Source organism: Furipterus horrens, unplaced genomic scaffold, assembly GCF_987537825.1.
Source record: "Furipterus horrens unplaced genomic scaffold, mFurHor1.1.pri manual_scaffold_6, whole genome shotgun sequence".
Taxonomy (NCBI): domain Eukaryota; kingdom Metazoa; phylum Chordata; class Mammalia; order Chiroptera; family Furipteridae; genus Furipterus; species Furipterus horrens.
In genome coordinates, this window is record NW_028327176.1 from 167,378,459 (window position 1) to 167,518,222 (window position 139,764).

At 38.2% G+C, this 139,764-nt stretch overlaps 1 protein-coding gene across 1 annotated transcript; it reads left to right on the forward strand.

Moving 5' to 3' along the window:
* The first annotated feature begins 7,854 nt into the window (after positions 1-7,854).
* Positions 7,855-99,458, forward strand: ENPP3 (ectonucleotide pyrophosphatase/phosphodiesterase 3). Its single transcript, XM_090279851.1, has 25 exons — positions 7,855-8,006; positions 11,733-11,808; positions 15,447-15,569; positions 27,807-27,932; positions 30,737-30,797; positions 39,125-39,222; positions 50,198-50,277; positions 52,143-52,262; positions 52,785-52,894; positions 54,153-54,218; positions 54,911-54,983; positions 58,815-58,923; positions 60,944-61,072; positions 61,472-61,503; positions 65,403-65,530; positions 71,134-71,200; positions 72,833-72,920; positions 74,307-74,485; positions 76,278-76,329; positions 77,432-77,586; positions 85,184-85,319; positions 89,279-89,356; positions 89,963-90,095; positions 91,698-91,854; positions 98,283-99,458. Exons 1-25 carry the CDS (start codon positions 7,929-7,931, stop codon positions 98,451-98,453), a joined length of 2,625 nt encoding a protein of 874 aa, XP_090135977.1. The 5' UTR covers positions 7,855-7,928; the 3' UTR covers positions 98,454-99,458.
* Positions 99,459-139,764: the final 40,306 nt, after the last annotated feature.

The following is a 139,764-nucleotide window of genomic DNA, read 5'->3' on the forward strand; positions in this document are numbered from 1 at the left end:
CCTCCCTGCTGCTGGACTTGAGCCTAGTATCTGCCTCACCTCCACCACTCTCCTGAGTGTGTCTAGTTCCTCTGAACTTCCCCAGTCTGGCTCGTCCAACTACCACCCAGCTCTCGTGCTAGATCAGGAAGGACAGGTTTATGAGACCTTAAGAAGTGGACAGTGGCAGGCCCCTTGGGCTTTCCTGAGATAGCAACAAGTGAGTTTTCTGTGATTTTAGAAAAGTTTCTTAAAGCCATAGGATACAGGGACCTTGTAAAATATGAAAAATGTTTATGATTGGTGGGAGTTGCAATGCAACAGTAGCTGCCTTGCAGAGCACAGGTGTTCTGGACCATTAAGCATTAAAATATTCAGAGTGAAGGTTTCAGAACCCAGAAGGTGCAGATTGTTCTAAAGTTAAGGGGAAAATAATCATGAGGTTTCCAAGGTTCAGGTAACTTAAAAGGTGTAGGATCAGATTCACATGACATAGGCAATCTATTCCAAAGTCTAAGTTTCACAGAGGGTGTGGATTTGGCTGGTGTCCAAAGCTCAGGTGAACTGTTAGGAATGTTTCTAAGACTTGACATACTCAAAGAAGGTTGGGGTTTAAGGTTCAGTTTATGGAATTACTATAGCAGTAAATGTGACAAGAGACTGGGCAATGCCAACATTTCTACTATCCCTTAGGTAGATTCCCTGAAGTTTACTCATATCAGGACCTGAAGGACTAAGGTATTTCTCCATTATAATATTCAAAACTTAGTAATTTACAGATAATATGAGATCACCTTAAAAATGAAGAATTTGCCAAGCTGGTGTGGTTCAGTGGATTGAGTGCTTGCCTGGGAACTGAAGAGTCATGAGTTCAATTCCCAGTCAGGGCACATGCCTGGGTTTCTGGCCAGGTCCTCAGTTGGGAGCGCACAAGAGGCAATCGATTGATGTGTCTCACACACTGCTGTTTCTCTTCCTTTCTTTTTCCTTCCTTCCCCCTCTAAAAAAAATTTTTTTAAAGAAGAATTTGTTGTCAAGAGTCAATTTACTTGTAAGTTGCAAAGATAAGAATATCAGAGGCCCCAATGACTTCCTTATTTATTGTTGTTTTGTGTGTGTGTGTGTGTTTGAATGGATGTGAGGGATGTTGGCAGTGTGGGAGGTAATAAATTACATAGTAAATGTAGAGCCAGATGGTCAGTGGTACCCTAGTAAACAGAGCTGGTATAGAATTAAGGGACACATTGGAGAGTTCCAGGAAACAGCATCTCCAAGTACTGCTCGGGTTATCAGGTCAGCACTGTGGAGCCAAAGTAAACAAATTACTACAGAAAATATCAGATCAAGACACTAAAAATCAAGAAGACAGTCATAAACCAGGAGAACAGGCCCTGGAGATCCAAATAAGGTGGAGAGGTGAGAAATGAGGCAGTGTCTGAAAAAGGAGGAAAAATGTGAGAAGGTATTCGAGCGGTACACCAGTCAGGGTTCTCCAGAAAAGGAGAACCAGGAGAAACAAAGATGAAGATAGAGATAGTGGTGAAAGCAAGAGGGAGAAGAACTGGCTCACTTGATTGTGGTGGCTGGGCCGGCAAGTCCAAAATCCACAGGGCAGGACAGATTGGCAAGCTAATACTGTAGTCTTGAGGCAGCATCTCTTTTTCTCCGAGAAACCTGTTATTGCTCTTAAGGCCATCATCTGTGTAGATAAGACCTACCCACATTATTGAGGGTAATCACTTTTACTTATTGTAGATGTTATCACATCTACAAAATACTGTCATAACTACATCTCAGATTAGTGTTTAATTAAATAACTGCTTACTAGAGCCTAGCCAAGTCCACACTCAAAACTAATGATCGCACAAAGAAAGATAAAAGTAGGAGCACTGTGAACCAGGGTCAAGACAGACTAGGTAGATTGTCCTAAATGTAAACAGGCAATGAGAACTCAGAAACCCAGAAAAGTTGAAGGCATATGTCAGATGACTAGATAAAAGCCATAAATCTTAGGAATCTCCTAATTTTGAGGCAAGTTATGGTGTAAGTTTGATCTTTCATTACAACAACAATAATAAAAGAACACCCAGAAATGGGAGCCTGAAGACCAGGTGAAATCTCACTTCTGAGATACGAGTATCACCAATGAAGGTGATCTTGGGCATGTGATCAAGTGCCCCTGGGGTCCTCTAACCTTACCTGTAAAATTGGCAAACTTGAGTGTAATCCACAGTGAATGTTTGCAGAAGAGAATTCAAAAAGCACGTACCCCATTAAAAGCCAAGTGTTTAGACTGACCTGTCTACACATGAAATCACTTGGAGAAATATTTTATTTATTTTTATTTTTTAATGTTAAAATGGAAAATTCACTGTATTTATTTTTTCTTTAATTTCTTTTTCATTTAAAAATTATTTATTTATTTTTTAGAGAGAGGGATAGGGAGGAAGAAAAAGAGGGAGAGAAACATCAATGCGTGGTTGCCTTTCGCGCGCCCCCTACCGGGGACCTGGCCCACAACCCAGGCATGTGTCCTGACTGGGAATCGAACTGGCAGCCCTTTGGTTCGCAGGCTGGCAATCAATTCATTGAGCCACAGCAGCCAGGGTGCAAAGTTCACTATAAATAAAAACTCTGACTCACATCCATCCCCACAAAAAACAAATAAACGGACACCAAAACCAATTCTATTGTGACCAGGAGACACAGGTTATGTGAGCAATTTCCCCCAATTTTCACTATCTTCCTCTCTCTCTTTATTATCTTCCACTAGCATTATCTTTCCATCTTCCACCAAGTCCCTCTCCCCTCCTCCCACCAACTTTCTTTCTCTGTCTCCCACCAAATTTCTTACCCCGCCTCCCAAAAAGTTCTCTAACACCCCAAATTTTTTTCTCTAAATCTCCCACAAAGTTCCTCTCTCCACTTCCCACCAAATTTCTCTCCTCACCTCCCACCATGTTTCTCTCTCCACCTTCTCCCAACTTCCTCTCCCCACCACTCACCAAGTTTCTTCCCCACTTCTATCATCTTCCCTGCCACCTGCTGCCAACTTTCTCTCCCCACCTCTAACCAACTTCCTCTCCCCACCACTCACCAAGTTTCTTCCCCACTTCCACCATCTTCCCTGCCACCTGCTGCCAACTTTCTCTCCTCACCTCTAACCAACTTCCTCTCCCCACCTCCCACCATGCTTCTGTCCCCACTTTCTACCAACTTCCTCTACCCACCTGCTGCCAACTTTCTCTCCCCACCTCTAACCAACTTCCTCTCCCCGCCTCCCACCAAGTTCTTCTCCCCACTTTCTACTAACTTCCTCCCCCCACCTCCCACCAAGAATCTCTCCCCATCTCTAACCAACTTTCTTTCTCCACTTTCCACCTACTTCCTCTAACCACCTCTCACCAGTTCCTCTCTCCTCCTATCACCAAGTTCTCCCCACTTCCTACTAACTTCCTTTACCAACCTCCCACCATGTTTCTCTCTCCACCTTCCACAAGTTCCTCTCTCCACACCCCACCAATAGTGTCTCCCCATGCCCCACCAACTTTCTCTCCCCACCACTAACCGACTTCCTCTCTCCACTTCCGCTGCTTCCTCTCTCCACCCCCCAAGTTTCTCTCTCACCTCCCACAAGTTCCTCTCTCCACCCCCACCAGTTTTCTCTCCCCACCCCCACCAAGTTCCTGTCCCCACGCCCCAGTGAGTTCCTCTCTCTAACCCCCATCAAGTTCCTCCCCCCACCTCCCACCAAGAATCTCTCCCCATCTCTCACCAAGGTCCTTTCTCCACCTCCCACCTACTTCCTCTAACCACCTCTCACCAAGTTCCTCTATCCACCTCCCACCAAATTCTTCTCCCCAGTTTCTACTAACTTCCTCTACCCACCATGTTTCTCTCTCTCTGCCTCCCACAAGTTCCTCTCTCCATCCCGCACCAATACTGTCTCCCCGCTTCCCACCAAGTTCCTCTCCCCACTTCCTAACAAGTTCTTCTCCCCACTTTCTACCAGCTTCCTCCACCCACCTCCTGCCAAGTTTCCCTCCCTACCTCTAATCAAGTTTCTCTCTCCACCTTCCACCTACTTCCCCTGGAGGGATATTTTAAAAACAGTGCTGCCTTAGCCAAAACTCCAGTAAATTCTAATTCAATTGAAGTGGAGCCTAGGCTTCAGAATTAAAACAAACAAACAAACAAAGTACCTTGGGTGCTTCTAAGTTTATTTAGTGTGAAGAACCACTTGCCAAAAGTATTCAACTATGTTTTTGTCCGTTTGTGATTTTTAAAGACCTGGTAGTCCATTTCTGGTAGTCAGAGAAGGAAAACTCTGACTCCAAAAAACCTCCGCTGCCTTGCGGCATACCTCTTCAGGGGAAAGGCTAAGGGAGTAAACCCCGACAGAAAATCCGGAGCCGGAGTCCCTAAGGCGGTTTGACGTTGCAGTCAACACCGGCAACTCCTGCGGCGCACCTGAAGCCAAGCTGTATTGACTCCGTCTTTCCCTTGGACCCTTCAGCTGCGAAGAGAGGGGGGGTCTGCTGCATGGGCAACAGCAGACCCTCCATATCACCCTGCCCAGGCTCTGTAGCTTCAGCTTCACTGGAGAGGACACTCCAGCGACATCGCAAGATGTCGATTCAACACGGGAGGAGACAGATACCGTGTCACTTCCGAGTCGGACTGCACAGCCATTCTCAGCGGTGCAGATAGACTCTTAAGAAGCTACACCATCGTCTCTCGAGACGGACGGCTGCCGACGGTAGTCCATTGTTCAAAGAAAGAAGTTTGCAAGACCCTAGATTAGGTTATCTTTATGGAATCTTCTAGTTTCAAAACTAATTTCTTTTGCTATGGTAACTGACAGATGCTTCTCCATGGGTTAAGCCTTGGGGTGCAATTGTGAAGTGGAGTTTTTCTGGGCTGAGGAACTAAAGGGGGAAAGAATAGTGTAAATCCTCAAAGTCATAAAAGGAAACATGGCTCATATACTGCAGGTTTTTCGTTAAGGGAGAAATAACAGAAACAACTTCAATGACAGATAAAGGGATTTAGATATGATTCTCAGAAATATGCTTCACATGTATATACATCATTGTATATTAGGGTAGATTCTTAATTTTTTCACTGCTTTTAGAGTTGGAATAGTTTAAAATAGTGTCTTCTAAAAACTGTACTGTAGCCTATAGTATTTTTTATAATCTTCATTTTACAAAAGAGTTCTCAAGCTTTATTTGACCAAGAAGTTTATCATAGTGTAATAGGAAGTAGGTCTGGCTGCCTGCCGCCACATAAGCCAATGCCTGAGAGGCAGGTGCTGGCGTAAAGTGAAGCAGTTATTCAGATGCCAGCCATCTGGAAGATGAGGGACTCTTGTCTCAAAGCTCATCTCCAGGGAAAATGGGGGACTCAATGTCTCAAAACCCACACCTCAGTGGAGGCAGGAGTTTTTATAAGGAGGGAGAGGGGAACAGAACAAGGAGATCAAGGAAGGGGGTTGCAAATTTCTCTACATGAAAATGGGCACAGTCCATTCCTATAAGGCAAGGGGTGGTTCGGCATGAATTATTCTGGTTTAGTTTGCCTGGCTTCATGTTATCCTGGTTTTACATCATCCTGACTCTACCATTGAAGATCAGCAAATTTCCTGGAGTTGGGATGATTGACAGTCAGAGTCTGTACCTTTTGAAACTAGTTCCTAAGATTCATATGCAAACATAGTGTTTATCTGTGTGCTACATATTAGTCAGAGTCAGCACTTACAGAAAGAATGTCAAAAGACTAGTGGGGTGGGTTACAATCTTCCACTGTTACAATTTTCTACTGCTATACTAGAACTAATGCTCTGTGGAATCCCACATTGTGAATTACTGCCTTCAGGTCATTTAAACTATAAGAACTTAACACCCACCATTTACTATAACTCTCTTTGCTGTACTGCTATTAATTTAGCTTCTTTCATCATAAGTATGTTGTAGGCAGTTAGACAGACATGAGCAGAACAAGGGCCATGGACCAGGTACAGAAGGTCACCAGGGCAGAAAGCTCTGTGTGCCTAGCCAGGAGCAAAACTGGGAAAGTAAGGACCTGGCCCCCAGGGTAACCTTTCCTCCCCTAGCATATTGCTGGTCCTGTGGTTTGGACCTCCTGACCTTTCATATCACTGGTCATGCAGATTATACCCACTGGCCTTTCCTTCCTAAAGATAATTTCTAGGCCTCAAATGTAGTTCAGCTCCAGGCTCAGAAAAACAGCAAAACCAGATGAGCAACACCATGGATGCCTCAGTACCAGCTGCAATGACTAATGACCCCCTTCCCTAGTGCCAATCGATCTTTGGAGACCACGGCCCTGAAAGCTGATGAATATTCTGCTGAAACTTTTCCCTGAGATCTCCCCTAAAACTCACACCTGCAAGAGAGAGATAAAACCCAAAGCGCAAAGGTCCCAACACCCACTCTCCCTCTGGGTAGCATGCCCTGCCTTTCTCTTCCCCTTTTTCTTTTCCCACAGGTGTGCACCTCCCTAAACTCTTAGGGATTCCATAAGACTTGTAACCAGGGGAGCAGCAGGCAGTGGCAGCTTGTCCCAGGCTAACCCCCTGAACCTGTCTCCAAGGCCCCCCTTTCTCTGACTCTCCAGTGAGCTAAAGCAGCCCCACCTAGGCTTTCCTGTTGCTTCTTCTATCTTAGCTCTTCCTTGTTTCACTGTCCTGAGTGTGCTTTTGTGGCAGCCAATAATTTCTTGTTTTACTGCACTTTATCTCTCTCTCTGTTTTTTTAAAAAAATATTTTATTTATTTACTTTTTAGAGAGGGGAAGAGCCAGAGAAAGAGGGGGAGACAAACATCAATGTGTGAGATTACATTGATTAGTTACCTCTCATATGCTTCCTACTGGGGACCTGGTCCACAACCCAGGCATGTGCCCTGACTGGGAATCAAACCAGTGACCTTTCAGTTTGCAAGTTGGCACTCAATCCACTGAATGACACCAAATAGGGCCACTTTGTCTCTTGACTGAAATCTTTCCTTCAAGAAGGCAAAAACTGAGGTCTTGTTGTCTTGCTGGTAACAAGTACATGTATCTATAACAATAATAAATTATCCCTGGCTCATGTGGCTCAGTAGATTGAGTGCCAGCCTGTGAACCAAAAGGTTGCTGGCTCGATTCCAAGTCAGGACACATGTCTGAGTTGACTACCAGGTCCTCAGTTGGGGGTGTGTGAGAGGCAACCACACATTGATATTTCTGTCCCTTTTTTTCTCCCTCTTTTCCACTCTCTCTAAAAATAAATAAATAAAATCTTTTAAAAAATAAGAAAATAATCTGTTTAGCTGGTTAGTAAAAATAGCTTTGGCTATGGGGAGTTAATTGAGTAAATATTTAATTTGGGATAAATAAGATACACGATTTAAATAATCAGAGCCTTACTTTACTCACTAATGAAACAAGGATAAAATTTCTGTATGGGATATTGTTAAGTTCAATATGAGATACTGTGTATAAAACTTGTCAAATTGTGAACATTGTAATATGCAAGACATAATTATCACACAATTAAGCACTTTACAGAGGTGCAGCTGAGTTGGAATGACTACTGTGGTTAAAGCACATTTTTAATGTTAGTTTTCAACTTTGACATAAAGTGTATGTAAATATTAAAACTCCCTGGAATTTCTGCAAGGAGGCCTTCTTGTTTTGTATTTTTAGTATAAACTGAAAAGAGAGACAGCACAGTTATCTACAATGTACTGGAGATAAATGTTCATATCTCTACACTACTGTTATTACAACTTTTTTTTTCCTCTTGATTGCCCAATCACCAAAGGGCTGTGATCTTCTCAGAGTTAAGTCAGTCACTGTAACTCCTATAGTTTCTCTTTGCCAGACTAGGAAAAGGAAGGAGTAATCTGTTTCTGCTCAAACAGCTTTTTATGCAGCCAAAAATCAATGGATTCTCTGCTGACTTTACCAATGGAAGAAACTGTTAAGAAGAGCACTGTTAAGAAATATAAAATAATTTGTATTGTAAGTACAGTTGATTTTGTATTTTACTTCTTGTAACTTTGTGTCAAATGTTAACTGTATACTCTCTTTATATTTGCTTGTGTTACTATTTAAATGTAAAGTTTTAAGTAATTGTGTGCCGTTTTTTATGACAACTCTAGGTAGTTAATAGTTTTATTCATTTTTTACAAGTAAAAAAGTTGAGCAATAACCAATGAATATTTGATCAACCTGAAAAGTCAGGGTCTGTGACAGAACACTTTTCAGTGTTTCTTTTAGTATGATTACAATTACTTTCCAACTCACATTTTTATTGCATGAATATTTTAAGACCAGAAAAAGAGAAATTAAAATCGCTGTACCTTATATATCCTTTGTTGGACTATTGATTTTATCCTGTTTTACTTCCCTCCTAGAATTAACCTCTTTTACCTTTTTTCTCTTTCTTGTTCTTCCCATTCTAAAACGAACAAAAAAAAAAAAAAAAAAAAAAAAAAAAAAAAAAAACAGAAAAAACAACCACCACCACAACAAAAACCACTTTTATTGGTTTTATTACACTCCCTTTTCTTTCTACCATCAAACTTTCAGGAAAACAGGAGTGCTTTCTATTGCTTTGTTTTTCTCACTACTCAACCATTGCCTGTTGTCTACTTTTGTTTTTACTGTACTGAAGTCAGCCCTCAAAAATTAGTCCTCTCCTTTCTGCCCCAGAGTCTTTATAACAACAATACATAGATACTGCTATTTTCTCATTTTGAATTACTCTCTCCTTTTGCTTCTATGGTGGCACTAAATTTCCCATTTTTATGACTTTTCTCCTTATCTGTATTCTTGGTTGATATCTTTTTTTCCCCAATTCACAAGTCTTTCACCAAGTCCCACCTAAAGATCTTCCGACAATCTCATTTTTTATCCTTTTAAGAGTCATATTCTCAACCAACAACTTCAAGTATGCCCCTAGCTCTGAGCTCCCCCTGAGTTTCTGTCACACAATTTCAGTGCCTCCTTGCTGGCTCCTCATCCATAATTTTGCCACATCTATCCTGCTGCTGTTTTCTCCCAGATTCCTTACTTGAGTGAATGTCACCACCATTCTCTGTCACTCAAGCATTGTTTCTAGGAATAAATAACACAATGTGTGTAAGCATTGAACCTAGTGATTATAGGGAAGTAAATTCTCACAATATTTTAGTTATTCATTAGCCCTCTGGGAACTTTGCGGCAACTCCTTTAGCTCATATACCATTCATTATATTTATCATATCTGATAAACTCAGGAAATTATAAATTCCTTGGAAGCAAAACTTAGGCATCATGTATGCATCTTTGTATCCTTCTAGTGGTTTATTAGTACACAAATAGAAGTTCAATACTTTATAATCATAGTTTTGAAGGTTCCCTAATGTTTCCAAATTTTAACATGTTTCATTAGATTTTTAAAGGTAGCTACTGTGTTTCCAGCACTCTTTATTTAGCCATGTTAAAGCCCAATGCTGGATTCTCAGTGATTATTTTAAAAAATATTTTTAAAATTTATTTTTAGAGAGAAGGGTAAAAGAGAAGGGGAGAAACATTGATGTGCACGAGAAACAGATCCGTTGCCTCTTGCATGCCCCCAACTGGGGACCTGGCCCACAACCCAGGCATGTGCCCTGACTGGGAACCAAACCCATGACCTTTGGGTTTGCAGGCTGACACTCATTCTGTTGAGCCACACCAGCCAGTGCTCTTAGTGATTTTTGGAATCTCCTTTCCACTTTGTGGATAGCATGAGATGGTTTGAGATACATAGGCCCTTCAATATCAAGATGCTTATTTAGAATTACATATTGAGTAAATAATTATATGAGATTAAAAACAAACCTTACTCTCAAGGAGCTTACAGAACAATGCAGAGAGCAAGCCATAAATATATAGAACAAGTACAAAGTCATCTAGATGTTTATTTCTTCAACAAGTTTGAATTGCCAAGGACTAAAGATAAGATGTATGGGGAAATATATCAACTTGTAAATCTATGATGCATGAGGTTTACCATAGGAAAGTTTCCCAGTGTTTTGTTTCTTTGTAGTATTCGTAGTCTTGGCCACCAATGGCTTTTGAGCATCATAACAATGGACTAAGTGCTAATGATGTTATTTAATAAATGTTTCTGTTCACCTTTTCCTCTCCATACTTTGCACTAAGTGAACACCTGCTGGAAGGTTACTAACCCTTGGGTGAACTTGGAGACTTCACATGAGAATTGTTTTCATTAAATATATTCATTTTTCAGTTGACTTTTATAGTGCAAACAAACAAACAAAAACCCAATAGCTTATGTAGGTCTTCATTAGCTAAGCAAATTTTGATGTTTTGTTTGTGTGTGCGTGCGTGCGTGTGTGTGTTTCATGAAAGTGATTTGTAAAAACAAAAAACAAAACACACACACACAAAACCCCCAAAACCAAAAAACCTACAGCAAAGGTTATTGGGATTGTAAGATCCCAGTGTGATCTGTGCATCTGCTGCATTCATATTCTTTATGACAATACACAGTATCCAGACTGTATCATCCAACTTGTTTATCATTGGACTTAATGGATGGGGAAAGAGATGAGAAGGAAGAATTCTCTTTAATTATATCCCAGTTTAACACTAGTCATAGCATAAAGTCCACTACATTGAAGAGCTTTGTCAGCAGTGGTGATAATGAATGGAACACACAATCTTTGATCACACAGCTTCCAAATTACACTAAATCATTTTTGTTTGCACTGTAGATCAAAGCAGATTATATGCCAACTAATTATTTGGACACTATATCTTACATATGTTAAATATTCTCACTATCCTCTGATGGTTGTGGTGAGGGGAGGGGGGGCTGCACATAGGAATGAGGTAGTTAACAATTTCACAGTTTTGGAAGGTGTTTTTAGATAAATGACCTTCAAACAGGTTTCTAGTTAAGAAAGAAAAATGGCCCTGGCTAGTTTGGCTCAATGGATTGAACACCAGCCTGGAAACCTAAAGGTCATTCGTTTGATTCTTAGTCAGGGCACATGCCTGGGTTGCGGGCAAGGTCCCCAGTTGGGGGTGTGCAAAAGGTAACTACACATTGATGTTTCTGTCCCTCTCTTTCTCCCTCCCTTCCCCTCTTCTAAAAATAAATAATTAAATTTAAAAAAAAAAAGAAAGAAAAATGGGCAAAGGTAAATGAGCCCCATGGTTTCATGTGTTTAATTCAATTTAGGAGTAAGCTAACTGGGACTGACGTATTTAAATTTAAAGATCTATAATGGTATTTCTTCCCAAACCTTTCCTATTGTTTGACATTAAATAAAATTATGTACCTCTAATAAGTTGGATCTGGTATTACACATAACTATAACACTGTGTGCTCTTAAAATGTACTGAGGGAAGCAGTTATCTGAATCTTTGTATATATTTATATGTTTAAGAGAGGGGGGGTCTGCTGCATGGGCAACAGCAGACCCTCCATATCACCCTGCCCAGGCTCTGTAGCTTCAGCTCCACTGGAGAGGACACTCCAGCGTCATCGCAAGATGTCAATTCAACACGGGAGGAGACAGATGCCGTGTCACTCCCGAGTCGGACTGCACAGCCATTCTCGGCGGTGCAGATAGACACTTAAGAAGCTACACCATCGTCTCTCGAGACGGACGGCTGCCGACGAATTGTAATTTTAAATGTCAATATATATATATATTTAATTGTAAAGTCTCTTTTCATTTTTTGTAATAGGTTCTTCTTGTTTTGTTGGTGATTGTGACCCTTGGATTAGGCCTGAAACTGGGACTCAGGCAACTAGATGAGCAAGGTATACCCTTCAGAATTTTTTCAAACATTTCTTTATTTCTTCCTTCTCACCTTCACCTGTTAAAACTTGTACCCTCCTCTCCCCTGAGTTTCCTCTCTCCTACAGGTAGCACCCTCCTACTAGGTTCTCCTTCTCCCAACTTTGTTATCAGGAGCCTATCTCTGTGATTAGCATTATTTACTATTATTTCTGGACTTCACTCCTTTGAGAGTCATACTTATCATTCCAGTGTTTTAGTCTTACTTTGCCTTACCTTCATAGAGGACTTTGGTAACTGGATTAAAGACTCCTGACCCAACTCCTACTCTAATCATGAAGAGCTGATGATAAACTTGGCCTCAAGTCTTTGTTGTTCCTTTCCCAGGACCTCCTCTACCTCTCCTGTATCTTGATGTCACATGAGCATGTTCCATCCTTGAAACCTCATGATTCTTCTTCTTCTTTTTCTTCTTCTTCTTTTTCTTCTTCTTCTTTTTCTCCTCCTCCTCCTCCTCCTCCTCCTCCTCCTCCTTCTCCTTCTTCAAAGATTTTATTTATTTATTTATTTTTAGAGAGAGGGGAAAGGAAAGAAATATCAATGTGTGGTTGCCTCTCACATGCCCCCAACTAGGGTTCTGGCCCACAACCCAGGCATGTGCCCTGACTGAGAATCGAACCGACAATGCTTTGGTTGACAGGCTGGCACTCAATCCACCGAGCCACACCAGCCAGGGCAGTGCCACATTCTTGAAATGTAGTGCAGAATAAAAGCTTTACAGTTTTGTTTTGTTTTTCATAAGAAGCAAAGAAAAAATAAGAGATATATTTCCCAAAATATCAAAACACCTTACATCTCTTCTGCTGTATCTCATTAATTTGAACAGTAAATTAATCATTTACAAGTGACTATATAAAAAGTGCTCTCTATAATCTTGTTATGTATTGTTTGGTACTTTTACTAAAGGGAAGTATGAGTTCAAATGTTAGATAATTCATCCCCATTTTAATTTGGTTGATTAACTTCTAGTTTGACTCCACAGGGGCAAGTCTTATCACTTCTTTGAGAGGGAGATTCTTGGTGAGGTTAACTGACAGTTTTCCAGTTGTGTTTTCACTTGAGAATTAACAAAGATTCATGCCCCTAGGGTAACATAAAAACATAGTGGAACCAAAAAGGGACATTACCTGCAAAATTACTGTTTTTTCTTGGTCACTTGCCTCTTGTGTTTCTGACTACCATGTCAGTGTTAGATCTAACAAATGTTGGTAGGCCATTTTAGTAGTAGTATCCTGATGTTAGTGCACACAGGTGGGCACCAATTCTTGGTTATTTTATCCCACAAATTACATTTAATGACAAGAGGCGCATACTAATCTCTGAACAATATCTCTAGTTCTTTGACTTTCTTTCTTCTGTTAGTAGTACACCTACCAGCTGGCTTACCAAAGGCATTGTTCTGTGTTCATTTCCCCTTTTCTGAGTCTGTCAGCTCTTATGTGGCACCACTCCCTTCCCCTCCCACCCAGGACATTGGATTGAACTCCAGCCCCTCTTTACTAATGTTCTTAACAAACTTATCCTCTCATTCACCCACCACAACTGTCTCCTAATCCTCAACCCTGGGCCATTCTCACCAATCTCTGCTCTAATTAACTCCCTTTTATCGGCAATATTTTTTTTTTCCTAGTGTGAGTTTTTGAAGTAGTTTTTCTACTTTCAGCTTGGCTGTGTTCTTACAGATTTATTGTTTTATGTGCACATACTTTTTCACTTATTCTTTAACAATTGAACACTGACTATGTGCTAGATATTATTCTAATTAATATAAGTTTAGATGCTATTCTAATTAATGTAATTCTAATACAATGGTAAAGAAAGCAAAACTCCTTCAGAGAGTTTACATTATAGCAGGAAAGACAGACTAAAAACATAAATAAGCAAAATACATATAATGTTACAGGGAAAATGCTAAGGAATAAATAAAGCTGTAAAGAGGAGTATAAATTATTGAGTCAGGGTGAGATGGGGTGTGTGTGTAAAATAACTTTTGAGTAAATACCTGAAGGAAATTAATGAGAACCAGGAAGTTTTGTAAAAGAACATTCCAGGCAAGAGAAAGCCAGTACAAAAGCCTAAAGCAGGAGCTTGCATGGCAAGTTTAATTTCAAGAATAACAAGGAGAACATTGAGCTAGGACTAAGAGGACTAGAAGAACAGTCATAAAAGATCAACCACAGAGGAGCGAGGTTCAAGAAAGATTGTTAGGTCAAAGTATGGTCTTTGGTTTTCATTCTGAGTGTGATGGGAAGTGATTGGAGGTTTTAGGCAGAAGCATGACATGCTGTGGTTTTCTTTTCAATAATACTACTTCGGTTGTTTATATCATTAACAAGTAGCAGAGTGAAACCATGAGTTGAAGAGAGACCAGTTAGGAAATAATTGGAATGATACAGGTAAGTTTTGTGTCTAGGACTAAGGCGATAGCATTTTAACAGGTGAGATGTAGTTAGATCCTGAATATCTTTTGATGTGGTAGATAGAGTTTATCGACAGACTGGAAATGGGGTGAGAAAGAGAGGACTCAAGAATGACCTCAAGCTCTGGCTGGTGTAGCTCAGTTGGTTGGAGTGTCGATGAATACACCAAAAAATTGCAGGTTTGAAATCTGATCAGGGCACATATGAAGTGGGGACCAAAACAAAAAACAAAAAACAAAACCCAGAATTTATTTATTACAAATTGTGCATTTATTCTTACACATTTAAACTTTAGTCACCTTCAAAATGCTCTACCTCCTTGTTTTAAGGTCAACTAAGTAGTAGCCTTAATTACATCTGCAAAATCGCTTTGCCATCCATGTAAGGCAATACATTCATTGTCTCAGGAATTAGGGCATGGACTCTTTTGAAACCCTAATTCTGCTTGCCACATTTTTCTATTGAAATTTTTTTTTTACCACTGCCCTCACGTTTTTATTTCCAAGACCACCTTGAATGATAGTTTTTAAAAAAAACTGTAACTTCCTTTCTTATTTCATGGGTGCAATATTTCTCTTTTCTGGAGATTTCAATATTGTGCATGTGTGTGTGTATGTGAGTGTGTTTAACTCTTAAGCTCCCTGCATTGTTTTCTGTCAACCAAGTTTTTTCTTTTTCTTGTTTGTTTTGGTCTTTGTCTTTTATGGTCTTTTTCTTGATCTTTGTTTTTATGCTCAAATGTTTGGTAACTATCTGTTCACACTGAAGAGGAAGGTTTGTTCATATTTTCTCATCATAGCCATCCTCTATGTCTACTGTCTGTGATAAAATCCATTCCTCCTGAATTTCTCAAGATTATGATCCTTCCATTCTGTAGTGGCAGGTGGGGTGGATGCAGTCACTGCTCCGTATCCAGATTTTTCCACTATATTTAGGCTTTGACTGTTCCTCCAACCCTCACCTAATAGTACCTGGTGTCTCTGAGTCTAGAACCACTCTGGGGTCCTCAGAGAAAATCATTCATTATTTATTACTCATTATTTATCACTGTAGGGAGAGATCATGCAATACAAAATCATCTCTTTTTCTGTCTGCCCTAGTCTGTGCTAAGTGCTAGTGTGCTTCTACCACCTAGCTATGAGATTCTAAGCATTGGTTTTCTTATTTTCTTCACTCTACAGGCAGCTGCAGGAAAAAATGCTTTGATTCTTCATATAGAGCATTGGATGGCTGTAGGTGTGACATGGGATGTAAAGACCGAGGTGACTGCTGCTGGGATTTTGAAGACACCTGTGTGGAATCAAGTATGAATTCCAAGAATAAGTTTATTTTCATGTTGGTTGTGCTATCATTAATGCATGTCCACACATCTTGTAATTGGTTTGCTAGGGCCACCATAACAAAGCACCACGCAGTGGGTGGCTCAAACAACAGAAATTCATTTTCTCACTGTTCTGGAGACTAAAAGTCCAAGATTTAGGTGTTGGCAGGGTTGCCTCCTTCTTATCAGTCAAACTAGATTAGGGCCCACCCTAATGAGCTCATGTTAACTTGATTATCTGCAAAGATGCTTTTTTAAGTAAGATCACATTCATCGTCATGGGGGTTAGAACTCGAACTTTTGGGGGGATGATGGACACAGTTCAACCCATAACACCTTGTATACAGAGTCAATTATTATCCTTTCTCTTTTATAGTGATAAACACAGAGTCCACATTTTAGTTAATCAAGGTTGAGGAATAACAGTTTTCAGCAGATGAAATGCTGTATAGCTATGTAATTTTCCATAGAGTTTTGCTATGACTTAAGTTAATCATCTTAGTTTCATTCGCTGTCAGTTCTCAAATTTCAGGTTCATAAACTTAAGATGGAAAGCTGATAATTCTTGGTGATTCTGATGCTAGTGCTCCACAGGAGACAACTTGAGAAACACTGTTCTCTAGGTGGAAGGTACAGTTTTCAATGTTTAATGTCCTAAGAAATCAGAGAAGGTGGAAGGGAATCTAGTGGTTTAAGGAGAGGGAGGAGTAGAACCATGAAACTCCTGATGTCATGTTCTCTGAAAAGGGCAAGAGAGAGAGGAATGACCTCATATAGATAAAATTTGTATTCCCTTCATTTAATCTCCAAAGATCTTTTCTTTCTATTGGGAGTTGGTCAAAAAGCCCATTTAGTTTTTTCCAGAAAATGAAACACATTTTTCTTTCCTTTTCTTTCTTTTTTTAAAAATGTATTTTATTGATTATATTGTTACAATAGTTCCAATTTTCTCCCCTTTACTCCCCTCCACCCAGCATCTCCCTCCCCCAGCAATCCTCCCCCAAGTCCATACCCATGGTTCGTGAAAAATAACTATCCTTCACTCTCAGATATTAAGACCCTTTGTAATCTTGTAAAGGACAATGGGCGAAGGTCTCAAGCTCCTCTAGCTGCTTCGAGCTGGACATGGTCGTCGTCCTACCTACCCTTGGGTCCAGAAAACCCTAATAATAGTGGGGGTGTGGAGGGGAGGGTGGCCTTCCCACATGGGGAAGGATCGTGCAGACTCTAGGTCAGTTGGCTGTCCCTGGACAACGGCGTGCTTGGTTTAACAGGCTGGCATCCTTGTTTTATTCTGGGGGCAACAGATTTGGTGAAAAAGGTTAAAAGACATCATTCAATCCATACCTACCAGATGACAAAAGGCAGGGATTAATTTTTCAATGTTCCACATTAGGAGAAAGAAAAAGAAAAAGAAAAAAAGGGGTTCTTTGGAGGAAGGTGTACCAGGCACATCTCACCTGTCCAAAACCCTTTTGCCCATTATACTTAGTTTGGGTTGAGGGAAATATTTTAGGTTTCCCCCCCTCTCAGACCTCTGGGCTCTTTCTGTCCAAGCCTTTAGGACAGAAAAGAGAAACCAGTTTTAAAGTGAAGCCCACAGACCACCCCATTCTTCACCAACCCAGCCATTTAGTTCAGCCAAACTGTTGAGTCTCAGGAGGCAGCGCTGCAGAGAGGATTAAGTGAGGCTTATGTGTACAGACAATCACTCAGGTAATGCGGTCATAGGCTTATGCCCTTTGAAAACAGAAAGCACATGTTAATTTATGTAACATAACCCACAAACAAGTCTCTAAATCTGTAAGACTATCTTACAGACATCCAGTTGCAAGGCACTTGACATTCTACTTGCCTGCAACTTGAATATCTTTAATGATATCACAGACATGGTTTAATTTTCAAGTGAAACCATTTTTTAAATGAGAAGAAACTTTTAAGACTGTTAGTTGCCCTACTTTATAGTCTACTACTGATCTTTGTGATTTTCCTTGAATAATGATTTTTCTCCCTAAGATTACCCTCCTTGTCTTTAAAGGGACTACATTAAGTCCATTTTTAATTTATCCTGTTCATTTGCATAAACATAACAAGAGCAGCAAATGATCACTTATGATCTTTAGGTCTGCTTTGCTGGAACTTACCCAAGGGACATTTAGGGTGACCCTCAGTCTGCTCTTCATGGCACAGAAGCTGAGCCACATACCTGTCATTAATCCTTGCCTGTACACACCTGTCCTTTCCAAGTCTTTCTGGTTTTTCATTGTGCCTTAAGGTCCCTTCTAGCCATCCTTCAGGAAAACAACCTTCTTTCCTTCCCTGGAAAGATTGCTGTGGACCGCACAACCAACCATGGTACCAGGCCTTTTATCTCGCAGGCTTTTATTACTTTTGAAAGTCATTCCCAGTTCCTCAGGGCGTTTTGGTAACAACCTGAGCCCAAGTATGTCTCCTTTAGGCTTGACATTCCAGTCAAAGACTTGATCAAAAAAAAAGAAATAAAAAGTAACCTCTATTGACAACTGGTCTTATTAGTTCTATGCAAAGAAACTTATGTCATTACTTACTTGTTTAGAATGCCAAACTCTGGAGGGATCAAATAGGGAGAAAAATATACAATGTGAAGGAAAATCCTTGTCCTAATCTTCACTGAACTGGCATTTCCATTCTTCATATTTTCATTTTTCCCCCACTAAAAAAAAAAAAATTTTTTTTTCCATTACAGTTGTCTTACTTTTTTCCCCCTCTTGCTTCCCTGCACCCTGTCCTTCCCTTCCCCTACATTCAGTCCCCACTCAGTTGCCCATGTCCGTGGGTCATTTATACAAGTTTTTTGACTTGACCCTTCCCCTTCTTACCCCCTTCTCTCCCTCCTGCCCCCCCCCCCGTTACTGTTAGTCTGCTTCTTGTTTACATAGCTCTGGTTCAACTTTGCTCATTTGTTTGTATTGTTCATTAGTTTCCTGTAATAGGTGACAGCATAAGGTATTTTTCTTTCGTTGCCTGGCTTATTTCGCTAAGCATAATTCTCTCTAGTTCCATCCATGTTGCTGCAAATGGTAGAAGTTCCTTCTTTCTTTCTGCTACATAGAACTCCATTGTGTAAATGTACCACAGTTTTTTGATCCACTCATCTACAGATGGGCATTTAGGTTGTTTCCAGCACTTGGCTATTATAAATAGTGCTGCTATGAACATTGGAGTGCATAGGTTCTTTTGAATTGGTGTTTCAGGATTTTTTGGATATAATCCTAACAATGGAATTGCTGGTTCAAAAGGCAGTTCCATTTTTAGTTTTTTGAGGAAATTCCAAACTGTTTTCCATAGTGGCTGAACCAGTCTGCATTCCCACCAGCAATGCACCAGGGTTCCCGTTTCTCCACATCCTCTCCAGCACAAGTTGTTTGTTGATTTGTTGATGATGGCCATTCTGACTGGTGTGAGGTGGTATCTCATTGTGGTTTTTATTTGCATCTCTCTGATGGCTAGTGATGTTGAGCATACTTTCATATGTCTATGGGCCCTCTGTATGTCTTCTTTGGAGAAGTGTTTGTTCAGGTTCTTTGCCCATTTTTAAATTGGGTAGTCTGTCTTCTTGGTGTTGAGTCGTATGAGTTCTTTATATATTTTGGAGATCAATCCCTTGTTTGAGATGTCATTGGTGAATATATTTTCCCATATGGTTGGTTCCCTTTTCATCTTGCTGATGTTTTCTTTAGCTGAGCAGAAACTTTTTAGTTTGATGTAGTCCCATTTGTTTATTCTTTCCTTAATTTCCCTTGCCTTAGGAGATATATCAGTGAAAATGTTGCTACGTGGCATATCTGAAATTTTCCTGCCTATTTTTTCCTCTAGGACTTTTATAGTATCACGGCTTACCTTTAAGTCTTTGATCCATTTTGAGTTTATTCTGGTGTATGGTGTAAGTTGGTGGTCTAGTTTCACTTTTTTGCATGTCTTTGTCCAGTTCTCCCAACACCATTTGTTGAAGAGGCTCTTTTCACTCCATTTGATGTTCTTTCCCCCTTTGTCAAATATTAGTTGACCATATGAACCTGGGTTTGTTTCTGGGCTCTCTATTCTGTTCCATTGATCTATATGTCTGTTTTTATGCCAGTACCAGACTGTTTTGATTACCGTGGCCTTGTAGTATAGTTTGATATCAGGTATTGTGATTCCTCCTACTGTGTTCTTCCTCAAAATTGCTGTAGCTATTCGGGCTCTTTTTTGGTTCCATATAAATTTTTGAAGTATTTTTTCTAGGTCTGTGAAATATGTTGCTGGTATTTTAATAGGAATTGCATTGAATCTATAAATTGCTTTGGGAAGTATGGACATTTTAATGATGTTGATTCTTCCCATCCATGAGCATGGTATATGCTTCCATTTATTTATATCTTCTTTAATTTCTTTCTTCAGTGTTATGTAGTTTTCTGAGTACAGGTCTTTTACCTCCTTGGTTAAGTTTATTCCTAGGTATTTTATTTTTCTTGTTGCTATGGTAAATGAGATTTTTCTTTCAGTTTCTATCTCTGAGTTTTTATTGTTGGTGTATAAAAATGCCTTTGATTTCTTAATATTGACTTTGTATCCTGCTATTTTGCCGAATTCACTTATTAGGTTGAGTAGTTTTTTTGTGGAGTCTATAGGGTTTTCTATGTACACTATCATGTCATCTGCAAATAATGACAGTTTTACTTCCTCTTTTCCAATTTGGATGCCTTTTATTTCTTTTTCTTGTCTGATTGCTGTGGCTAGAGCTTCCAAGACTATGTTGAATAGGGGTGGAGAGAGCGGACATCCTTGTCTTGTTCCTGATCTCAGGGGGAATGCTCTCAGTTTTTGCCCATTGAGTATGATGTTGGCTTCAGGTTTCTCATATATGGCCTTTATTATGTTGAGGTATGCTCCCTCTATTCCCATTTTGCTGAGAGTTTTTATCATAAATGGGTGTTGTACTTTATCAAATGCTTTTTCTGCATCTATTGATATAATCATGTGGTTTTTGTCTTTCATTTTGTTTATGTGCTGTATTACTTTTATTGATTTGCGAATATTAAACCATCCTTGCATCCCTGGGATCAATCCTACTTGATCGTGGTGTACGATCTTTCTAATGTGTTGCTGGATCTGGTTTGCCAATATTTTATTGAGGATTTTAGCATCTATGTTCATCAGCGATATTGGCCTGTAGTTTTCTTTCTTTATTGTGTCTTGACCTGGTTTTGGAAATAGGGTTATACTGGCTTCATAGAACGAGTTTGGGAGTCTTCCCTCTTCTTGTATCTTTTGGAATAGTCTGAGGGGGATAGGATTTAGTTCTTTCCTAAATGTTTTGTAAAATTCACTTGTGAAGCCATCCGGTCCAGGGTTTTTGTGTGCTGGGAGTTTTTTGATTACTGCTTCAATTTCACTAGCTGTTATTGGTCTATTCAGACTTTCTGCTTCTTCTTGATTCAGTTTGGGAAGACTAGGTTTCCAGGAATTTGTCCATTTCCTCTAGGTTGTCAAATTTCTTGCCATACAGTTGTTCATAATAATTTCTTATAATCCTTTGTATTTCTGTGGTATCAGTTGTGATTTCTCCTCTTTCGTTTCTGATTTTATTTATTTGGTTCCCCTCTGTTTTTTTCTTGATGAGCCTGGTTAAAGGCTTGTCAATTTTGTTTATTTTTTTCAAAGAACCAGCTCCTACTTTTGTTGATCTTTTGAATTGTTAGTTTAGACTCTATGTCATTTAATTGTGCTCTGATCTTGATGATTTCCTTCCTTCTAGTTGATCTGGGCTTTGCTTGTTGTTCTTCCTCTAGTTCTTGTAGCTGTAGGGTTAAATTTTTTATTAGAGATTCTTCTAGCTTTTTTAGGTAGGCCTGTATTGCTATGAACTTTCCTCTTAGGACTGCTTTCGCTGTATCCCATAGGTTTTGGGTTGTTGTGTGTTAATTATCATTAGTTTCCAGAAACTTTTTGATTTCTTCCTTGATGTCATTGTTAACCCATTCATTATTTAATAGCATGTTATTCATTCTTCATGAGTTTGAATGTTTTTGAGTTTTTTCCTTGAGGTTGATTTCCAATTTTAAGCCATTGTGATCTGAGAAGATGCTTGATATAATTTCAATTTTCTTGAATTTGTTAAGGCTTGTTTTGTGTCCTACCATGTGGTCTATCTTTGAAAATGTTCCATGTGCACTTGAGAAGTATGTATATTTTGCTTCTTTGGGGTGAAAAGTTCTATATATATTGACTAAGTCCATTTGATCTAGAGTGTTGTTCAGTGCCTCAATATCTTTGGTGTTTCTTTGCTTCGAAGATATGTCCATTGTTTACAGTGGGGTGTTAAAGTCCCCTACTATGAGTGTGTTGCTGTCTATATCTTTCTTGGAGTCTTTCAAAATTTTTCTTATATATTTGGGTGCTCCTAAGTTGGGTGCATATATATTTATAAGGGTTATATCTTCTTGATGGATTTTTCCCTTAAGTATTATGAAATGCTCTTCTTTGTCTCTTTTTATGGACTTTGCTGTGAAATCTGTTTTGTCTGATATCAGTATTGCTATCCCAGCTTTTTTTTCATGTCCATTTGCTTGAAATACTTTTTTCCATCCCTTCACTTTCAGTCTGTGTAGATCTTTTGTTCTAAGGTGGGTCTCTTGTAGACAGCATATATGTGGGTCATTCTTTCTAATCCATTCAGCTACCCTATGTCTTTTAATTGGAGCGTTTAATTCATTTACATTTAAGGTTATTACCGATAAGTACTTATTCATTGTTATTTTTCCCCTTTGTACTCGTGTTCTTTTCTGTCTCTCTCTGTTTCTTTATCTTCTTAAAGCAGATCCTTTAGCATCTCTTGCAATGCTGGTTTGGTGGAGATGTATTCTTTTAGCCTTCTTTTGTCTTGGAAGCTCCTTATTTCACCCTCTATTTTGAATGAGAGCTTTGCTGGGTATAGTATTCTAGGTTGTAGGCCTTTGTTTTTCATTGCTTGGAATATTTTTTGCCATTCCCTTCTGGCTTGTAGTGTTTCTGCTGAGAAATCTGAGGATAGCCTTATTGGAGCTCCCTTGTATGTGATTAGTTGTTTCTCTCTTGCTGCTTTTAGGATTCTCTCTTTGTCTTTGAATGTTGCCATTTTAATTATGATGTGTCTTGAAGTGGGCCTGTTGGGGTTCATCTTCATTGAGACCCTCTGTGCTTCCTGGATTTGCATGACTCTTTCTCTCCTCATGTTGGGGAAGTTTTCTGTCATTAGTTTTTCAAAGAGGTTTTCTATCCCTTGCTCTTCTTCTTCTCCTTCTGGAATTCTTATGATACAGATATTATTACATTTCATGTTGTCCTGCAGCTGTCTTAGAACCTCTTCAGTCTTGTTCAGTCTTTTTTCATTTTGTTGCATTGTCTGGGAGTTTTTGTGTACGTTGTCCTCCAGCTCGCTGATCTGATCTTCTGCTTCCTCTAGCCTGCTTTCAATTCCTTCTACTGTATTCTTCAATTCAGAGATCGTATTCTTCATTTCCTCCTGGCTCTTATTGATAGCTTCTATGTCCTTTTTCATGCTCGTGTAATTCTCTGTGAGTTCCTTGTAGTTTTTCTGGAGTTCCTTGTTGTTTCCCTGGAGTTCTTTGTAGTTTCCACTGAGCTCATTCAACTTCTCCATAATCCATGTTTTGAATTCTGTATCTGATATTTTGCTCCCCTCTATTTCATTTAGCACTCTCTCTGGGGATTCTACCTTTCCTTTTGATGGGAGGTTGTTTCCCTGTCTCCCCATTTTTGTGATTCCTATTGTTTGTTGGTGCTTCTTAGAATGATCTGCTCTTCCTGGATCTGCCTCTGGTAGCATCAGATCATGTACCAGACTGGCCCTAGGCAGCCTATTGGAGACTTTCAGGGATCTACTGCCTTTGTCTGTCTTCTTTAGTTGTTAATTTACTCAATCTGTGATTAGCCGTCAGGCTTAAGGACCGTGGGTGTGGCAGTTTAATTCCTGTAGGCAGGGCTTTTATTTCCCCTTAGTCTGACACCACTTGGAGGGGAATGGTCTGTCTGCTGTACTGGGGCTGAGTCAACACTGGCTGGTTTTGGGAGGAGATTAGTATAGCTTCCTCTTACTCCTCCGCCCTCTTGGATCTCTGTTTGTGTTGTCCTTGATGTTATTTCTTTAATGTGTCTGGTTGTATTTCAGCTACTCTTTGGTGGTTTTTTTTCTCTGGTTAGTTGATTAAGAGTCACTCTGCCCACCTTGTCTTGAGATCTTTTGTGGAGGTGCTGCTAAAACATAATCACACAACCCAGGCAAGAAACCCACACCCTCCAATATCTCCCCCAACTACAATCTCACTATAGGCTGCAAATGAGCACGTATTAATATACTTGTGGAGATATTGGGACTCTTATTTCGTAGGAGAAACAGATAGGAGTTGTTTTAAATGAAAGAAGGGTAATTTTTGAGCTGGAAGTTGATAGAGTAATAATATTAGCAATTGGGATCAAGGTTATGTAAGAGAGCAATTAACACTTACACTGTATGTTTGAAAAGGAGGAGAGGGTTACAGTGTGGAGTGAGAAAGCAGAAGTGTATGGTATTAGGATTATATAATCGGTATATGCTATATGATTAGTGTGAGAGGGAGGATAGACACAACAGACATCCAGGCAGACAGACAGCCAGAAATTGAAAGAGAGGGCTGAGGAGGTTAGAAGGTAGGAAACAGATTGAGAAAGAATTTTTCAAAAATAAAAATACAGAGTAGAAAATAGCAAGACAGGAAGGGAGAGAGGAAAGAGAGAGAGAAGTTGGAGGAGAGAAGGGTAGGAGAGATAACGCAAGAACAAGGGGAGGAAGAAAAGGGGGGACTAGATTAAAATTTTTAAAAAATTATATATTATAAAAAAAGATTAGGAGATTAAAACATGATATAAAATTGCAAGGTAGAGAGAAAGAGAGCATATATATAGAGAGGAATAAGAGATGGGAAAGCAAGAGGATGGGGGAGGGAAAGAACACAGAGGAGGGAAGGAAATCAGGAGGAGGAGAAGATATTAGGGAGGGAAAGATTGAAATTGAAGAGTTGACAAAAGATAGGATGAAGGAGAGAAATACAAGAGGGAGAGAAAGAAGTGAGGGGATGCGGTGGAAAGAGAGAAGGGGTAAGAATGGGAGGGTGAAGGGAGAGGGGGATAGATTAGAATTATAATTTGAATATTAAAAGATTAGAATATAAAGTGGAATCGGGAGAGAGAAAGAAAGAGAGAGAGAGTATTTATAGGGAGAGAAGGAAAATAAGGGCAAGGGAGGAAAGAAAAATGAATGTAGACTGAAGGGGGACAAAATAAAGAAAGAAATTTAATAAAATTGAAGGTGCTTAGCGCAGAGAAAGGAGAGAGAGAGAAAGGGAGAGAACTTAAAATTAAAAAATTAACTGAGAATAGGATGCAGGGGAGAATGCTAAGGGGAGAGAAGGGAGGGAAGAGGAGGGGAGAAAAGGAGAGAGAATAAGAAAGGACGGGAGGGGCAGTTAGAGAGTGAGAGATAAAAGAATGAGAGGATTTTAACTCAATTCAACTTTTAGGCACAGTCTCTGGGTATTTTTGGTTTGTTTGTTTTTTTGTTTTCCCTTCCTTCCTTCCTGAGTCCACCCCTATTCAAAATTTCATGAGTTTCAAATCTTTTCTGGTTGGCTGGCTGGCTGTGGGAGGGTTCTGCTTGATTCTGGGGTTGCTAGTCTTTTAGTCGTGGGCTTACCGCCGCTCTGCTGTGAGCTGCGTTTAGTTGTCCCCTCCTGAGGCAGCCTCAGCCCTCCTCAGGCTTGTCCAACTTCTCCTTCCCACTGTTGGTCCAGCCTGTGCCTGCCAGCAATCCCTGCCCTGCCTCCAGTCATGTCTCTATTCCCAGGCTACAGCTTCTGCTCTCTTCCCTGTCTATATGCCTGCGCACCCTACCTCTCTCCCTGTCTCAAGATCGTCCTTTTGTTCTGCAGGACTCTGGCACAGTCGGTCAAAGCATCAGGCCCAGTGGCACTTTCCTGCCCAGGGCCTCTCCCCTAGTCCGGAGCTCTGCAGCGGCTTTCCCGTGTGGGCTCTTCTCCTTGCCCCAAAACTGTCTCTATTCCGAGCTACAGCTTCAGCTGGCTTCCCTGTCTATAGGCCTGCGCGCTCTATCTTTCTTCCCGTCCCAGCACCGTCCCTTTCTTCTGCAGGATTCTAGTGTGGTCGGTTAGCGCAGTGCTCTCCTACCCAGGAGCTCTCTGCCAGTCTGGAGCTCTGCAGCAGCCCTTCCCTGTGGGCCCTTCTCCCCGCCCTAAACCCGTCTCCACTCCAGAACCACCACCTCCACTCTCTTCCCTACTTACACACCCTGCGTGTCCTATTTTTCTCTTAGCCCCAAACCCGCCTTTTGTTCTGTGGGATTTTAGCGCGATTGCTCAAAGCGCCGGGGGCATGCACTTTTATCTTGCTTAGGAGCTCTCCCCCAGTCCAGAGTTCTGCAGCAGCTTTTCTGTGCGGCCAGTCTCCTTGCCCCAAAACTGTCCCTTTGTTCTATAGGGCCCTAGCGCAAGTGCTGGGCTCGCCCGGAGTGCCGAGCTTTCGGTCGGAGGTTGCAGCTGAGGAGATTTCCCTCTAGACTCAGATCACAGTTTCTCCCAGTCCTGGTTGTTCGCTGTTCTCCCACTCCCCTAGCTTTTTCAGCTGAATCCTCTCCCTAACTCACTACAAGAATTTACTTATCGGTGCGCCCCTAGCAGGGGAAGCCTCCAAGCAGCTACCGGTTATTGAGCCCTCAGGCGTGGTACTGCAGATGCACCGAATCCCGGAATGACTCAGCCTGCAGTGTGTGGTAAACCCCTCCACCCCCCTCCAAGCTGCTCCCACGCTCTCCTCCCTGTTCACGCTATCAGAGATCCACACTCACTCAGTCACTCCTCTCCGCGTTTGCTCCTGAAGTCTCTCCGTAACAGGAGCGAGCTGAGAACACTGTCCCTACTTCGCGGCCATCTTCCCCTCTGAAACACATTTTTCATTTTCACCAATAACTTAATTGATTGGGATATTTTGAGTAGGTGGGCTATCTCCCGCTCTTGGCTTCTAGTGGGTAGAGGCCAGGGTGCTGCTAAACATCTTCCAATGCATAAGACAACCCCACAGCAAAGAATTATTTGGCCAAAATGTCAATGGTACCAAGAAACTTTGCAAACCGCTTTTGACATATTCGATCAGTCACAGCACCTTCTCCATACACTGCACAAGTCTTTCTGTGTGTGTGTTTTGATAACATTTTTACCTTTCTTGAAATAATAAAGCATAATACACAGAAAATGTTGCATATCTTTTTCCATCTTCAGTATTACAATGGCTACACAAAAATTCACCAATTTTGATCATTTAAAAAAAATGCACACTGATATGGCAGATGATATGACAATGCAATCTAACAAAATTGTTTTGAATGAAGTTAAAAAGCCATCATATGGAAAAAACTAAACAAAGTTTTTGGGCACCCTGATGCATAACAGGGAGTGGAGACCTCAATGCTTAAGGAAGCACATAGCAATCACCTAGTCAACATATTTGTCTAAGGCCAGGGCTGATGTTGATTTTGGGTGTTTCCTAGCAGATGTCCCTAGGAAGCAGTCTCAGTCCAGCTTCTTGTTGTTTTTAGCATTGGGACTTATTTAAACTATCTCATATGTAAGTGCTTACATCAGCGGCTTGGCAAGGAACTGATATGCCATTTCTGTCACTCTCAGCTGGGAGGTCCCCTGACCTGACTAGATTCTCACAGACCCGATTGTGTTTACATTACTTCTGTTGTCATTGACTCTTCTTTGCTGCCTGTCCTTAGACAAGGTTGGACAAAGCTGCTCTTGGGTGACAACAATCACTCAAGGGTATTAGTAGTTCTTCACCATTGGAAGCTCCTATTCTTGGGTGAGAATAGGGCCAGCGTTCAGATTTTCTCCAAACTCAGAGGTGTATGCACTAAGCAGACCAGAGCTGTAGCGTATAAAGCTGCAGTTCTCTCTGCCACCCATGCCAAATGAAGAAAAGTGGTGGATTGCTTCTCATTTGCATTATGTACTTTCATTTATTAATGCAGGTAAACCCAAAATTTGACTGTACAAAATAATATAAGGAGAAATGTAAGTAATTTATAATTTTTGGTATTGGATACCTAAAATAAGTTAAATGCTCAAAACCAAATTGTGTAATTTTATAGCTCGAATATGGACATGCAATACATTTCGGTGTGGGGAAAGCAGACTGGAATCCAGCCTCTGCTCTTGCTCAGATGACTGTCTGCAGAGGAAAGACTGCTGTGCCAACTACAAAAGTGTTTGCCAAGGTGAGCAGATGATGTCCTGTTTTACCTGTAAGTTCAGTGACTATAGAGCTGGTTTAGGCTACAAAAATTAAAACAAGTCAGAGAAATACTCCATATGGAACACAAGACAAAATGTGTTTACAGTGTGGAGAAATGTGTTTTGTGCACCATAGAGGAAGTGAACTCACAGCATAGATATCATAGGAAAGAAGAGAAAGATTAAAGTTTCATATTTGTCTGTAAGGCTAGGTCTTTTTCAGTCCAATAACTATGCTAGACATACTTGTGGCTTGAGACACCAGGTGGCAGATCTTATGGATAAAACATCATGAAAGAGGTTATTTGGCCCAACTATCAGTTTGTTAAACCAATTTTATTGTTGAAACAACTGGTTCCTGAGTGGTTGAATTACTTATTTAGGATTCTCAGGAGTTAATGGAAAGCCAAAATTAGAATCCAGATCCAGGTTATTCAGCTTCTGCCTGCCACATTGTAAGTGAGATCAATTAAAAAAAAATTATCAATCTCCTTGAACATCTGATGGGATTTATAAAAAATGCACGTATACACATAGCAAAGACTTGCTTTAAGCTATAAACCCCTTTTTCATAACACCAAACCCAACTGAGATAACTTACACTTTCAAGATTCTTAGACACACACACAAAAAGATTAGGTTGAATTCTGATATATATTTTTTTAATAGGAGGAAAATGTTGAAGTAGAAACATTAACTGTATAATCAATCCCTTAATAGAAAATAGGTTTTGTACTAACCAATGAATCAGTTTTCATATACAATATAACTGAAAATCAGTTAAGAAGGGCAATCAGAAAGAAAGACAAAAGCTGATAAATTTCTAATACACATGAGAGAGAATAGTATGATGTTCCCCATATGTTCATCACCTAGCTTCAGCAATGATTAATTCCTTGTCAATCTTGTCTCATTGATATAGTATGATTTTTAAAAAGATCAAAACATGAATCTCATGGGGATGTAAAGTGATCATGTTAAAGATTTATTAATCTATTAATAAAATAACCAACTGGAATGTTAAGCTGGCTCAAAGAGAATCAAAGAGACAAAGTATATATGAGACTGAAAGAATGTTATAATAAAATGACTAAAACTAAATTTTTATGGGACAGCAATAATTTGCATTTCTACAGGACAATTTATTTGCTATCAAACAAGAATCAGTTATATTGCTATTTGTTTCCTATCAGTTAACTGCTGCCCTTATTGAGTTGGAAAATGAATAGTAAAGAATAAACAAGATATGCCCTGGCTGGTGTGGCTCATTGGATTGAGCGCTGGCCTACAAACCCAAAGGTCACCAGTTTGATTCTCAGTCAGGGCACAAGCCTGGGTTGCAGGCCAGGTCCCCAGTTGGGGGGCATGTGAGAGGCAACTGATCAATGTTTTTCAGCCTCTCTTTCTCCCTCCCTTTCATTCTCTTTAAAAATAAATAAAAAATATTTAAACAAAAAGAATAAGCAAGATAAAGGTATATACTTCTAGGTAATTGGATAATAATCCCCGTGAGGGCTTTTTAAGATAATTTCCCATGTGATATTAAAATGAAATTTAGTGATCAGTTCTCTTTTTGCTTATTTTCAAGTTTTGGATTTTTTCTTAACAAAGTATACTTTTTATTTCCTCCAAGTTCTCCCCAAAATTTAGATTATTTTGAAGCAAGTTCTAGAGTTTATATAATTTATCTGTAAATATTTTCAGTATGTATCTAAAAAAGATGAGGAGTTAACAAAATTACAGTACCATTAACATATCTAAAATATAGTTGATAATCATTTGTCATCAAATATGCATTGTGTTCAATATTGTGCGTTTGTTTCATAATATTTATTTAAAAGATTGAAGTATGAGCCAAATAGATTCCATCAGCTACTGCCTGATATATCTCAAGTCCTTTAAAAGCAGGTTTTCCCTTCCTCTTTCTTTCCTCCTGCAATTTACATTTTGGAGAAATGAGGTCATTTGTCTTACAGAGTTTTCCAGTTTAGGTGTGCAGATTGCATCCTCTGTGATAGGTTGTTTGTTGTAACCTACATCCCCTGCAGACTGGTAGTTAGAACCTGAGGACTGTTCAGAATCAGGTGTAGTTTGTTTATTTTGCAAGTATACTTCATAGATGGGGGTGTTACATCCATCAAGAGGCACATGGTGTCTGTTTGTCTCTTTTGGAGATGTTAGCTATTGATGATCATTGCCTAGATCCATTAGGGGTTGCAGATCATGACGTTCATATTTTACCATTTATACTTTATTAATTAGCTAGAATGTTCTATAATCATAAACATTTGTGGAATAAACATTTTTTTACTTAAAATCTTAAAATTTGGTTCAATTTTCCCCAACTTTTATCAAATTATTATCATTGGCTGTTTCTTTTTTTTTTCTAATGCTATCTTTCCTTTTTTTTTGAATTGTATTTATTAAACTCATTTTTTTTATAATGAAAATTATTGTCCTTGAGAGTAAAAACATTACTAATTAAAAAAAAAAAAAGAAAAAAGAAAGAAAGAAATTGTCCCTTTTCTAAAGCTAACAGAATCCCCTTTGTTTTTCTTGGTAAAGATGGACTTCCTGGCATTCAGTTAGTGTAGATTACTGATCTGTGCAAATCACCAGAGGCACTGAGCTCGCCAACATGTGAAGTAGCACTTAACATGTTCTAGAAGAATTTCCTCATTGGAAGTAGCATGGATTGTAGTTCAGGAAGATCTTGTCCATCAAACATGTGTTTTTCTTTCTTGTCTGCGGTGCAGCAGTCTCAAGATTTTAATCTCATGCTTTTCAGGAGAAACCCCTTGGGTGAAAGAACAGTGCAGCTCAGACCGGCCGCCTCAGTGTCCAGAAGGGTGAGAATGATATATGGGGAACTTGGTTTCTCTTTGACAGATGTCAGCAGATGGGGAACTGCCTGAGAGGCAGGATGGAGTTTCCTTCACTCTGCTTACATTTCAAAGCAAAAAAGTTAACAGATTAGCTTCCTTGTAACTCAAATTGTTAATTGATTTCTGTTTGCTTTACTGTCTATAAAACATTTTCATATTAATTTATTATATTTGTGTCTTAAAAAATGCCTTAAAATGTTTGAAATATTTATACTAACATTTCCAAGATCTTATGGTCAGGACTGGAGTTCAGATCTAAATTACTCCAGCCAGAACTCATTTCTGTGAACATCCCAACACCTCAAATTTATTCTTTCCAAAGGAAGGGGAAGAGATTGTCCATGGAAGGCCTCACAGTGAAAGGTAGACCTTGAAGAATAGAGAGGGGACTTTGTCAGGTGGGCGTGGGTGATGAACACGTGAGGTCGCACCCCTCACTCCCACCCTTCCCAGGCCCCTCCTCCACATGGCTGTGATGGCTGCTTCTTCAACTGCCCAGCTCTGGGATGTGCCCCATGATCTCCCAGGCAGGCTGGATTTCCCCTTTCCTCCAGTTGCCCCTTCTGCCCTTGACCTACTCCAGTCTTTTGGCCCAAGCAGTGGGAGGACACCAGTGAGGTAGGAGAAGGAGAAAGGAATATTTGGCTGTAGGAAGAATTGGTGGAGGCATTTTAGATAGCTTTATTTCATTTTTAAAAAATGTGTGTGGATACTGCATTTTTGTACCACACTACTTTGGTCTAACTCAACCCTCAGATCCAGCTGCTTTCTTCAGTAGCTTCGGGGTGAAATAGCAACAACTTTAGAATAAAAAAAGAGATTTGAATGCGAGTCCTGGTTTTTTTCTGTGAAACTTTGCATTAGTCACTTTCCTAAGCTTCATCTATAAAATTGGAATATTAATAACAATAACAATAATAGTAAAGTTCAGGTGATTTCATGAGAGACTTGTCAAAAAAATAATGTCTGGCCTATAAAAAAGTTTTATAAGTTTCTTTGAGCCAAAATTTGAGAACATTCCAGGAAGGAAAATCTCAATGGGTTGAGAATATGCTCTGGAGAAAAGCAGTTTTGCAGATTATTTTCTACATTAGAATCAAAAGAGAAGATGTAAGGAGAGTTATATGAAATCCAATGGTGACAAGTTGAGGAGGTGGGAGATTTGGATAAAAAGCAAAATGGAGAAACACGTATTTCTTTTACATTGGTGGGTATAAGGTAGTTAATAATTCACATTTACAGAACATAGCCATGGTATATGGGAACAAGTTTTGGTTGCCTTGTGCTCTGGGGCCTGTTATTGTGCCTTCAAGGGTCTAGAAAAGAAAATTACTCTCACAGGGTTTACCTCAGGTAAAGAGTGACCCTTGCTAAGGAAGCTATTGGCCTGGAATATGACTACCTGTTAAGACCTGCCCGGTTAGGAATTAGTGATCGGACCACCCTGTGTGGTTACTTTGGTCACTAAGCTTGTGGGGCCTGCCATGTGCTTGTCAGGTTTATTACATAGCTCCTTTTTTTGTTCATAGAATTAAATCAGTGTCTTGATCTCATAGATGTCTGATCCTGTTTTTAAGCTGCAAGGTTATTTTGATGACATATTTATAAATACATATTTTTCAATTAGCATTAATTTCACTAATGCAAATTGCAATACACCACTTTAATTTCTTGATGAATTTCCTACACATTATAGTTAAAAAAGTCTCAATTTTCCATTTTTACTTTTTTTAAAAGTATATTTTATTGATTATGTTGTTACAGTATTGCAATTTTTTTCCCCATTGCTCTCCTCTGCCCAGTAACTCCCCTCCCTCCAGCAATCCCATCCCTCCTAGTTCATGTCCATGGGCTGTGCATGTAAGTTCTTTGGCTTCACCCTTTCCCATATTATTCACAACTTCCCCATGTCTATTCTGTACCAACCAATTATGCTTCTTAATCCCTGCACCATTTCCCCATTTTTTCCCTTTCCCACTCCTAGCTGATAACCTTCCAAATGATCCCCATACCTATGATTCTGTTCCTATTCTGGTTTGCTCAGCTGGATTTTATTTTTATTTTTAGATTCAGTTGTTGATAGTTGTGAGTTTGTTGTCATTTTAATTTTCATAATTTTGAACTTCTTTTTCTTAAATAAGTCCCTTTAACATTTCATGTAATAGTACTTTGGTGATGGCGAGTTCCTTAAGCTTTACCTTGTCTGGGAAGCACTTTATCTGCCCTTCCACTCTAAATGATAGCTTTGCTGGATAGAGTAATCTTGGTTGTAAGTCCTTGCTTTTCATCACCTTGAGTACTTCTTACCAGTCCCTTCTTGCCTGCAAAGTTTCTTTTGAGAAATCAGCTGAAAGTCTTATAGGCACCCGTTTGTAGGTAACTCTCTGCTTTTCTCTTGTTGCTTTAAAGATTCTCTCTTTATCTTTCACCTTTGGCATTTTAATTATGATGTGTCTTGGTGTGGTCCTTTTTGAGTCTACCTTGTTTGGGACTCTCTGTGCTTCCTGGACTTGTATGTCTATTTCTTTCACCAAATTTGGGGAGTTTTCCTTCATTATTTTCTCACATAAGCTTTCAATTTCTTGCTCTTTTTCTTCTCCTTCCGATACCCTTATGGTTTGGATGTTTGCATGTTTAAAGTTGTCCCAGAGATTCCTAAGCCTCTCCTCAGTTTTTTCAAGTCTTGTTTCCTCATTCTGTACTGGTTGACTCTTTTTTTCTTCCTTATGTTTCAAATCATTGATTTGAACCCTGGTTTTCTTTCCTTCACCACTGTTTTTTGTATAGATTTTCCTCTGTTTCATTTAGCATAGCCTTCACTTCTCCCTTTATGCATTTGCCATACTTAAGCATATCTGTCAAATCTGTGAACATCTTTATCATCAGTGTTTTGAACTCTGTGTTTGTCAGGTTGGCTATCTCCTTGTTTGTTAGATTGGCTATTTCCTCATCACTTAGTTCTCTCACTGGCATCTTGATTCATTGCCCCTTTTGGGCCATATTTTTCTGTCTCCTCATCTTGACAGGCTCCTGTGTTTGTTTGCCTCTGTGTCTTAGGTAGAGGTGTCACACCTGTTACATTGTAAGGGGTGGACCCTTAGGTATTTTTCAGTACATACAGAGAGACCTGTTTCACCATGTTGTGGCGCTGTATGTGGGGGAGGGGTCAGAGAGGGAACACTGCCGTTTGCTCAGCACTTGCCCCTTTTCCAGGCACTTCTCCCACTTCCGTATGGGACTGACACCTCTTTAGCTGTTGCCTTGGCCGTCGTTTCCAGACTGGGTGGGTCTGTGGACATTCTAGGACCATGGGGGCCCTTTAAACAAGCTGACTCTGCTGAGAGACTGGCAATTTCTTTCTCCACTCCAACCCCCACTGGTTTGCACAGTCAGAAGCAATGAGGCTTTATTTCCCCTGGTGCTGGGACTGTGAGCTGTGTGGTCTGGTCTGGTACTGGGAGCACTCCCCAAGTGTCCCTCCCCACTTTCTAAAACATGTGACTGTGCTTTCTGCCATCCTGCTGCTGCTGCTGCTGCTGCCACCATCACACTGCATCCTCTCTGCCCTGGCTCCACCCCTCCTACCTGTCTGGATGAGTATTTCTTCTTCATATCTTTGTTTGTTGGACTTCCATGCAGCTTAATTTTCTGGAACTTCTGGTTATCTCTAGTTTTGAGGTAGTTGTATTTCTTCTTAGCTGTGGAGGGAGATGCAGCGTGTCTGCCTAGGCCTCCATCTTGGCCAGAAGTCCACATTTTTACTTTTGAGGTATACCTCATAGTCATTGAAATGCTCACACTTATGTGTACAGTGTAATGAGATTTGGAAACTCAAAAACCCATGTAACTCACAAATACAGAATATTTCCAAGATATAAAATAGTTTTATCACCCAGAAATATATGCCTTATGTTTTGATTTTATATCACCATAGAGTCCTATTTTTAAAATTATATCAGTGGAATTATACTGAATGTTCTCTCGTGGTTTGTGTGTGTGTGTGTTTGTGTTTTTTTCTTAACCCAATATTTTTGAGACCCACAAATGTTATTGCATGTCTCATATCTCTTACATGAGCCTTTGCACAGCATATTTTCCTTGACTCAAACATTAGTCCCATGCTCTTTATTCTTATAAGGTTTTATTTATTTATTTTTAGAGAGGGGGCAAGGGAGGGAGAAAGATTGGTTGCCTCTTGCACTCCCCCACCCAGGGACTTATTCCACAACTCAAACATGTACTCTGATCTAATTTAACCTAGATCTTTTGGTTTGAGAGCTGGTGCCCAACCCACTGAGCCACACCAATAAGAGTGATCCCATGCTCTTTTCATGGTTTTCTATTTGTTCTTTAGGGCCTGGTTCACATATCATACTCCTGGAGAGCCTTCTCTCACCTTACAAAGACTGAAATTGACACCCTTCTATGTACTTGAATAGCAGCTCCCTGCACTCAAACCTAGCCCTTAGCCACTCCTGTTTACTTATCAATTTCATACCCTAGATGAGAGCTGTAATTCCTTCATACCTTTATTCTCAGTCTAAATGAATTATTCTACAATAAGTTCATATTCTGGGAAAGCAAATAGGTTTGTCTTCCAGACTCTTCCTCACAGTTTCTTTCACAATGTGAAATTAGACAGCTATGATATTTTTTTCTAGCTTTACTCAAGAACAAATAATTTTTTCTTTTTTCTTTTCTAATGTACTTCTAATTTTACCCATTTAACCATCCTTAAGGATGGAGAAAACATTGGAAGTACTTGTTCTTTATCCTTTCACTGAGGGAAAAAAAAAAAAAAAAGAAAGGGCATTTCCATAAAGAGCATGGAGCACCCCTCTGTGGAAGAGGGTGAGAAATATAATTTATTTCTTAACAGACAGGTCATTGCTGCTGCTCCTTTGGGAACCTTGTAGTTTTTTGCCTTTGGTCACCATCAGGTTGGATGTTACTTTTTCATTGACTTCTGTGAGTTGCATCTCATTCCTTTCCTGTCAGTTATCACCAGGTTTTTAGGGAGTTTCATTGTGGTTGCCACAGCTTTTCTTGTCACAAAAGCAGCTGCAAATGATTTAATGTATGAGCAAGACTTGGCACATTTCTAGGTTCTTGTCTTGACCTTCATAGACTGTGGCCCTATTAAGGTTCAACCCAAATTGAGTGGATAATGCTGTTTCTCTCTGGTCTGTCAACTACCTTATTATGACACCCATCTTTGTGGTGTTGTTGAAATTATTTTTCTTATTTTTAGCTGGCATCAGCATTCAGAATTTTTAAAATAACAATGAGTGTTTGTCAGAATATTTAAAGTCTTATTCCAACCAAATTTCTTGAACAAGTATGTCTTATTCAAAAATTTCAAACTCTGAGTAGAGAGTTGAAAATAATTTCTTCCACATACTCACTTAAATGCACTGTATTTGCAATTTTAAACAAATTTACTGTGTTTATAATTGCTATTTATAAGAGCCCTAACTTGGAAAGTACCTAAATACCCATTAATAGTAGAATGAGTAAGTTGTTTATTCATTCATTGAAATATTAGACAGCCATGAGAAAAACTACATGCAACAAGATGGATAAATCTCAAACATAATGTCAAATAAAAGAAGCCAGTCATGACAAAATACATACTAAATGATTTTGTTTGTATGTAAATATAAAAATAGGTACAACTAATACATGCTGTTGAAATTCAAGATACTGATCACCCATGGTGGAGGGGTGGTTTGCTACTAGAGAAAAAAAGGGAGGATTCTGGTAATATTGTTTCTTGTTTTAAGTGATGGCTGCACAGTGGAGATCAGTTAGGAAAAAGTTATGAAACTACACATCTGTAAAATGTGTTTGTATATGAAATACAAGTAAAAATTTTAAAGTAAAAAAATATTGAGTTCAAAAAAAGACTGTCTGGCTCTAATGCAAAAGTTATCTTCTATCATTTTAACTTAAATACTTATCTAAAAAGGGATTGTAATGCTTTTGAGGTTAATATTAATGTCCTGAGATATTAGAATAGTCAAAATGTAGAACTTCAGAATAATAAAGCACTTCATAAACTACAGTTTTTAAATTTCATATTATAATTATATCTGAAAGATGGTAGAATGTTTTCAACTTTTATAATTTTTATATTTTATGAGTTTGAGCATTGCATTCGGTAATTATTGCTTTTGTCGTCTTAGCTAAAACCAGAACCATGAAAAGTCTACAATATAGATCCCCATTTTTGGTCAGGTTTTGTTAACACTTTGCTTGCATGTTGGTAACCTCTATTTTAAAACTACATTGGATTAGTTCCATGTATATCTACCACTGTAAGATACTAAATATATTTGAGGTAATGCAGTGCATCAATACTAATGTGCTATGCTGTAATGATTCCAAAGCATTAGATGAATGGGTTGGGACCAAGTTTTGAGAGGTTAAGTAACTACTTAAGGTAAATAAATAGTAAGGAATGATGCTGAGAAACAAATTTAAGTTTTTTTGGGCCAAAACCCTTCTCTTTTTTTCATAACACACTTTCTTGTCATAATCTTCCAGGGCCAGAGAAATTTAATACATGGTATACCTGTGTTACTGGAGGAACCCTGGTTCTTCCCACTGATGCAGTAAAGAAATACAGATCAGTGAGCCTATTAGTGTACATGCAAAGTTTATTAGTGAGTGGGAGAGCAAAAGCAAGGGTGGCCAAAGGCCGGGTTACCAGAACCTGTGTGGCCAGAGGCCAGGAGGCCAGGGCCCTCCCCTGTGGCAAAAGGGCCAAGAGAGAGAAGTGAGCCTTTTGTTCTGAGGACTTACTAGTTGGTGGGACGGGGGTGAGGGAGTTACATATTGATTGATGGGTAAAGATGGTGCCAGCTTTCCCGGGGATATGTGACTACCCAAGCATAGGTATGGGTGGGGCTCTGTTAGCCTGAATGTTTATCTTTCTCCAGACTTTATTTGTTCATTTTGTATATGTGACAGGGGCCAAGCCGTTAACCAAAGTTGTTTTATGTTTTTTTTTTTTTTTACCTTTGGGCACTTTAGTCCCCCTCCCCTTCCAGGCATTGGGATGAATACACAGTCTAAAGGTTGTCCTTTTCCCAGCTAGTGGAGATGATACACACAGATTTTCAAGGGCTTCCCACCTCCTGCACTATCATGGTTTACTTGTGTTGTTTGGAATGCCTGGCTGCCTTATCAGACTAGGCTCAAGATTACTGGGTCAGCAGATGAGACATGTCTCCTTCTGCTCTAGCCTTCTCTATGAAGTTCTTTGTTAGATTGCAATGGTAAGGGCACTGCTTTTGTTTTCCCTGGACACTTATTTGACTCTAACACCTGGGTGTTATAGATAGCCAAGAAGTAAATGGAAATAAAGAAAGTTAGCCAAACTTATTTAAGCCCTAGAGCTCAAAGGGTAGTAGATGTCAAAGTTGAAAGGCCCAAGTAATTTATGTATTACTTACATTTTTTAAAATAAATATTGTATGTTTCATTATATTACTAAAATACTGGAAGTATTGATTGTTATGGGAGATAAGAATTTTAAAAATTAGAAAGGAAAACTTGACCTAGAACTATTTTTCACTAAAAATTTTAATTTAGAGAATTATAAGTAGAAAAGCACATGTGTGTGTGTGTATATATATACACACACATATATATATACACACACATACATATATGTGTGTATATATATAATTTTTTTTTTTTTTCCCCTGGCTGGTTTGGCTCAGTGGATTGAGCGTCGGCCTGCGAGCTAAGTGTCGCTGGTTCGATCTTCCAGTCAGGGAACATCAGAGAAGGAAAACTCTGACTCCAAAAAACCTCCGCTGCCTTGCGGCATACCTCTTCAGGGGAAAGGCTAAGGGAGTAAACCCCGACAGAAAATCCGGAGCCGGAGTCCCTAAGGCGGTTTGACGTTGTAGTCAACACTGGCAACTCCTGCGGCGCACCTGAAGCCAAGCTGTATCGACTCCGTCTTTCCCTTGGATCCTTCAGCTGCGAAGGGGGGGGGGGTCTGCTGCATGGGCAACAGCAGACCCTCCATATCACCCTGCCCAGGCTCTGTAGCTTCAGCTTCACTGGAGAGGACACTCCAGCGTCATCGCAAGATGTCGATTCAACATGGGAGGAGACAGATACCGTGTCACTCCCGAGTCGGACTGCACAGCCATTCTCGGCGGTGCAGATAGACTCTTAAGAAGCTACACCATCGTCTCTCGAGACGGACAGCTGCCGACGATATATAATTTTTTTACAATCAAAATAATGAACTAATTTTTTGTTTTCATTTTTAGATTTGACCTGCCACCAGTTATTTTGTTTTCCATGGATGGATTTAGAGCTGAATATTTACAGACATGGAGTACTCTAATGCCTAACATTGATAAAATGAGTAAGTCTTCTACAACCAGAGGCATGCAAATGTTAATGACAGCTAGTTAGTCAGGCTCTAGATGGTGCACCTCTCTTTCTGACCTTTAATGTTGGTGATTTGTCTTAGCCTAGGTCTGCTCAAGATCTGATGACTTTACTACATGATATCTATTTTCATACTTGTTGGTTCCACCTTCCTTTTCTGTAGCATATTCATCTGTTTTTTAAATTTTGATTTGTTTTGTATTTGAATATATCTTCTGCTCTGTGGAAACCTGTTTACTATATTGTCTCAAAAATGGCATTTGTCAGACCTGGGTTCTGGGTTTTAGCGAGGTGGATATGACCAGCAAAAACAGGATCCTGAAGAGACCTGAGTAGACTGGAGAGAGCCAGCACATACCAATATTTCAGTAGGTGAATAGTCCAGTATCTACGTCTGGTTCTGGAATCAAAGTGCCTAGAACCTGCCTCTACCATTTACCAGTTATGAGACCATGGGCAAGGTTGTCTCACTTGTTGGTGCCCTCATCTTTTCATCTGTTAAATGGTCACTTCCTACCTGATAGGAATACTGTGAGAATATATACATAGTGTACATTGGATGATTTTAAGTTATCACTATAGTCATTTATATCATCATCTTTAATATGATATTTTACTTATTTGTTAGGGCACTTGGCCTTCATACAATTTTACAAAGTTAATAATAAAAAGAAATTGAGTACCAAGGCCACAGAATGAAGAAGTTTTAGAGCATTGTCTCTGGAGGCTATAATTTTCACTGCTCTCCAATCCCTGTCTTTCTTTTCCCTTCTACCAGCCACCCCCACTTTTATATTTTTACCTTTGAAGTTCTCAAATTTTATGACAATTTTAGTGGTTTCCTTTTTTATTTTTCTTTAAATTAAAAAATTTCTGTTTGACCTTGAGTAAATCAGTTACCCTTTCGGAGCCTCAGTTTCTTCATTTGTAAAATGAGAGAATTCAATCTAATGATTTCTGCTGCTAATTCCAACTCTAAAATTTCATGATTGTAGACACATAAACTTCTTCCCTTACAACACAAGGTGTTTTATCTCACCAGCTTCTCATTCTCTGAGTCAGATCTTGAGCAAAAAGATTAAGAGTTTGGGTCTCTGAAAGAACTGGTTCAAAATCGGGACTGGTCACATACTGCTGTGTTACTTTGGCCTGGAAAGTTAATTAATACCTCTCGGTTTCTATTTCCTTGTCTGAATTTTCATTTATAACCTAGATATCAAATTCTGTGTCCAAATAGGAATTTAAGAAGGTTGAACTGAGCCCCTTTGATGTGGAATTATTTGGTTTTTCTCATGCCCCTGAGAATTAGAAATAATGCCAATGAAACATTGGGCCATTGAGAGCTTTCCCTTAAGGTCTAAAATATTTTTTACTGATTTGCAATTGTTGTACCCACCTTGCATTCCCAGAATGAATCCCACTTGATCATGGTGTATGATCTTTTTGATGCATTGCTGTATTTGATTTGCTAATATTTTGTTGATGATTTTAGTATCTATGTTCATCAGGGATATTGGCTGGTAATTTTCTTTTTGTTGCAGTGTCTTTATCTGGTTTTGGAAGTAAGATAATACTGGCCTAGTAAAATAAGCTTGGCAGTTTTCCCTCCTCTTGAATTTTTTGAAATAGTTTGAGAAAGATTGTTGTTAGTTCTTCTTGGGATGTTTGGTAAAATTCACCTGTGAAGCCATCTGATCCAGGGCATTTGTTTTTTCATAGTTTTTTAAATTACTGCTTCAATTTTATTCATTTCCCTATTTGGATCCTCTGATTCTTCTCGATTTAGTTTTGGAATATTGTATATTTCTAGTTTATCCAATTTGTCCAGGTTGTCCAATTTGTTGGCATATAGTTGCTCATAATATTTTCTTATAATCCTTTGTGTTTATTTGGTGTCAGTTGTTATTTCTCCTCTTTCATTACAAGTAGCCCCAGTATCCATCAGTAGATATGTGGATAAAATAATTACAGGACATTTACACAATGGAATACTACTTAGCTGTAAAACAGAAGAAAATTTTACCTTTTACCACAGTATAGATGAACCTGGAGAACATTATGCTAAATGAGATAAACTAGAGAATGACAAACACCATATGATTTTACTTATATGTGGAATATAATGAACAAACTGAACTAACAAGCAAAACAGAGACAGACTCGTAGATAAAGAGCAGGCTGACAGCTATGGTGGGGCAGGTTAGGGGGTGGAGGGACCAACCAAAGAGGCAAAAAGACTCATGGACATGGATAACAGAGTGGTGATTGCAGGGGAATGAGGGTATAGGGGGTTAAATGGTAATGGAAAAATACAATACAAATTTAAAAGTTTATAAACAATAAATGACAATAAATACAAAAAAAGAGAACATTTAGTACGAGGTCTACCCTCTTAACTAATTTTAAGTGTCCAATGCAGTAAGTACTGTTACATATAAGCACAATGTTGTACAGCAGATCTTTAGAATTTATTCATCTTGTGTAACCCACATTTTATACTTGCTGATTAACAGCTCTCCATTTGCTGTTCCACCCTCAGCCCCTGAATATCATCATTCTGTTCTTTGCTTCTATGAGTTTTACTATTTTAGGTACCTCATATAAGTGGTATCATGCAATATTTTTATTTCTGTGACAGGCCCATTTCACTTAAATTTCCTCAAGTTTCACAATGTGGTTGCATATTATAAGATTTTCTTCTTTTTAAAATAATAAAATTCTATTGTTATATGTATAGTATTACATACATATATCTATATACTACTTATTAAAAAATCCATTTTTTGTTTGTATACTCTGTAATCCATTTTTCTGTTGATAAATACTTAAGGTGTTTTCATATCTTAGCTATTATGAGTAATGCTGCATTGAATATGAGAGTGTTAATATTTCTTTGAGATTCTAATCTCAATCCTTTTGAATAAATACCCAGAAATGGGATTGCTGGATCATATGGTAGCTGCATTTTTAATTATTAGTGGAAATTTCATATATTTTTTTCCACAGTGACTGTACTATTATCAACAGGGCACAAAGGTTGCAATTCCTCCACATCCTCTTCAAAATTCTTTACATTTATCCAAAAGTACTCATTAAAAAAATAGCTATCTTGGACTTCCGGCCAAGATGGAGGCCTAGACTGACACATCCCATCTCCCTCCACAACTAAGAAGGAATACAACTACCACAAAACCAGCAATAACCAGAAGTTCCAGAAAATAAATTGAAGTCCAATGTATGAAGTTATAAAGAAGTGGTACTCGTCTGGACAGGTAGGAGAGGTGAAGCCGTGGAGGAGAGGTCAAGCTGATCTGTCCACGGCAGCAGCAGTGATGGCAGCAGGCCAGCGGTAAGCACAGACACCCGTATTTAAGGGGAGGCGAGAAGCACCTGGGGAGTACCCCCGGCTGCAGACCAGACCCATCAGCTTGCGATTCCAAAGCTGGGGAATGTAGACCGCCATTGCCTTGGACTGTGAGGCCCAGTGTGGGTGGGGATGGAGGAGGAGTCTCCCAGTCTCTCAGAGAAGATTGAACAGGAGGAATTCATCTTAAACCCCCACCCCCGCAGAAAATGCCCAGTTGTGACGAGTGCACAGGGCTCCCCCCACCTATAGCGTAAGAGGTGTGACCACCCTGCCCAGGATGCAAAGGTAAACACAAAACTGTTCAGGATGGCACAGATCATGATAGAGATCCCAGTTACACAGCTGACCAGACAGCAAATTTCTAATCTAATGAAGCAGCAGATAGAAAATCTTTCTGAGGCACAGTTCAGAACTTTGCTTTTATAAAAAAGCACTTACAGACCTAAGAGCAGATCTTAAACAAGACAGGGAAGGAATGAAGGCTAGTCCTGCTGAAATGAACAAAAACACATACGAAACTAGTGGTGGGGGCAAGAAAACCAGGGCTGGAATCAACAAATCGGAACATAGGGAAGGAACAGTCAACCAGTGCAGAAAGAGGAAATGAGAAGTGAGGAAAATGAGGAGAGGCTCAGAAACTTATTGGACAGCTATAAGCGGGCCAACATCCGAATCATAGAGTTGCCAGAAGGTGAAGAAGAACTAGAAACTGAAAAATTATTTGAAAAAATAATGAAGCAGAACTTCCCTAACTTGGGGAAGGAAATAGACTTATAGGTCCAGGAAGCAAAGAGAGTTCCAAAACAACTGGACCCAGGGAGAACCACACCAAGACACATTATAATCAAAATGTCAAAAATTAAGGCTAAAGAGAGAATCTTAAAAGCAGCAAGAGAGAAGAAGAGAATTACATACAAAGGCATCCCAATAAGACTGTCAGCTGATTTCTCAAAAGAAACTCTGCAGGCAAGAAGGGACTGGCAAGAAATATTCAAAGTAATGAAAAGCAAAAACCTACAACCACAAATACTCTATTCAGCAAAGCTGTCATTCAGAATAGAAGGGCAGAGAAAATGCTTCCAGGACAAAGTAAAACTGAAGGAGTTCATCAGATCCAAACCACTGTATATGAGATGTTAAAGGGACTTACTTAGGAAAAAGAATCAAAACTATAAACATTAAAGTGAAAGCTGTATCACAACAACCAACAACAGAAGCTAGGGAACTGAAATAAATGCAAACTAAGTAGGCAACGAGAATGTGAAAATAATTATAGGTATGGGGAACATTATGGGGGGAAATCAGCAGGGAGGGAGAAAGGGGGAAAGGAAGGGAGATGGTACAGGAATTAGGAGGCATAGTAGGAGGGAGTGGAGTAGACAGGAAGATGTTGAGAGGAACTATATGTACAACCAATGGGCATGGACTAAAGGGGGCAGACAACTGGAGGGAGGGATGTCACTGGGTGGAGGGGAACAAAAGGAAAAGAAATTGGGACAGCTGTAACAGCATAATCAATAAAGCATATTAAAAGAAATAAAAAAATAGCTATCTTAATAGGTGTGAGGTGATATCTCACTGTGGTAGTGATTTGTATTTCTCTGATGTTTAGTGACATTCATCATTGATCATCTTTTCTTATACCTCTAGGCCATTTTTATGTCTTTGTAAAAACATCTATTCAAGTCTTAACCCATTAAAAAACAAAATTTTACCTATTTACTTTTAGAAAGAGGGAAAGGGAGGGAGAAAGAGAGGGAGAAAACATCAATGTGCGAGAGATAGATTGATCCGTTGTGTCTCACATGCCCCCAAACAGGGACCTGGCCTACAACCCAGACATGTGCCTTGACTGGAAATTGAACCAGTGGCCTTTTGGTTCACAGGCCAGGGCTCAAATCTTAGCCCATTTTTATATTGAGTTATTTTTTAATTTTAATTTTAATTTTTAATTGAGCTGTAAGAGTTCATTATATATTTTAGAAACTAATCCCTTATCAAATATATGGTTTGCAAATATATTCTCCCATTCTATAGGTTGCCTTTTCAATCTGTTGATTGTTTCCTTTGCTGTTCAGAAGCTTTTTAGTTAGATGTAGTCCCACTAGACTCTTTTTGTTTTTGTTTTTGCTTTTGGTGTCATATCCATGAAATCATTACTAAGACCAATATCATGAAGCTTTCCCACTATGTTTTCTACTAGAAGTTTTACAGTTTCAGGTCCTACATTTGAATCTAATTTATTTTGAGTTGGTTCTTGTTTATGGTGTATAGTAAGGGTCCAATTTCATTCTTTGCAAATGTATATCCAGCTTTCCCGACACCATTTATCGAAGAGACTAATCTTACCCTGTTGTGTATTCTTGAAATTCTTGTTGAAGATGGGTTGATCATGTAAATGTGAATTTATTTCTGGGCTCTCTATTCTGTTCTATTCATCTATATGCCTATCTTTATGCCATCACCATCACCTTACTGTTTTAATTACTGTATCTTTGTAATGTATTTTGAAATCATGAATTGTGATATCCCTAGCTTTGTTTTTTTAATTTTATTTTTTAATTTTTTAAAGATTTTATTTATTTATTTTTAGAGAGAGGGGAAGGGAGGGAGAAAGGGGGAGAGAAGCGTCAATGCGTGGTTGCCTCTTCCACGTCCCCACCTGGGGAGCTGGCCCACAACCCAGGCGTGTGCACTGACTGGGAATCAAACTGGTGACCCTTTTGGTTTGCAGTTGGCACTCAATTCACTGAGTCACACAGGCCAGGACTGTTCTTCTTTTTAAAGATTATTTTGGCTGTTCAGGTAGTTTTGTTGTTCCATTAGAATTTTAGAATTGTTTTTTATATTTCTGTAAAAGATACTATGGGGATTTTGATAGAGATTGCATTGAATCTGTAAATCTCTGTGGGTAGTATGGACATTTAAACACTGTTAATTCTTCTAATCCACAAACATGGCTGTCTTTCCATTTGTTTGTCTTTAATTTCTTTCATCAAAGTTTATAATTTTTCTTCTTTAGTTTAGTTTATTTCTAAATATTTTTTGGTGCTATTGTAAATGAAATTGTCCTAATTTTTTTTCACAGTTTGTCATTAGTGTACAGACTCACGACTGATTTTGTATAATAATTTTGTATCTTGCAACTTTACTGAATCCATTTATTGTATTTTAACAGTTTTTATGTCTGGAATCCTTAGGGTTTCTCTATATAATAGTATATCATCTGTGAATAGGAACAATTTTGCTTCCTTTCTGTTTTGAATGACTTTATTTTTTTCCCTTGCTAATTGTTCTGGCTAGGACTTCCAGTACTATATTAAAGTGAAGTGGTAATAAAACTACAATGAGATACCACCTCACACCAGTCAGAATGGCCATTATTAACAAACCAACAAACAACAAGTGCTGGTGAGGATGTGGAGAAAAGGCAGCCCCAGTGCACTGTTGGTGGGAATGTGGTCTGGTGCAGCCACTATGGAAAACAGTATGGATTTCCTCAAAACACTAAAAATGGAACTGCCTTTTGATCCAGCAATTCCATTGCTAGGATTATATCCAAAGAATCCTGAAATAATTCAAAAGAACTTATGCATCCCTATTTTCACAGCAGTGCTATTTACAATAGCCAAGTACTGGAAACAGACTAAGTGTCCATCTGTAGATGAGTGGATCAAAAAACTGTGGTACATCTACACAATGGAGTACTATGAAGCAGAAAGAAAGAAGGAACTCCTACCTTTCAGGACAGCGTGGATGGAGCTGAAGAGTATTATGCTAAGTGAAATAAGCCAGGCAGCAAAAGACAAATACCATATGATCTCACCAAGTACAGGAACCTAATGAACAAAACAAACAAAGAGCAAAATAGAAGCAGAGGCATGGAAACAAGGGACAGACTGGTAGTGATAGAGCAGAGAGGGGAGAGGTGGGGAAGAAGAGGAAGGGGCTAGTCAAGGAACTAGTATAAATAACCCATGGACGTGAACCACAGGGCGGGCAATAATTTTGTGTGGGGGAATGGGCAGGACAGGAGAGAGCAATGTGGGAAAAATGGGACAACTGTAATAGAACAACAACTAAAAAAAAAGTGAAGTGGTGAGAGTGATCATCCTTGCCTGGTTCCTAATTATAGTAGGAAAGCCCTCAGCTTTTTATTGTTGAGTATGATGTTAGGTGTGGGCTTTCCATATACAGCTTTTATTATACTGAGGCAATTTCCCTCTATTCCTGTTTTTTTGAGAGTTTTTGTCATGAATGGGTGTTGAATTTCTCAAACTTTTTTTCTGCATCTATTGAGAATATCATGTGCCTTTTATCCTGCATTCTGTTAATACGCTGTATCACATTAATTGATTTCTATTATGTTGAAACATCCCAGGAATAAATTCTACTCAGTCATGGTAAATGATTCATTTCATGAGATGTTGAATCCAGTTTGCTAGAATTGTGTTGCAGATTTTTCTATCTGTGTTCATCAGGGATGTTGGCCTGTAGTGTCCTCCTCTTGTGGTGTCTTTGTCTGGCTTTGGTATCAGAGTAACACTGACTTCATAAAATGTAGTGTGCAAGTGTTACCTTCTCTTCAGTTTTTTTAGAGTTTGAAAATGATTAGCATTAATTCTTTAAAAAACATTTGGTAGCGTTTGCCAGTGAAACCCTCTGGTCTTGTGCTTTTCTTTGTTGGATGGTGCCTGATTACTCATTAAATTTCTTAACTTGTTATAGGTCTGTTCAGACTTTCTATTTCTTTATGATTCAGTTTTGGTAAGCTGTTGTTTTTTTAGAAGTTTATTCTTTTCTTCTAGGTTATTCAGTTTGTAGACTATAATTTTTCAGAGTAGTCTCTTAGTTTTGTTATTTCTAGTTATTGATTGTAATGTCTCCTCTTTCATTTCCGATTTTATTGAGGAAATAAATTATATTTTATAAAATTTTATATTTATCTTAATAAATATATTTAATTTGTTGTATTTTGGGGGTTGATTTTGTTTAATTTTGTTCATTTATTTTATTTTATTTTTTAAAGATTTTATTTATTTTGAGAGACAGGGTTAGGGAGGTAGAAAGAGAGAAAAAGAAACATTGATGTGTGAGAGAAACATCAATAGGCTGCCTCTTACATGCGCCTGACTGGAGACCTGGCCTGCAACACAGTCATGTGCCTGACAGGGAGTTGAACCAGCAACTCTTTGGTTTGCAGGCTGGTGCTCAATCCACTGAGCCACACCAGCCAGGCAAATTTTGTTCATTTTTTTGAAACAACTAAAATTGTTTTTGAGTCTTTATTTTATTCATTTATGCCATAATCTTTATTGTTTCTTTTTCTTCTAGTAACTTTTGTTGTTGATTTTTTTTCTATTTTTTTGAAGTATAAAATTAGATTATTTCAAATTCTTTTTTAATGTAGGTGTTTATTATTATAAATTTCCTTCCTGGTACTACTTTTGCTGCCTTTGTATAGTCTTCAGCTGTTTAACCTACTCATCCATTTATTCTTCTGTTCCTTCTTATAGTTCAGAGTTACTATGGATATGTTTACCCTATTTATATTTTCAAATAAAAAAAAGTTTTCTTAGGGAGTAAACTATGAAATGATAAACTTTTAAAAATGCTTTAAAAAGTGTATAGTAAAAAGCAAGCAACCAACCAATCAACCAACCACACACACACACAAACCCTCTTTCTTAATCTTCTTAGTTTTCCTCTGCAGAAGCAACTATTCTCATTGATTTATTGTGTTCTTCCAGAATTATTCTAGTCAGTCATAATTTAGATCCCTAACATCTGGAAGAAAAAATGGTGGATCTTGTTTTCTGTGAGTTGTTCTAGTGAGTTGAACTATTGCTCTAGTTCAAAGGCAGGTGACCCACAATGGTAGTCTGAGTCTGTAGATAGTCAGCATGGGCGTCCTGCTTGAGACATTTGAATTAGGGAGGTGCCATGTTTTCACATTGCTAACAGCTTAGATTGTATTTTGTTTAATACTTTGTGCCTTTAGGCACTTAAAAATTTGACTGTGTCACTCATGTCTCAAAGAAATAAAAGCAAAAACTGACTTTATCTCTCTGTTTATTGTTTTTTTCCACTTCAATTCTTTTACTTATATAAGTGGATGATATTTAATTTCATTTCCTTATCATATGACTTCTTAACAACATTAAATGTGTCTTTTCTGATTAAGAACAAGTTTTATTTATTTTCAGCATTGACTGAAAAAAAAAGAACAAAAACGTATTTTAATCTTTAATTATACTTTATGAGTCAATTCCTAGAGCAGGCCTCAAACTTAAGTACATCAGAACCACTGGGAGTGCTTGTTTAAAAATGTAGGGTTTGTTTTTAGCTCCCTTTTTGTCAGTTTGCACCCAGCCCCTCATCTCCACCAGTGTCCTATTTAATAGACGTGGTATAGATCTGAAGAAGGTTCTGAAGAAAGAAATTCCTGGATCATACTGAAAACTGAGAAAACATTAATCATTTCCAGCTGCAAAATTTGTTACTTTCTGGACAACAATCATTTTTACTTTTTGTTTTAACCTAAATAGAACCTATAAAGGTGAAGCTTTCATTTAGAATTAGAGTGGACAGGATTTTAGTAAGAAAAACTTCTTGTACTTCCTGCAGAGGAAATCGCAATGCCCTAATGGTTCTGACCTCCTTAAACAAGGTTATTGCTCAGACAGAAAACAACAGAACAATTGAAAGCAAAATTAATGCCATGCTTTGTGGAAAACAGATTACAGGAAACTTCACTCGTCAAATGGAAACTCTGCTGAAAATAATCAACAGCAAAGTTAGCTCATTTTGTGAACATTACTACGTGACATGGGCTTATGCATTTATATGACACAAACTCCTTTTTAGTTACCTAGTAGTTGTGTTGACTTGTTATATTGGATATTTTACATATAAGAACTATTAGCTGAGATTCAAATGTTATATAAAAATTCTAATGTAATGACCTGGGTCAGAAGTAGGGGAGCAACAAAAGCAAATAAAGCTGACTGTGTATACGTCAGGGAAGATCTAGCTCAGGGGTTAGCAAGCTGTGGCCCATGGGCCAAATCCAGCCTACCCTGCTCATTTTTGTATGACTTGCTAAATGCTGAGAATTGTTTTACATTCTTAGATGGTTAGGGAAAAAATGAAGAGACTATCTTTTGACCCATAAAAATTACATGAAGTTCAAATTTCAAAAACCATAAATAAAGTTTTATTGGAACACAGCCTTGCTTATCTGTATATGTGTTGTCCATGGATGCTTTTGGGTTTCAAGAGCAGAGTTTGAGTTGTTGCAACAGAGACCACAGGAACTTGCAAAGCCTAGCATATGTATTATCTGGCTCTCCATGGAAAAATAATTTTGAGGACACTTGATTTAACTCACTCCTCTCCTAAAAACTGACATTCCTTGGAATTGAGGAATTCTAGGCATCAGAATTTTAATCTCTTTTTATCTTCAATCCACTCCTTAGTTATTTTTCTATTTCTCTGGGAAACTTTTATGTTCAGATTTTCAGTTATCCAAAAAACTTCAGAGGAATTTAAAACTTTAATTTCTCACTAAACTCTGTTGCAGAAACATGTGGAATTCATTCAAAATACATGAGGCCTATGTATCCAACCAAGACTTTTCCAAATCATTACACCATTGTCACAGTAAGTACTTTGATCAGTGCGAGAGCGATAGGCCACAGACAGGCAACTGACTCAGAAATGCTTAGGCAGGACCTGGAGGAGAGGCACACGTCTTACAAGCACATGGGGTGATAGTTCATGGCTCACTTCAGGCTAGAAAGTCTCAGTATGAGGCCAATCCAGTTCTGTGCGGTGGTAACTATGAATGGTGTCCAGGCATTAAGTTAATTCACCTTTGCCATAGGCCATTATAAAGTCTTCATTTCATAAATGAACTAATACGGGCTATTTCTCTTTAGAAAAAGCAAGTAAATTCTCTTTAATGTATGAAAAGACATAAGTGAAATCATCAAAATGAACCCAGAGGAAAATTAAGTTATGTAACATTTATAGATTTAGGACATTTCTTAAGGAGGCCTCTGCCTCAGCCTTTATTGCCAAAGCCCTAACGGTGTCTTTACTACTTTGCATTTGGTTTTCTGTTGCTGTAGAACAGTAACTAAAACTTATTTAAATTTTAACCCTTAGGTAATTATACATATATACGTGTGTGGGTGTATATATATATACACATATTCATGTATGTATTTATAGGTTCTATAATTGCAGATCCACCTACTTGCTAAAATTTATTTGTAACCCCAAAGTCAATGTTTGTGATACAGTCACAGTCATTGGAGAACATTCTTAGAGCAGCAAACAATTTGAGTTGCCGAGCTCACCTGTTCCCAGCTAAGGACTACTAGCAAGGCGACACTCCCTTCTTGTTGCAGCTCACATGCTCTAAATGTTGTTTTCATAATCATTTTATTTAGTGCTGTGTTTTCTGCATGTTTGTGCTTATTGTTGGTGATTTTGCTGTTTAAATGTCCTTCAAGAGTAGTGCTGAAATACTGTTTAGGGTTCCTAAGAGTAAGAAGGCTGTGATGCATCTTACAGGGGAAACATATGTGCTACATGAGTTTCTTTCAGGCATGAGTTATTTTGAACCAACAATATATATTAAATAATGTATGCTTAAACAGAAATACACATACAAGAAGATTATATATTGATTGGTAGACAGAGTTGTTGTGACCAGAGTCTCACAGAAACCTAACCTATAATCTCCCTAAGAGCAATGGTATAGGTATTTGGTGTTGGCAACAACTTTATAGAACATAATTACCCTGAGTAACAAGAATTGACTGCATGTGTACATAAAAACATAAATATTCATACATAAGATGTAATACATATACATGTATGTATATATGAATAAAAGATTATATATAACTTCTATTGATTGACTGAATATATGTATTCATATTCATATATAAAATAAAGTTCTGATATATGTGAAAGTAATTACAGTGGCATGGATACCATAGACCTACAATGAAAATGTGTGAAATGATTGAATGAACATTTGTGGTTGGATTGAAGGAATGATTGGATTGATAAATGAAAGGAAGAGAAGTGGAAAGAGACTTGGCAGGCTCTCTTTCAGTGTGCTGGTAACACACTTCAACCCATTTAGCCAGGAAATTTGATATCTAAAAATTTCTTTGTAGTAAATTTCTTGATATTATTGTCAACATAACCAGTGGCTAGCCTTATTATAATATAGGAAACCTTAATTAACAAATAGTTATTAATCACACAAGGGTTATATTAACATCATCAACACCAACCATCTACCTAATATTGTTCATTTGCTGCTATAGGCTATGGTAGAACTAGATATACTACTATATATATGTATTTGGGTTCAGATTCATGGGTTTTATATTGAAATGTATATGACATTCTTCTAAGATATAAGTTATAGATCTATGCTATTTCAATTTAATGTTTCAGTAATATATTCTTTTATCTTAAACCTTTTTTTCAAAATATTATTTTAGGGCTTGTATCCAGAATCACATGGCATCATTGACAATAATATGTATGATGTAAACCTCAACAAGAATTTTTCACTTTCTTCAAAGGAGAAAAATAATCCAGCTTGGTGGCAAGGACAGCCAGTATGTAGTATTCTGCATGTGGCATCAAAGTAACTTGCATTTCCCAATGAGACAGTGGATCCCTCTTCTTTCTCCACTTTGAGTTTTTCATTACCTTTTCCATTCTAAGGACTGGGGGTAGGAAGGTATTTAACCACTATTTATAATCTTTTAAATATTTATGATTGTTTAACCAAATGACCTTCTGTAACATATCAATCTGGAAGTTATTTAAAAAGATTACCTGTTATATTTTCTCCTTATTCTTTTTATAATTTTTTAAAAGGGAAAGAGAAACTATAATTTTACTAATTTGAAAAAAATGATCTTTCTTACCACCTTACTACACTTTTGATTTTTCAGGTGGATCCTTGGATAATTATATTTTTTAACTGCTAAAAGATAAGTTTTTAATAACTTAAATACATTTTAATACTTAAATAAATTTTGAAATTGTTAATATCATTTAGTTCCTAATAATTGGCACCATCTACCCAAACTGATTATTCCCTTTACTTCTACTTAAATTTTCTCTTCTTATAGATCTGGCTGACAGCAATGTATCAAGGCTTAAAAGCTGGTACCTACTTTTGGCCAGGATCAGATGTGGCTGTAAATGGCTCCTTTCCTACCATATATGTGGCTTACAACAGGTAGTGAAACACTTAAGATATGACCCCATCTCGACAAGAATGATTAGGATTTTTTTCTTTTTTAGTTTTAATCTTGATGGTAATTCTATTCTTCCAGTTTTGGGGCCCAAAGTCTCGAAGTCATCATTGATTCCTCTTACATCCCTCATCCAGTCTTTCAGTACAGTATATGCTTGTAGCTCTAATTCAAAATCTGTGCTGAGAACGTTTTATTACCTCCAGTATTAACATTTGGTTTGAGCTACCATCATCTTTTGCCTGTATTACTTTGGTCACCTCTTTATACTCTCCCTGCTTTTATTCTTGTCCCCCAGAACCTATTCTCAATGTACCAGCCTAAATAATTAAACAACAAACAAACAAAAAAACCAAACAGGTCCTTCGCATCCAAAACTAATGGCCCCATGTTTCACTCAGAATAAAAGCTTATAAGGTCCTCTGTGTTAGGACCCCTATTTTCCCCCATCCTGCCTCTTGGACCTCTTCCCTCACTCCTTCCCTGGGTGCTCACTCTGTTGGAGCCATGCTGACCTCAGTGGGCCTCAGCACACCAGGCATGCTTCTGCCTTTGGGCTTCGGAGCTGGCTGTTCCCTCTGTCTGAGATAATCTCACTCCTTGTATCTGCATAGTCTGTTCCCTCACCTCCTTCAGGCCATTGCTCTAAAATTACCTCAATTTTGTCTTAGCCTGATCACATTAAGATTTTAAATCCCAAACCGCCCCACCCCACTTTCTCAGTGTCTCTTTTTCTGCTCATCTCTTTTTTTTTCAATAGCACTTTATTTTTAGTACATTATATAATTTATGTATTAGATTTATTACTTATTATTTGTCTTCTGAGAGAATGTAACCTCCAGAAAGAATAGCATTTTGGTTTGTTTGCTGATAAATTCTATTCAAAATCAGCAAATAGTGTTTGGCATTACAAGCTTTATATATAAATGCACAAATGAATGAAAAATAAAAAATAAATTGCATGAACAGATAATAATTATTGGTATTTTAGTTGGGGAATATTGAAGGAGACAAAGATGAGAAGAAAAGAAAACTATTTAATTTATAGTGAACCAAGTGTATCTCTATTTGAATATTAAAAACAGGAATCCTTTTAAGTAATACTAAACTCCTTTTAGTATTTTAGTCATATTTGAATACAGAATGATTATCTAAAAACATCAACGTGCGTTTCTGAGTAAGAATCTAATGGAATTATTTTTAACTTGATTAATTAAAGACTTGATTATTTCTACTTTTCAGTAGTGTCCCATATGAACAGAGGATCTCTACATTGTTTAAGTGGCTGGACCTGCCCAAAGCTGAAAGGTAACATCAGAGAAGTGCAGGCACAGTGGGATATTTGTGGGCATAAAATGAAATTATTTCTTTACTTGAAATGACCATTTTGGACATTTTATCTTAATTCTCACTTTTTACAAATTATTCCTGAGTGCAGTTGACTTTTTGCTCTTGAGAATGTGGTTGTCACTATGGGATAATAGAGATGGAGCAGAGGCTAATGTCACAGAACCAGATATGGATTGAGAGCAGGGCTGAGAGTACATTTGAGACTCAGGGGTCAGGATTGACCCAAGGAGCCAGCGGTGCCAGCGCAAGGTCATGGCAGTAGGCTGGAGTCAGAGCATCCTTCAAGAGAGCCAGGTCAACAGTGCCTCAGAAGCCATATATTTCATGGTAAAACTAGAATGGGAGAGCCAGCCAAAAGTAAGAAACCCAGAAATATAAAGGGTTTCGGCCCATCAAGAAGGGTCCTAATGCTAAGAACAAGACAGAATTTTTGTTATTGAGTCAGATCAACACTTATACTTATTTAATTCCCATTTAGAGACTGTCCCTGCTGGGGACAAGTGGAACCCCTAGGCCTGGATGAATAGGAGGAGAACAGGGAAAAAGAGAAGAAAACTGATACACAGTTCTAAATTTACAGACTTCCCAATCCAACCTGTAGATTTATTCCAAATCACTAATGTCTTTCTCGGTTTCAATTTTGTCCTTAGACCCAGTTTTTATACACTGTATGTGGAGCAGCCTGATTCTTCAGGACATAAATTTGGACCAGTTAGTGCCCAAGTAAGTTTTTAAAAGAATATGTATAAATATTAAATCATCTAGCCCTAACCCACACACACACACAAAATGGTATTACTGTTATTTCTTGTAATGAAAGTATCAAGGCTAGATACTGAATGTGCCAGTCCAACAATTTTATATAGCCCATTTCACGTTAAGTCACCTGCAAGTCCACTGTGGGATACCCAGCTGTCTATTCTTGCCTGCCTTCATTTATAAGTTCCTTGTAATTGAACTTAATATGCTATTGCCTCAGGCAGAGTTACTTCCCTCCTGTACTCCCATTATAATTGAAGTATACTTTTTAACATTAGTTTCTTCATATCTAAACCATTCTGTTATAATTTTACTGCAGAAATACAATTCTTCAATATTACTTTTAAAAAAAAGTTATCTCGCTTCTAAAATGCACTGATGTAAAACTGCAAATGTGCTTGTGAGTGTGGCATTTCCTCACCCCATGGGAAGTCATTTAACAATTGTCCTCAATTGTCCTCAAGTGGAACGAAAGCATATTTATTCTGGCAGCCTGACCTGCTGTTTATCAGAAATGCCTTTTCTCATCCTTTCCATTAAACCAACATGATTTCTAAATAAGGCCAGGCTCACTCTTGCCACTTTCACCCTTCAGTCCTTGTATTCCAATACCACTCTAAACTATAGCACGCAATTCAAAACTTAATCAGGTTATTCTGAGAGTGAATGGCTCAGTAACTCTCTAAAGCATATTTACAATTTTCCCCCTTTCTATTTTCATTGTTATCCGCATTTGATTATGATTAATCACTTGAGAGACTATGCTATAATCTGCATTTGTCTGATCACCATAGTTGACTTCATATTAGACACTGTCTTTTTCTTTCAATCAATGCTCTAGTTTAGCACCCAAACAAATTTTAAGTATATTTATGAAAACTGCTGCAAAGGAAAAGATCAGGGCACCTTGAGAGGACTTTGAGGAGGTTCTAAACTAGTTGGGTTGGTTGAGGGCTGGAGTTGGGGCTGGTTAGAAAGTTCTCCTCTGAATAACAAAAGGAAAAAAAATTCACAAACAGCTTGACTGAAGGCAGAACTGAACACATTAAAGGATCACATAGAATGAACAAAGGGACAGGCAGATGCAAGGGCAGATGGCTAGACAATAAACAAGTTGACACCATGACAATGGTAAGAATAATAACAACAGCTAACACATTTGAGCTATAGTTGGGGGTGACTGGAGTCACTTCACGTTCAGTAAAATGTGCCATCTACAGAGTATCTACTTTGTGAAAGACTCTGTGCTTAGGAAGACAGTGATGAGTTAGGTTGCCCAGTCCCTTCCTTGCACTAGCACACGCTTTCCTGGGGAGGCAGCCATGTGCCCAGATGATTTCAAACCTGTGGGGAGTCCAACAGTAGCAGAGTGCCCAGGTTCTGGGAGAGGAGAGAGGTGGAGGGGCTCTCAGTGTAGAAGGAACTGAGTAGGGCGATTATGTGAAAGGAGACATAATTACGCCATGACAACAAGTGGAAACTGTGACTCTCTGGAAAACCAGTGTATGGTCACCCCAAGAATGAGGGTCAGGAAAACAGCTTGGAATTAGATAGTCTTAGCAGTAGATAAGGATAGTTTCAGTTCAAGTGCTACTCTGTCCTATATTAATGGTGGGGCCATCAGCATATTACTGAACTCCTTCAAACCTCTGATTTCCTGGTCTCTGTAACTGGAAGTTCCAAGAGCACTACCCATGAATGTTTGCTGTGAGGATTTCATGAGATAATGCACTAAAAGCTCTTAACAGAAATTGGCTAGTAAAATTCTTTCTCGAAAAAGAAAAACAAGGCAATCATTGTTATAATCATACTAAGAAATTAAACATTCCCCCCCCAATCAATGGCTATTATACTTTCTTATCCACTGAAAAAAATATAAGAAGTGATGTCAGTTAAAATTCATTCATTTAAAACTTAAGTCAGTTCAATGTCGTCGTCGGCAGCCGTCCGTCTCGAGAGATGATGGTGTAGCTTCTTAAGAGTCTATCTGCACCGCCGAGAATGGCTGTGCAGTCCGACTCAGGAGTGACACGGTATCTGTCTCCTCCCGTGTTGAATCGACATCTTGCGATGACGCTGGAGTGTCCTCTCCAGTGAAGCTGAAGCTACAGAGCCTGGGCAGGGTGATATGGAGGGTCTGCTGTTGCCCATGCAGCAGACCCCCCCTCTCTTCGCAGCTGAAGGGTCCAAGGGAAAGACGGAGTCAATACAGCTTGGCTTCAGGTGCGCCGCAGGAGTTGCCGGTGTTGACTACAACGTCAAACCGCCTTAGGGACTCCGGCTCCGGATTTTCTGTCGGGGTTTACTCCCTTAGCCTTTCCCCTGAAGAGGTATGCCGCAAGGCAGCGGAGGTTTTTTGGAGTCAGAGTTTTCCTTCTCTGATGTGCCCTGACTGGAAGATCGAACCAGCGACACTTAGCTCGCAGGCCGACGCTCAATCCACTGAGCCAAACCAGCCAGGGCTTCAGTTCAATGTACTATGTTGATAAAGTGTAGAAAAATTAAAAAACAAAACGATATAGACAATGAAATAAAAATACCCACCAATCACTATTCAGAGACAACCACTGTTAATAATACCTTGATATATTTCCTTTTCATTTTCTGTTCATGTATACTTACTTAAGGAATGCGAAATATATTTAAAAACAAAGTCAGGATTATGCAATATGTATTAGTGTGTATACAGTTTGGTTTTAATTTTTTATGTTTGACATCATTGTATTGTGAGCATTTTCCTATGCCATTGTTCTTTAAAAGAATTTTTTAATGGCTGTCAAGCATGCCTTCTTAAAGATGTGGCAGAACTTGTTTTCTTTTTTGTATTTAAATTCTAAATAAACATTGTGATGAACGTCTTTGTATGTAAATTGCACTCTTAAGTGTCTATTTAGGACAAGTGCCCCAGAGAAGAAAAACTCTGACTCAAAAAAACCTCCGCTGCCTTGCGGCATACCTCTTCAGGGGAAAGGCTAAGGGAGTAAACCCCGACAGAAAATCCGGAGCCGGAGTCCCTAAGACGGTTCAACGTTGTAGTCAACACCGGCAACTCCTGCGGCGCACCTGAAGCCAAGCTGTATTGACTCCGTCTTTCCCTTGGACCCTTCAGCTGCGAAGAGAGGGGTGGTCTGCTGCATGGGCAACAGCAGACCCTCCATATCACCCTGCCCAGGCTCTGTAGCTTCAGCTTCACTGGAGAGGACACTCCAGCGTCATCACAAGATGTCGATTCAACACGGGAGGAGACAGATACCGTGTCACTCCCGAGTCGGACTGCACAGCCATTCTCGGCGGTGCAGATAGACTCTTAAGAAGCTACACCATCGTCTCTCGAGACGGACGGCTGCCGACGACGAGGACAAGTGCCCAGAAGTGGGATTATTAAGTGACAGGATGTACCCCTTTTAACTCTGATTACACACGCTCTTGTTGTTACATCATCTTGCAGAATGTGCATATGCATTTTGGTTCTCATAGAAATTTCTGTGGATTCCCCTCCCCAACATTGGGCATTATCATGAAAACATCTGCAGTTGAGTAATGTTTGCTGAGGTTGACCATTTTTCTCAGATATTTACTGGAAGTAGTTTATCTTTCTTTGTAGGAAAATATTTAAATTTTTTGTCTATAGAAATTTAGGGAATTGGTATTTGGTAAAGGTCTCTGATGTCCTATTTAAAATACTAGCAATTTCAGAGAAGAAAACATGTTTAATTTTCACTCAATTAGATAATAATTTGGTTAATTAAATCTTAATTCATGAAGACTATCTTAACCTCAGTTTTTTTTCCTTAGGTAATTCAAGCCTTACAATCAGTAGATAACGCTTTTGGAATGTTGATGGAAGGTCTAAAACAGCGGAACTTAGACAATTGTGTCAATATAATCCTTTTGGCTGACCATGGTATGCTTTAAAAAAATTATGTTTTATCATTCATTATATCTTACAAAAAAATTTTTGTATTTCTAGACCTAGAAGCTGCTGAATAAGCAAAGAATGAGTTTGGGGTAGGCAGTAATGAATAAAGACTAAAATTTAAATTTCTAGTTTAATTATACTAGCATTCATTCTGAAAATTTATACATACATTTTGGTAAGAATATTTGAAGTACTCATTCAATAAATATTTTTAAGTGCTTACTTAATGCCAAGTACTTTACTGATAATGGTGTATTCAAAAGTTACAGAAAGCAGAAACAGACATTTTCTAGATGGGATGGTCAAAACTGTCTTCTCTACGAGGACATTCAGTGTCCTCCAAGTGCTATAAAGGAACCAGTTATGGGCAAGAAGAGAAAAGGAGCATGTCTGCAGAACCTTTGTTTATATTTTAGAACATCAAAGTAATATGAAATATAGTGATTCATTTAAAATTTTTAAAAAAGATTCCTTAACACTTCAGCCTATTTTTAAAAATAAGACAGGTGGCTAAAGACAAATACCATATGATCTCTCCTATAAGATAACCTATTGAACAAAACAAGCAAACAAGGAAAATAGAACCGGAGACATGGAAACAAGGAACAGACTGGCAGTGACCAGAGGGCAGGGGGGAGGGGAGAAGACGGGAAAGAAGAGGAAGGGCCTAGTCAAGGAACTGGTATAAATGCCCCATGGACATGGACAGCAAGGTGGGGAGTGACTGTGAAAGCAGAGAGGCAGGGGGCAGTTGGTGGGGCAGGGGAGAGCAACAGGGGAAAAATAGGGACAGCTGTAATTGAACAAAAATAAAATAAAATAACATATAAAAAAGAAAAAATAAATAAAAAATATTTACTGTGCATTTTGTTAAAAGAAATGATAAAATATATACATAAATATAAAAGATAAAGTAATAATTAAAAGTTAGATATAGTCTGAAGAATCTTCAAATAAAGTGGTTTAACTACCACATTGTTTTTAGAGCACATGCTGCTTATATTAATTTAAATACTACACTTATGAAAAGTAAATATCCTCTAGCCCTTATTCTCTTCATATATTGTTTCATAAAAATATATGTTTTTTTATTTAAAAATGTATCATGTTACTTTAGGTACAAGTCAGATATTATAAAATCCAATTCGCTTCCTACAGAGGATTTCCTTTGAAACTGCTTTAAATTGATCCACATCAAACAAATGATCCATTTATAGTTTCTGTCTCATCTTCTCTTTTAAATAGGACCCTTCTCTTCCACTGCCAGGATTTTCAGGGTCTGCCATTCAGAGTAAAGTAACAACGTAATTGTAGAAGTTCTCAGTAAAACTTGGTTTGAGATCTATAACATAAACTGTCTATTTGACAGGATTGAAGACAACCAATTGTTAACATCTATATACATTCAGTGAATTATATATATATATATATATGCCCTGGCTGGTTTAGCTCAGTGGATTGAGCGTCGGCCTGCGAGCTAAGTGTCGCTGGTTCGATCTTCCAGTCAGGGTACATCAGAGAAGGAAAACTCTGACTCCAAAAAACCTCCGCTGCCTTGCGGCATACCTCTTCAGGGGAAAGGCTAAGGGAGTAAACCCCGACAGAAAATCCGGAGCCGGAGTCCCTAAGGCGATTTGACGTTGTAGTCAACACCGGCAACTCCTGCGGCGCACCTGAAGCCAAGCTGTATCGACTCCGTCTTTCCCTTGGACCCTTCAGCTGCGAAGAGAGGGGGGGTCTGCTGCATGGGCAACAGCAGACCCTCCATATTACCCTGCCCAGGCTCTGTAGCTTCAGTGTCATCGCAAGATGTCGATTCAACACGGGAGGAGACAGATACCGTGTCACTCCCGAGTCGGACTGCACAGCCATTCTCGGTGGTGCAGATAGACTCTTAAGAAGCTACACCATCGTCTCTCGAGACGGACGGCTGCCGACGACGACGACGACGACGATATATATATATATATAATTTACATGTATATACATATTTTGTTAATTTCAGGAATGGCTCAGACTTATTGTGACCAGGTGGAATATATGACTGATTACTTTCCTCAAGTGAACTTCTACATGTTTCAAGGGCCTTCCCCCCGCATCAGGGCTCGTAATATACCTGATGAGTTTTACAGCTGTAAGTATGATGATACCCATATAGGAAAAAAGAAAAAAGAGAGAAAGAAGAAGAAAAAGGTAAAACTGAGAGTGAATAACCACAGCCCCCTATTCTGAGGATGTAGGGATTACCAGGCCACCCTCTTCTGATTGCTTGGGAAGAACACAGAAGCAAATGAGAAATTCCCATGTTTAAGTTCAGTCAGTCAAAAAAGCTATGGTAATACCTAATATTGTTAGCTTAAAATATATTCTACTTCATTCTTAAATGCTAAACTACTTCTTTGCTTGAAATAATTGTTTATTTAATTTTACCAGATCATAATGTATGTGTCAAATTCACCTGAGTTGTTCACATTTTTTGCAGTTGTCAAGTATAAATTGTAATGTGATTTACATTTTTTTTCTTTTGAAACAGTCAATTCTGAAGAAATTGTTAGGAACCTCAGTGTAAGTATACAGTTTCCTAACACATCTCTTTAGTTAATGTAATGTCCTTAACCTGGGTCTAAAGAAATTTATATTTATATTTATATTTTATATTTCTGAGTATAAGTCACTTGTAGTTTATTTTTTAAACCTGTCAATTTTTTTATATGCATATCAGTTGCTTTTATTTTAGTTGTTTTCATTTTGAAGTTGATGCCACTACAGGAAATTAGTTTGGTATAACAGTGGCACTGACTCCCAGTTTTCATCGACTGGGCGGATGTTTTATTGAAAGCGAGGCATGCTAGTGAGCTTCAGGCAGCACCACCTTTCATATTTGTGTGTGTGTGACTTAATATCAGAACATAGTGAATCACAGATCTTTTTGTACAGGTCAGAAAAATCATTTCTTTACCTTCCAAGTATAATTGCAACTGCTTTTTTGTTGGTTCCCACATCCTAGATTGTAAGAAAATGAGCAGGGCAAATTCCAGAACTTAAAGCAATTCGAATTTTTTAAGGCGGAGTTCACTACACCTGGAAAGACCTGAAACTAGTCTTGTGTGGTAGTTTTAATAGTTCTATATATTCATAAATATATATATTCCAGCTACTATATTCATGAGTTTTCCATTGCTTAGGATGGGGCTAAATTTTTTAAAAGTATAGGTGACATGCCATTATAGTAAAAACTGTTAGGATGAAATGTGAGTGATTAAGGATACACTTACTGAAGAATAAACTTGGGGACTCGTTGTAAGTTTGAAGTAGGAATGACCACTAGAGCAGAAATTCTTTTGAGTGTTAATCACTCCTTTTTTCTCTTATACCTTCTAATAATCTGATCCTGAGTAAGCAAGATAGACTATATCACCCCCTACTGGTGAAGGGTATACATGTGGTGTGTTCATGCTCATCCAATGGGTAGTTGAGATTTTTTCAATTTGTGGGTTCTCTAAATCTGTGCACTGTTTTCCCTTACCTCATGATCTATATAGTTGAATTCCTCCTGGTGAAGTGAGGAAGGGAAAAATCTCAAATAATCCCACTGGTACAGGGGATTGGATACCATAGGCTCCGGAAACCCATTACATGGCATCACAGATATGGACGGGACCCGGAGCTACAGAGCCCTGAAAAAAATGAAGTACCGTTACACAAAACTGTTCCATTATTCCTGGGAAAATATTTCTTGCAGTAGCACAATATTTCCAGTACTGCTGTTCTTGAGCCTATTTGAGCTTGTATTGGAGAAACATAACCGAATACAAATTGGCAACTCAGTAAGTTCCACAACATTCTGGCTGTATGACAGACAACAGTATCAATTATTTTCTTAGGATAAAATAATGAACATTTTATCTCAACTCTAGTGTCTTCATATCAAATTCTCAAGTGCGAAAAAGTAATCATATACTTTTTCAGGGGTTAACAATGTACCCCAGATATTTTCTGGAGTTACTTTAGTTATGTACTCATCCAGCTGGAAAGTATGACTTATCAAATGATATTGGCTTAAGAAGTAAGTAATGACAAATAATAAAATAATAGAAAAATAAGCCTAGAAAAGATAGGAAGCTAAGCAAGAAACAAACTGGCAGAAATATCTGTGCAATACATATTTTTCTCTTCCCCCTTTCATTCTATAACATACTTGTTTTCTTACATTCTACAATATATTTCTTTCAATAGTGACACAGACTTAAAATATTTATGAGATTATTGAGGTTTAAAATAAATGAGAAAATCAGGAAGTAGAAAAAAATTATTTCCCCATGTCTGTGTAAGAAATGTCCAAAACCTGTAGAGAATATGTATGAGTTCATTTGAGCCGAAACTGACAATTGCCAAAAAGCAAAATCTCAACTGCTTCAGAGTAACAGTGTTGGCAGTTTCTTTCATGCATTTGAAATTAAGGGGGAAAATAAGGAAGATGACTTGAGGGCGGGAGGAAAACAGGCAGGGATTAGATTACAGGATAGTTAAGATTGTGTGCTCTCTTGAGGATGGTTTTGTTTATTTGAAAGGTGTGTTAACCTAGATGCACAAGAAAAATGGGCACAGCTCGCTTGAAACACATTTTACTAAAGAAGTTACATGCCTGGGGCATGACTACCCACCATGAGCTGCCCAGTTAGGAATTTAGGATCAGATCATCCTGTGAGATTACTTTCCATAGGACTATCTTTTTATTCGTACCTGTGTTCTTAGCTGTATTGTTTTTTCTTCTCAAAAAGGTAATGTGGGAGGAAAATTTCCTTCATAGTCTGTTTCTCATTTCTTCACTTTTTTTTTACATAAATAGATGCCAGTTTGATTTTTGTTTTTACAGACTTTTAAAAATGTCATCTAGGTACAGCAGTGATAATGAAAGAAACAACATTTCTGTCCAATTTGTGAGAAACTCATAAATATTTTACAAATAGGGAGATCGTACTCGATTTCAAAAACTACTGATTTGATTTGAAATTAAACAAATGTAGGGTTATTTAAGGAGCAAATTGAGTCAATTTTGAAGGGATTTTTTGGTACAAGTGATTTTAAAAAATTTTACTCATTCTACTAATGTATAGTGTATACTTTTCATATATAATTTAGACTCAGAAGTACCATTTTAAATCTAGACTTATATCTATTCTATCTCAAAATAGGAAAATAAGAAGGGAAATCTATGGTGAGTAATACACACACACATACAGGAATAAAAGCTTTGAACATTAAAGAATATAATTTTCATCGTATTTTTAATTACAACCTAAGTATTATTGCAATAATGCAAATAACATGATTAAGGAGTGAGACACATTGATAATAGGTTTAATACTTATTGTATTAGCTAAACTCAAATCTTCTTATTTTTAAAAAGTGCTTAATAAATTGTCTTAAGAAGCAAAATTGTTGAATTAGCTTTCAAAGTTTATATGTCATAAAGAAATAATTTATCAGCAACTAACAACAAGTGCTTTTGAGGAAGTGAAGAAAAGGGAACCCTCATGCATTGTTGGTAGGAATGCAGCTTGGTGCAACTACTATGGACAAATACATGGAGGTTCCTCAAAAGATTAAGAATGGAACTGCCTTATGACCCAGCAATTCCACTTCTGGGAATATTTGTGAAGAAATCCAAAACACTAAAATGAAAGAATATTTTCACCCTATGTTCAATGAAGGCATAAAAAAGAATTAAATCTTAACCATTTGCAACAGCATGGATGACCCTAGAGCAGCGGTTCTCAACCTCTGGGTTGTGACCCCTTTGGGGGTTGAGTGACCCTTTCACAGGGGTTGCCTCAGACCATCGGAAAACACATATATAATTACATATTGTTTTTTGTGATTAATCACTATGCTTTAGTTATATTCAATCTGTAACAATGAAAATACATCCTGCATATCAGATATTTACATTATGATTCATAACAGTAGCAAAATTACAGTTATGAAGTAGCAATGAAAATAATTGTATGGTTGAGAGTCACCACAACATGAGGTACTGTATCAAAGGGTCGCGGCATTAGGAAGGTTGAGAACCACTGCTCTAGAGAGTATTACGCTAAGTGAAGTAAGTCAGACAGAGAAAGACAAATACCATATGATTTCACTCAGTTGTGGAATCTAAAAAACAAAGTAAACAAGCGATAGAGACAGGCTCATAGATACAGAGGAACAGATTTTGAGGGGAGCACTGGGTGAGGAGATTAAAAATTACAAATTGGTAGTTACAAAACAGTCATGGGGATGTAAAGGACACCATAGGGAATATAGTCAATAATATTGTAATAACGATGTCTGGTGCCAGGTGGGTACTTCTAATATTGGTACCACTATGCTGCATGCCTGAAACTAATACAAAGTGATATTGAATGTAAACCATAATTGAAAAATAAAATTGAAAAAATAAAAACTCATCTGTTTCTTAGTGCCGAAAACCTGATCAGCATTTCAAACCTTATTTGACTCCTGATTTGCCAAAACGACTACACTTTGCCAAAAATGTCAGAATTGACAAAGCTCATCTTTTGATGGATCGACAGTGGTTGGCTGTGAGGTTTGTGTGATTTTTACTTATCTCATAATACTTTTGGCAACCATCTTTCAATATAAATTTACTTGACCTTACCCTGCTATTATGACTACATAAAATTTTTTGAGCTTGCTATTTTCGTGACTTTTTATATGCTATCCGGTACTTCTGGATTTGAAACAAGAGTTATCAGATTGCCGATTTTAGCTTCCTGGTCTTCATGATACGGCTGGGAGTGAGGAAGAAGGCCGAGACGGTTCATTGACTGTCCCAGAGACTGTCAGTACCAGCACATTCTTACCCGACCACTGTGGTCTCCTGTAGGAGGCAGACAGGATATAAAAATGATATCAGTTGTCTTCCAGGCTGGTTCTTTAAGATCCTGGTCATCTTTGTGGTTTTTATAAAAGAGCACATTTGTGGATATAAGGCCAAGTCAAAGAATTGGTTGTCACGTTTTTTTCCACCTAGTTATAGTTGTAATTCATGTTGATCATGAAGCCTTTGCAAAACAGAAGTGTGTTTAGAGAAAATAAAAATCATTTTGAATCACTGCATCCTCAGATACCCAATTAATTCACTGATTTAACAAGCTTTTATTGATGCTTGCTGTGTGTCAGGCCATGTTCCAGAAATTTGAGATACAGAAATGATTCCTGCCCTCCCTGTCAAATGGAGAAGACTAATCATCAGCCAGTAAACAAATAAATACACACTTTCTGGTAGCTTAATGTTTCCTATTTTGAAATTTTATTCTAGTATTTTCCCATGTGCACAAGTGGATATAAATAGAATGCGGATCATATTAAGTTTTCTAGTCTATCTTATTTCTAGGCTACATAAAGCCAGGGAAATACATTAGACAGTGGGAATACAGTGGCTGAAAGGTATGTTTAACAAAGAAAGAGGAGATAAAGGTAGACGAAGGAGTTGGGCTGTACTGTAAGTGTGAGCAGGACAAGGAACTGGAGATTTGGCCACCCCTATTTTATAATTAGGTGGGAAAGACAAGCAGGTACATTGCTAGGCCACAGAGTGTGCAGTTTCACAGCTGGGCACTAGATGGCACTGGCCTCTCTTCTTGAGATTGGAGTGTCACAACCTTTGTGTGCATCTTTGGGGTATATTGTGGCTCAGAGGGGCATTCTCTAAAACAGTGGTTCTCAACCATCCTAATGCCGTGACCCTTTAATACAGTTCCTCATGTTGTGGTGACCCCCCCAGCCATAAAATTATTTTTGTTGCTACTTCATAACTGTAATTTTGCTACTGTTATGAATCATAATGTAAATATCTGATATGCAGGATGTATTTTCATTGTTACAAATTGAACATAATTAAAGCATAGTGATTAGTCACAAAAACAATATGTAATTATATATGTGTTTTCCGATGGTCTTAGGCGACCCCTGTGAAAGGGTCGTTCGACCCTCAAAGGGGTCATGACCCACAGGTTGAGAACCGCTGCTCTAAAAGAAGGTTAAAATATGTGAACAAAATTAAGCTTTACTAATATTAAACAAATAAGATTGTTGGTATTGTATGTATGTAATATATAAATAAATAGATGTACAGATGTGGGTAAGTTCTCCAAATAGGTATTGTTAAGAGTATGAGATCAAAGAAGTTAGGTGGCCGCTGGTACAAATGTGAACATGCCCATCCATCCCACAGCATGACCTTTGTGTTATAGAAGGAGAGTCCAGCCACCAGAACACCTCTGGGTTTCATGCACTAATACACAGTCTCAAATTATGAGTTTTTTATGTTTAATAGCTTGCAGTGAGAAATAGGACTAATTAATATCCGAGGGCTTCATTTTTTTCATCTGTAATGCAAGATGAGCCTGGTTTTATGATTCTCTTGCTATTCTCATACAAAGTAAACTAACTTACATCCTAGGAAATGTTTAGTACATCCCTAAGCAGAACTACGGAGGAGTTTTGTCTGAAGAGGTCCTTGGGTGACTCTATGTCCAATGTTTAACACCTGATTCTCAGGCTATATATTTTCTGATTAAAGCATACTGTCTTTAGTTACAGTGTTCAATATTTGGTAACTAGATTAGATTTCCATTTCAAAATTATTGCAAATTTCATCATTTTAGTGGAATCTGTTTTCTTCATCATCATCATTGTGCTAGATTTTATTATTTTGGGGAAACCCAATTATTTTTAGCACTATAGTTAAGTGTTGTTAAAGTGCCCTTGCAGACAAATGTGAATAATAACTTTTTATTTTATTGGACATATTTATTGGAAATAAGTTTTATACCTATTAGTATCTGACAAAGACATCCCAGGCATCTTTCTAAGAAATGGAAATAGACACCGGTTGCACCTTAAAGATGTTAGCCCAGGTGGGGAGGGCAGTAACAGTTGTAATCAGATGTAACAACAGTGCACTAGGGTCAAGTACAAGGCATAGGTGTGGTCGGAGAATTTCAGAGCCTGCTTCCTGGTAAGCATGATTCCTGCGGTGTTTCGAAGACTCGGGATGAATTAGGTAGGCTGAACGCTGCCACATACAGCAGATCTGTGCTGTGCAGCTTGGCAGTTTGTGCATTGTAAAGGGCACTCAGCCAAGAAGATGAGTGACAGCAGAAAGGTAGCCCTCTCAGCTCACCAAGCCCTGATGTGGGCTTCATTTGCAGGAGAAAAGGAAATATTTCTCTTTGCCAGGAGGCACCTATCCTGCTTGCCAAGCCTTGAGCACTGCCAGGCTGTGTCTTCTCCAAGGTGCTGCTTTCTCTAAATGCTCCTCCCAGAGCAGTGGGGCACCTTCTGAAAGCCAAGAGCAGCCCTGGGGCAAGAAATGACAGAAAGAGTCAGGTTTCCAGGCAGAATAACTAGATTCCAGGAATTGCCAAGTAGCTCTGGATCAGGAGAGCACTGGGTGAATGAAGCTGCCTTCTGTATGAAGGACCTTATCTGTCAAGACTAAGGACAGTGACTTTGATCCCCAGTAAAGTAAGAGACCACTGGTAAATACAAGGGGGCTGGAGGTGAATCTAGTGGGATTTGCATTTCAGAGCGCTCACTCCAGCTGCCCTATGAAGGATGGTCAAGTGAGTGTCAGGGAGGCCAGTTAGGAAGATGTGGAGGGATCCATTCTTCAGTGTTGTAACAGCCCCAAGGGAGGCTGTGGAGCCGTGGGGGAACGATGGATGGTAAGACCAGTTAGATAGCACACCATCAGGAAAAGAATGATAGTGAACTCATAACTCAGATTTTTCAGGGTAGTATTGGTTCATTGTATTCTGTTCCACATTTGTATTTATTAAAACATGAATTCCAACCCTGGTTCCTGTGGCTCAGTGGATTAAGTGCTGGCCTGTGAACCCAAGGGTTGCTTGTTGGATTCCCAGTCAGGGCATGCGATTGGGTTGCAGGCCAGGTCCCAGTTGGGGGCTTACTAGAGGCAACCAATGCACACATCGACGTTTCTCTCCCTCTCTTTCTCCCTTCACTTCTCCCTAAAAATAAATAAATAAATAAAACCTTAAAAAAAAAAAAAAAAAAAAAAACCCACGGATTTCATTTCCAGCAGTGCTAGTGTTAAATAGGACTAAAGGTGTGTGTATACGTGTGAGAGAAAGAGCGTGTGTTTTTTATAGGATGTTTCCAAAGTTCTGAGTCAGATAACTAATTAGGAAATGAGTTCAGATCGGAGGTAATGAGGATCTAGCTTAGAATAGTGGCAGCAGAAGAGCAAAGCAAGGGAAAGTGGGGAAGATACTACAGAGAAAGAGAGGAGCTGGCAACCATTGAGGATCTGGGAAGAGGTCTCATTAATCTCCCATTTGTGTCGTTACCCAGCTGTGGCAGAGACCTGGCCCTGATCTTGACTTTATTAATTAGACATGAAGAACATTAAAAAAAATTGTTCCAACAGATTTCATATAGTACTTGGAAGCTGAGCAAAATTATGACAGATAAGATCAACTCATCTTTTCCAAATGACAGCTTCCATTTTTCCATATGTAATTTCCAGAGCCAAACTAATAGTTGGAAACATAAACAGGATGGTTGGAAGCGCAAGTTTCTAAAGTTTCCACCTGCAATAGGAAATAGAGCTTTTTCAAACAATATTTTTTATCTTTTGGCTCCAAATAAAGATTTACAATAGTTACCAAAGTGTTTTCATTAAGTTGGATTAGGAGTAATACGCTTTTTAAAAAACCCACAGATTTTTCTGAAAATAGAAAGACAAATAAAAAGTTACTTAGAAAATTTTGCCAGTGAATTGGCTCAAAAGACCTTTTCTTTCTTTCATTAATGAATATTCTAGTTTCCCACAGTGTTAAAATCTTAATTATCCCTAATTAGTTACAGGAATCTTGGGGAATCAAATAACTATGCAGTAAGGATAAAAATAGTTCTTAAACAACTTTTACCTTATGCCAACATTTTTATTGAAATTAACTAAGATAAGGGCATGACTGGGCACTTTAGGGTAATCAAATGTGAACCTCCTATAAATAGGACTCCTCTTGCTTCCCCATTCCTGGTAGTACTTAGTCTCTTTTGTCTCTATTTAATAGAGTTTAGTGTGGCCTGCTCAGTGTTGTGATTTATTTTTTTATCTTATGATTTATTTTCATTTAAACTGAGTGAGAGATACTTACGACTTTTTTAAAAACTGATTTTTTAAAGGCACAAACTAAAGTCCTATTCTCAGTTGAGTCTACAATTCTAAAAGAAATAGAAATATTGTGTGCATGTCTGTTTCCTTTGGAGAATGGGATGTGGGGAGTGGAGATGCGAACAAGAGAAATCTTTTAAGGTCAATCTTTAGAAACTTTAGAAATAGGAGTCTCTCTCTCTCTCTCTCTCCCTCTTTCTCTCTCTCTCTCCTCATTAGAGGTCTAATTTGAACCAGTATAACATTGTTGCTTTAAAAAAAATTGAGGTTCATTGATTGCTATTTCATTTTCAGTACAAAAACCAACTACATATAAAATTACTGATACTGCTCAATTCAAAGATTGAAATATGACAAGTAAGCAAAAAACCCCAAATTAATTGAATTTGAAAAATCTTTCAAGTTATAGAGCAACAGTCCATGGAAGAAAATCCCAAAAATTAAAAATAAATTCTGAATTTACAGACTATGCTGCCTTGTCCTTTTCAAGTATTATAATTAACTTGCTTTGAGTATTTTTATTTACACTTTTATGTTATTTTCTTAGACATCTCTGCCATAAAATAGAAATCAATATTTTTTCCAGGTCAAAAAAATTATTTCTAAAACAAAGTAACATTAACCAAATTATTCTTAATAACACAGGCATTAACATGTAAATGTACAGGTAAGCAGGAAGACAAATTCTTTTTTTAAATCTATGCCTTTGTTATTATCCTTTTGTCAATGTCTAAGAGTCAAATGCTTTTGACTTCTCTTTGTAGACCCTGGAATTCTTCTTTCTTTACTACCATTCAGTTTGTTCCTCTGGGGTTATGAATTTGAGCATGAAAATAACTATACTTATGCTGTTGTTGACAGAAAAAATTACTTCTATAAAAGCAGAAGCTACATAAAAACATAAAGATCCACTAAAGCTCAGTTTGCAACAAGATCTCATATCAATATATTGATCAGCGTGTAATAATATTATTTCTTTATAGGAGTAAATCAAGTTCATACTGTGGAGGAGGTGACCATGGTTTTGACAATAAATTTAAGTCCATGGAGGTAACTTACTGTGTTTTGTTTTTTTCTTAACAAATATTTATTAAGCACTTACTTCGTGATAGGCCATGTTCAGGACTCTTGACTACATCTGCAAACAAAGCAGATAAAGATCCCTGCCCTCACGAAGCTTTCTTTCTAACAGGGGGATATGGACACTTGGCATAATAAAGGAATATATTATTTGGTATGTTAGTGGATAAGTGCTTTGGAAATAAAGAAAAAGTAAAGCAGAATAGGTGAAAATTGGGGTGTTTCATAATGCCATGAGACCAATATGAAGCTTTATTCATAAAGATAAAATTTATTTAGCTGATATTTGAGCAGAGACTTAAAAAAGGTGAAATAAACAAGATTTTAGACATTCAGAGTACAAGTGTCCCAGGCAGAGGAAATAGCCAGTGCAAAGGTGGGAGGGTGGGTATGTACTTGATGTGTTGGGGGTGTGGGAGCTTCTGCTGAATTTAGGTATAGAAGATCCTCAGATATTAAGTGTAGGTGGAGAGGAGGACCAAGAGCTGAGCCCTCAGCACTTTGATGTGAAGAGGCTGGGAGAAAAGGAATTAAGGTAGAGCCAGTGAGGGAGGAAGAAAACCAGGAGCATGTGGTGTTCCAGAAGCCCAGGAAAGAACTATTTGGAGAAGTCCAATATTCCTCCTCAGATAAAGCTTTATGATGTTTGTAACCTGATTGTCTTATCTAATTCCATCTGTAACATACATATCACATCACATCACATCACATCAGCACCCCCCCCGTCCCCCCCAACACACACACAGTCCTTTCCAAATAGAGAAAACTGTGTTAGGCTTTTTATGAATATACTGCCTCTTAACATTGTCATGTTGAATTATATGTCTTGGTAAATATTTTTAAAAAATCTCTGGACGTAGAGAGCATCTCTATTAATTAGGGTACTATTTGATAAATAAGTTAATTACTGCAAGAAAAACCTCTATTCCTCCAATTCCTTGCTGTTTATCCTGGGATGTTCATATCTCCCTGTGACCAGAAAAGAATTGTTCATTTATGTTTGATAATTTTCTACTAGTTATTTGCAATCTAAAAGCAATTAGATCTGTTATAAATAATATAATTAAGTTAACATTAATTAAAAGAAATAAAAATATTTAGATCTTTTTATCCTAAAAATTAAAAAAGATTGATATTTGAGAAATCAGTGGGTTAGAACCAGTTGTGCAAAAATTTTAATGCTTAGTAACTTCAACATTTTTGTCAAGTATTAACATATCTGAGCAATGATAAAAAAGGAATAAAAAGAGAATATATAATGATATATAATGAATTTCTAATTTATATTGTCCAGATATTGTAGAATTGTGCTGACTTTGGTGTCCAATGTTGCTTGTATTCTCCGAGTCTGTTGACATATGAGGTGCTGGGGAAGCAGGTATATTTAGGGAAAGTAAACACAGTACAGATTATGTTTGATTGGAATTGGTACAATATCACAAGTGAAAATGATGTAAAAGTCACTTTCAAATCTGAAAAGAAATCCATACACAGGCCTAAATACAAATAGGAGAGCTGTTACAGAGAGAAAATTGTGTCAGTTCCAATATCTGTTTTTGAGTTTATATGGCATTTAGTAATAGTAGGATTATCACCACCTAGGCTATCTTTTTGGCACATGGACCCAGTTTTAAAGAGAAGACTGAAGTTGAGCCATTTGACAATATTGAAGTCTATAACCTAATGTGTGGTAAGTTATTTATATGAAGTCAACAGAAAACTGTATATAATTTGATATATATATATATATATATATATGTGTGTGTGTGTGTGTGTGTGTGTGTGTGTATAAAATGTGATATATATATATATAGAGAGAGAAATTGGTGCTAAATTGAATTTTAGAGGTAGAGGCTCTGCACTGAGACAGGAAGTAAAAAAAGATGAGGATAGATCATTTATTATTCAGAATCATTCATTTACGAGAGTGAATTTTTTTTGCTTCTCTAGTAAGGCTAAACATTAGATCTTAAGAGACCAGCTTTTCTATTAATTAGATACTATATGAAAATTTAATTTAATAAAACTTAGATAAATGAAATTACACTTGCAACTTTTCAAAGCAGGAATAATACACCTAGAAACAAAAGTATTCTCTTATAATTACAGAGAGAGAGAACTTCTGACATAAAAGGATGGTAAGAAAGTCCTATTTGGATAGTCACTTGTTATTGCTCTCAATAGTGTAAACCTTAAGTAATTAAAGTTTTAGGGAATCTAACCTACCTTTCTGCTTACATGCTTACCCGAGACCATTGTATTAACATATTACATAGGCAAGGCAATGAGTAAGTTAACTGTAGGAATTTATACATAAATGTGGTCACAGTTGTCACTCTTAATCTTGTCTAAGCCTGTGGTAATTGAATATGATTTAGAAACCAAAAAGGATCTATTTAAAAATAACGTGTTGTTGCTCTAACAATTTAAATTTTTGGTTCCCAAGCTGAGTTTTGGGTCAGGGCTGCTGGGCCTTTGTGGGAAGGTTTAGAAGGAACCAGGTAGGATTCCAGTTCTTGTTTGGTCATACTCAGCAGGAGCCACTTACAAGGCTATGTTTGTAAAAATATTTGTGTATTTTACATTTGTAGGAAAAAATTAGAGAAAGACCTCCTAATATTAAGCAAAATTCACTAGTTTAATTTTTAAAAGTACCTGTCCTTAGAGAATTTTGAAATTACATAAATATACTAGAAGTAAAATTATTTAACTTTTAAAAATTTATTTTAGCAAAAGTATAGTTTTTTTGTGCTAGAAAACCATAATATGTTTAAGGAACAAAGTGATCATTGTAGCGATGATGCTTTTCTTTGGAGAAACGGAAACAGTTCCTGAAAGTTCCCCCAAGTTCCTGCAGCCCCTCCAAAACAGCCGTTCCTATTGTCCAGAAAGATTAAGTGATGGAAACTCTCGGAGAGGAAAGTCAGTAAACCAATTGGCATATGCAATTTGCGACTGCACCACAGCAGAATTTATTAAAGGAAGTGAAGAGTGGGTGTTTGTTTTCTTCCATCTCCTACTCAGATGCTGTTGCCTTCCAATTTAAATCTACTTTGAACTTGTTTTTTTAAAACAGATCTTCTACACATTCAACCAGCGCCGAACAATGGTACCCATGGTAGTTTAAACCATTTGCTGAAGGTGCCTTTTTATGAGCCATCCCATGCAGAAGAAGTGTCCCAGTCTTCTGTTTGTGGCTTTACTATTCCAGTGCCCACAGATACTCTAGATTGTTCATGCCCTGAGCTACAAGACGTAAGTAATAACTTATGCAACTATAAGAATGCAAAGGTCAAGCTAATCTATGTGCACGGCAGCTGACAACCAGTTTTGTGTTAAGACTGGCTATTTAACTCAGTAAATATTCGTGGGTTCATCTGGAAATGAGAGATATGTCAAAAGATTAAGAATGTGAATTTGCTTTGTAAACTGGAAAGCACTCTTTGGAAATTGTTAATGCTTTTATGAGCTAACGGTCTGTAACCATCCAAAACAGTAGAATTTTGGAGCTCACTTTGTTTTCCTTCATAAACCGTCTGTCTTACAGCCTAGAATCAGATGGCCATGGATGGTTATTTCGAGCAGCAATAACTGGGAGGGTACAGGGCTTGTGATCTAGTGTCAGGCACAGCAACTAGAATAGGTGCTGTGGAGTTTACTCAGCAAAAAGCCTGGCATTCATTGGGCAACAATGAAAGATCTCCTTCTGCCCTGGCTGGTGTGGTTCAGTGGACTGAGTGCTGGCCTGTGAACTGGAAGGTCGCAGGTTCAATTCCTGGTCAGGGCACAGGCCAGGTCCCCAGTTGGGGGTGTGTGAGAGGCAAGTGATCAATGTTTCTCTCCCTCTCTCCTACCCTTCTCCTCTCTATATAAATAAATAAATACAATCTTAAACAAACAAAAAACCTCCTTTAGCCAATGCTTGGAACGCTTGGAGGCTGGCTGACAAACAGTATTGGGAAATTCATTGTAGTGGGTGGAGTAACTTGAGGAGTTCAGGAGCAAAACTTTAGATCCCAGGCGACTTTCAGCAAGGTGAGTTTCCAATGTGAGGAGGGGTCCCCCAATGGCAAGGAGTCAGAACAGGAGCTCAAAACCCAAGGACAAAGCCTACCTGTGAGAATTACAGCACATAGGTGGGGCTGGGATTTCAGAATGGAATTGGAGCCCATTTACCAGGAGTCTATAAAGCTCAACCAAATGTGGTTGTAGAGCTAAATAAACTGCCTGCTCCCTCAGGTAAGAATGATTTCTTATAGCCAGGAGTCAGCAAAGTCTACACATTCTCTAATCCTCAAAATAACATTACACCACATAAATAAGTAAATACATAAATAAGCAACAGAAAAGAGGCTTCAAGGAACAACAGTCCAGTCAAGCTTCCCAATAAAAAGCAAACAGCAAAGAACAAAGTAGGAGGGTTGGTTTTCTACCTCCTGTTCCAGATAACCTAAATGGAACTGGCATTTAAAATAATAATACATTTAAAACATTACAAAGCAGGTGATTTAGTCCCCATTTTAAAGATAACGAGGGCTCAGAGAAATTAGATAAATTGTACAAGGTCACTGAAGCTTGTTCTACCTAACTGTAAGCCTAGTTCTTCTTTGTAAAGAGTGCCTTTTGCTATTCAGAATGTGGTCCCAGGGTCAGCATCTGCCTCACTTGCAGGCTGGTTAGCAATTGAGGAGCTCAGGCCCCACTGAGCTCAGGCTTAGTGAATTATAATCTGTATCTTAACAAGGCCCTCTAGTGAGCTGTGTGCAGATTAAAGTTTTCGAAGCCTTGGGATGTGGGCCTCCCAATTTATAGTTGATTCCAGCTGTGCTCAGAATGCTTTGCCCCATTATCAGTTATATCATTGCAAACTCCCACACAAATGTTTTCTGAGTAAGTTACAGAACTAGAATATAAACTCATATTAGTCTGGCTTCTTTGTTCAATAATAAAACGTTCATGTGATTACTGGAGAAATAATATTGATTACCTTTTAAAACATGTATTATTACCTTCACTTACTTCCTCCCCCTCCCACATTATCTTGCAGAATTCTGCTGTGGAAAGGGTGAATCTAATGCTGAATCTCACTCAAGATGAAAGTAAGTCAGTAGAATACATGTTAAGTCCTTGATGTTTAGACCTAACAAAATAAAATGTTTCCTTGTTTGAATTCTTCAACACAAGCTCGCAGAGACTTTTGCTCATAAAGATTTTATTGCCAATGTAAGAAGGGAAAAAAATAAAACAAAACCCGGAACTGTTAACAATGATAGCGAGTAGGGTGGTTACAGTTGTTTCGAGAACATAACAGACTCCTCAAAACGGTAGTGTTTCATCTACTGTCCCCTATTCCCTTCCTCAGATGTGAACAAACCAAACTGCCTGGGTTTAGTCCTACTTTTACTGCTCCCTGGCTGTGTTACCTGGGCCAAATTATTTAAGCTCTCTGTACCTCAGTCTTCTCATCTGTAACAAAGATATCCACCTCCTGTAGCAATAAAGATTAAAGCTCTTAATCCATGGAAAGAATTTAGAACAGCATTTGACCTGAAACATATTATTATTACATATTATCTTTTAAGTATTCTTGTATTAAACTCACTAGGCCTGTTTCATCACTTATAAAATCGAGATACCTACTCTATAGAGTTGCTATGAAGATGAAATGAATTAATATGTGTGTGCACTTAGAATAATGCCTGGCACATAGTAAGAGTTCGGTAAGTATGTTGGTTGTTTGATAATCTGTTGAGTGTTATTCCATGGTACAAATACCCCACAGGTTTTTTAACTATCAATAATTGTTGAACTTTTAGATTATAGTGACAAATAAATAAAAATAAATACCTTAGGACACACCTATTATAAAATTCCAGTATCTTTCCTATGACAATTATTAAAAGAGATCATCTTTGTTATAAAATTTGTACTTTTGATTTGGAGGTTTCATCTGTTCAACTATGTCCCACGAGCTTTTAACGGCCTGGCTAAATTATGTATTTAAGTCTTAGTTTTGTAATTTGTAGAATGAAATAATAACGCCTATCTCATTGAGTTGTTTTAAGTGTTAAAAGAGATTAAATATGTAAAATATTTCTCAGAGTACCTGGCACATAATAAGTCATCCGAGAATGGTAGTTATTATGCATAAAAGTATTTGCTAATGTCACAAACATTTTTATTTTGTTGTTTTTATTTTAGTAACAGTGACAAAGAAACTAAATTTGCCATATGGGAGGCCCAGGGTTATGCAGAAGGACAAGGATCACTGTCTGCTTTATCACAGGGAATACATCAGTGGATTTGGAAAAGCCACCAGGATGCCCATGTGGAGCTCATATACAGTCCCCAAACCTGTAAGTTCCGATGTCCATTGGTCTAACGAAGTTGGAAAAATTTGTAGTTCCTTAAATTCTAAGACTTGAATTTTAATTTTCAGTAGAGATCTCACTGACTTGAGTCTTGTAAGACAACGTCCCAGGTATTGCTTAAAGGTATTTATAGGTGCTATATGGGTGCAAAAGAGGAACACACTGTGTTGTGCCTAGAGAAAAAAATGTTACAGGCCAATTGGCCAATTGGTAAGGGTGGTAGAAAAGAAGATTTCAAGGAGAAGCAACAGGAAGTACAGAGGCACACTATTCATTTGGTGTATTCTAAGTACAGGGTGGGGCAAAAGTAGGCTTAAAGTTGTTTATATGGCAAATAATATAATAACTAATAAATAATAATATAAGAATAAACTGGGTTTTGTGTACTTACATCTCCCTGTGAGTTTTGTGTGCTCTACCCTACATATGTTGGGTGTACCTAGAAGGTGATGGTAATTAAATTATAAAGATCTTTGAATTTATTTGATTATTTAACAAATACTTTACTATCTGCTGTGTACTGTGGTAGGCACAAGGAACACAGTATGAATAAGAGGCACTTCTTCCCCGAAGGATCTAGTATTCTAGTAGGTCAGGTTAGACTTACATTTATAGGTGTGCTATGACACAGATGTCTCCAGGCTGAGGTTGAGAATCCAGTTGTTTAAATCCTCTTCTCTCTTCACTATCTAGCAAACTTACTTTCAGTAAATGACAGAGACATTTGGCTACCATAAGAAAGAAAATACTGGATCTCTAACTCACATCATATACATAATTAAATTGCTGGTAGATTTATAGACCTAAATGTGAACAGAAAATCTCTATTTTTCTTTGTGCATATCTTTATAACCCTGAGATGAAGAAGGGTTTCTTATGATACAGAACAAAAAGAAAAAAAATGGATTGATTTGATTATATTAATGTGTGATAAAAAGACAAAGTTATTGATGGGACAATATATTTGCATTGTTTATAAGAAACATGATGAGGATCTAGAATAATAATTAGGACCTAGAATAGCTAATAAATTTCTACCAATAAACAAGAGAATGACAAGTATCTTAGTCAATAAGTGAGCAAAGGATATGAGCCAAGAAACTAAACCTCATTAGCAATCAGAGAAATGTAAATTAAAACAAATGTCAAAATCTTCCAAAAATTAGTTGAAACACTTTTTTAGGGTAAGGGTGGTTTCATTTACTATATCACCAGCACTCTGGAGTTGCCCAGTACATAGTTAAGGAATGAACACATTGGATAAATTAATCTCAACCATTATTTTTAAAGACAAAGAAGTACTTTCAACCAGAAGGGTAAAGAAATATAATCAGGAAACTGTTTTTATAGAGAAAAGCTTAGTATTTTTAGATTCAAAGATTCTGATGACAAACTTCAACCTGTTGCTGTTTTGTTTTTTTTAAGTTTAATTTATTATTATTATTTTTTTATGGAAAGGAAGTGATTGGTTGTGTCTGGTTTATTTACTCTTGTTCCAATTCAAGGTTTTTGGAGAAAATAAGAATGGTTTTCTACTACTAATAAGAACTTCGTGTGTTCTGAAAGCCAACTGTGCTGTTGACAATGGCTTGATTGCGGCCGGTAGTAAAAGAGCACTAGTGTTAATTTCCAATGTGGGCAAATGTTTTACAGTTACCTGGGTTCATATGAATGGTTAATGGTGAAGAGGTTTAGGACAGGTCTACCCAAGATATATGCTTTGGCATGTGAATTATTTTGAGCTGAAGGCAATAGAGACCCTGCAGGCTTATGAGAAACATCAAGCTCTCCTATAAAGAACTTAAATTAGGGGTGTTGCCCATAACAGGAATTATCACCAGAAATAACGTTTTATTATCTATCTATAGAGCACAGCATACCTCTAATTACTGAACCTCTGCTCTCATCATCCTGTGAATGACCTCGTTCCCCTCTCAAGTCCCACGGTGCATTATCTCATCCTTACTTCAGAATGCCATATAGACCTCATTTTCCCTTTGTGACTCTGAACCTAAAAAACCCCAGAATTTATTTATAAAAAATTGTATATTTATTCTTACATGTTTAAACTTCAGTCACCTTCAAAGTACTCTCCATTTGATGCAATACACCTATCAAGACATTTTTTCCACTGCTCAAAGCAGTTTTTGGACTTATTGATATTAATGCCTTTTAGTGCTTTTCCCATTTTTTGCTCACCCCTTCAACACCAGCAAAATGTTTTTCTTTGAGGACTTTTTTCAGCCAGGGAAAGAAAAAAAAGTTGCTCGGGAGATCAGGTGAATAGGGAAGTTGGGGTATGGTGGTCAGGACGTTTTTGGTCAAAAACTGCTGAACACTCAGCAGGGTGTGGGCAGGTGCACTTGTAAATCACCCATCACGAGATGGGCAAACATGCTGAAAGAGTCTTCAAAAAAAAAAAAAAAAAAATCATTGAAGCCAAATGCAGCCTCTCGCAACAATGCCAGCTGGTACACAGATACAGATGGGTTTCTAGAATACTCACTGGGCAGGGAAAGCTTGTACCACAAGAGGCCCACCCTCCAGAAGATGCTTCTGTTTTGTTTTTTTTTTTGCGGAGGGTCCCCTTAATTATGTGGGGTTTCCATAAGTATGTAATTAAATTTGGTTATTTTCTCTTGTTAATCTGTCTCATGTAGATTTAATTATTAGAGCAGCCAACATAACCTAGAAGGGTAGAGGAAAGTTTCTCCCTAACAATAGAAACATCACTTTCTCAATATTCACAATGTTCAGCTGTTTGTGATTTTCTTCAACACACTGAAACATACTATGAAGCATACTACAAAACAACAATATGAAGTTATTTATTCCTTAAAATAATATCTATTTGTTTTTGAAAGGGGCAGTATATTCAGGGCCCATCTTATTTTTCACTCCCCTATTTTGAGAAGTCCAGGTATCAGGGTTTGTGTGGAATGTTTATATTTTTAATACTTTCCCTGCTGTCCTGCATTCCTGAATTTCTATGAGTGTTAGCGGAAACCAAGGGCAGAGAGATGTTAAGTGGACTCAGACTAGGAGTTTAGTACAATTCTTTTTTGTTATTGTTTTAAAACTAGCTTCTTTGTTACCAAAAGTTCCCTGTCCACAGAACTACTTGTGTACTTCTCCCTACATGTGACAGGATGGAATTCGAGCAATTTTCTGCTTTCTAATTCAGAAATTACTCTGTTAGTATGTTGTGGCTCAAGAAAATTACATACAAGGATGTTTTGAGATTCACATAAAAATGTTGTAAATCAGCTCTCTGTTTGAAAAATCAGACTTTCAATAAGCACTTTTTAGAACATGGGCCCAATTAGCTTGTGCCTTTAAGTTTTACGGAACTTTTGTTTTAGGTGGTTCTGTTGGGTTTTTCTAATTTTTGTTGCTGTTGTTATTTCAGAAGCATCCTGGGAAAATAATTGTGATTTGAAATCATGGTTCTCCTACTGCTTCAAAACCACTATTATCATGATTGTCTTAAGATTGATCAGACTGTACATGGGTTTTGCTTCTGGACCAATTCAGTAGGAAGATGTGAACTGTTTTTTCTGTTGCTAGGGGAAAATTTGAAAATAAGAGCAAGAATTATTATTATTATTTAGAATCTATACTTTATAAATTTAATGTGAGATCAAAGGTCTTTCAGAGAAGAAAATCTAACACATTTTGAAAAATATCACCCTTCTCTCTCTTTCTTTATGTTTGTATAAATGTTCTATAGCATTGAATTTTTTAAAAGCCTGTTTTGTTTCTAAAGCTTGTTAGCTCCAATATTTTAACTTATAATCCAATTATGTTTTGTGAGTTTTTAAAAACTAGGGACATTATTGTGTGTAATAAATATTTGTATGTTTAACTATAAAACATATTTTTCCCTATAGAAAAATAATTTAAAATGCATATAGTTTTATTATCCTACCATAAAGCAGGATCATAACTATCCAATCTTTAATAACTTTCAGCTTTTACATTTAGTCTGCAGGTAAAAAGAGTCTAGCAATGAAAGCATCTCACTTTCCTGTCTATGCTCATTATTTACTTCTCTTGAAGAATTTTAAGAGTTAGAGAATTCAGATTTAACCCATGTTTCAGTTCTATCCATTGTTTTCTTGACTTTCTATTCCTTGGCTTAAAAAAACTGGGAGGAATTCTGAAAAGATAGCAAAATTGAAGCTGTTCATATGTGTGTAAGGGGTAGGGGTATGGGGTAGGTGTGTAGCCCGAGACCCAGAAAAGACGTGACCTTACCTCCCCTCCATCCTTCTAGAGGATAATCTTACCTTTGTAAAGAAAGCCACATCCTGTCTTTCTTAATCTTAATGCTTTTATTATGTTTAGGGTTTCAAGTCTGGTATGTAAGAAACACAAGACTTTTGGTTAGCACAAAACATGTAACCTTTTTTTAGTAGTTTCTGGTTAATCCCATCTTGGTCCAATTCCCCCAATCCAAAGTCTGTGCCACTTAGAGAAAATAGTAAACATTTCGCTCAACGTATTGTCTGAGCTCAGCTGTAGTCCGGTGGTCTCTGGCTGTGAGCTTATAATTTAATGGTGAGGCACTAAACTGCATGGCTGGGGCTTGCCAGCTGACAGTCTTTACTCTTAAGTTGATCAGGATGAGAACCAGACATTTGTATTGGGGACTCCCCACTTGTGAGTATCTAGTTTTCCTTTCAGGCTGGTTTGTTTTCTAAAAAGGGATACTTTTTAATCTTGTTACAGAACCCCTGGGCTCCTCCAATCGAAAACAAACCCACAGGCTCTTTAGTTAGGGGCCTGATTGCCCACCGCCAAAATTATAACTCTCAATACCAGAGTTTAGTGAAAAGAAAAATAATTGTTTATTTAACAATTATATAGATTTAGTTATTTGCGGATTTCTGTTGTTAAGTCTTATATTCTTTAAAACACCTATAAACACATATCCTTGCCTCCCCCTACCAAACCAGGGTAGTTTTAGAAGAGTTAGAGAAACCGTTTTCCTACTTTCCAAACACAGTTCAGCTTTACCAGCAGCTGCCAATCACTCAATTCTGATTGGGGAGGTCCTTTCTGTGCTGTGGTGGCCTCCAGCTCTCAATGCAGAACCGCCTGGATTCTCAGCCTCCTTGCAAACTGCCTTCTTCCTGCAAACCGCATGGATCTCCTCTCCTCAAAACCGCATGGCGAGAGCCTCTTAACACAGCCTGGAGACCCCTTCACCAAGCCGCATGGAGGGGGCGAGGGAGCGAGAGAGCAAGAGCGAGAGAGAGCTAAAATGTCTGCAGCTGCTTATATATCCCTGACTTCGTCCTCTGACGCAGTGGGTGTTGCAAACAGTTCTGACCATTCACAGAACCTTATGTAGGCTCTGTGTGCTTTCTCCATACTGTCCCCTGGTTCAAGACTCCTCCCATCTACCTGAGGCTTTGGATGCATTAAAGCCATTTTGCATAAAAAAGACACTCGCCACCAACCTCAGGCATGTGGAGGCATTCTAAAAGCTGCTTCCTTCTCCCCATCCCCCAGCCGCAAACTCTGGGGATTTTTGGACTTCCCTGTTTCTGTAACAATCTGACTCATAGTATAAGATTGGCTGGCAGGCTACATGGGGACAATGAAACTGGGAGGAATCTTAGATTTTTATTTAATTCCATTTTTTTTCAATATGGTGCACCTGCTCTCTGGGGTGTCTTGTGTCATTTGGTGTGATCATCCCTCTGGTTCAACATCTCCAGTGAGTGAAGATCCTGTTTAGTCTGTTTTACAGATTTTCAACCTATCCTTCTTCCCAGCCCTATACACATTCCCTGTCTTTAAGAGACATCAAGCTCTGCCTTGGGGTTCTATGGTAGGAGTTGGCTTCTCCGTGCTTTCCCCAATCATGGACTTTTTTTTGAGAGGGGGAGAAATATCAATGTGTGGTTGCCTCTCACACAGTCCCGACTGGGGATGTGGCCTGCAACCTACACATGTGCCCTGACTGGGAATCGAACTGGCAACCCTTTGGTTTGCAGGCTGGCACTTAATCTACTGAGCCACACCAGCCAGGGCCATAGACTTTTAGTTGTAAGTGTATTCTGGTCTGCTAAGTCAGGTTGCATTTTTAAACAAATAGGTTTGTCTGATTTCCACTTCTGAAAGTTTCTTATCATCCCTTACTTATCTTTATCATTACTGTGTTTTTGATAGGATTTCAGAAGGGAACAGAGATAAGTGTTCAATCAAGTTGAGAGGTCTACTCAGCTTCACTCTAGTGTTTTCCAGCTGCACTGTAGCAGTATGTTAGAGGGTCCATTCCCTGTTCCATCTTCCCTAGAGTTCCCTTATCTTCATCTCCTACATATTTTATATCTCATGATGGTATTCTCAATCTACGAATATAGCACACAATGTACGTTGCCTTTTCCTTTGTGAACTGACACTTTATATTTTATTTATATATTTTCACCCAGCTTTACTCAGATATAATTGGCTTATGACATTGTGTAACTTTAAGGTGTTCAATGTGAAGATTTGATAAAATGATTACCACATACATTTTAGATGCTATAGCTAATTTTTGCTTTTAGCTCAATGCAATACATGGAGGAAGGACATCGTAATTAATATTGTTTTTTATAAATCATAGTAGTTGTTAAGAACTATATTTAGTTAGGCAGCTGAGGGCATATAAGTAAAAATCTCTCAAAAATATAAATGAATAGCCAAGTGTTTACTAACTCATGATTATATGCTAATCAAAATATAATGATAATTTAATACTATATTAAATACTGGGGTTAGACAGCACATTTATAGGGTACTTACTAGTGAATAAATTATGGTGTTAGTTTTTAAATAGTTACCAAGAAAATTATTTTTAAAATTCTTATATTTCATGATGAATGAAGCATAGCTAACATTTATTGAAATCCCCAAGTAAGTAAATTTAGATAACTTACAGCTTTCTTGAATTAATCTTAGGTTCCTTAGAAGTTGCTGTCCAACTAAAGAATAATATCCTTAGTTCAGTATGTATTTTTTAAGTTTATATTTTATTTTCCTTTTAAAAAATTTCTAATATAGTTCATTTAAAAATATTTTTAATTTCTTTTTTTATTCTTATATTACAGTTGTCCCAATTTTTTCCCCATTGCTCTCCACTGCCCTGCCTACCACCCCCACTCCCAGTCAATCCCCATCCCATTGTCCATGTCCATGGGTCATTTGTACTAGTTCCTTGAATATATTTTATTTTCAACTTTTATTTGCAAGTACAGCATATATGACCACCTAAAGTTAGATCCTGAAAAGGATTTTGGTTTTTAATAGCAGCTCCCATGATTCCTCTGTTCTCAATTCAGGTTTTATACTGCAAATGTTCCTTTCCAAGGTGTGTTTGATTTGCCCTCCTGGTGTCCCTAACCAGAAGGGAACCACAGAAGAAAACATTGCTGAAGACACCCATTTTCATTGCTTGCGTAGACCTGATTCACTAAGAAAATAGGAAAAGGTTAAATGAAAAACATTCTAGGGAAGTTACACACCATATAAGGTCTTGGGTGAGCCACAACTGTGGGCGTAATTTTTTTTCTTTTCTCTCTTTCAACAGGGAGACACATCGCCTCTTCCTTCCACTGTCCCAGACTGTCTGCGGGCTGATGTCAGGGTTGCTCCTTCTGAGAGCCAAAAATGTTCCTTCTATTTACCACACAAGAATATCACCCACGGCTTCCTCTATCCTCCTGGTGAGTAGAACTCATTTTTAGAGCAGCAGCTTAGAAAGCTCTCATCAGCTGGATGTGGGCATGTGCCTTAAACATACACTCGCCTGCGAAACTATCTGCTTGGGCTAAACTAGCTGCCCAGGAGGCTTCCAGTGGTTGTGGGCTGGCCTGAAGCAGTGCGACAGCTATAATAAAGACTAATAGATTTTGCAGCAGCACACATCAGCTCTAATCTGGCCCAGATGTTCAGAAAGTTCGGCAGGTTTAAGTTTAATTTTAAAACCAAAGATTCTTTGCAGAGGGACATAAGTGTCTAAAAAAAAAAAAAAAATTATCTGGCTTCTGCCCAAGCTAAGGAACATATTGAGGATGCAGCTTTGCCCATGAAATTCAGCTGTATATCGAACAATTTTAAATGGTGGATTAAGCAGCCAAATGAACTTGAAGTTGTATTTAGAAAACATCTCTGTTGGGAGCATGCAAAAGCCAGTGTGATTTCTCTAACGCTCATTCCTCTTGCCCGTTCAACAGGAAAAGCCCTTTACATTATCTCACCTATGAGATTTTCAGCAATTTCAGCTTCTGGGAATGGGCTTACTCCTGATATTAAGCTTCATTTTTCTGGAAGCCATGACCGAAGAGGTCAATTTAGAGATTTTTTTTAAATTTAAAGACTGAGATTTATAGTTGGGGCAGTGGGTAGAAAGGCTAATGACAACAAATAAAATTACAATGTAAACTTCTAACACAGAAATATGATAAATAAATTGCTATCTTATTAAAATATATATCTAAAGATAATTAGACCCATCAAACTTATGTAAACCTTAGGGTAAACCTTAAATATTTGTGACAATTTATTAATAAACAATTTTAAGTGGACATATAAAATTGTATATGTTAAGCCATAGGATGTTGGTTGGTACATATATATGTTTGCCTCAACAAAAGAATGAAATTATAACTAAACAGCTTGCCTAAAAACATGAAGGACAAAATGATGACTTCCAGTCAAGATGGAGGCATAGGTAGACATGCTTCAGCACCTCACACAACCATAGAAATAATTACAACCAGATCTCAAAAACAAATAGCAAAACCAGATCTCAAAAGCAAATAACAACCAGAACTGTCACAAAATTGAACTATACGGAAGTCCGACAACCAAGGGTTTAAAGAAGCCACATTCATCAAGACAGGTAGGTGGAGCGCAGTTGTGGTGTGGCTGGGACAAGCAACAGCAATGGTGAAATGGACAGCCCCACATTCACACGTGGTGGATAAAAATTGGGAGGGAATCCTGAGATCGAGGGATCCCAGCCCCAGGCCAGACCACACAGCCCAGGGGTCCAGCACCAGTAAGATAATACCCCATTACCTCTGGCCGTAAAACCCAGTGGGGATGCCAGATTTTTGTCACTTAAAGGAGCTGCATGTTCTTAGAATCTATGCAAAACCCACGGGCAGCAACTAGAAGATTGCCAATTGCATACAGGAAGAGAGTGAAGTGACTGGAAACAGGGAAAGTGCTGGGAAAATGGCCAGAAGCCAGGCATAGGCACTGTCCCCTCTCCGAGCCCTGACCACAAACAGAGTCACAAGTGGTGAAGCAAGTGGCTCTGACTGGGCAATTACCTAAGGCTCTGTCCCCCCACAATTTACAGGTGCCTTCACTAGATAGGCCATGCTACTAAGACAGGGAGTAAAAGCAGCTCTACCCAGTACACTGAAACAAACATGGGGAGGTTGCCAAATTGAGACAAAAGAAATATGGCCCAAATGAAAGAATAGAACAAAACCCCAGAAAAAGAACTAAACAAAAAGGAGATAGCCAATGTATCAGATGCAGAGTTCAAAACAGGTAATAAGGATGGTTAAAGAACTCATAGAGTATGACAAAAAAATAAAGGATGAAATGAAGGTTATACTGAGTGAAAGAAAGAAAAATACACAGAGAACCAACAGTAAAGGGAAGGAAGCCAGTATTCAAATCAATGATTTGGAACAAAAGGAAGAAATAAACATTCAACTAGAACATAAAGAAAAAACAAGAAAGCAAAAAAATCTAAGAAAGGCTTAGGAGCCTCTGGGACAACTTTAAATGTACCAACATCTGAATCATAGGAGTGCCAGAAGAAGGAGAGGAAGAGCAAGAAATTGAAAACTTATTTGAAAAAATAATAAAGGGAAAACTCACTAATTTGGCAAAGGAAATAGACATACAGGTCCAGGAAGCACAGAGCGTCCCAAACAAGCTAGACCCAAAGAGGACCACACAAAGACACATCATAATTAAAATGCCTAAAGTCAAAGATAAAGAGAGAATCTTAAAAGCAGCAAGAGAGAAGCAAAGAGTTACCTACAAAGGAGTTCCTATAAGATTATGAGCTGATTTTTCAAAAGAAACTTTATAGGCAAGAAGGGACTGGCAAGAAGTATTCAAAGTGATGAAAAGCAAGGACCTGCAACCTAGATTACTCTATCCAGCAAAACTATCATTTAGAATGGAAGGGCAGATAAAGTGCTTCCTAGACAAGGAAAAGTAAAGGAATTCATAATCACCAAGCCCTTTTTATATGTAATGTTAACAGGACTTGTTTAAGAAAAAGAAGATCTAAACTATGAATGTTGCAAAGAAAACAAACTCACAATTTTTGACTATTGAATCTAAAAAACAAAAGCAAAAACAAACTAAGCGAACAACCAGAACAGGAACAGAATTATAGGTATGGAGATCATTTGGAAGGTTATCAGCTGGAAGAAGAAAGGGGGAGAATGGGGGAAATGGTGCAGGGATTAAGAAGCATAATTGGTAGTGACAAAATAGACTGGGGGTTATTAAAGATAGTACAGGAAAGGGAGGACCCAAGGAACTTACATATATGAGCCATGGACATGAACTAAGAGGGTGGGCGTTGCTGGAGGGCAGTGGGGTACCAGGCAGACGGGGACACAGGGGGAAAAACTGGGACAACTGTAATAGCATAATCAATGAAATATACTTAAAAAAATAAAAATGAAACTTTCTTCTAACTCTCCACTATATATTCTGTTAAAAATTCTATTACAAACTTTTTTTTTTTTCCTCTGAAAAAGGGGTAATGTATTGTTCTCCCAACTTCCAGGGCTTAGTTTAAAAAGTAGAAGAGCCTCTCGGGGGATCTGGAGACCATGAACACCATGTGAAACCTTAAGTTAAAAATTAACAACTTCCATTTTCCTTGCCTTTTGGTACCCACCCATTGACCTTTCATTCAAATTTTAGTTAAGGTACGAAAGGGTAGTTTAACTATAAAAAGTAGTATAGGCTTGCGGCTCTTAATCCTCCCAGTACTTCCATGAGATAGATGCCGTGAGACAAATGAAGCAGAGGGCCATCGCACTTTGCTCAAGTGGGTCGGCCGGCAGGCAGTGGAGCTGGGGTTCCAGAGCACATACACCCAACACTGACTATGCTGGGTGGCATGCCCATGAATCCTCAGAGCCATACATTTGCAGTGTCGTCAGCAGTCTTCATTGAGGTAAAACTCGTTTTCTCCAGAAAATTTATCTTGGAAGAGTTTTTTAGAATAGCATTATTATTTTGTGTACATTCAATAACTGTGCATTCATACTGGTATTATACTTCTTTCCTAGAGCTGGTGTGACAGACTGGTGGCCTTAAAACAACAGAAAGGCATTCTCTCACAGTTCTGGTAGTCAGAAGTCTGAAATAAAGGTGTTGGTAGGGCTATGCTCCCCCTGAAGGAGAGAATATAGGGGAGATCTTCTAGCTCCTGAGGGCTCCAGGTGTTGCTTGGCTTGTAGTTGCATCACCATGAACTCTGCATAAAACTGCCTACATTCTTGATGGCCCCTATTGTAGAGTACTTAGTGTTTTTGTTACTACTATTAATTTACATTAGTATGTAATAGTAATGTGCCTGTTACATAATGTTTTCTCTTATAGCTATGTTTAACAAAATTCATTTGTTTTTCAGCCAACAACAGAACTTCTGATAGTCAATACGATGCTTTAATTACAAGTAATTTTGTCCCTATGTATGAAGCATTCAAAAGTAAGTATATATTTAGATTTTTAATTTAAGAATAGCTAAGTGATTCTATAACCTTGCTAAATAAACACATCTTTTATTGCAGATTGCTCCTATTGAGTCATCTCATTTTAATTTTTAAATATAGGGACAGGAAAGATCTCAGCATAATTTCTCTTTAATTTACTTCACCTTTAGGTGACTTGTTTCTAGAATTTTGATAATTTGGTTTTTATCCTAATTTAACTGTAAAGAGCTACTTAAAAAATAAAATTTTAGTGACACTCAATGTAAGTAAATGAAAGATGTTTATCCCTAACGTCATAAGACAGTATGTGTGTTCTGATCATTTTTTTAATTCTCAGTGTTCTGAATGCAACTCAATCCTGGGGAGAAATTTGCAGACATATTACACTATAATTTCAAGACTGCACTACATTCACAATGGAAAGCTATGATCAATGTGGCTATTCATTTTTGTTGCACGGACTACTTTGAAGAATCACCCAATTACCACTGATAATTATTGAAGCAGAATTTGATGTTATTTAAATGTATCTGTCTATAATAAAAAATATTTCCATGTTCAACAGAGATAGATATTTTTAACACCTTATTCTTCATTTTTAGAAATATGGGACTATTTCCACAGTGTTCTTCTTGTAAAACATGCCATGGAAAGAAATGGAGTAAATGTTGTTAGTGGACCAGTATTTGACTATAATTATGATGGTCATTTTGATGATCCAAGTGAAATTGCAGAGTAAGTAATTTGAAACCAAATGGACTTTTTGGTTTAGCAATTAGGTTTCATGAGAGGATGCCTCAATATTTTTTTAAAAAGCTCAGTATTCTAAGTATTACATAGTATATTTATATAAAAATGTCATTGTTGACTGTTTTTAACTATCCTATCTAAATATTTAGCAAAAATTTTATATGGTAAAAATTTGAACTAATGGGCAAAGAAATAATGACGTCTAGGAAAAGTGTAGCAAAATTTGTATTTGGAAAATTTCTAAATTAATAGGCAAAGGAAAATGTAACTTTGTAAAGGTTAAAGCGAGGGGAAAGACACTGTACTATCGATAAATATAGAACCAGTTCAGCAATAAATTAAAAAAAAAATCAGTGACAATTTATAATATTGTCCAATAATGGATGATTCATAAAAGTATATCCCCGGAGAGGGTGTAGGATTCATGTTGAAAACTAGTCCTTATTAACTACAATTTTGTACTAAACCTGGTCATAATAGGTTGCTAAGAATTACCTTTAAATACAGCACACAGGAATAGAGAGATTTAGAAGTTTCATCCATTATTTCTCTTTATTATCAAAATATATAAAGGGCCAAACTAAACAATTGTATTGTCTAAGCCTAGATTACACAATTAAAGCAATGATTTCTACCTATACCTTCTGATAAAGTAACATATATAACTACTAAGTGTGTGGCCCTTTTTTGTTTTGTTTGCCCTGTCCATATTTCAGTGTTTATTGGTCCTATATTTCGCCATTTAATAATTCTGCAAACACTTGGATAGCACTTTTTTACTTGCACATACTTTTCTAAGCGCTTATATATATTTCATTTAAGCTATAAAACATCCTTATGTTAAATTCCATTAACTCTATTTAGAGATGAGGAAACTGAAGTACAGAAAGATTAAGAAACTTGCCTGCATTCTGCAGCTAATAAGCAGTAAAGCCAGACAGTCTAGTGCAAAGTCCATGCAAAAATTCTAAGTCACAATAATATATTACTACTTACACCAGCTTGTATTTCTTTTAGAGGACTCATACTGATAGCTTAACTTTATTTTGCACTTAAAAATTTCAAAAGCACTTTCATGTTTGTTATTTGAAACTGAAGGACTGTCATATCAGTTTTATAGGTTTACTGTTATGTCTACACTATGAAGTTGGTACATAAGATTAACTCCATGTTAAAGTTGAGGAAACTTAGTAAGTCATAGAATATTAGAGGATTAGAACACATACAAACGTCTAATGAGAGGCCATAGCTAGATTTGGAATATGGGCTTTTTTCTCAGCCCCTGTTCTTGAAAATGTCACTATGAAGGATAAAGTAAACAAAACAAAACTAAGAAATACGACTCATAATAACATGTTCTACTTTTCTTTGTATTCTAATATTTCCCCATAATGTTAAAACAACCAAGCCTGGACTCTTATAAATGTCTGTTCTTGCTCACTGACATCTAAAAGTATGTGATATGCTTTTGTACATTCTAGTAAGTTATACTTTTACCTTGGCATTTCTTTAAAACTATGTAAAGACATTTATAATCTTTAGAAGTAAACGTATAACAACATCAAATATTTTCAATTATGTTTTTAGATATATAGGCAACAATAGTGTTCCCATCCCGACACACTATTTTGTGGTGCTGACTAGCTGTAAAAATAAGAGCTACACCCCTGAGGCCTGCCCTGGGTGGCTGGATGTCCTGTCCTTTATTATCCCTCACCGACCTACCAACATGGAGAGCTGCCCTGTGAGTATGCTCCAAGAGAGTCCCTGAGACCTAAGAAAATGATTATTCAGAGCTCATCTGGGCTCTCATAAAAGTAGCTCTGACTACAATATAATTTTTAGGTGTTTCATGGGTAGATATGGGTAGAGTTGTACTAAAAATAACCTCATTTGAAAACTTTTTCATAGGCTACTGGTCTTTATGTAATTAATAACAACTTAAATATATATGTGCTTCCATGAACATGTGTTTATATATGCACATCTTATGCATTTTATTTATACATTTTATTCACATTCACTAATAAGGGAAAAGGTGGCATCTGATTAATATTTTGATTCTGGACATAAACTTTAAGGTTCTGTCCCAAAGTTGATACTAGATTAATGTTTCTTAAATGAATGTATAAATCTTAAATTTTCATCAGCTTGAAGTATGAGGTCTAAAATTAAATATATATATAAATATACAAAATAAGTTAGTTCAAGTAACATTTCTTTTCTAATATAATGTATTAGTCCACTTCAAAATCTTTTGGATCAAGGCAAATTATATGTAAATAGCTACTTCATATAAGTTCTTTATAGAAGAAAATATGTATCCTGATTATTGGGTTTTACAGAATTTAATCAACAAATATACTGAGCACCTACTAAATGCTTAGTATTATAATAGAAACTAACCCTGGCTGGTTTGGCTCAGTGGATTGAGCGTCGGCCTGCGAGCTAAGTGTCGCTGGTTCGATCTTCCAGTCAGGGCACATCAGAGAAGGAAAACTCTGATTCCAAAAAACCTCCGCTGCCTTGTGGCATACCTCTTCAGGGGAAAGGCTAAGGGAGTAAACCCCGACAGAAAATCCGGAGCTGGAGTCCCTAAGGCGGTTTGACGTTGCAGTCAACACCGGCAACTCCTGCGGCGCACCTGAAGCCAAGCTGTATTGACTCCGTCTTTCCCTTGGATCCTTCAGCTGCGAAGAGAGGGGGGGTCTGCTGCTTGGGCAACAGCAGACCCTCCATATCACCCTGCCCAGGCTCTGTAGCTTCAGCTCTTAAGAAGCTACACCATCGTCTCTCGAGATGGATGGCTGCCGATGATAATAGAAACTTTTTAGAATGCACAAAGGAGGAATATATTTTCTTTATCCTCAAGGGGTTCACATAACTTTGATATACAAATGAAACATATAATTGAAATATAAACAAATATAAACAAAATATAGCCATTTAAAATAAGTATAAATGAAATATAGACATTTAAGTGAGTCAGTTGATAATAGAAGAATTATTTTTCAGATTAAAAGGTAAGTGATGTCACCCTGGCTGGTGTGGCTCAGTGGACTGAGTGCCGGCCTGCGAGCCAAAGGGTCGCTGGTTTGGTTCCTGGTCAGGGCATGGGTTGTGGGCCAGGTCCCCAGTTGGAGGCATGTAAGAGGCAACTGATCAATGTATCTCTCACACACTGCTGTTTCTCTCCCTCTCTTCCTCTCTCCCTTTCCCTCTCTCTAAAAGTAAATAAACAAAATCTTTTTTAAAAAAGTAAGTGATGTCATAAAGTTAGGATTAATTGCCAAATAAGGATTTAGTGTTTCAAATTCAAAACACATTTGGCTGGAATAATCAAAAGCTGTTACATAAAATATGGTGAGAGTAGGGCTGGGCCATGAATGATGGGCAGACTTTGAATAGATTAAGAGGATTAGGAAGATTCTTCAAAGGAGGGAGTGAAGAATGCAGAGGATTTGGTAATTTATTGGATGCAAGAGTCAAAGGAAAAGGGAGAGGCACCTAAAGATGAATCAGAGATTTTAAATGTAGATAATCAGAAAAAATAAAGAGGGCAGTTAAGAATGAGAACTATTTGTCAGGTAGATAGGATAATTAAGTTCAGGGATGTCCAGTTTGTAGAAATGGAAAATCCCATTGTTTATTAGAGAATGTCAATTAAAGCTTAGGTTCTAGGCCAGATTGGGATTCATTTCTGTTCTTTTAGATGTTTACCACATAACTGCCTTCACTATATGTACTAAGGGAGATACACAGATACATCAGACATGAATTCTATCAAAAGGGGCTCATCATCTAGCACCTGGAAGCCTAATAAAATAGAAAAGGAGGTAAGTGGCGCAAAGTGGGACTGACAAAATTGCTGTTAAGATTTCAAAGGAAAAATACTTCCTGGTACAGAAGGTGACATTTTAACAGGGACTTGAAGATAGGATTTGAACTTGAGTGTTTGAATGATGTTTTAGTGACTAAAGATAGAGGGCAAAGATTGGAGGCCACACAATGGGTCACTCACAGTCCTAGAGTAAGAAAAAGTTTCCAAACAAGACACTGTCAGAAAATGTTGTCTAGTTGAATCTCTTCCTATTTTTCTTGCCATAGTTTTGTTTAGTTGAGATAAGGGTAAGCCATTACTCTTCACTTCCTCTTCCAGTGGCAGACGGTGGCTGATAGAAAGATGGTAGTGCTTTTTACACCTGAATCAGGAGTAGTTAGTTGTTTATCACAGGGGTTCTATGTAGCCATTATGAATTAATCAGAATGGGTGTGCAGAGAAGAAACTATTTGTGATCTCTGGTCTAGGCCCTTAATGCCTTCTGTCAGGACTTCTGAAAATGAATCTTAAGTACCTTCATTGTCCTCTGTTCTCCCCTTCACCTCTGTACACCACTACCAACTTACTTATAATTTAGTTTTTTTATTGTCACATACTTTCTTATCCCCAAACTTTGATTATCTGCCTCAAATAAAAAAGAAAAAAACAAATGAACACAAATCTCCCAGCCTTACACAATTTACCTTGAGTTAACCCCTCTAGACCCAAGTTCTGGACCAATGTCCTTGAAATTTCCTAAACTTGTCTTGAGTTTCCCTACTTTGACATCATTCCTCATGCTCGTCTCTCCTTTAGAATGCCTTTTGTTTTCTTTCTGCTGAAAATTCCACTTACATTTCAAAGTAAAATACAAATGGTACAAAGCCTTCCCTGATCATCCAAAGTGGAGGTGATCTCAAAATAAATAGGGCATCATCTCTATTGAGTAGGACATTATCATGAATGAATTGGACATCATTTAAAATTTTAAGAAATTTGCAGCATAGTAATATGCATATAAAATCTATAAAGGTATTTATGAGACATATGATGAGTATAAAGCAAACTTAAACCAAGCTATTATTATGAGAGAAATTGTGAAATTAATAAGATGTGGCTGTCAATTAGATATGGAGGAGGGAAGAGGCAAGATGAGAGTGTCGAAGCTGACTGAAAATTTAGGCATTACTGGCCAGGAAATATGTAAGACAATCAGTTGTTTTGGGAAGAATGAATATGCTCTTGATGGTCTCCAGACTGAGACAACTAGTTGAATACCTAGAGGGATATGTGAGAAGCACTATAGAAAGAACTTAAGTGAACAGGTTTTGGAGTTGGAAAGCCTGAGTTCAGTTATTGATTTGGCCTCTTTGGGTAAAGAACAGAATGTTATTCTCTTCAATTGTATTAAAATTTTCACCTCCTGCATGAAGTTGTTGTGAGGATTAAATGAGATATTTCATATAAAATCCTAAGAATTCTCAATAAATAATAAGCAAGTGGTGACCATTATAAAGAAATCAGTTCTTATGATGAAGTAAATATTCTAAAATCAGGCATAGATTTAATCTGTGGGAGTTAAATAAGATCAAATTGAGGGAAACATTTGCACTTTCAGAATGGAAAAAACTAGAATCAGCTGAGGAAATAGGTGTCATCAAACAAATAAGTAGTCAGAGCTATGGAAATAAAAGGAGGAACTTTCGGAAGCTTGGGGTGATAAACAGTTGAAAGATATAAAAATAAATCCACTCTATTAGGTGTTCCTTGACTCAGCAGTTATACAGTAGCAGCAATAACCAGACTGTAAGTGATGGAGGAGAGAGAGTAAAAAAGTGGTTAGGGGAGAAAAATATTGAAACTGATATTGCCTAAAAAAACTAACAAGGAGTTGTATTTTGGAGATATTAAATTCTATTTATATAATAGTTCTAATACATACATAATCAAATATATATGTTGATTATATGTAGTAGTCAAAAGCATATATTTAAATACCTCTCATGAAATCTGTACATTTGCAAGGCTTCTATTCTGTTGGGATGCATTGGAACAACTAGAGCTGGGTCTATTCTGATTGGTTGGTGCTGGTGAACTTTATGGTATTAAAGAGCTTGAGTATCTCTCTGCCTAGATGTAGTTTTGAGTATTACTTTAAGACCACTTAATTGTAATTTTAAGAGTGTAAACTGTCAATAAATATTTAGTAGGAAGGATACCAAATAAGTCAAAAGAGCGAGGAGTAACATAAACCTAGTAGGAGAAAACTTTTTGAAAATAATCAAAATATTAAAAGCTGCTGAGATGTGAAATAGTAAAAGATAAGAAAAAAGAATGAATTAAAATCCCATTGGAAATATGAGCTTTAATTGGTACACTGAATTTTTATGTTTAATTTTTATTTTTAAAATTAGTTGTGAATCTCATAAGAGAAAGAGAATTCCTTAGTGGTTAGGAACAAAAAGTAATTTCCTCTTATACTTCCTCTGGCTCAAACAGAAGCTGCCTATTTTAAGTATGCATATCTAAAAAAACAAATACACCCCTGTTCTAAATTCAAATGAGTGTTATTAAAACATCTAGCCCTGGCTGGTGTGGCTCAATGGATTGAGTGCAGGCCTTCGAACACAGACGTCGCTGGTTCAATTCCCAGTCAGCGCACATGCCTGGGTGGTTGGCCAGGTCCCCATTTGGGGTCATGTGAGATGAAACTACATATTCATGTTTCTCTCCCTCTCTTTCTCTCTCCCTTCCTCTCTCTCTAAAACAAACAAATAAATAAATAAAATGTTAAAAAAAACATACTCATCTAATTAAACAAACTTTTAAACTTTCTTTCTCACTTTTAAAAATTGAACTGAAAATCACCAACATGATATGAATATTAGAAAATTAATAAAGAACATAAAATTTCATAGAAACCCATGACTCTGAATTACTGAACTTATACGTAGTTAAAAAAAAAGCCTATTAAAAGTCGAAGGGGTAAGAAATATCTGAAAAGATATCTACGTATAATAACACAGGGATAAAACTCTCTTTCACACCATGGTTTGGGAAGAATGTGTGAAAATATGGGGATAGTCTTCATTGCCAATGGAAAGGCAGATTGGCATAAACACTTTGAGGAGTGCTCAGTTTATATTTGGTAAAGTTAAAGTTGCATGGGGTCTCTGACTCAGAAATTCTACTTATATATGCTAGAAGCTCATGTTCTTGAACACAAGAGGCATGTGCCTAGTTATTCATTACAGTATTATTTGTAATGCCAAAAATACTATTAATGTAATAAAAAATAAGCTGTGCTACCTCAACACAGAGCTAAAAACAGATGGTTTAACTGGTTTAACTAGATCAAGATATATCACTATGAATAGATTACAAACCTAACGTTGAATGAAAAAGTAATTATTGAATGCCACTTATAATATCATTCATGTAAATTTGAAAACTCGTAAATCAATAGCATATGGTGTATATTGATGTTCAGTAAAAGTTTAAGATTTATATTTTTAGAGAGAGGGGACAGGAGGGAGAAAGAGAGGGAGAGAAACATCAATGTGTGGTTGCCTCTCAGGTGTCCCCAATTGGCGACCTGGCCTGCAACCCAGGCGTGTGCTCTGACTGGGAATCCAACCGGCGACCCTTTGGTTCACAGGCTGGAGATCAATCCACTGAGCCATATGATCCAGGGCAAAAGTTTAAAAGTACAGAGTGGCCCTGGCTGGTGTGGTTCAGTGAATTGAGTGCCAGCCTGCGAACTGAAAGGTTATTGGTTCAATTCCCAGTCAGGACACATGTCTGGGTTGCAGGCCAGGTTCCCAGTGGGGAACTTGCAAGAGGCAAGAGGCGACTAATCAATGTTTCTCTCCCTCTCTTCCCCTCTCTCTAGAAATAAATAAATAAAATATTAAAAAAAATAAAAACAGACTAGATTCACACTGACTCATGAAATGATGAGCACTGAGTAAAGGAACTTCGGGGACTTAACGTCATCTGTAATATTTCATTTTCAAAAAATTTACATCTGAAGTGGATATAAAAATGACTAAACTGATGACTTTGTGGTGGTCTGTATTTGTTATATGTTGCACTGTTGCTTTTCTCTTTATTTTAATAACAAAATTTAGCTGTATCAAATTAAGGTTTAAGGCAGTAAAAACCACAGGAACAAATACTGAATTAGGACATTGTACATCTGAAAACTAATAGAATGTTGTGTGTCAATTACACCCAAAATTTTAAAAAGCAATACAGAAGTCACAGGACAAAGGACAATTTCTCATAAAAGACCTTCCTATTAATGAAAAATTGTGCCCCATGGAAAACAGTCTTTTGTTCCTCTTTTTTAGGAACATAAACCAGAAGCTGTTTGGATTGAAGAAAGGGTGAAAGCACATGTTGCCCGGGTCCGCGATGTGGAACTTCTCACCGGGCTTGACTTTTATCAGGAAAAAGCACAACCTGTCTCCGAAATTTTGCAACTAAAGACATATTTACCCACATTTGAAACCATTATTTAACTAAACATATAAACAGTTTTGGAAAAATGCCAATGATTTTTTCTGTTGAGGAATCATAAAATAAAGTTTTCTGTTTTTCCCTCATCCCTCGGAAAACTTTATTTACAAAACAGATTCGCTAGGTTTGGCTCCCATGCTGTAGTTTGTCAGCCTCTGACGTATATAATAAAGTTGGGTGGGGAGAGGCAGGGATTAATAGCAAAAAAGTGAGAAGGAGGTAAAATTTTGATTTTGTGCCCTTTTTGTACAGCTTAAAAAAAAAAAAAACTTCTATATATCACTTTAATATTTCAAGATGTGGTTATTCATCAAAATGATCCTAGTACTTTTTTGAGGGACAATAGCATTGGTTAGCTTTATGGATTACCAGACTGGCAGTGTTCCAGATTCTTCTCTGCTCTAAAGACCAGTTCTGCCAGGAGACACAAACTTTGCTGGTGATGAAATACCTTGTACTGGAGCTTCAAAAGAAGAACAAATTATTTCTATCAGGATTTCAACTGAGTTATGGTCATTAATTACAAATAATTGAGAGGTTAGCTTAATGCCATTGGATTTTTATAAAACATTTTATTCACTTCTAGGATTTAGTTTTAAAATTTATGCAGTGTACAAAAAAAGAAGAAAAATAAAAAAATAAGATGAAATTTATGCAGTAAAAAATACACAATATAGAGAGGTTGAAAGACAAAACACAAATTGGAAACTATTTTCAACTATATGGTAAAATGTTAGTGTCCTGTAGATAGATAAAATCCCTCCAAACATTGTTCTTGTGGCCCAAGGCCTGGACACATAAGATTACCCAGAATTTAGAGCCCACTGTGGGGAGACAAGTGGAGCATGGTTACAACCCTGAACTGATTTAATTCTGGATGTCGTCATTGCTTCTGAGCTTCTCTGAAAATGACTAAATTATTTTCTAAATTATTTTCAAACGGTTATTAAACCTAGAAATTAAAATTTCAGTCAAAGAAAAATTAAAGTTTAATTTTTTTTGCAAGATATTGTGTGCTATTCTATTTTCCTTTTGTAGACTCATTATTCCATTACAAAGAAATACAGCAAAGTACAGCCTATGGAATATAGGCAACAATATTGTAATTACAATGTATGGTATTAAATGTGTGCTGGATTTATCAGGATGATCACTTGAAAGTTATATAATGTCCAATCACTGGGTTGTACACCTGAAATGAATATAATACTATATTTTGACTGTAATTAAAAATAAAAAGTTATTTAAAGTAAAAAGAAAAGAAATATGCATGTGTAAAATTATTCTGAAGGAAGGACACAAGTCATGGAATTACGCTCTCATTCTGGGACCCGAAACAGAATTATTCATTGCATTAAGTTTTCTTTTCTCTTTGATCTTTTATAATGTGCAACAGTTCCTTAGCTTTGACCAAATATTGTTGACATTTTTGGAGAATCCAGGTGATTTATTTTGTGGACTGTCCCTCAGTTTGGGTTTGCTTGACATTTCCTCATGATTAGATCTATGTGTTGTGTTTTTGGCAGGAACACTACATCAGTGATAAAGTGTGCTCAATGTTTCATATCTGGAAGCACTAGATGTTCATTTGTGCTATTATTATTGATGCCAAATTTGATCACTTGGTTAAGTTGGTGGTCACCAGGCTTCTCTTCTGTAAAGGTAGTATTTTTCCCTTGGTAATGTATAAGTTATCTGCAGGGGGTACTTGAGACCCTGTAAGTATCCTCATTCTTTTTAATGACTTTAGTGCCCATTAATAATTCTTCCCTGATTCAATTTTTACTATAACAGTTGCAAAAGGGTGATTTTTAAAATTGCAGTTATTCCTTCTACATTTATTGACATCCTACTATCAAGAAAAAGCGTTCCCTTTTTACTTTTTGTTTGTTTATTATTTGTTACTTACCTGTATGAATACCAATGGATTATGATACACTGTAATTATTTTTTATTTTGGTACTTAAAATGCCCCATATTTGGCCTGTGGGAGTTCCCTTTAGGTAGGCTCTTGTGTCCTTTTGACATATGCTCATTTTTTGAGCACTTCCTTACTTTTTGGTACCAAAAAAAAGGGGGTTTTGGCTCATCTGCTTTCCCTGTGCTAACTCTGAATCAGCCACTTCTCCAAAGAGTTCTGGCTCTAATTAGTTGGAGCTGGTGCCCTAATCACTTTTGGGGTTATCATTATATCCAGGACCCTTTAGTCAGCCAAAATACATCTGTATCTATATCTCTTTGAGTATGTCTGTTTCTGTAGCTACATGTATAAAAAGCGATGAGTTCAATTGCTATCCAGTACTACATGGTTCTTTCTAATCATTTCCTGTTTCACAATTCTATCTTCATTAACCAATAATGAGAAATTTGGTTCCCAATACCATCAACATATTTACTCATTTGCTCAATCCTGCAATTTAGGAATGTAAGAATTGCCAACCAATACCACTGAGAGAAACAAATCTACTAAGTAGAATTCAAGAAATACATCCTGTTCTTGGTGTCTCTAGATTAAGAATTTATAATGAGAATTCTGTGTTCCAAAATTAAAGGACATAGAGGGTATTATACTAAGGGAAATAAGTTAGACAGAGAAAGACAAATACCATGTGATTTCACTTATATGTGTAATCTTTAAAAAAATATTGTGGTTAGAGGGTAGAGGGATTGAGCGAAAAGGAAAAAGGACTCATGGATATGGGCAACAGTGTGGTTATTGCTGGGGGGAGGGGACTATAAGGGGACTAAATCGTAATGAAAAAAATATAATAAAGATTAAATTAAAACAAATAAAAAACAAAATAAATGAACAAACAAAACTGGAACAAACTCATAAATACAGAGAACATTTTGATGGGGGTGTCAGTTGGGGGAAATAAATATAAAAGGAGAAGAGATTAAGAAGTACAAATTGGTAGATGCAAAATAGTAATAAGACTGTAGAATATAGCATAGGAATACAGTCAGTAATATTGTATTAACTATGTAAGGTGTCAGATGAGTACTCGATGATGATCAGATGATCACTTAAGTTATATAGTATTGTATGTTAACTGTAACTGGAAAATAAATATTTTAAAAATACTTGGATTAATTTTTTTCCTTTCAGTGTAGTTACTGTATTCCACTTAAAGATTTTCCCATCCTTGTTGAATCTATCTTGTTTTTTGAGTATATAGAATATTAATATAGGCCACAGGCAATGTCAGATTTAAAAAAAGACACTCAGGAGAAGTGTCCTCTCTTTCTCCACCCAGTTATTTTCCATTTACTCTGTCCTGACCACTAATGTCATTAATTTCTGGTTTACCATGCCTGCAATTATTTTGAAAAATAAAAGGATACTTAATTTTTTTTTCTTTTCTTATACAAAAGGAGATAATTTTTTTTCTCTCACTTGACACTCTGTCATGGAAATCACTCCATGTAAGTTTAGATAGATCCTCCTCATTTTACTTATTACTGCACAGTACTCCATTTGAATGTACCATAGATTTTTTTTAAAAGACTTTTTTAAAGAACAGTTTTAGATTTACAATAAAATTGAGTGGAAAAGAACAGAGATTTATTATGTACTCTTCACCCCTACACATGCATAGCCTCCCCATTATCAACATCACATACCAGAATAGTCATTTTTTCCAAGGATGAACCTACACACACACATCATAGTCATCCAAAGTCCATAGTTTACTGGAGGGTTCATTCTTGGTGTTGTACATTCAATAATTTTGGTTAACCATCATTACAACATTATATGTAACCTTTTCACTTTCCTGAAAATCCTTTGGACTCTGCCTGTTCGCCTCTCTCTCCCCCACTACCTCCCACCACTGGCAATCACTGTTTTATCATCTCCATACCATTTCCAATCAGAGAATATATAGCCTTCTCATATTGGCTTCTTTCATTTAGTAATTTATATTTAAAGTCCCTCCATGTCTTTTTATGGCTTGATAGCTTTTTTAAAGAAAAATTTTAAGTGCTAAGTGATAGTCCATTGTCTTTCACCTACTGAAGGACGTCCTGGTTGCTTCCAAGTTATGTCAATTATGAATAAAGTTGCTATAAACATCCATGTACAGGTTTTTGTGTGGGTATAAGTTTTCAACTCCTTTTGGGTAAATACCAAAGAGAATGGTTGCTGAATTATATGATAAGGGTATGTTTAGTTTTGTAAGAAACTGTCAACCTGTCTTCCAAAGTGGCTGTACCATTTTGTATTCCCACCAGCAATGAGTGAGCGTTCCTGTTGCTCCACAACCTCACTAGCACTTGGTGTCATCTGTGTTCTGGATTTTGGCCATCCCAATAGTTGTGACGTGGCATCTCATTGTTGTTTTCGTTTGCCTTTCTTCAATGTCATATAATGTGGAGAACCTTTCATATGCTCACTTAACATTTGTATATCTTCTTTGGTGAGGCATCTGTTAAGGTGTTTGGCCTATTTTTAAATTCAATTTTTTGTTTTCTTATTGTTGAGTGTTGTTGAGTTTTTTCATTTTTGACACTATTGCAGATGTCCCAACTGCCTCCCCCCTTTTCCTGCCTCCACCCTCTCTTCCCTCTGGCCATCACCCCACTGTTGTCTGGGTCTATGGGCTATGCATATATGTTCTTTGCAGTTTTAATAATTCTTTGTGTTTTTTTTTTATTTCTGATCACATCTGGATTTTTATTCAGGAAACTGCTCTTCCTGTAGCCATTTATGAACAAGAGCAGAATGGTTCCTAATAACAGAGGACTGATTCTCTGTTGTTTAATTTTAGTTGTTTAGTATGTTAAACTTACTAAATGAAATTGCTAAGGCTTTTATTTGCCATCCATCTCATGTTGGCTTTTTTGCATATTTTGGATAACAGTCCTTTGTAAGATGTATATTTTGCAAATATTTCTCACAGCCTGTGACTTGTCTTCCAATTCTCTTGATATTGAGCAGATGTTTTTAATCTGAATGAAATCCAGCTTTTCAATTATTTCTTTCATGGATTGTGCCCTTGGTATTGTATCTAAAAACTCATTACCAAGTTCAGTATCATCTAGATTTTTTCCTGTTATCTTCTAGAACTTTATAGTTTTGATTTTTACATTTTAGGTCTATGACCCATTTTGAGTTAATTTTTGTTAAGGGTGTAAGTTCTGTATCTAAATTTCATTTTCTTGCATGTAGCTGTCCAGCTCTTCCAATATCATTTGTTGAAAAGACTACCTTTCCTCCATCACATTGCCTTGGCTCCTTTGTCCAAAATCAGTTGACCATATTTTTGTGGGCCTATATATGGGTTGCCTATTCTCTTTCATTGATCTATTTGTTTCATCAGCACCACTCTGTCTTGATTACCATAGCTTTATAGCAAATAATGAAGTCGGGTAACATTAGTCCTCCAAAAATGGTCTTCTCTTTCAATATCCTGTTAGCTCTTCTGGATCTTTTGTTTTCTATATAAATATCAGTTCATTGATACTCATAAAATAATTTGCTAGGATTTGACTGAGATTGTATTTAATCTATAGGTCAAATTGGGAAGTACTAACATCTTGATGATATTGTATTCCTATCCATGAATATGGAATATCTCTCCTCTTATTTAGTTCTTATTTTATTTTGCTCACCAGTTTTGTAGTTTTTCTCATTTAGGTCTTGCACATATTTTGTTAGATTTATACCTAAGCATTTTATTTTGGGGAGTGATAATGTAATGATATTGTGTTTTAATTTCAAATTCCACTTCTAAATTGATCTTGTATCTTGCAACCTTGCTGAATTTACTTTTTAGTTCCAGGAGGTTTTTTCTGTTGTTGTTGATTCTTTCGGATTTTCTACATGAACAATCATGCCATCTGTGAACAAAGACATTTTTATTTCTTCCTTCCTAATCTTATGCCTTTTTTGCATTTGTTTGTTTATTTTGCATTTTAGATTCAATTGTTGATAGATATGTATTTATTTTCATTTTATTGCTCACACTTTTGATCTTTTTATTATTTTTCTTAAGGAAGACCCTTTAACATCTCATGTAACACCAGTTTGATGGTGATGAACTCCTTTAGCTTTTTCTTATCTGGAAAGTTCTTTATCTGTTCTTTGATTCTAAATAATGGCTTTGCTGGGAAGAGTAATCTTGGTTGTAGATCTTTGCTTTTTACCACTTGGAATATTTTTTGCCAATCCCTCTGACCTGCAAAGTTTTTGTTGAGAAATCAGCTGACAGTCTTAGGGGAGCTCCCTTGTAGGTAACTAATTGCTTTTCTCTTGCTGCATTTAAGATTCTCCCTTTGTGTTTAACCTTTTGCATTTTAATTATGATATAATTTGGTGTGGGCCTTTCTAAGTTCATCTTGTTTGGGACTCTCTGCACTTCCTGGGCTTATATGTCTCTTTCACTGAGTTAGGAAAGTTTTTCTGTCATTATTTTTTCAAATAGGTTTTCAATTTCTTACTCTCTCTTCTCCTTCTGGCACCCCCATGATGCAAATGTTGCAATGCTTAAAGTTGTCTCAGAGGCTCCTTATACCATCCTCATATTTTTGAAATCTTTTTTATTTCTTTTAAGGGAGTGTGGGGAGAGAGAAACATCAGTCGGTTGCCTCCCATATGCTCTCCAACCAGGGATCAGACCTGCAACCTAGGCATGTGCTCTGACCAGGGATCAAAGCCACAACATTTTGGTTTATGAAACAATCCTCCAGCTAACAGAGCCACATCGACCAGAGCTCTTTTTGCTGTTCTGATTTTTTTTTCCTTATATTCCAAATCACTGATGTGATTCTCAGCTTCATCTACTCCCTGTAAATAATTCTTCATTTCCCTTAGTATATCTTTCAGTTCTCATTGGTTCTCTTTTATGCTGTTGAGGTCCTCACTAAGTTCATTGAGCATCCTTATAACTAGTGTTTTGACCTCTGCATCTAGTAGATTGTTTGTCTTAATTTTGTTTAGTTCTTTTTCTGGAGTTTTGTTCTGTTTTTTCATTTGTGACATGTTCCTTTGTCTTCTCATTCTGACAGCCTCTTTGTGTTTATGTCTATGTATCAGGTAGAGTTGCCATGTCTTCCAGGCTTGGTACATTGGCCTAATGTAGCAGGTGTTCTATAGGACCCAGTGGCACAGCTTCCTCGATCATCTAAGCTGGGCACTTCATATGTACCCCCTGTGTGGGCTATATATACACTCTTCTTATAGTTGAGCTTTGATTGCTATTGGCACATTGCATCTCTTGACATAATTATGTAGTTTTTCTTTTCTAGCCTGTTGGTGTGAAGGATAATATTAAATAAATAAATATATTTTAAACTATCACACATAATTCCATTAATCAATGATTATTACTATTAAACCCTATTAACTCATAGCCCCTGGGAATAGCTCTCCTTTGAATGTACTAGTTGAATATGAGATTTGGGGAAATGTCAATCCATGTTCAGGAAAATACTTGTATTTGGGATTTGTAAAACCCTTTCTATCAGAAAGTATAACTTATTGGAGCAAGTAAGAAAATTATTGCTGAAAATTCAATAAATACCTTGATATTTTTTTTTCTACAAATTTGTACCCAAGACATGTGTAGCTGAGAATTAATGGAGACTCATGTGGCTGATGGACAATCATCATTCCAGTCTTCTTGATTTATTGTTTTACTTTTGAACAATAGAACTATACCATCTCAGATGATGTAATATTTCTTTATTCTGCTGACATTGATATATCTGATCAATTAAATTTTTGACAAGTGTTTTTTATATATTGATACATGATAATTTAATACAATAACATTGCTTGCTTGCTTTTAAATAGAGAGAACAAAATATTATTGCTACTTTTAGTTATATATATTTTGGTAGACAAGCATATAAGGGGGGCATTTTTGTGAGTTTCAATGTTACTGGGTCAAGGATTACAATTAACTTTTGTTTGTAGAAAGAGAACTTTCCAGTCAAAGTGAGGTCAGCTACGGTCTTGGGAGCGGACTTGGGAAGAAGGGAAATTCTAAATGTTGGCTTATTTTGCAGACTTAGTTAAAATTCTGGAAATTTATTATCTCAATCTATTTTAAAAAATAAATATCCAGGGTTTTTAGTTCCATAGTTGGAATTAAGGCAGTTCAGTGTCTGTTGTAGAAAATAACAGAAACAAATGAGTTTTCTGAGCAAGTAGAAGTACATGGGTGGAAGTGAATGGAAATAAGAGGTGCACCTATTGATGTTCTCATGATTACTCTTTAGCCACTAATTTATCTGGAATTTAGTGTAAGAATGTCCATCAGTGTTCGATCATTTTATAATAAGTAAATGGAACTTCTAGGAGTCCACGTTTCTGCTTAGCGATTGGGCTGATCTTGGTCCTATAAATTTCATCTGGTTTTGGCACTAGAGTTTATTTCTAAATTACATCTGGGTTCTTTGAAAATCCTCTTGCCCTAGGGAAATCTCTTTCCTTCCTCCACCTCCATCCCCGCCCCTGCATCACCACTACTCCACCACCACTACTTGTCATCTGTTTACTTTGGGAGGGCTGGGCATGGGAATGGAAACAGGACACAAACTGAAACATTTTCAAAAACACAAACAGGCTGTCTGAAGACACAACTTCCTTTTTACACAGCACCCTTGGCAGACCACAATCACTCCCTCAATCAGTGGACTCGCGCTTGGACAAAATTCCAGACAGGAACAAATCTCAGCCTTCCAGTGACAGAGACTTCATGCCGTTATGACTTGTCCCAAATCTACAATGTAAATGTAGCTGGATGACACTGAACTTAGAGCTACTGTAGTCTGGTTCTGTTATCCTAAGATATTAATGTTTCCAAGTGTGTAAATGAAAGATTCATAGGTCTAGAAGAAATCTGGCAAGGCCAGCTAAGCCATCTCTTAAAGTTCGCTCTACTAAATAATAATGCTCTGTATCTCTAAAGGATGAACAAAGACCTTATACATTTTTTTACATTTCTTGAAATTAACACATTTTGCCTAGTGATTAGCAGTGTATTGTCTATTTAATGTGATATCTGTCAAATTTGTATATTATAGTATCCTAATGAATTATCTTTTCTGATTTGAGTGTCATGAGGTGATAGTAAATTGGTAAAAATATGAGTTCCAAAGTTATGAACACCAGACTTTAAACCCTGGCTTTTCAGCTGTGAAACCCAGAACAATTTTCTTAAACTCTAAAACTCAGTTTATTCATCTGTATAAGAGGGATCATTTAGTTGTTGAGATCCAATAAGTTACCAGATACAAAATATGTACCACAGAGACTGGAACACAGTAGCACTGCCCTCTCTCAATCATATGGAAAGCACTCTTTTTGAACCTACCAGGAAATTGTTTCTGCTTCACTTTGGCTTAGGCACAGTCTCAGTGACTCAAATTTGTGAACTGTGTCAGGTTAGTCTTTGCCCTGTGATTTGGAGGATTGACTCCTATTTGCCCTGCCAGGATATATTAATCACATTAATAGCATCCTCCATCATGGTTTGTGGTTGCCCCAATCTTTCAGTTAGCATACTTCTTTACAATCCCTGTTCATTGGTTAGATCCAAGAAAGTTTTTATTAAGTTATGACCACATTAGCAGCTTAAGGGGGAAAAAAGGAGTCATGACATGATTAATCCTGTTTCTCTGGCTCGGATCAACCAGACTTGGCAATAGATTCACATCCTCCCTATCTCTCGGGATTTCATTTCAGAAAATGATTTTATTTTGCAGAAATTTCATCAGTTACCACTTCATATTCTGACTTCAGTGTCTTAGACCATTTAAGAAAAAATTTTCCACAAATCAGGAACATAAATGTAGAATCAAACTAATTCATCACTTTGAAACTAAATGTCTTCCGTTCTTGCTATCCCTTTGAATCTAAAACCAACTTCCTTTTCCTACTCAGCAGCATGTCTTGGCTATTCAAAATCTTCTTATTAAATGTATTTATTCAACTGGTACTTATGAGCTTCTACTGTGTCCTAGGTCTTGTTCTGGGAGTTTTGGATAATCACGAACAAACTCAACAAAGATCCCTGCCACTCAGAAATGTATATTCTAGTAGGAAAGACACAATAAATAACAGATACAACAGATAAAATTAAATTATAATTGTTAAAAAGTGGAAAGTACTATGGAAAAAAATGAACTAGGGTAAAAAGGATGAGGGCAATGGTTTGCAGGGATGAAGAAGCATATTGCAAAAAATATGAAATAAGACAGTCAAGTTAAGCCTCCTTGAGAAGATCAGATATGAGCAAAGACTTGGAGGAGATGAGATGTTGATGAGGCAGACATATGGATGCTATCACAGCACATGTCTGGTGTGTTCAAAGAGCAGGAGAAAACCAGCATGGCTCTCATATCTCTCAGAACCATTACCTGGGACCCACCTTAAGAATAAAAAGTAGATAAAGGAGATTTTTTAAAAGTTGCAACCAACTCAAAAAAGTGATCAATGTTTTTCTGTTATTGTTGTGCTTCATAAGTACTCTGAGTCACCCTGTCCCAGAATAAAATCTCTTTGTAGGCAGAGACAAATGATAAAGGGGTATATCATGTTCTAGCTGGCAATAACACGTATAACTCTGCTTCTTATAGCCAAATTATAATGGTAAGATAAGCCATTCTTATAACCCAAAACTGTTAAACATTGTCAATTTTATGTGGTTTAACTTATACCCCATTTTGGTAACATTAAAATAACATGAAGTGTGTTGATTGCCAGAGACATACTTTGACATTGTCATATTTTGTCTTTTGTCATAGAGTTATAATTGCTTTGTGAAGCATTTTTTCCACTTATGTTGTGTATCAAATGCTTTTACATACCTTCTCATTTAACTCACAATCTTTTGATACAGGTTTGATTATTACCAGTTCACATATGGCAAACTTGAGAAAAATGGAGTTTGAATTATTTATATGAGACCACAAAGTTACCAGTGTGCTGAGAGAAGGTAGTGCACATTTTCTTTAACTCCAAATCCAGTGTTCATTCTATCCTCCCACAATTACAGTCTATTACTATCAATTAATCAAGATATTTAGGGAAAAAAGAATTTCAAAATTCAGGTCTTGCCTTCAAGGAACCTCTGTAATCCAGCCAAAAGCAGTGATTTCTAAAGTGAGTTCTATGGAATCTTACTCTGCAAATGTGATAATTTAATGTATTGACTTGGTTGTTTCTGTGGAGATGTTTTAAATGAGATTTGTATCTAAATTGGTGGACTTTGACAAAGGCAGATTGTCCTTCATAATGCAAGTGGGACTCATTCAATCAGTTGAAGACCTGAATAGAACAAAAGGCTGACCTCCTCCAGCAAGAGGGAATTTTACATCAGAATGTCTTCAGATTTCATCTGCCGCACCAGCTCTTCAGACCTGAACTATATATTGGTTTCTCCTTGGAAAGAGCCAACATGTATATATGCATATGTATATTCCTATATACATATATCCTAAGTATATATAATATATACATATAATAAGATATTAGTCTTGTTTCTCTGAGGAACCTTGACTAATAGACCTGTGATGTTCCATTACAAAAGATTGTATATGTTTGGAAAGTTCTAAGCATTATCTGTTAGTTGGAAGTACTTATAATGCACATTAAGATATCAAAGGCTCCAATAAATTTTTTTTTAGTTTAAAAAGACTTTAAATTTAATTTGAAAAAAAAAAAAATACCAGCAACCTGTGCATAGAGTTCTAGTGTTCTAAAGAATACACTTTTGTAAATGTGGAGTAGAGCCATTTGTATAAACTAATACTACCCAGAGGACCTGCCAAGTACTTTAGGAAAAGCACAGGGAAAAGGGAGTGGAGCACAGTGGTTAAAGACAGGGCTCTTACATCATACTGCATACACTTTGTGTGGTTCATTTTCATGGGCAAAAGGAGATAGTTTAATAGCTGTGGTAAGGACTAAGTGACATAAAACATAAAACACGCTTAAAAAAGTGAAAAATTCTGCTTTTACTAATATAATGTTACTTGCTCTGAAAATTACTGTGAGCTTATATAGCTCAATGTGAAAGAAGTGAGATTAGTCTTAAAAATTAAATTGCAGAAAAATAATGCATTTTATCAAAAATATAAAACCATACACAACTTTAAAAATATAATTATTTGAACCACGATGGGCGGTACTATTACAAGACACATTATAAATTCAGTTACAGTGTTAGCGAGAGACTAGTAAAAAACCAGCTGATGGATTTTTGTTTTTGTCTTTGTTTCTTAATTTCAGAACTTCTGTTGACTTCATTGCTCTTAAAAGTAATTTTGGTGCATAAATTGTATCACAATTATGTATTTAGATGCCTGTGAGCAATTTGAGGGTAGGGACCTTGTCTTACTCACCTTTGTACCAGTAACTATCAATGTGTTTGATTGAGAAAGGGTTTAGTAAATGCTAAGTAAACTTAGCTGTTCCCATTTAAGCTTTTGTTAGAAAAACACTAGTAATTTTAGCTATTCTGAACTATGATTAGAGAGACTTTAGATGTAAGAATGCAATAACATGATTTGTCTTGCCATATATTTAAATCTGAGTGAGAACGAATTCTGCTCAATTTTAATCTTTTTTCTAACTCGTTCAATTCTTTTCCTGGGATCTCAAGAGATGATAGTTCCTGAGACCTGTGGATAAAACTTTGAGGGTAAGATGCTGATAATGGAGGAAGGATTAGCAGAAGTAGAACCTGGGGTGATTCGGGATAAACTCTTCTCCTTCACAGATCTGCTGAAACACGAGGTACATCTAGGACAACCGTGGACTGTGGCCACCTCAGACAGGGTGAGTGACTTGGGTTTTGAGAAGCAGTGGCAAATGAAGAAGTCAAATATTAAAAGCTAAAATTGTTATTGTCTTTATTTAAAAATAAGAATAACCCAGATAATATGCAAGTCTAAATTTTGAAATCCCAACACAGCAAGGATGAAAGTGGAAAAATTATACACTCTTATGTTTCAAAAAGTAGTAAGAGGAAAACAGTACACCACACCATAAGACTGGAAACCAGTGTCTGGAGGTTTTAGTAGTGCCAATGAGTAGAAAAATTTTCCATATAATTTCAATAACCAAGTAGAGTCAGAGTGACTCAAGACATGTCTGGCGTTTAGACTTATTTGATGGAAAGTTTGTAGGCTGGCTTTTCCTCTTTTCCCACTCTGACTTTACAAGCCAGAGCCCACATACTTGGAAAGAGTAACTAGGCAATTACTAAATGGTTGCTGAGTGATGGTCTAAATAGTTGGAAAAAAGCTTGAATTTGGATTTATGACAGCTACCAAGGTAAGTCTTCTTACTCTTACATTATAGACAATTTTATATACTAATAGGACACATGACAATTAAAGGAAAGTAGAATTTTGCTATGTATTTCTGAAGAAAATTCATTTTGATCAATCAACTGTGTTATACAAAGTATAGAAAAAACTTTTTTAGGTTTTCAAGAAAATTTTTTAAAAATAAAAAAAATAAGACTCCACGTGTTCTCAGAAGCCCCTGCAATGTGCTTTATGAGAAGACAGATAGGAGAGGACTGTTGAATAGAGGGAACTCAAGTCATCGAGCCTTGGGCCTGTCACCAGGGGCTCCAGAGTGGGCCACCTTATTTTAATCAGAAGCCAAAGCTCAGACCAAAGATAAGTTGAGAGCAGAAGTGAAAGAGGCCATGTCACAATTTTTAAATATATATCCATCTGGTGAAAACACTCTTCTCTTAGCAGCAGAATTTCACCACCACCACCACCACACATACATGTGTTTGGTGGGGGTGAATATTTTGATAAACTGCTTGAGATGAAGCATAAAACACCCACAGGCCAGAATTAACTAATAGTAGTTATTGATCTGTTTTTTTATTGCTGTGATGATGGCTGTTGTTTGTGAAGGATATTGCTGGAGACTTGCCTGGGTATCTTTTTGGTACCTGAAGAATTCAAGCCAAAGGCTAGATTTGAATGTTAGAAAAATAGAGAGGATTTTTTGATTGGCAGGCAAGAGTAGGGACTGGGGGCAAACAGGGAAGATTGGCTCTTATTAAGGTTTTTAGGTTATATGTGATATAATTTCTTTTTCTCACTTCCCCTAGAAATCTTTAGTAAAATTGGTATTACTCAAGCATACACTGTAGTGTTGGATTTTATTTGGGCAGGTGGCAGAAGCTGAGTTTGGCTTCAGAGTAGGCAGAGTGAGAACAGAAGTCATCGTGGAATTTCAGGCACATCTGTGTTACCTAGACTTTTAAGTAACAATCCAACTTTCAATTGAAAATGCTTTTATAATTATCAGGTGATCTGCCATTAATACTTTCCCTCCAAATTTAGAATGTTGAATAAAAAAGGTTATTACTTTCTTAGGTAAGAAAGTATTTTCTTTTATATATGTTTTATGATTATATCTGTATATCACTAACAAAAATTTTAACACATGTTAAACTCCTAATGAAAAAAATAGGACCCATTTTGCAAATGGATATATACATATATATATATACATATATATATATATTTTTTGGCACATGTATTCTTTATTAAATCTTACTAGTATTCTTTAAGGGACAAACACACAGGTGAGTAGGCTAGAGTGAAGAAATCTTATTTTTATGGGAGTTAGAAGCCACTAAGATACTTCCAGATACTGTCTTCAGTGATGCTTCTTTTCTTTATTCTGGGATTCCAGGTAATATTCAGCCCCTACAGCTACCACAAATGCAGCAAATCCCCATTTGAATCCTTTTAGTAATGCACCGACAAAGGAAACATTATTTGCAAAGCCACCCATGTATCTCCAAGCTTCATTGCGGCCCCATGGATCTCTTAGCCCGCATGCAGCCAGCTTCTCCTGCACAGTTTCTAACAGTGTCCCTTCTATCTTCCATTGTTTATAATCTGGAATTTCCATTTTACTATGGCCATGTTCATGTTCATGTCCATGGGCTATGTCTGACAGCAATCTGACCTCTCAGGACATTCAATATTCACTTCTCCCTCAAATGGGTATTTTTGACTATTCAGTTAACAAGAAAATTTTGGGTATAAAGGGAGATGATGTAATACACACTTGCACTGAATTTAAAATATTATCTTTAAAACTAAAAACCACTCTTCACTTTTTCTTGTTAAAAAGCTATAAATGTTTACAGTACACAGAGAATACAGATAGTCAAAAGAAATAACATTCAAAACACTATCAAGCAGAGCAAATCACTGCCAATATCTGGATATATATCTTTCTAGTGCTGCTTGTATGGGGTTATGTTCCGTACATTGATTTATCTGTCTCCTACATCCAAGTACTGTGCTAGTGTTCCACACACAATCTATCATTAAACCCCTTTTTACACTATTAGGTAATTGCTATTTTGCACATGTAGAAACATTTGGTTATATTGCCTTTGGGAGCCCTCCATAGAGCAGTCTTCTTATTTATCCATGGCCACTGACAAATTGTCTAGGTAAGCTCCATTGACACTTATGCTACAGTACTCACTATACACTGGCATAAATTAAAGAATTTCACAAGGATATCTCAGGAATGTAAAGAAATGTAGACCAAAGCCAAACCTCCTAATCTATTGAGGAAAGAATTTAGAAATATCTAATGTTCAAAGAATTCTCTTTTTATGGCTTAGAATGTAGTAGAACACATCCTCATACTTGGCTCATTTTCAAATGTGAAAGTGTTAGAATTGCCAGAAAGAAAAAAAAAAAACAAAACAAAAAACTCAGTCATCCTAGATAAAATACTCAAGGTGGTTGTGTTTGAACATTATATATTTTTAGTATGTTTATTAAAACACTTAGCATTACCTAATTATTGATGATTATTATGGTTTAAAAAATGAATGTAGGTGACAATATGCTGAAGTGAAAATATCTTATGTTATAAAAAATATATAACACTTTCCAGCTTTAACAAGCTATCTACTAGTCTATCATGTTTAAATTTCTTTTTTTAAAGTATGTTTTATTGATTATGCTGTTATAGTTCTCCCAATTTCTTTTTGCTTTGTTCCCCTCTGCCCAGTACTCCCCTTCCCTCCAGCAATCCCAGTCCTCTTAGTTCATGACCATGGGTCATACATATAAGTTCCTTGGCTTCACCCTTTTGTATATTATTCTTAACTTCCCCCTGTCTATTTTGTACCTACCAATTATCCTTCTTAATTCCTGCACCATTTCCCTATTTCTCCCCCTTCCACCTCCCAGCTGACAACCCTCCAAATGACCCCCCTACCTATGATTTTGTTCCTATTCTGGTTATTTGCTTAGTTTGTTTTTTTTTTTTTTTAGGTTCTGTTATTGAGAGTTGTGAGTTTGTTGTCATTTTAATGTTCATAGTTTAGATCCTCTTTTTCTTAAATAAGTCCCTTTAAGATTTCATATAATAAGGACTTGGTGATGATGAACTCCTTTAACTTTACCTTGTCTGGGAAGCACTTTATTTGCCCTTGAATTCTAAATGATAGCTTTACTGGATAGAGTATTCTTGGTTGTAGGTCCTTGCTTTTCATCACTTTGAATACTTCTTGCCAGTCTCTTCTTGCCTGCAAAGTTTCTTTTGAAAAATCAGCTGATTTTCTTATAGTAACCCCTTTGTAAGTAACTCTCTCCTTTTCTCTTGCTGCCTTTAGATTGTCTCTTTATCTTTGACCTTTGGCATTTTAATTATGATGCGTCTTTGTGTGGTCCTCGTTGGGTCTAGCTTGTTTGGGACTCTCTGTGCTTCCTGAACTTGTATGTCTATTTCCTTCACCAAATTGGGGAAGTTCTCCTTCATTATTTTTTCAAATAAGTTTTCAATTTCTGGATCTTCCTCTTTCCTTCTAGCACCCCTATGATTCAGATGTTGGCATATTTAAAGTTGTCCCAGAAGTTCTTAAGCTTTTCCTCATTTTTTTCAATTCTTGTTTCCTCATTCTGTACTGGTTGACTATATTTTTATTTCTTATGTTTCAAATCATTCATATGAACCCCAGTTTCCTTCCCTTCACCATTGGTTTCATGTGACTTTTCCTTCATTTCACTTACTATAGCCTTCACTTCTTCTCTTATATGTTTGCTGTACTCAAGCATATCTGTCAAGCCTGTGAGCATCTTTATCACCTGTGTTTTGAACTCTGCATCTGTTAGGTTGGCTGTCTCCTCATCACTTAGTTCTTTGACTGGAACCTTGATCTGTTCCCTCTTTTTGTCCATACTTCTCTGTCTCCTCAACTTGATAGGCTCTGTGTTTGCCTCTGTCTTAAGTAGAGCTGTTGCACCTGTTACATTGAAAGGAGTGGAGCCTTAGATATTCGTAAGTACAGGGTGAACTGTTTCACCACCTTGTGGTACTGTATGTGGGGGAAGGGTCTGAGAGGGAACAATGCTGCTCACCCCTTTTCCAGGCACTTCTCCTGCTTCCCATATGGGACTGGCACCCCTCTAGCTGTTTCCCTGGCTGTGGTTTCCAGAGTGGATGTTCTAGGACTGTGGGGGCCCTTTAAACAAGGAGACTCTACTGCGAGACCGGCAGTTTCTTACGCCCTACCCCCGACTGGTTTTCACAGTCAGAAGCAATGAGGCTTTATTTTCCCCAGCGCTGGAACTGTAAGCTGCACAGTCTGGTCTGGTGCTGGGATCTCTCCCCAGGTGTTCCTCCTTACTTTTTAAAATGTGTTATTAAGCTTTCCACGGGCCGGCCTCTGCTGCTGTTACTCTCTGCCCTAGTTCCACCCCTCCTACCTGTCTGGATGAGTATTTCTTCTTTATATCTTTGTTTGTTGGACTTCCATGCAGCTCGATTTTCTGAAACTTCTGGTTGTTTCTAGTTTTAGGGTAGTTGTATTCCTTTTTAGTTGTGGAGGGAGACACAGCGTGTCTGTCTAGGCCTCCATCCTGGCCGGAAATCATGTTTAAATTTCTTAACAGACATGCTGCATATTTGGAAAAAGTGAAAACGTTTCTAATAAAATTGTTAAAGGAAAAACTTATGAAATATGAGTCACTTGCCAGGCTTTCAAGAAACCAATGCTCCTGGGTTTCCTTATGCACAGTGATTCACTTTTCCAGGATGTTTAAGCAGATGTTCTGGAAGGTGGATGGTAAAAAAGAAAGATCAAGAGCAAGAACAAAAATTAAAGAATAGAATGTGTCTTACTTTACACATTGGTGTTTCTCAATTAAATGCATGTCTTTGGTGTTTTCACTTATTTTGGGGAACTACTTGATCTTTTGGTTTTTTATTTCTAGATGATCGATGGTAATTCATTTTGAGATGGAATTTATCAGGAACCACTGGGACCACTGAGGGACTTAGTCTTTTTAAGAAACTAAGTTTTTCATGTGTTTGGAGGTTTACCTTTAGGAAACAGTATTTAAAACCACCTATCCATACTTAATGAACTGCCTTATTAAAAGTTTTACAGCCTTTCCTGCCCCTTTAAACAGGTTCTAAACATAGCCAATTTTTTTCCTAAAGACATTGTTAATTTTCATGAATATAAGTGCACTCTCACCTTTGGTTGGTCTTCTTTTTTTGGTGTTTTGTGCTTGTTCCTTATTTGTGTTTGCCACAACCGCCCCCCATTCCCATGCTCTCTCCAGCCTCAGACCCACCATGTTCTCCCCCTTGGTCTCACATGGTTGAGTATCATTTTTCTCTCTGCTGTTTTGTGATTTCTTAGACCAGCCCTGCTTGCTGTCACTCTCATTTGTCTAATAGAGATTGTTTTATGGGCTGATTTGTGTTCTCCCCAAAATTTATACATTGAATTCTCACCCCTAATACTTCAGAATGTAACACTGTTTGGAAATAGGGTAGTTGCATGTGTAATCAAATTAAGAGAAGGTTAATAGGCCAGGCCATAATCCAATAAGACTAGGGTTCTATTAAGAAGAAACAATTTGGAGACAGACACTTACAGAGGGAAGATAATGTGAAAATACAGGGAGAAGATGCCCATCTACAAGCTGAGGAGAGAAGCCTAGAACAGGTCCTTCCTCATAGCTCTCAGAAAAAAAACAACCTTATCTAGGACTTCTAGTCTCCAGAACTGTGAAAAAAATAATTCTTTTGTTGTTTAAACTACCCATTCTGCACTACATTTTATGGCAGCCCTAGCTAACTAATACACGTTGACTTGAAAGTCATGTAACCAAATTAGTTAATGCCATAAAAACTAAAAATAAATTTTGAAAGAGTCCAAGGATATTATTACCTATAGTAGCTCTTATGAGCTTTATGATATGAATATTGGCTATCCAGAGTTCTAGTCAGTCTATGCTGCCCTCTTAGATGTGAGTATTCATTCAATTACTTATTCAATCAATAAGTATTTATTGAGCTTTTTCAAAGTACCAAACATTGTGCTAAACATGGCACCATGAGGTGTTGGTAATAGCCCCCAGGAAGCTTACAGTTTCAGAGAGGAAAACAGTCATGTAAGAAACTAGTTACAGTAAAGTACTACAGGTTCAGAGGATGTTGATGAGGTTCAAAGGAAGAAGTGATTTATTTTACCTAGAATCTATAGAGGTGGCAGTTCTTGAGCACTTAGAAGGAAAAAGAAGACATTCTAATTGGGGCATGCTATGGAATGAATTGTGTCTCCCCAAAATTCGTATGTTTGAAGCTCTCACCCACAGTCTGATGATATTTGGAGATGGGGCCTTTGGAAGATGTTAGGTTTAAATAAGGTCAGGAGCATGGGACCCTCATGATGGGATTCATGCCCTTATAAGAAGAGACACTAGAGAACTTGCTCATTCTCTCTCTCTCTCTCCCCTTCATGAATATTCAATGAGAAAGAAACTGTTTATAAGGGAAGAAGGGAGTTCTCACCAGAAAGTGACCATACTGGCATCTTAATCTTGGACTGCTAGCCTCCAAAACTGTGAGGAAATAATTGTTATTGTTTAAACCACCCAGTCTGGAGTGTTCTGTTAATGGCAGTCTGATCTGACTAATACAGGGCATGAAGCACAGGGCATAAGCACAGACTCAAAAGGAACTCATGGCTAGAGGACTTAACTATTTATTCATTAATTCATTGGTTCATTCTCTTACTTGTTGGTCCTATTAATGTATACCAAACATCAACTATGGATCAGAAACTATATTAAACCTTGGGAGTTCAGTAGTGAACAAACACAGTCTTTGCTCTCATAGAACTTACATTCTAATGAAAATATAGATAATAGACTAATAAGCAAATAAAAGAGATACTTTCAGATTGTGAAAGTGCTATCAGGAAAAGAAGAGATGAAATTCAAACTTAACTGGGCATTCTGTATTTTATTTGCTGAATTTAGCAACCCTAGTTGGAAAGCACAAGAACAGAGCTGAGGCAGCTATTATAATTGTTCAGAGCAAGATGGCAAAGTCCTGAAAAGGCAGGAAAGTGGAAGATTGAGTAGAAGAGAAATGATGTAATAGTTGATTACTCTGGAAGGATACAGGTCATGGAGGTTGATGGAAAGGAAGGAGTCAAGAGTGGCTTAAAGTTTCTGAATTGTGTGGATACATTGCCTGTCTCTTAGAGGCACAAAAGGAAGAGCATGTTTGGAGGAAGAAAATAACTTGGTTTTGGAAATTTTAAATTTAAAATGTTAGTGGCTCGCCCTGGATGGTGTGGCTCGGTGGACTGAGCATCGACCTATGAACCAAAAGGTTGCTGGTTCAATTCCCAGTCAGGGCACATGTCTGGGTTGTAGCCAGGTCCCCAGCTGGCAACCAGTAGATGTTTCTCTCACACATCGATGTTTCTCTCCCTCTCTTTCTCCCTCTCTCCCTTCTCTCTAAAAATAAATAAAAATAAAGTCTTGAAAAATAAATAAGTAAAATGTTAGTGGTTCATTCAGATGAAAATATATAGCAGGTGATTGGAATTATAGATCTGGAAGTCAAGAAAATTCTGGGAAGAGAATTCTGGGTTGCTGATTTGTGAGTCACCAGCACATTGTTGTCTGTGATCACACAGGATGACAAAGGGACCAGGGTGACAAAGGGGCCAGGACAGACCTTATAATTCTGATATTTAAAGAGCAAGAAACAGAAGAGGAACAAAGAGGAAGATAAGCAATTGAATGTGATGACACCAAAGAAAAGGTAGATTCAAAAAGGAAGGTAGTGACTTCCCATTTCAGGTGATAAGGAACCAGCTAGCCTGAAAACATTCTTGCTAAGTAACACCTAGATATAGTGGATAAAAGATGGCAAACATGTTTTAAATGTGTAGCTAAATTTGCAAAAAGTAAGGGACAGTCCCTTACTTTCTTTGTAGTCTATATACAAAGAAAGAACTCAACACCTGAGTGGTGAGCAAGTGAGCTTGTGCTGTCTCAACTCCGGGAAGTTTACCATTCTGGGGTGAAGGGCTTAGTGTCTATGAAGGAGCAGGAGATGAGGTCTTATAATTAAAAAATAAATTAGAAATAATGCATATAAAGCGATATGGAAAATAATCTGCCATGTTCTGTCTCTGACTGTGCTTGTATATTTGCACCAGAAAAAGGCATGATCTCCATGTTCCGTTTCTGTAACTGCTTGTATTTGCGTCAGAAAAACTTTGAACAGTTTGCCCTCGAACAATCTACCAATGAACAGTTTGCCTGTGAACAATCTGCCAATGAGCATTGATTCCCACGCTTGCTGGCAAAATGCCATAAAAGCCTGGAAGATGTGCAGTTCGGGGCTCAGACCTTTGGAGACTGCTCCTCTGGGTCCGCAGGCGTGAATAAAAGTTTGTCCCTCCGCCTCTCCGAGTGCTGCTTGAGTTTCTCGCTATTGGTAATTTCCTGCAACAAAAGAGGCAATTGTATAAACACATTCTAGTATGTACATACAATGGCGTACTACTAAATGCAATTACAGTTATGACTACATGTATCATCATAAGTAAATCTGAAAAGTAATGTTCAAAGAACAAGGAAAATCTCAGAATAACACTCCAGTGTTCCATTAAAAAAATTAATTAATATTTGTTTATCTTAAAGATTTTATTTATTTATTTTTAGAGAGAGGGGAAGAGAGGGAGGAGAAGGAGAGAAACGTGGACTGGTTGCTGCCTTTTGCACACACCAGCTAAGGACCTGGCCTGCAACCCGAGAATATGCCCTGACTTGCAATCAAGCCAGTGACCTTTCAGTTCACAGGCTGGCACTCAATCTAGTGAGCCACACCACCCAGGACCAATTAAAAATTTTTTAAAAATAATATTTAATTTATTTATTTCTAGAGAGAAGGGAAGAGAGGGAGCAAGACAGGGACAGAAACATCAATGTGTTGTTGCCTCTCACATGCCCCCAACCGGGGACCAGACCCGCAACCCAGGCATGCGCCCCAGTAGGGGATCGAACCATTGACCCCCTGGTTCACAAGCTGGCACTCAATCCACTGAGCCACACCAGCGTGGGCTAAAGGATTTTTTTTAAACTACAAGGGATTAAATGGTTAATCAATACATGCACGAGTAATAAAAAATGTAAACCATCTATAACATGGTCATGCTAATGGTTACCTCCAGTGAGGCAGAGAAAGAAAAAGTGTTAAAGAGAGGTATCCAAGAGCTTCTGTGGTATTTATAATGTAGTATTCCTTTAATTGGCCCTGGCTGGTTTAGCTCAGTGGATTGAGCGTCGGCCTGCGAGCTAAGTGTCGCTGGTTCGATCTTCCAGTCAGGGCACATCAGAGAAGGAAAACTCTGATTCCAAAAAACCTCCGCTGCCTTGCGGCATACCTCTTCAGGGGAAAGGCTAAGGGAGTAAACCCCGACAGAAAATCCGGAGCCAGAGTCCCTAAGGCGGTTTGACGTTGTAGTCAACACCGGCAACTCCTGCGGCGCACCTGAAGCCAAGCTGTATCGACTCAGTCTTTCCCTTGGACCCTTCAGCTGCGAAGAGAGGGGGGGTCTGCTGCATGGGCAACAGCAGACCCTCCATATTACCCTGCCCAGGCTCTGTAGCTTCAGCTTCACTGGAGAGGACACTCCAGCGTCATCTCAAGATGTCGATTCAACACGGGAGGAGACAGATACCGTGTCACTCCCGAGTCGGACTGCACAGCCATTCTCGGCGGTGCAGATAGACTCTTAAGAAGCTACACCATCGTCTCTCGAGACGGACGGCTGCCGACGACGACGATTCCTTTAATAAAAGGAAAAGAATTGGGGTAAAATGCTAAGATTTGTCAAAGCTAGGTAGTTAGTATATATGGGGCCCTGAGGTATGATGAAAACATCTTAATGTAATATTTTAATAAATAAAAGAATTTGAGATACCAGCTGTAAGCTATAGAGGTCAGGGGGAATGCAAGATTGCAGTGTAAGTGTGTACATGCATACACACATTGGTGTGTATGGGTGTGCATGCATGTGATTGTGTGTTTATGTTGAGAGAGACAGAAGATATTTTTTGGGTTGTGTAGAAATAGCCAGTAATACTAGAAAGGGAATGGGCCAGAGTGGATCTGCCTTGAGCCAGCCTGTAGTGTGTCTTGACTTTGTGCAGGAAAGATTTCACAATACAAGTCTAGGTGATTTGAGAGTATGGTTATTAAAGCTGGGGGCAGTGAAACAAGAAAGGGTTTAGGACAGAAGAAGCAACAGGAGACAGCTAGGCAGGGCTGCTTTAGCTCACTGAGAAGTCAGAGAAAACAGAGCCCTGGAGACAGGTTCAGAGTCTTAGCCTGGGTTGAGCCACTGCTGCCTGTTGCTTATGGAGACCCTTAGAGTTTAGGAGATGCACACCTGTGGAGAAAGTAAAGGGGGAAGAGAAAGGTGAGGGTGTATTCGCAGAAGGAAGTGGGTCCTTTGTATTGAGGGTTTTAAAAAAATTTATTTTATTCATTTATTTTTAGAGAGAGGGCAAGGGAGGGAGAAAAAGAGGGAGAGAAATATTGATTGGTTGCCTCTCGTACTGGCATTGGGAATCAAACCAGCCACCCTTCAGTTTGCAGGAAGATGCCCAATCAAATGAGCCACATTAGTTAGGGCCTCTGGGTTTAAGGAGGATCTTAAGGCAGGATCTTAGAATATTCATCAGCTTTATGCTGATGTGCCAAAATAATATTTATTCTCTTAACTTCATCTGTCCTTGGGTATGGTTGACCCAAATGGCACTAATTTCTGCTATCTCCCTGAGTAGGGCAATTTAAATTATTTATCCTCTGGCTGGGGAGGAGTAGTGTAAACCATTTACTCTTAAGTGTCCTTGGTTAGGGAAGATAGGATTTTACATTTATAATTTACTACAGGGCCATAAACTGCTTGGCCATTTAATTATGTGTCTGTTCCCCTATTCCACTTGTCCTGGCTTACTAGCCTATCTCACCAGGGCAAGTTCACACATATGAATGAACATATGACTAAATGAATAAAAGATGACCTTAACTCTGTCAACTGCCAAGAGAAGAAAAGCCAAAATGATGGGGTATTCATATGCTAGAAAAAGTTTAATTTCAGGTAATAACTAATAAGCTTAGTAATCAACGTATGTAAAAAGCTACTGTTTCAGGAACTGAAGGTATGACCCACCTTGACTCCAGGTAACCATAGCAGGTCCACCTTTGTGCCTCAGGTGGACTGCAAGCAGTCAAGATGGTGTCTCAGTCATTATACTCCAGACTGAGATGACCAAGGTGGCAGGGAACAGATAAAGACCACTGCCCAAGGCACAGATGTAAGAATGCTGCCACTTTTATCTGATTAACCTTTTCCCTGAATTCCAAATGCCTTACCTACACTTTTCTTTTCCTTATAGAAAGCGTCTTTTTATAACGGAACTTAAGGTTGTTTGGGTCTGTTAGGGTACAAACCTGCACTCTTCTCAGATCACAGAGCACCCGAATAAAGCGCCCTTAAAGATGCAATCCCTGTCTCTGCTTATTGGGTCTGGTAGGTGACAGGCAGCACCGGCTGGAGATGTGGTGAAACTTGAGAATCCATTCTGTGGAGTATGGAAGAGGAAGTTGACTGGAGATGAGCCAGTCAATCAATCAATTGATCAGGTGGTCTTGAGTGCTGAAAAGCGAGTTCACCAGATGGTTGAATTCAAATTACATGAAATATCATGGTGTGTGTCAATGTAAGAAGCATCTAAATCTGTAAGAATTTTCATGAGTTTATTTGAGCCAAGCTGACAACACATGCCGGGAAGCAAAACATCAACAGATTGAGAAAATGCTCCAGAAAATGGCAGTTTTGCACCTTACTTTATAAATTACAATCAAGAGATAAGACGTAAAGGGTTACATGAAATCCATTGGTGTTAGGTTAGAGAGGTGGGAGAAAGCAAAGCAGGAAACCCTCTGGGATTGGATAAAAAGTAAAATAATAAACACATACTTATTTTCCATAGGTGGGTACAGGATAGTTAACAGTCAACAGTTAACAAGATGACAGTAACAATAAGGGGATTTGTGGTCCCTGCCAGGGTGGTTGTGCCTGTGGGTTTGGAAGAAAGGAAGTTACCTTGACATTTCAAAGGTATATTATCATAGATGCAAAAAGACAATAGACAGGCTCAATTAGGTAAAGACTGACTTTTGTCAGAGAAGATTCTAACTTAGGACATGACTTCCATTATAAACTGATTTTAGTTAAAAAGTTGAATTTGTAAGGCTGCCATGCAGACCTCCCCTTGAGCTTGTTAGGTTTAGTATATGGCCCCTTCTTGCCCACATATGTGTGTGTTTATGTGTGCACATGTGTGTAGATCGTCGGCAGCCGTCCGTCTCGAGAGACGATGGTGTAGCTTCTTAAGAGTCTATCTGCACCGCCGAGAATGGTTGTGCAGTCCGACTCGGGAGTGACACGGTATCTGTCTCCTCCCGTGTTGAATCGACATCTTGCGATGACGCTGGAGTGTCCTCTCCAGTGGAGCTGAAGCTACAGAGCCTGGGCGGGGTGATATGGAGGGTCTGCTGTTGCCCATGCAGCAGACCCCCCCTCTCTTCGCAGCTGAAGGGTCCAAGGGAAAGACGGAGTCAATACAGCTTGGCTTCAGGTGCGCCGCAGGAGTTGCCGGTGTTGACTACAACGTCAAACCGCCTTAGGGACTCCGGCTCCGGATTTTCTGTCGGGGTTTACTCCCTTAGCCTTTCCCCTGAAGAGGTATGCCGCAAGGCAGCGGAGGTTTTTTGGAATCAGGGTTTTCCTTCTCTGATGTGTGTAGATACTTATCCATTTATTTACCTATGCCTTTTAATACATCAGTGCACTTCTTTACATTTCTGCTTGGTTTCAATGCCTGTTGCAAGCTCCTGGAGACCAGGAGATAGGGTGGTGTTGAGAAGGGATGCAGTTAGAGACATGAGTTCAAGTGCTGTCTTTCTTATCTACACAGGCATATCAGTGACTATAAAGCATAAACAAACCATTTAGGTTTGCTAAGCCTCATTACCTTTTAAATTTGTTGTTTGGGGAATTGAATTATATATCTCAGGGCTTTGGGAAGTAGAAAGCCTAAACGCTCCAACTTTGATTTATTAAAGATAAAATCAAATGTGTCCAGGAAAAGAAATAGTTAAAATTAATAAATGCCAAATGAAACCAGGGTTACATTAGTACAGGGAGCATGTTGTTATCTAAAATAATTTTAGTTATTTTAAGTATGAAGTAGCTTATTGTGTATAAAGTTCAGTTTTCCTTGCTTTTTCTATGGCAATACCAGTAAAATGGTGCTTTCTACTTGGTTGGAAAATAGAGTGTTTACTATCCTATATATGTGGGAGCAGTTGAGGGTGCTCAAAGTTGAACCAGAGATATTCCTGATGGGCAGTATTACTTTGTGTTTAGACACATGTTTACTTACTCTCTTGATGTAAAAATGAGGATAAAAGTGATATCTGCCTATAAAGTTATTATGAGAAATAAATTGAGATTTATAAAGCACTTAGAATGGCTGACACATGTAAGTGCTGTATAAATGTGAGATTAATAAATAAGTTCTGCCCTGGCTGGTGTGGCTCAGTGGATTGACAGTGGCCTGTGAACCAAAGAGTCTCTGGTTTGATTCCCAGTCAGGGCACATGCCTGGGTTGTGGGCCAGGTCCTCAGCTGGGGCTATGCAAGAGGCAATCACACATTGATATTTCTCTCTCTCTCTTTCTACCCCCTTCCCCTCTCTCTAAAAATAATAAATAAAATCTTAAAAATGAAAAAAAAATGAAATTCTGCACCTCTGAAGCTTTCACCAGCTGCTGCAGACGAGCTTTTACTCCAAATGCCAGCCTTGGCTCTGTTTTCTCACCAACACTGCATACTGCAGCAATACCTTCTCAGGGGGCCCCTGGGACTCTCCACTGTTCTGGGATAATAATATACCTCTGCTGCTGTCTCATTTTACAGGTTTGGGTTCGGAACAACAGAGTGATAATCGTTTATGTTATCTTAGCGCAGTGTAGGAGTCCCAGGGGAGAGGGCTCCTGACAAAGTAGTGAATTGGCCTCTTCCTTCTCCCCAGATTATTTTGGGGCTCACTGGGTTGCTATGCTAAGGGCTTAATGGTATTTTCAAGCATTGCTTGTGAAATTGTTGGATAATCTTTCTGAAAAACAGTGAGCCTCTCCCAAATCTTAAGAAATGTGCTGGTTTCAGCTCTGGCAACTTATTTTGAGGTCAAAATTGGCAAGTGATCAAAACTGTATGAATGATTCTATTGTATTGTTGCTTAATGTGATGTTGAAAAGCAAGAAACTACCTACATGGTCCACAATACTAAACTGGTTAATAAATGATGATATGCTCATATATTTTAATCTATAGGTCAGTAGGAGAAATTCTTACTTTTATATTAAAGAATTCTCCATAGTATATTGTTAAGTACAAAGGAAGTTACAAAACTGTGTAGAGAATTTGATTCCATTTTTTAAAAAAGAGGGAACTTTTATATGTTTGTATTTGAATAGAAAACCTTGGAAGAATCTGGACGAAATTAATGGTAATTATCTCTGGGTAGTGGTATCTTGAGTGGTTTTAATTTACCTATTTTCTTTTTGTTTACTTATATTTCTAAATTTTCTTCAATGGTAATGAATAGAATGCATAAGGGCAAAAAAGGGGAAAATATTTTAAAAAGGCATTTCATCAGTTTGACTAATTTTTGTCGTACTGTTATTTGGAAAGAGAGTTTCCACACATTCCAAGAAGCCTGTAAGGGAGGAACATCTTCTTTTCACTTCCAAAGTTCTGTGGCTGAACTTAAGAATTAAACTGACAGGAGAAAAGCATACAAATTTTATTTAATATTTTTATGCATACATGGAAGTCTTCAAAATAAAAATGATGACCAGAAGAAACTATTAGGCCCCACAGCTTACACATCTTTTTCAACGAAGAATGGTAAGTTGTGGAGAGGTGATAAGATAAAGAGGTTTGGGTTTGAGACAATAAACTGTGAGACAGTGGCTACAAATTACATGGGGGAAACTAATGGAAGTTAAAGGTTACTTCAGCGGGTTTGTTTGTACACAAGTCTCTGGTGATAAGAATGTCTTCTCTGCCTGGAGCAGAGAGGGCACCTTTCTCATGGGAAATGTTATGGTCTGTTTTTAGGTATAAAGGGAGAGGTCAGAGAGCCCTTCCTACATCTCCCATTTTTTCCAGTGCCTTCCGCTCAAAATAATCAATACGCCAAAGCAGCATATTTTGGGTTGGTATGTTTGAATCCCTTTGGGGCCATGGCTGGCCTTAGGAAAGTCATGTTTTTCTCCTGACTCACTGGTGAGAGTCACTTGCCTACAGATTAAGTGAAGGTTGATGGTGTAAACAGGAGTGCTGAAATGTGGTGCAATGGATGTGGACTGCTTCCCCCTCCCTCCCCTTCCTCCTCACATTATTCTCAGTGGGAAAGAGGATCTCTGTTGCACAAGGTCAAAAGTCCTTCACTATCTAAGGTCTCAAAAGGGGAAAAACGAAGACAACAATTGTATCTCGACCTAGTAATCAATGCTGAGCTCTTAGAACCACAGGGGCTCCCTTTTGCTAAACTAATTATTGTGGTTGAAAGAATGTCTTTGGGTTACTCCCAACAGACAAGTCTGCATGATGAGGAAAAGATTGGAAGCTTTTGGCTAACAACTCCTAGGGGTGATGCCAACAGGTCTCCTAAGGCTGTTCTCTGGCTTTCCTGGCAGATGTCCACAGCCCAAAATCTGAAAAAGTAGAAATAAAAAAGGACAGAGAAAGACTGGATTCTTTACTCAGTGTGCGTGAGGCCACACTGGAGCTCTTCTTCCAGGCTGAGGCTGCGGCCATAGCTGTGGGCGAGGCAGCCAGAGTAACTGGCTTCAGATCTTGTGCTCACGCTGTCTCCTGCCAGGGGCCTCTTTTGTTTGTAGTGGCCTGAGCATCAAGGTACCACTAACTTGTTTCCTACTCGGGATTTCCCTTTTCGCTTCAGATTCAATTCAGGCACCCATGGACCCACCCTAGGTGGAAGGAATGTGGCTGCGAGAGGCATTTTATTGAGTGTAATAGTGAAGATCCACAGCTCTGGGCCTGAGTTACCACTCACCACACAACTGTTTCAGCAGAATTTCTAAGCCTCAGTCTCTGCCTTATGAGAATAAAAATAGTACCCACTTCAAGAGGCTACTGTGAGGATTAAATTTGTGTCCTTAAATGCAGGCGTATAATATTTAATAAGAGTCAACTTGAGCAAAGAACAGCTTTGGGAGAGTTCAGGATTTGATTCTGGTTAGAGAGGCAGTGGAAGGGCAGGTTGGACTGAATTTACGGCTAGAAATCATCGAGTTGGGGATGCGACCACTCCTCTCTCCCCCTCGGGTAGAGTCATCCAGGCAGTTACTTCTTTAGTAAAAGTACTTCTTTCTATTCCCAAACCCCAAACCATAGTATTTAACACAGCACTACCATTCATGAAGGTGATGTTTTCGTTGTCTGTTTTCTTGAATCGTTCTTAAATTTATGTTCTTTTACCACAGAACCTCAGATGTGTCTCCATCTGCTGGGAACATTACCAGGGAAAAAGAATGCTGCTTCTCATACTGTCAGTTTCCTTGTAAAGGAAACACCAGGAAGCTTAGAATATTCAGGTTATTTGAGAATAGTAGGAAAAAATGAACTATTAAATACTAAAAATAAAGAAAAAACTATTGACTCTACTTAAACGGATCACTGCAGCTGGCAACAGTACATTGAAAGTCAGTTGCAAAATGTGATAACTTTCAAAGAACCTTTTCATATATTTTTTGAGGTCTTTCTGAAAGGATTTCTTTCTTTGTGAACATTAAGGAGGGCCTCTATAAACCAAGATGAGTTTGAAGGTAAGCAAGGTTCTTAAAAGAATAGAAACTTGATTTAGAAATGGTTATTGGCCCTGGCTGGTGTGGCTTAGCAGATTGAGCGCTGGCTTGCAAACCAAAGGGTCACTGATTTGATTCCCAGTCAGGGCACTTGCATGTGTTGCAGACCAGGTCCCCGGTTTGGGGGCACGCAAGAGGCAACCACACATTGATGTTTCTCTCCCTCCCTTCCCCCCTCTCTAAAAATAAATAAATAAAATTTTAAAGAAAGAAAAAAAGAAAGTAATGGTTATTGAATTGACAAAATCCAACTGACTTTGCCACTCAGACATACCAATTTTTCTCTATTTCAAAGTGGATGCCACATCTTACATTCCTAAAGTCCCATTGGGGAAATTAGTGGCAGCTCTGGGTCTACAGGCTTGTGCTATGTATGTGTCAGTACACTTTTCTGTGAGGTTGAGCTGCTGCAGTGACATGTTAGGCTGCACTCTCTGTGATCTTCAAACCAGAAAAGCCAGCATTCATGCTGCCTGTCACCTACCACACCCAGTAAGCAGAGATAGGGATTGAATCTCTATGACTGCTTTATTCAGATGTTCTACAATCTGAGAAGAAGGCAGGTCTGTACCCTAACAGACCATCTGAAGTTCCATTTTAAATGGACCCTTTTTATAAAGAGAAGAAAAGTGTAGGTAACGGGTTTGTAATTCAGGGAAAAAGTTAATCAGATAAAAGCCTGAGCATTCCTTCATCTGTGTCCTGGGCTGTGGTCACCTCACCCTGGAGTACAATGGCTCAGATACCGTCTTGATTGCTTTCAGTCCTCCTGAGGCACAAAGGTGGAACCGCATATGGTCTCCCGAGTCAAAATGGGTCATACCTTCAGTTCCTGAAACAATAGCTTTTTACATACATTGATTACTAAGTGTATTAGCTATTAGCTGAAACTAAACTTTTTCCAACATTTGAGTCTCCCATCAGTCTTTCAGATTACAAAGCCGCTTGTGATCACTGGAGTGCTTTCTTGACCTCTACCCCTTAGTTAAACATTCACCCCAAAGACAAAATACTTCTTGTTTTCTCTTCTGAATCTTCACTGACCTTAACAGCCCAGAACTTTTACAATGGACATCAGTTAGTACAAGAGCAGTAATTCAGTGCCCGGGAAGATGAAACTGGTCATGCAGAAGCAACAGCTTTCAGTGTTCCTGATACACCTGGGGAGAAATGTGTTTGTGTGCCTCAGGGGATCAAATGAGATAATGACCCAGACAAGTGCCTGACTCCTGAATGTTCAGCCTTTTCCTTCTTTCCACCCCACCCTGCGGCACCCTTTTGGTAAGGGAGGCAGCTATTATGCATCCCCTGAATCTTTTTTTTCTCTCTGGGCAAACACCTGTCTTTTTTTCTTTCTTTTCTGCAGTTGCTCCTCAGATGACGGAGTCTGTGTAATCCCCTCAGTATCTCTGTATTGTCCTCAGCTTAACAACATTCTTTTTCATTTCAGTTGTGGTGTGTGGAACTAAAGTCAATACTCCAGGTGAGGTAAACTTCACAGAAGGCAGTGGCCTTTATATCCTCTCTGAACATGATTTCTATCACATGTCAGACTGAACTTGCCCTCTTGGTTCACTCAGTGTGCCCTTGATCTGCCGCAAGTCATACTTTCCTACAGATGACACCATTCACTTGTCAGGGACCTCTGCCATTCAATTGGTTGAAAAGATACCTACTTTATTAGTATCCCATGAAAGGTTTTGTCAGATGCTTTTTGGAGATCCAGCTGTGCTCTGACTATGGCATACCAGGCACATGGAAGCCACTCAGTAAATGACTTGTGAGTGAATGAATGAATTTGTACTTCATGAATTGAATTGTCCTTTAAAGCCAAGCTATGGCGTGTGCAATTTATTGTAGGAAATGGTAACTACAGCTGTGCTGTGGTCATCTTCTGTCCCTCAGTAAATTTATTTCAGTTCACTTCTCAAGAGTAATTGGAAATGGCTTAGAAATCTTCAGAGCAGTGTCCTGGGTGGGCACCCCTTGAATTTGTGGGGATGAACTGGTTCCAAGCAGCCTCCCTTTCTGTCTCACAATCTCACCTCTCTTGTGCTTCTCTCTGCTCTCATTAATGTTTGTTCTACCATTCTTGGACTGAAATCCCTTCCTCGTGAAAGAAAACTGAACAGCAAAATCAATCACATTTTTTTATTTCTGCCTTTTCTCTGTCTTTGTTAATATTGAAATATTTGCCTCAAGCAATGAGCCTGTCTACTTTAGTCTTGTAACTTTGCATACTATTAATGGGGCCATTTTTTTTGTTCTGGGGTGTTTATGACTTAAGAAACCCTGGTATTAGACAATTGTGTACTTCAGTTGCTGATACCTTCTGGTATTTAACTGAACTGCAGAAGTTCTCACAGAGAAACCTGGAAGAGCTTATGCTGTTAATGAGCCTCAACATTTTCAGTAGTATAGAGAGTGCTGAAGTGAGCAAATATTTTTAAGTATTCAAGCTATAATTATGTCTTATAGAACACTAAAAAATATAGCACTATATATTTTTAACTATCTCATATAAAAATATTGTGATTATTGTGTGGGGTTATTGTCTAACCACTAAGCTGTACACCTGAAACCAATGCAAAATAAAACTGAAGGAAAAATAAACAAAAATATTTTGATGATATCAATAATAACTACATGTATAAAAACCTATCTCACATTGGGTGCTTCAAGCATAATTCTTACAATGATACGATTGTTTACATTTTTATAACTTGGGAAACTAAAGCTTCAGAGTATGTAGCTCACCCAGCTAGAAGGTGAAGAGCTACTTTTGGAACTCGAGTTTACTTACTCAAAGCCTGCACACTTCCCTACATTACCCTGCCTACTGATTTCCATTCATCTATTTGAAAAATATTTGTTGTGTGCCTTACATATGCCAGGCCCTGTTCTAAGTGCTTAGGGAATATCAGTGAATTAAAGAAAGCTTCCTGCCCTTCAGAGTTTTAGATTCCAGTGGGAGAGACAGACAAAAGAAACCACACTTCCTTTCTTGGAGACCTTTCTGGATTTCTCATGTTGAGATAAGGAAGAGTCTGGATTTCTTATGCTGAGATAAGAAAAAGGGCTACAAGTACTCACTCTCACAGGACCACGGGGCTCCTGGGAGTGGCTCAGGTCATTTAGCTTATTTCAATGATTTGTCCCTAAGCATGCAATTCTGATCTTCTTGGCTGAAACTGGATTCAGATGTGGAAAGTGTGATAATGTGTCTGTATCTACTTTTACAAGGTTTTTAGGTCAATTGCTGGACCTGTAAAATCTGAATAAGGCATGATGTCCTAAGGCTTTCCTGACCTACACCCTGCATATCTCTCAACAATCAGAGAAATCCATTAGAGAATAAACTAGATTAAATGTCACAGACAGATCTAATGATATCAGCCTGCTTATTGCTTCTTAAGATTTGAATGTATTTCCCAAATTCTTCGTGTCTCTCTCTGCAGAGTAAACTAAAATTCGTGCAGCAACAATATGCAAATTTCTTAAACTTCCTAAGCATCAATTTTTTTCATCTATCAAATGGTATAATAATAGAATACATCAGAGATTATTTATGGGTTAATACTTGTGAAGAGTTAATATGCACTCATCACAGCATCTAGTACAGATTAAGTGTCCTAAATAGTTGCTTTTAATACAGAGAAGTTGTACAAAACATTGTGATTATAGAGTAAGGTGAGTTAGAATCCAAAGTCCAATGATTACTATTTGCTGTTGAATGCTTCCTACCATGGATTCTCTGAACTTCTCTTAAAAGACTTCTCATTAAAAAATTTGTGACACCTGGATATGATGAGATATAATATAAAATAGATGAAAATAGTTGGAAAGGTAGCAACTCTTAACTATCAAAGTATTACTATATCATTAAAAAGCATGCATTTATTCAGTGCAGGGAATAATGAGGTGATCTAGGCACTGGGGACACCTTGGAACAGATGTAATCAATTGTATCCCCGTTAGAATACATAACCACCTCTCCCATCTTCTGTAGGTTATTATCTTATCTCAATATTCTTGGTGACATGGCTGAAAAGTACCCATGATTATGAATTCTCCTACATACTTCCTCTACTCTTGAATTGTCTACAGACTCAACAGCAAACAAAAATCCCTACAAATGTACATCTTTGTAGCAGCTGAGAACACACACAATTCCTGATTAAAAACATATCCATGTAACTGCCATCGCAGGAACAAAGACATACATAAGGATTTTGTCCTAAATTGGCAGAGGCTCCAAATAGAGGGCAGAATATCTGGTTGTGTAACAGTAAATCCTCTGGCTCTGTCAGAAAGGATATGCAGTCCTTGCAGAAGCTCCCTCGAGGAGCTCCTCACAAAGTTACCCAGTGTTTGTGAGACTTGGGGGTGGTCAGTGTTGTTTCTCACCTTGGAGGACTTAAACGTCACCTTCTTCGTGAGGCCTTCCCTGGCCACCATGACTAAAACTGCAGCCACCTTTCCCTAATACACTTGGTCTTCCTCCCTGTTTATTTTTCCCAATAGAACTTACCACTTGCTAGTATGCTGTCGGTCTTATTTATTTATTTTTCTTGTTGTCTGCAACCCCCAGCTAAACTGTAAGTGCCAAAGCAGACAGGGATTTATGTCTCTTTTGGTCACTGGTACCTTCCCAATGCCAGCTATGCAGTAGGTCACCAGTGTCTCTCTATCTGATACATGGATAGATGCTCATTAACAAAGTGAATGTAAGGGCATTGTTGCTGGTTGGAGTGGTTGGAGTGGAAATTAAATTAGTCTGAAAGGTAGCAAGGTGGTCAGACTGATCATGAGGTGGGCAGATTGAAGGGCTGAGAGGATCTGATGAACCTGGTAAGATTTAATCTATTTCTGACCTGCTAGCTCTACATTGTAAGTAAGTTAGGTCTCTATTGAACACTTATGGGCAACCATGTCATCATATTAAATTAAAACACTGCTTTCTGTAAACAGAGACCTGAGGAAGACAAGCCAGGAGCCCAAGGGTTGCTGGGTTGGAGGACATTATAGACTGTCAGAGTATGGATGTGATGGCTTTGGGATAGCTGAGCAGAGAAAACCCTGGGATGCAGCCGACACCAGTGTTAGAAACAAGGTCATAGTGACTCCCAAACCAGTAGCAAAGTCATTGGTAACAAAAGGCAAATGTAATTGAAGGGTCTTAAGGGCAAATGTAATTAAAGGATCTCTGAGAAGGGAGTGGATAACATTAGCATATTCACAAATCACAATAGGGGCATTTAGATGAACGGGTTAGATTGTACCTCCGGAGTATCCAGTCATGGAGAAACGGGGAAGGAGGAGAGGGGAGGGGAAACTAGTTGCGTTAGGGTGGGGAAGCTAAGACTATAAAACCAGGTTCCTTTGTCTACTTGGGGCGCACATTCTCCTGGCTATGAGGGTGCGCCCAGCTCTGCAGACTCGTGAATAAAGGCCTCGGTTTACTGCTCAAGTCCTGTGTCCCAGTTTTTATTGTGAGCGTTTCTCACAATTTGGGGGCTCGTCCGGGATCCTCCGCCTGTGTGTGGGAAGGGCTCTGAGCCAAGGTGGGGAGACGCGTCCTACCCGCTTTTGGGTGGCCCGCTTGACCCAGGGCCCACCCGCCTCAGTGTCTGGAAACAACCCGAGACTTCTTGTTGGGACAGCAGTGGATCGACGCAGGGGGAAACAAAAGCAAACACCGCGGCAACCAGGCAACCTCGTGCACGGGCCAAGGTAGGAAAATTGGACTTAAGTACTGCCTTGGTGGTTGGGCATCCTCGGGAAGCTGATTGTGCGTGTGGCTGATACGAGTTGTGCGTGTGGCTGGTACGAGTTGTGTGTGTGGCTGGTACGAGTGTGGAGTGCCTCTCCGCTGGGTCCGTTGTCCCATGAGGGAAACGGCCGGAGTGCATCTCCGCTGGGTCCGTCCTCCCGTGAGGGAAACGGCCGGAGTGCTCTTCCGCTGGGTCCGTTCTCCCGTTAGGGAACGGCCGGAATGCACCTCCACTGGGTCCGTTGTCCCGTGAAGGAAACGGCCGGAGTGCACCTCCGCTGGGTCCGTTGTCCCATGAGGGAAACGGCCGGAGTGCACCTCCGCTGGGTCCATTCTCCCGTGAGGGAACGGCCGGAGTGCACCTCCGCTGGGTCCATTGTCCTGTGAGGGAAGCGGCCGGAGATGAACGAAGCATCTCGGTCTGTGTGCAAGTAAGCGAGTGTGGAGTGCCCCTCTGCTGGGTCCGTTAGGTTGAGAACACAGCCGGATTCAGCCACGTGAATCAGCTGAGGATGGGAAATGGAAATTTTAGGCCTAGGGGTGGGGACCAAAAGTAAGGAAGAACAGACAATGGTAAATTATTGTTGTTTCCTTTGGCCAAAGGAACCCATTTAGGGGAAATTGTCTCCTAGCCCCGATTTGGGTCTGATGAATGTTGGGTTTGTTAAGCCCTGGTCTTACATGTGTGTTCAGCTTTTTTGGATTGTTTGTTTGTTTGTTTTTGGAGAAAGAAGAGAGCGGCATCGCTGTGTGGTTGCCTCTCGCTCATGCCCCCAGTTGGGGATCTGGCGTGTGGCCTGGTCGTGTGCCCTGACTGGGAGTTGAACCGGCGACACTTGGTTCGTGGGCTGGTGCTGGGTCCACTGGGTCACAACAGCCAGGGCCAGGCATCAGCCTTTAAGGAAGAGAGGGAATATGCTCTCTGCTGATCACCACCTACCAGCAGATCCGCAGGTCTCTTCCCTGTAAAAAAAGAAAAAGAGAAGGCCTGGGACCCTCTGTCCTGTCTCCCACTGCCTTATAGCCCTGGCCAGCCGGCGGCCAACTGGGCAGAGGCACCGTGGACGGACAGTACAGACGGAAGAGGCCAGGAACACCTAGCAGATACCCCACCAGTATCCGTCCCCATGACACCTACGGCGCAGGTGGCAACTTATCTAAATTAAGAAAGGAATTGAAACAATGTAAGCAAGACCTAAAGAACTTCCCCATTCCCTCAGAGCAGCCGGTTTCCCTTTAGGGAAGTCTCCAGGGGTCCAGGACATATTAGATATGTCAAATGCTCCTTCAACAAGCACTGAAGTTAGAAACTTCAAACGCAATATGAAGCGCTTGGTAAAGGACCCCCTTGGACTGGCAGAATAATTAGATCAGTTCCCCGGACCCAGCATATACATGTGGACAGAATTAATGTCTATACTAGACATCTTCAGTGGGGAAGAGAAGGGAGTGATCAGACGGGCTGCTATGAGGATATGGGAAAGGGAACATCCCCCCGGTCAGGAAACTGTCCCGGCCTAACAGAAGTTTCCCAGTATAGACCCTGATTGGGATAACAGGCCGGAGGCTAGGGCTCAAATGAAAGACCTTAGGAGCTTCGTCATCAGGGAAATCAAGGAGTCCGTTCCCCATGCACAGAATGTCTCCAAGGCATTCGAAATACAGCTCCATCAGATCCCTGCAGAAGCTCAGGGACAAAATGAAGTATTCTGGTCTAAATCCAGAGAATGCTGTGGGACAGGGACTCTTAAAAGTCACCATTGTAACAGAAACTGGCCAAATATTTGTAAGAAATTGCAAAAAGTAAGTGAATGGGCCAATTAAAGCAACTGAAAAACTCTTCAGGGAAGCTCAGAAAGTGTATGTTAGAAGAGAGGAGGAGAATGAGGAAGTAGCCCTCTTTAACTCTCTAAACCCGGGAGACAAAGGAACTGTTTTGGCGCCAAACTGCGTCCAGGTAAAGGGGCCTCCCAGGGCACCACCCCTTCCGCAGGTAGGGGCCGCTCCCGTGGCACAGCCCTCTCCCCAGGTGGGGGCGGTTCCCGCGGCAGCATCGGAGGCTCCTGGGGTGCAGCCCCCTCTGCAGGTGAGCGTGGCTTCTGCAGTGCCCACCCGTCTGCAGATTCAAGGGACTTCCCTCTCAGCATGCCTTTTGGTTATGGCCTCTGAAGTGACTGCAAAGCCAATGACTCCACCTCTGCAGGAGGAGAAATGGGTCTCTCCCTCCAGAGCCTGCATGAAGGTTGTGATTTGGACACTAAGCCTCATAGGTATACTGCCATTTAGGGTAAGCCACGTGAGTGCTCCACCATGGTGGATAAGTCACGTGGGTTTGCCACCATCTTGTGGGTGGTACTTATGGGTGCCACTGTCTTCAAAGATGCTGCATGTAATGCTGCAGCCATCTTTGAAGTGGGCAAAATGGTGGGTTAGATATGCTCTTAAGGTGATGTGCTTTGTTTGCAAAATGGTATATGTCTAAACATTCAAGTCATTGCTGCATGACAGGTGTTTGCAAGGTCTAAGCTTCAGAAAACTGCAGAATATCTACAAATCTAGGGAAATTTTAGCTGCTAAATACTGAGTTTGGGTAGAGTCCTTTACAGTGTGGAAAAGAATTGGAAATGGGTTATGGTTAAATCTGAATGGGTAAATATATGGAAAGTTTGTGAATGTTGCAGAAAGTCTGTGGAAAGTCATAAAAATGTATAGAAAGGTTGTGAAAGTTTTTAAACCTGGGAAAAGGGAAACCTCAACTACTTGTGGTCTAATTGTATGGTTACTGTACCTCTGTATTGGCATTAAGCCATTGGGGACCTATGAAAGGTCATTTGGAATTCCCTGTATTGGTTTGGCATTTAGCTGTTGGAGACCTAGAATTCTCTGAGGCCTAGGAAGGGTCTGGAATTCTCTGTATTGGTACTGGCCATATAATCTGAAAGGAAAATTGAGGTTTCCCAGAGAAAATTTAAAAAACTTCACATGTAGGAAAGTGAACAAAAGAAAGTATAAGGCATGGAAATGCAATTTTAGGGAATATTAGAAGGACAAGAATTTTCCTTCACACTGTATATTTTTCTCCCTACCTGATCCCTCCAGAACTTGGCAATTTAAAGAAGTAAGTAATTACATTAGGTTTCTTTGCATAAAACTAAAAAGACAGTTGCTAATGGTGGTTATGTCAGCCGAGGCTTTGACTGGAATGTCATGCCTGAAGGAGGCATGCTTAGGCTAATGAAAGCCCATGAGGGAAAGGCCTGGCACCTTGGCTGGTTGTGTGGTCCATGGCAATCTTTCTAGGGAAAAAAAAAAAACGAAGATTGCTTCCCTAATAAATGGTAAATGGCTAGGAAGAAACTTAAGGCACAATGGAAAACCCAAAGGATTTGGGAAAGCATGGGTTTTACAGGCAAGGCCAGATGGCAGGTATGTGGCTCAGCTTCTGTGCCCAGGGGGCAGACTGAAGGTCAACCTGAAGAGTCTTTGTGTGAGTTCCAGCAAAGCAGACTTAAAAAATTTATAATATCAATCGCTGCTCTTGTTGTATTTATGCAAATGAATAGGCTAAATTAACATTGGACTTAATGCAGTCCCTTTAATAACAAGGAGGGTAATCTTAGGGAGAAAAATCGTGATTTGAGGAAAATCACAATGATCAGTGGTAGACTATAAACTAGTGCAGCTGTGTCTATAAAGTTTATTTTAATTAAAAGTTTGTTTTCATTCAAAAGTTAAACCAGGTCTGTGACATTATCAATAATGCTTAATTTACAGGCAAGAAGAATGTCAAATGCCTTGCAACTGGATGTCTTCCCAATAAGACAGTCTTGCAAATTTAGAAATTGGTTTGTGAATTGTGTTGTGTGAATTAACATGTGTGTGTTCTTTCTGTTTTCATAGGATATAAGCCTATAATCTCATTACCTGAGTGATTGTCTGTACATAGAAGCCTCACTTAAGAAGCCCATCTGCATTGCTGCCTCCTGAGACTCAACAGTTTGACTGAACTAAGTGGTTGGGTTGGCGAAGTATGGGTTGGTCAGTGGGCTTCACTTTAAACTGGTCTCTCTTTTGCTTAAAATAACTTTCACCAAGGAGCTCCTTCCCCAAACTGCCAGCCTCTCCAGTGCAACCCTCTTCTTCTGACACTGAACCAGCCACAGACCTTAAGTCAGGAACCCCATGTGGCTGCCAGAGTTTATGGCCTAAAAGCTAATGTATCTGACATAACTCCAGTAGGGTGGCTAGGTCTTCACTTAGTGACAACTACTCCTTCCCTAGAAAATCTAACTTCTCTCAGCTACACCTCAGAAAAGACTCCAGAATAATCCAGCCAAGGTAAAAGTTTTTAAGGCATTAGATCTCAGACAAACCTTAGAGATAGAGACTGGGTACGGAGACGCAAATGCTTGGGTAGAATGGGTCAAATTTGCTGTTAATTCCCTGAATAAAAGCAACTGTTATGCTTGTACCACAGGGAGACCCCAGGCACAGGTCGTACCATTTCCACTAGGCTGGGACTCTGACCCCTCGGGAATGACCTGTATGCTCGCTCTCTACCAGGATGAGAATGCATGGGGAAATGGGACTTGCAGAAGCTTGTCTCTCCTCTTCCCTCTATAAGGAGTAATGGGACTCAATCCCTCCCTTCATACTCAGTGGGGCCCATGAATGACTCTTCTTGCCTCTCTAGGTGGGAAGCGAATTCGGGTACCCCTGCAGAAGAACTCCGAACATGCACTCATACCAGAAATGCGAGCCACCTTCACAGTGGGGCCGGCGACTATATTCCCCTCCAAGTCCCCAGAGCAGATGTCTGGTGGTATTGTGGGCAAAGGAGTCTCTGGAAAATCCTACCTGACAGGTGGAGTGGAACCTGTGCCCTGGTTCAATTGGCTATCCCATTTACCCTAGCATTTCCAAAACTGGTCCAGACTAGACTGCCCCTGTTAGGGAAAAGAGGTCAGTGGTGCCTGGTGGATCCTTTGATCCTCATATCTATATTGACGCAATTGGGGTCCCCAGAGGAGTTCCAAATGAGTTTAAAGCTAGAAATCAAATAGCAGCAGAGTTTGAGTCAGTGCTCTTCTGTTGATTTATTTATTAAATGCCATCAGTTGAGTGGCTTGGGAGAACAGGATGGCACTGGATATGATGCTGGCAGAAAAGGGAGGTGTATGTGTAATGCTTGGGGGGCAGTGTTGCACCTTTATCCCTAATAATACAGCCCCTGATG

Excerpts from the sequence above, each read along its gene's own strand:
- ENPP3 (XM_090279851.1), top strand. The coding sequence starts at position 7,929 with ATGGATTCTCTGCTGACTTTACCAATGGAAGAAACTGTTAAGAAGAGC. Across the intron at positions 50,278-52,142 it reads ATCATTACACCATTGTCACA|GGCTTGTATCCAGAATCACA; the intron begins GTAAGTACTTTG and ends ATATTATTTTAG. Across the intron at positions 71,201-72,832 it reads ATAAATTTAAGTCCATGGAG|GCTATCTTTTTGGCACATGG; the intron begins GTAACTTACTGT and ends ATCACCACCTAG.